This window comes from Columba livia, chromosome 3 (genome assembly GCF_036013475.1).
Source record: "Columba livia isolate bColLiv1 breed racing homer chromosome 3, bColLiv1.pat.W.v2, whole genome shotgun sequence".
NCBI lineage: Eukaryota > Metazoa > Chordata > Aves > Columbiformes > Columbidae > Columba > Columba livia.
In genome coordinates, this window is record NC_088604.1 from 55,890,595 (window position 1) to 56,034,773 (window position 144,179).

The window sequence follows — 144,179 nt, forward strand, 5'->3', positions numbered from 1 at the left end:
TGTGCAGCGGTGGGGTGGAGCAGTCAATGTGCATGCCTTATGTCTGGGTCTCTGTATTACTGCGCATCTGGGCAGGATTAAACAAAGCCAGGGGTGGTAAGTGCCAGTATAACAAATCGTATGAGCCATAAGAGCTCAATTTAAGACCTGTGCATATGTTTTCAATGCTAATTTGAACCAAACCTTTTCAGATTCGTGCTTCAGTGTCCTTTTACAATGTCTAGAAATGATGTAACTTCAATGCCTTTCATCTTTAGGACCATGCCATTATTTGTCCTATCCTGCCCAGGCTCCTAACACAAAATTCTATGGTTAGCATCTCAGACATTTTCTCGTCAGAGCAACCACCCCTGTATAACATTTTGTCAGGCTATTGCTAAAAATTTGCTCTGGTGTGAAGCCAGCCCTAGAAGTTTATGGAAATGGAAGAGCCCAAAGCCATTGACAACCCTTATATGGGCCTTGATATGACCTGAGTATTGCGCTTCTCAAGCCCCCAACAGGCCCCAGGGCTCAGATCCGGCTGGGCATGGTGAGGACTGAGACCAAGTGACAGCAGGACAGAGTGCCTGGAGGCCAAGGTTGCTGCAGACCTGTCTCTTTCTCCTGCTATCTCATGGCATCCAGGTACCCTTTGTGAGCTGACAGTGAGTTGGGCAAATGTCAAACCATGTAAAAATAGGGGTGTTTCAAAACTTGCTGCTCTGGAGCAAAGGGAATGTCAAAATATTGGGGGGTTGTGTACCTGCACTGAATCTGTAGGTTTGATTTAGGACAGGTTGGATAATAATTTACCACTTCTGTGTCCTCCACTTTTTAACAAGATCAGGCTAAGTTCCAAAGGAGACCCTCTGAGTATGATTACAAGCTCAGCTCCATGGTTGCCCCACACAACTTCTGGTGTTACCCGTAGATATGACCAGAGAGAAGCTGAAAGAAGCACCACCAGCTGAGGTAAGTGGGGAAGAGCATGACCATCCCGAGGGACACTAATGGGACAGGTCAGAGATGAAAGGTTTTAGAGTTTCGTTGTTGAGTTTTTCAATGAGAGAAAAAAAAAAAAAGAGCTAAAAAAGGATACTTGTGAGAAAATTCCCCTCTGAAGACAGACATGGTGGAAATATTTTTGAGAACCCAGTCTTCAGATCTGCTTACTACACTTGATTGAGTTGCACTGTACAGCTCAGTTCTCCAAAGTTGTTAAAAGCGTTCCTCCTGAGCAGGGCTGTCCTTCCTCCCATCCATCTGCCATGAAAAACAGGCTTCCCACCATCACATGCAGAACCTTTGAGGCAGAACTGGCTTGAACTATAAAGTTAATAGCATGTCCATAAATAAGTGAATTATACTCAGACATTTTGGTGGATCTCTTAAAATATTTACTTTTTAGGGGCAAGTTGGGTAATGGGTTTTCCTCAAACCTTAAAGTTTTAGTGGGCAACAAAGAATGCAGAGTGGAAGCTGCTTACCAGATGTTCCACAGCCTGGAGAGATAAAAGGAGATTGTTTTTACAAGTATCAATGGTGATATAGTAGCCTGCACTGTGTAAAGTACATATTTTTATTAAGTCATTATACAGTTGAACAAATAATTTTCCATATTTCCCAGTCATAACCTGTCTCATCCACGTTGAATTTTTTGCCAGTTCTAACTGCTTCTTTTTCTCTTTACAATGCTGGCAAACGTGTTAGGATTATTTTTTTTTTAACAAAAACCAAAACACCAAAACCCACCTCCTCAATTTTATTGCTTTAGTCCTTTAAAATTACACGATCTTCTGAAACTCTAGATAAAACTAATAAAGCTAATCTCATTAATAGAGTGCAAAAATATCCTAGCACTCCAAAGTGATTAAGCAGTTTGGGGAAATCGCTTACTGCAGAAGACATGCCCAAAGGCAACAGAGGATTCAGATCTGGACTCCTGTAAATGTACTTGACTTGATTATCAGTGCTGCACTAATTTACTAGGTGTTGTAGATGTTCTCCTTAATTTATAAGAGTCAAACAATCAGAATAAATTGGGTGAAAGTGTTTAAAGCAGCAGAACAGTAAGGTGGGATCTACCATACTTTAAAATAGTCTGTACTATGCTGATGAAGTGAAAACCTTGCAATCTTGTCTCTGCTGTCACCAAAAGCACATGGGAGCTCCCCATTTACTCCCGTCTCAAATAGGAATCCCCAAAAGCTTATTTTCTTTTTGAGGCTGCATATTTAGTTTGGTTGTGTGTGCTTCTCTGTGTGCAGTTAGCCTTTTGCAGAAAAAAAGTGGAGAAAAAGAATAAGAAAAATATCTAGATTTTCTCTCATCGCCTCCCGTGGGCCAATGTTTATTTTATTTATTTTTTTACAATGTATATTATCAGGGTACCTAAACTTCTCTCTGTTCCAATGGGTTCTGTCCTATAGATGCTCTTCGAAGTTGCAGGTGAACACAGAGAGCAGGAGGTTGTGCAATTTTTGCCTTCATCCGGCAGAAGAGGGATGATCAGAGCCTGAGCAAACAGAAAGTGATAAGATATTGTTTTCAAATCATCTTTAACAGTGCACATAAGAAACTTGCTATTATTAAGCAGTGAAGTCAGGTGATACCATAGACAGAGGAACTAGTCTGGCATAACTGACTCCCCTGTGCTTCTGTCTGGAAAATATAGGTTATTTCCAGAACTGAAGCTGAATAGAGCAGTATGATGTGGAAACACTTCTAAAATTTCTTTGCTATTCTGGTTGTGATCAGGAGTGAAAGCACAGGTCCTGAGGTGCTATTAAAAATCCTGAACTTTATGAAGTCCTAGAAAACAGGTGGTAATATCCACTTCCAAAAGATTTCTAATCTCATGCTGTGAATTTCGTAGCTTTGGATAGGCCTAGCTTTGAGAATTAATCAAAACTGAATTGAAATTAGAAGTGTCAAACAGTAGCTTGTTGCCGGTGCCATGAATTCAAGCAATATTATAATATATGTAGCTGGTCCTGGTAGCCTATATGAGATCTAACAGAAATTGCCAAAATGCCTTGCTCCTGAAAAGAGTTATTCTGATTTTAACATTGTGTGGCCACACTGTTTTAGGCAAGAGCATTTGACCCATAGTTTACACTAGTTTACGGCAAAAAATAAGATAAAATAATCCAGCAAAGTGCTAGATTGGACCGTCTTAAGTGCACTATCAAATGTAAACCCCATGCACTTGAAAATTAAATCTCTAGCTCCTGAATTTGAACCTGTGGGATTATACTCTAAAGTTCTGAGTACATTCAATTTGTGAGGTTTAAAGCACTTCTGTGTTTTCTTTCTTTTTTTTTTTTTTTTTATTTTTATTTTTAACCTAAATGGTAAATAAAGCCACGGAAATAAATGGAGTGTTATTCTTGGATTTGGTTCAGTTTCAGATCCAGACCCTGAACACCAGCTGAAATGTACCATGGAACTTAACTGCTGCTTTCTTGAACTGCCTTGGGTTAGGGCATGCTGCAGTTCACATACATCAATGCAGTCACTACTGCTGAACATTATGCTAGAAAAACAAGGGGAGTTTTAAAAATCCAAACCCATCACAGTAACTTGCTACCTGAGTAAATTATATCACAATATATTACTTGAGAATATAATCTATATAATTTTGAGATCCTGCTAAGAATGAATGGCCAAAACATGAGATGAGTGAAGAGATCCTTCTTCCTTTCACCCCACCAGTTAAAGAGTAAGTGGTAATCTAAAGGTTTCAGAAAGAACCAGATGAAAATAAGGAATTGCAGAAGAAAACAAGGAATTGCAGAAGAAAACTGGATTTCTTCCCACGACAACATGAAAAGAGGAGGAGAGATTTCATTCAGAAGAAAAAAACAAACAATGAAAGTTTCTCATTGAAATGTAAATCTACTTGTATTTTCCACAGATGTTTAAATGGGAGCCAAAGACACTTTCACAAGCAGTGCAAGATAAAAATAAAAAGACTGGAGACATCCTAAAATAACACCCAAACTCGTATCAATGTTATATTTCAGTTGGGAAAAAGTCTGAGCAACAAAAGGAATTGTGTTTGCATTTTGAGAGTTCTGTAAATAGCATTAAGAAAAATACACTTGCTTTGAAATTGCATATTAGATGACCCATGGGTGAGACAGTGTGTTGGCATATGATTCACCAGACGTATCATGTTTTAGGTGCTTTTAATTTCCCAGTCTCCAGTTTCCCTGGAGTAAGGTGCCATCAGCTCTGTTTAACATCTCAGTCACTGTGATGTACAGCAATAAGACCCATTGAAGCAATATCTGGTATGTAATGTAAGGTTCTTCATTATTTTTATTGAATATTCATATGAAATAAGCCTTGTAACTCTGTTTCACTTCAGAAACTCCTGTGATGGATGGATCCACTTCTGCACTAGAAAGTGAGTGAAGAAAGTCACAACGTGCAGAACAATTGTCTTTGGTATGTGAGCAATACCCAATACCTTTGAGCTAGCAGTCTGACCTCATTTTGTATGCACTTCTGCCAAAAACATTTAGAGAGATGGTGTTTGGGAATAAGTCTAGCATGAAGCTTCACTGGAGAGATGTCTGGCAGCTCCCGAAATATCACAGGGGATATCAAAACTCCAGCAGCAGGATCCTCCTCCAGAAGTTTAGGATTTAGATAACATTTTCTTAGAATCCTTTGGAGGGATGACTCCATCTCCTGCTCCTGCAGTGGGTACCTCATCGATCTGTGAGGCCTGCAGTTATTGAAACACTGATGTGTTCCATTTCATATTGCTCATTCACTGAACCGACAGTCTTCCCAGAAGTTAAAATACCTAGCATTTTCTATTGCCTAAGTGCCTTGAAAGGCCCAGCCCCAGATGGAAACATGTAGGCATGGTATTTTCTGCATAGGAATTATGTATGAAATTCTGTATGCTGTGAGAAAAACTACCTGCTATATTTAACATAGGTGAAATTTAGGCTTTGCAGAGTTAAGCTATTGTTATGAATGGTGGTTCAGTCTCACAGGGTTATTTGGCTGCTCTGTACAAACAGATGAAGCTGTTGCCCCATAAAGCCAACACCAAGAGGGCAGACAAAACAGCTGTCCGGGTTTCCCAGGGCTGTCTGCTTCTGCGTACCTCAGGTGCTGCCAAAACTGGCCTCCTCTGTTTAAGCACCAAAGGGTATATTCAATTACCGTGTCTCCTGCTAGAGTGAGGTAACCAGACATCCCAGACTCCCTGCTTGGCCAGAAGACCTTCTATTTTTAATAGCCATTAAAAATATATTTATTTTTTGCTGTTCTTGGCTGATCTTCTCCTTTCATGCTGATTAACAATGCTCTGATCTTTTACTGCTGCCTTTTAGTAACATAACAGCCTTCCAAGATGGAAGAAGGCCATGATATTCCTCTAACTAGTGTTTATGTACCCTGTAATAATTTTGCTTCCATGGTTGCTGCTTTTGCTAGTTTCTTCAACAGCCTATTCCATACATTTTATTTTAAATGTAGGGGCACTTCTCTTGATTTTCCACAAGGCGTTTTATTTGTGTTAGTTTAGAATTTTGAGCATTGCTTCATTGTCTGTAATCCTTGCAGAGTGGCTGCGATTTTATGACTTTGCTAATAACTTCTCCTTTTGTTCTAAATGCAATATTCTCTGATACTTATTCTTTTGACTAATTTGAGGTTCTTTTCTGTTAACAAGTGACAGCAAGGCTCAGGGAGTAGGCAATGGGATATGAAAATGTGTGCCACTATCTTGCTACTCCGTGTTTAAACTGAGGATGTTAACAAAATGTTTTTGTACGAGAAGTACTTATTTTTTCTTTTTTTTTTTTTTTTTTTTTTGCATTTGGTTGCTCTAATTTGATCCTCAATGAACTATTTTAATAACTGTTAAGAGTGTGACATTGCTAATGAAATTGAACAGATTACTACTTCATTCTACAATAAAAAGTGTGTGTGGTAATGTTATTAGAGGAAAAATTCTGCATGTGTAATTGATACTTTTCTATTCTGTTTGTTTATAGTGTAACAAAACAATTTACAGCTAAAACAATTGCATGTAGCAAGCAGATTGTTTCAAATGAAATAAAATTTGTTCTTCCAAGTGGCACACTGTGAGACCTATTGAAGATTTAAGTAGCAGGAACATATATATGAATCCCTTTAATGTTCTTCTTTTTTTAATAAAAAACTCTACAGGAATGGAAACTTTTAAAAATGAACTATAATCACAGAAATGCTCCAGCTTTTGCAGGTGGGCAGAGGAAATTCTACTTCACTGTATAAATCACTTAAAAATGTCTTGGCTTGCAAATCTTCAGAACCCTGCTCCATGCAATATCAAAGGATTATGGGTGTTATGGAAAGAGAGCGTGGTTTATTAGTATTAAATAGGAAGACATGGCACAAATGTGAAGAAGACCTTATGGATAAAAGGATTTACAGAGTGGAAGATTTTTAGTCTCCTCTTCATGACTTGATGCCTTCACAAAAGAAAAACAACAACAATAAATATTTCTCTGCCAAAACAGGTTGTTGTCTGTTGCTGCTCTCAGTGTTTTATCTCACAACTTTTTGGTTCAGCTTTGGATCACTGGGTTTCACTCAGGCTGCGACTTGCTGTAGCTGTGTTCATACAAGAGGGAGAGTTATCCTAATACCTCTGTTAATTTACGATGTAATGACAAGGTCACAGTGCTACGGAATATGGAGAATGGGGAGATAAAGGGGCAGAGAGTAGCATTTTATCTCTAGAAAAACACTTTTGAAAAAGATCTTTGCAGTACTTTTGAGCCAACCCAATTGGCAATGACCTCTAGCTACATTTGGAGTCATTTGGTGGTACTTATTTGAAGCTAGCAAGCTACTGCTTCTGAAGGCTTAAGGAAGTTTTATTTCAAGGCCAATGCTGATTCACAATTAAAATGTGAATTCTAAATATAATATGTTTGTTTTATGTTAATAGAGCATTTGCAGGGGCTGCAGCCTTGCTGTGCTAAACATTGCACATACACAAAGCAAGAAAATAGACTAAAGGTCTTACAGATCTAAACAGACTGTGAGGAGCATGAGAAAAGGCAAGTGTCTCTGTTTTACAGAGAGGGAATTGAGGTCGAGATCCTCCAAAATGCTTCCTGCTTTATGCGCCTAAATTTCACTAAAATCAGTGTGAGCCGAACACACAAGTGTCTTGAGCAACTGAGATGCCAGTGATGGGGCTAATCCAAGCCAGCACCACACAGCGCCATGGAGGGGAGCCAGACAGACCAGGGGGGATGCCAGCTAGCTTGGCTTGTGGAGCAGCATCCCTGAGCCCACAGGAATGCCTCTCCACAGACTGATTGGACAAGCACCCTCATGTGTGCTCACATGCTCAGTCAGTACCCTTATCCTGTAGCAGCAAGGTCATTTGCCTACTAACCTACACTGACATCTTTCTAATGACTTATACTTGTGCATTTAGGAAGCCTGGAGCTGGGCCAAGGCCATCTAAACATCAGTCTTCATCTACTGGCACTATCCCATGTCCCTTTCTAAATTTTCAGAAAATACTACATGTGAAGGTTCTTTGTGTAACTGCAGTTGCATAGGAATGAGTTTTATACATGGTGAATAGATGTCACAGGATCAAAATTGTAGACAGTGAAAAGTAAACACAATGTTAAAAATACACTTTAATCACACCAGACAGTTATTTCTAAAAGAACAGGAGGAAAAAAAAAAAAAAAAAAAAAAAAGAATATGTTGCACTGAATATCTTCCTTAAAAACAAATAAAAGGTTTAAAATTATTTCCATTTGCTTGAGCTGCTCTTTTCATATCCTGCTGTCTTCATCTCTCAGCTTCCAAGGGCAGAACGATGTAATTCATAGACTTTTCAATTGAAATTGTACACAGCCAAATGATAGGGCTGCTGCTGCCTTGGAAGTCTGTGGCAAAATTCCCGCTGGCTCCAACAGAAGTAAGCTTGGTCTATCAATGGATAGGGAAAAATACAACATCAACCTGGGTGATCCAGAAAATTGTCTCACATTTGTGGGACCATACCCTGGTTCAGGTCCTGCGGTATGTTACTTGTTCTTGCATAGCTGCATATTTTCTGGTTTCACCTGCCTCTGTTGAGAGTCTGTACTTCTGCTCAACTGATTTTATAGTTAATTTCTGATGTTTAGCCCAAATTTGTCATCCCAGTGTGTTAGGCCGTTCCAGCACGTCCTGTACCTTCTCAAACCAGGACTGTTTCCCTTTAGTGCATTCTATTTAGAGAAAGATCTCTTAAAACATCTGGTTTGAAGGTTTTCTTTGTTTGCATTAAAGATCACACCAATATAACTCATTCTGATCATCTTCCTTCAAATCTTCTGTGATTTACCTACCCATCTATGAATATTCATCACCTTTCTATGTAGAACGGTAGATGTAGGACTGCAGTCTCTAGGGTTGTGGTGCCAGAACCTGGATGGTGCTGAGTGGCTTGGTTTACTCCAGCAAAGCATTCAAGCACTGCTTAAAAACAAAGTGAGTGAGTAATCCCAGAAGCAGAAGACAGTGTCACTCCTTACATGCTTTATTGCTGAATGGAATTCAATGGACTTGTCAGCCTCCAGCTAATAAATGGGAATGATTGCAGAGAAGCTGGCAGTACCAGGGCTGTCAGATGTACAGAGACCAGGGAAACCAGGCCTGTTGAGCAAACCCTTTACAAGGTTGGCAGAAGGAGGACATTTTTTAAAGAGAGAGATGCTTTAGTTAGATGTATGTTCGACATCCACAGCTGGAGCTAATTATTTTGTCTCCTTTTGAATATTACTCAGGTGCCTGGCTGATCAGTGAGACTGCTAGACTATTCATAGTGATCTATGGGCAGTATAGATGGGTTATCACCTCTTCCACCACTTGGAAAAGATATTGGATTGATTACTGCCAGAAGCTGATGCTCTCTAACACAGCGGTTCTCAATCTTTTCCAGACTGCAACCCCAATTACAAAAAGAGGGAATTTCAGGATTCCTTTTCTCTGATCCTAATAAAAGAAGGGTGTTTCTTGCACATGTTCATATATCCCTGAAGACTCATCACATCCAGTAGACTGATTTTACTATTGTTTGCTCATCGAATGGGTTAAACATCTGCAGCACTGCAAACACCATCTCTTTTGCATCCACTTACAGTGGAGTCCTCCATGGTTTTGTAAGCCAATGCTCTATAGAGCTGCCTTGCTGCATGCTTTTGTACCTCCCAGTCTGAACGTGGCCTTTCCAGCTATTTGCTTTCTACTAGGCTATGCTAAATCTTATCTCTGGAATAGACAGATCATCCTTGCTGATCTGGGGGAAGGAGAGAGAGCTGGTTCATATTAAAAAAAATACACAAGACAACAACAACAACAAAACAACAAAAAAACCCCAACAAAACAAAAGAAACAAATAAAAGATTTTGCAATTTTTCTGTGAAGGGGTCATCTGATCATAAAATTAATTTGATTTTCATGAACAGCTAACTGCACAATCAAATTTTACATGATAAGAGATAGTGGCTATGTGGACAGTTATAATTCTTACAAATTATTTGATGTTATTGATCAGTTCAAATGAAAACAATCAAGTCAGTTCTGCCAGCTCCTCCACCCATGTACTTCTGGTGAGCTAGGCAGCAGTGTGCTATTGCAAAGGATTGCACTAAACATTTGCGTAAATTTGTAAATGTAGATGTATTGCAGAGCAATAGATTTTCTCAGTAATATGTGCAAACAGGAAAAATAATACTATATCTGCTAGATGAAAGTTTGCTATAGGCCATCCATATGTTATTTTTTTTCTGTAACTTTTGTTCATTTCATAAGTGCAATAAGCTATTTTGGCCACTTAGGCTGTTTTGGTCGGACACCTTGCCATACCATATAATCTGGTCTGCTGCCTATTCTCACAATTTTGATGTTTGAAGCAATTTTCCTTCAGGAAAAAAGGTCGCTTCTCCCATTTGTGAGCCAGAGACATGGCCTGCAGACATCTGGCAGGCAAAGAGGATTTGGTGCAGCTAGTCCAAAAGGGCAAATTTGGCACAGGAAGGGTCCTACCCTCCCCTGTTCTTCCTCTCGGCCCCTTTTGGCACTGAGAAGTTTAAAGAGTAGCGGTGAGCACCACATAATAGTATACAGAGTTCAGCTTTCATTTGTGCCTCTCAGCAGTAAAGAGTTAAGTGGGGAGAAGTCCTGGGGAGACTTTGTTCTTGCTGACCTCAGCAGCATTGCTGGGGACACGCTTCCTCCTCCTTGCTGGCTCTTGACTCCCATGGAGGAGCTTTGGGTAGACTCTTAGGGGCAGCTTTGCCACATGGGAGCAAAGAGCAAGGCAGCAAGCTAAAATTCTTAAACTTCCCTTTCATGACCTGCCCCTTCCCAAATTTCATTATAACATCAGTAGTACTACATTTGTGATGGCATAACTCAAGGCAGCTCATGCTAGCTGTGAAGTTTTATACAGTTGCCCTAGATGATGTTGAAAAATTCAGATTTTTGTTGTGTACTACCTCACATAAGTGTAGCAGGATAGATGTTGATCTCTTTTATCCAGATACAGACCTAGTGAAGTATTTTTCCAAGCACCTGTTCTTCAAGCAGTAAATAAATCACAAGGGAGTGGAGAATGATATTATTCTCTGACTAAAATCCTAAATGAGTTTTCAATGAGCCATACATTAAATTTACATTTATCTTACTATGCTGACTAGTGCGAGATTTTTCTCTGGTCTACTTAAACGTATCAATGGACCTATAGTTGACAGTAGCAAACCACTGTATCAGATCAAATGAAGGGTAAAAAAGCAGTTTTGCCTGGAAAATTTCACAGTGATTTTCTTTCCCCTCCTCCCTCTAAGTTTTCAAAAGATGCTATGTAATTGACATTTCCCACTGGACAATAAATAACCTGTTCAGCTGAGCTAAGTCTGATGTGAGAGAAAAAAGAGCTGTGAGAAAAGATGCTTCTTGTGTTTATTCTAAAACGATGCTCCAAGGAGTTAAGCAAACTCAGAAACTCAGATCTCGCCAACATCTGGTTTGTATCAGCAGAAACCAAAAGCTTATAGCAGTCTGGCTGGATCATTACACTGTGTCTGCGCGTGTGTGTCTTAACTTCCCCTGACATTACCTGAGAGATCACCAAGCTGGAAGAGGCTTCTGCTTCTTCAAACACATACATGCATTTGTACAAACCAGCTTTAGGTGTATTCTTTATCTGCTCAGCCTCCCCATCCCATTCAGTGCCAGTCACATGAGCAGTGCCATCTCTCATGGTCAGTCAGGTCATCTAATTTAGGTACCTACCTCTTCCACTAAGAATATAGCAGACCTTTGGGAAATACTGAGTGCTTGGCTTCACTCAGCCACCTCGTCTGCATACCTTTCTTCTGAGGGCAGATACTTAATGGGAAAGGGGAGCAGGGGGACACCCCTTTCACATAGCAGTGGTCACAGTGCTTTTGTGGCCAGTGTGATGCCCTGAACACTGGGTCTGCTCAGCTGGACACGGAGAAAATGCCTCTCTTCTTCATCCTGCAGAAGTAATCAAGCTTCCAGGACATACAGTATCCCACATAAGAGCATCTCTTCCTTCTGTTGAAGGTGAACCATATGAAACAGCAGCAAGAGACATGTTGACTTCATCTGATTAGTTAGATATTTGACCGGGAAGAGAGGAAGATGGGAGTTAGGCCCTGGTTTTTGAGATGTTTGTCACTGGACTTATTAAAGAAAATCCAGAACAGACCTGGGAGACAGGACAAAGCCTTTCAGCCTTCTCCCTTCAAGATGAGTGAAGTAACCACTACCTTACAGTCATATTCCTTGTTGCCTTTTATCTGACTGCCTCTGTAGCTCTTTCAGGTCCAGCTGCACTGTGGCTCAGTTTCAAGAGGGAGAACAAGGAATGCTCTTGCCCAGCGTACCCCATGATCTGGTGGATAGAACACTTTTTAGGGAGTGAGAGGGCTTAATACATTTTAGGCTGATAGTCCCTTTGACTTCCTGCTTAAATTCTTTACTATCCAAAAGGCAGGTACCAACACTAATTCTGTCTGTCTTTAATTTTTGTGCTTCTCCTAGAGACTCGTGCAGTGTTCAGGTGCAGTATTTGTGTGCCCCTAGAAGTGATTCTGCCACAGAGATTTGTGTGCCTCTCTCTGCAGAGCATGAGCTTATGGGCATAAAGTGAATAAAGATGGAAATACCCAAGGAACACTTATATAGGGAGAACAAATGAATCTGAGTTAAGTAGTGGAAGGAGGATTGGACTAAGCATTTGTGCAAACCTGCTTATGCCTGCAGGTAAGATTTAAAGAACAGATTGCCACCTTAGTCATCTGCAATATTTCACAGACAGCACTGCTCAGAGTATCATCCTGAAGTGCTCCAGTCCTTGGGAGCAGCTGTCACTGTTTTAGTCCCTTGGGAACATATTCTTGGTTTAAAAAAAGGCAGAACATGCTTTGGAGACCTGTTTCTGCATGCCAGCACCTTCACATGACTACATATGTGTGGTTTCTGATTTCTACCACTTTGGTTACATTTCTTTTTGTTTGAATATTGGCAGGCCTTTTGTTTGCAACTTTCTTGTTTTTCTTTTCTTGGAAATAAAAATTACAAGTGACCTGTGAATCTTATGGGTTCTTATATCAATAAAACATAGCTAAATATGCTCCTAAATATTAGGGTAGGTGATATGTTTCTAAAGTTGCTGACTGTCTAACTAGTCAGCTAAATGAATTCTTAACATACCTTCTAAAGATTTCTAACATCTTCTTAGCGTTTTGGAAATTTATACTACATCATCGCCAGCTAAAATTATCTTCCTGTGTTACAATGTATCTTCCCTCCCCCCCTCCCCACCCCCGGGCCCCCATCTTTGCAGAAATGTTTAGGGAGTAATGACCTGAAGGTGTCCTGGATCAGTTCTAAAAGTACCTGGATAACCTTTACAGCTAATAATATTTCCAAGTTGCTTTTAGTTTCTCTCTCCTTCCAACGTGGAGCATTCCTAAGATGCTGATGCTAATCTGCTGGTAGTTATGCACTTCTATGTCTTTTTATTTTTACTTGATCCCTCCATATCTGTTTCTCCTCCTTGTTGCCAGTTGCATTTATTGTAATTTTTTATCTGCACTTCTGTTCTAATGACAAATACTCCTGCAATGGAATACTGTGCTTTGTATAACAAAGAAAATGTGCTGGGCTAGTTGACTTGTAAACTGTTGCATATTGACTTTTAGTATCAAAAATGTGCAACTTGTAAAAGCAGAAGAAAAGTTTTCAAAGCTTTTGAGAGCTCTTTAGGAAGCCTCAAAGTCAGTGATGTAAAGCAGGAACTGTACATTTCCTATCAGACATTTTTTCCAATTTCCAAAACATATATAATTATGGCCAATCCTGTTTAAATTATACTCTGGAAAAAATTATTTAAATAGCAGAAGATTCCCCTGCATTAGGAAAAGCTAATAGCTGCCTGAGAGAGGAGGTTGTGTCCAGCTGAAGTGGTTGATGTCCAGACTGACACTGCTACAAGGATCAGAAATGTGTTCTGTCCCTGCTAGGTGGCATTTATATAGAGCTGGTCAGGAACAAATTTACTGGGGAAGCTAGAAGGAGAGGGCAGTGGTGGAATAACAGTGGCTAAGCTAAAACAGTGAGGATGCTGAAGGCAGATACCAAACCTCCCTGGCACCTGTGGGAGGTTAGGAAAGGCCCATTTCATACCTGTTTTACTTTAGAAAAATCCATAGAATTGCTTTCTTTCCTATCCTTCAAAATCTTTTTAAGAAAGTTGAATGCAAATCATGCTTTCAAATGTTTCTGATTTTTATTTCTTTGTGAACTGTTTTGCCATTTGTCTACCATTTAGTTCTGAAAGAAGAGGAATTTCTCAACACTTCTCTTCCATAAGTGCAGCATTAAGAGGCTGAAAAGGTCAGGTGGTAGCATTTTCATTAGTAGGCTTAGACCAAATAGGTGATTGGAAATAGTCCTGTTCTGGTTGCGTTTAACCAAAGAAATGTGGAAATTACTACTGCAGCTATTTCAAGACCTACTGGTACACATTCAGTAGAGCATAAGGAATACACTGGTTTCAGAGACAAACCAGCTACCTGAGTATTAACGATAGGTTCCTGTAGGACAGCCATATGTTCAAAGATAAATAGAAACTTCTCTTTCCTTTCTGGCAGGGCCTGGGAGATGAAGTAGGGAAGATCCTGGGAAGGCTCAAAAGACTCCATTTGTCTCTGTGGCTCTTCTTTTCCGAGGTTTATGCAGTGTTTGGAGACGTACAATTTACACACTACACAGGTTGTACCTACTCCAGGTCTGGCCAGTGACAGTCAGAGATTATGATGACTCTGACGACATTTGATGACCATGATGTGTTTGGGTGAAATGACTTTTGGTCTAAATAAATCTCCTCACTGCATACTCCCAGCAGGGTCTTTGGGAGAGCAAGGGAGTGAGGAGATAAGCTGTATTTTGTGGTATAGCCCTGTCCGCTGCATGTGAGATATTTTGGTAGGGTTTTTCCTGAGGAAAAGCAGTGGTATTCTTGCATCCCTGGTGCAAAGAAGCTCAGCAGGATATATTGAGGCGTTGGTGCAGTACCTTTAAGCGCTTGGATAAACCTCATTGATTTTGACTACTTGTGTATTTAGGCAGAGGCTAGATTTTTGTGCTGGATTTGTGCTATAATGAGCACTAAATGACTTGAATTTCTTCCCTTCCTCATTTTTTAAAGCTGTCAATATCTTATTTTTAGAAAGAGCACAAAGGAAGCAATGGTGAGTGGAAAGAGGAAACTGCCCCCAGTGCTAAAACCTTATTCTGAGTTGTGGACATAATGATGAGATGTATTACCTCTCCTAGCTCTGTAGATTAATGATTGATTTACCAGGAAATATGATGTTATTACAAATGTGGGGCCTAATTTGGATTTTGTTGTTTGGGAGTTGCCTGGGTGGGGAAGGAAAGTGGGATCCAGCCATGACTTTTGCTCCTCTTCTCAGCCTTGGGAAGGTACAAGTTCAAATAACATTTGTCTCATTCCATTTGTGCGGTCTGCTTGTCATTGCCGTTTTCTAAAGCAGACCAAATATTGGTAGCACAGGGGAGCCCAGACTGCACACTTACTCTGCCCTGTCAGGCAGTAGCTACATTTTAGAAGGAAACCGCAGTACAAAAGTGGGATCTCAGGTTCCATGCAGTGTATGCAAAGCAGTTTCATTTAAAATGTCAGGTTTACCTTGGCAGAGCCCCTCTTTAGTAAGGATTAAGGCTGCAAAAACCACTGAATCATACTCTGTGTTTCCATCTGTGTGCCAGGTCACAAACATAAATTGTAATGTTGGCCCTCATCCGTCATCACATAGCGCTCTGGCATACTTTTTCATTCCCCGAATATGAGTGGAATGAGAAGGTTACTTGGAAAGTCATCCGTCTGAGAAGCTGTCCTGTTACAATTAGCAGGCAATCTTGAATTTCATCTCTGGAAGATTATGAAGTGAAGAGAGGTGGGAATAGGATGTGCATGGTAGGTTACCAGATCCTTTGGTAAGCCAATCTGACCATGACCCAGAAGGCTGAAGCAAAAAAAGTTGGGGGAACCAGACAATGCTATTTTTTAAACAAAAATGTGTAAAGATGACCTCAAACAGCCAAATTTGGATTTAGAAATGAGTTTAAATTTCAAGCAATTCTAAACTTCAGGGATATTTAGAGGTGGGAGTTTGGTTTGGCTTGCATCTGGTACCAAGGAATCGCTTTTCTTTCTAAAGGCTGCTCAGAGGCCAGAGTGAATGAAAGGCAGTTCTTAGGTGGGAACAGTAGAATAAGGGAAAATATCAGAAAACTGGATGGGAGTTGTAGCTGTAGGTCAATCAAAAGTTAATAATGGTGACCTTGCAAGTTATCTGAAGCTACCTTCTTCCTCTGCATCTCTTCACATCTGTACCACAAGTCAAGGACTGCTGTCCTTATCTGTGCTTCCATCAAAACACCTGCAAGTTGTGACCAATGTGATTTGGACTTACTTTTTAGACACCTGCAACAGCCAACCTAAACCACCCTGGTGCTGTAGTTAGGCAAGAAGGACCTTTTTCATGCCTCTTCTGTTTCTTTCAAATATGTAGAAGACATTATCCTTTCAACAGCTTTCAGACAGACTGTAAAAGAAACTTTCTGCCTCAAACTTTTCTCCTTTTTTTTTTTTTTCCTTTGCTTGGTCAGGAAATGTGTTACCATTTTTTTCACCAGCTGTAGTGTGGGATATTAGATGCTCAGAGAGGAAAAATAAATGCTTAAGGCTTCCTTCCTCCGGCACTTCATTAATGCCAAGAAGGAGGCTGGGTAGTGTTGCCTTAATTAGCAGACTTTTGTTAAAAGAAGTGGTTGAAACTACCTGATTGCAGTTTTACCCACCAAAATAAATTAAAAAATTACATCCTAGAACAGAACATTGCCTCTAGCAAGAGCAATGCTTATAATATATTTGGCTGTATGTGTTGTACTTCACAATTTTATTCCTGACTCCTGCTGAGGACTGACTTAGGCCTTGAAACATGAGGATTGTGTTTTCCTGTGCTAACTAATTTAACTACTTTGCAACTTGGCATCACTGTTTTTTGCCCTCTCTCTCAAACTATGTATTGTGTAGTCTTTTGTTAGATAGGTTTATTAGATACTTTTTGTCAGACTATAAATTAAGATACCTTTTACAGTGTTCGAGATTTTCCATTGCTTTTTCAGTTCTACCTGAACTCCTTTCCTTTTGTGTTTTCTATCAGACTTCGCTCATATGCTGAAAATCACAGTGTTTGTGCACTGACAGCGTAGTGGTCTGTGTAAATGTTTGGATTCATCCTGGATAATACCCACAGAATTTCGCAGCTGTCCAGTGATGTGTAGAAGAGTATGATTTGGCTGCATGAGCAGGAATTTCTTTGCCATTGCCATGGTGGATATTGTCAACACACATACAAAGGCAGGCATTACTTCATGTGTTGAGTGTATATGTCTCTGCAAGGCATTCTGTTCCAGGAGAAAATTTTATCCTGAACCCTGGCAGTGCATGCTTGGGTTGCTTCCTGAAGTATGAAGCTTTCTATTTCTTCTCTGTTTCTATCTTACCATCATTATTGCTGGTTTTGCAATTTATGTAATTTTGGTTTGAGTTCCCGTGAGCTTCCCCAGCGTTGTTCCAGTTTGTTCTGCAAGCACATATTAGGCAGCAAATTACAAAAGAAGTGTTTCTAAATGGGGAGCTTTTTGAACAAAAGAAGAAAACTGTAATTATTCCAATGAGGATTTGAGCAAGCCATCAGAATTAACAGTGCTGCTTCTCCAAATGTGCCACTGTTTTGATTAGCTTATGTGCTTATACAATCCCCGCCGTGGCAGTGACCGTAACTGAATGCCTGTAACCGCAGGCAGAAAGCTATTAGAGCTCATCCACAAAAAAGAAGCTATTTCAGTTTTCTTCTCATCAAAAGCCTACAATACCCAACTGATGCCAGCTAAGTATTTGTTTCTGTGGGACTGTTATCTCTTTCTACTATTCAAAATACTTTTTATTATTTTTTTTTCAGAACAGCTTAAACTTGATCTATTAATAATGTTTGTGTAAAGTGCATTCTTCAACACATTCTTTGGGCAGTGCCAAATAACAGCCTTGAAGCAGAAAAAACAACCCTGGTTTCACTGACCACTTGAGGGAGGTGGTGTGTTGTCTGGAGGGTGGAACTGAAACCAGTGTTGTTATTAGCTTGCAATAGAAATCTCCAAGTTTCAAGTCTTTTGTAGGCAAAAGGGAATACTGGACTTGAGCAGTGACTGCTTTTCCTCATGAAGCCTTTCCCCAGTAAATCTACCACAATTCATTTGTGACTAGCCAGTTTCTGCTTTCTGAAAGGCAGACAGTTTACATAATAAAGAAAACTTAAGTTGGACCAAGTGAATGTCTTCTTTCTCATCAGAAACAAATTAGAAAAAGCAAAATCTAAGGAAGGGGTTTAAAAGCTGACAGAACAAAATGTGAGATTTCAATAGCTGTGCAACATATTTTTCAGAATAAGGATGTTTACTGACTGGTCTGAACTCAAGTGAAATTATGAATGTAAAAGTTATTCATCCTCCTCAATGAATTATGTGCAATACTGGGAGGTTCAACCTTTAATGCCTTCCTCTGTCTTCCCTTCTGTCCCATGAGTCTTTGGCCCAGAGCTTCTGCAGAATGGCCAAGGTAAAGACACCAAAAGTGTGATGTGATGTTTTCCCTTCTGAAGGACTTGGAGGTGAGCCTAGAGTTGGGGAGAAATTAGGAACTGAAACATTTCAGAGCTGTTGCCAGATCCGAGGTTCAGGCCCACCTCCTCAAATGAACATGAAAAGAAAACTACGCAAAATGAGCAGCCCCATGCCCGGCGTGGGGCACTGTGCACAGCAGAGCTGCAGAGGAAGGAGGAACCGCAGAAGCGCCTCTCATCCAGCATGTCGGCACCAACAGCAACTGGCTTCATGTTCTCTGAAGACATTATTGCAAAGTCTAGAGGAACAATCATCCTCATCCTAGGAAACAGAGCTAGAGTGGATTGAGAAGTGGAGACACCAAAACTGATTCAAGCAGAACATCAGGTTTTATTTTCTGAGTAGAACAGAAGCTGCTGCTTGTCTTTTCTCCTGTTTCTAAGTCCTAGCTTAGTGTTTGGCCTTTGCTGAGCAGGATGACATGGTTGATTTATACTCAGCCAGCAGTGCTTTATAACCCTGGGATCCTCTCCCGTTCTTGTCCACCTAAGCAGTTGTTCCCCATCCTGCATCTGAGAAGCTGATTTCTCCTGGCTAAGTGTAGTACTTTGTGTTTTTCCTTGTTGAATACTCTCCTGTTTTTTTCATGTAACTTCAGTTTTAACAATCGTTTCGAGCTCTTTGGCACGACTGAAGCTCCACCCTTCCTATTGTCTGCAAATTTAGTAAGGCCTTTCTGTTTCCCATCACCTAGACTGTTCATGAAAACATGCTCACTGAAGGAGATTTCCCCCAAACCCTGGTTAACAGAGATTCGCTTAAATCTAAACCACATAAGACTGTTCTCCTAACGCTTTATATCTCCCTTCTGTAACTCAGAATATTCTGTATTTTGGAAGCATTTTAGTTAGCTGAACTTTCTGAAACATAAACTCTTCAAGGAACAGAGTACTGCAAAAGTGGGTAAAGACTTTTTAAAATCAGTCCCTCTAACTGTGCATCCTGTTTTCTAATAAGGTGAACTGTCCCTTATAGAACATCAGGCTTCCTACCTAAAATATTCTAGATTTAGGAGTCTGTGTTCAATAGCTTGTGCTCTGTGGAGACCTTATCTCTTTCTATTTATCTGCTACTGTAACTATGGCATTAAATACAGTTTGAACCCCAAACCAAAAAACAACTGTGTGAGTTTGCAGGTTACTGAGAAACTGAAGTTGCCTGGGAAGTAAGGGCTCCGAGTGACAATTTCGATACAAATAATGCTCAGATTCTCTATTAATAAGAACATGTTGACAAAGTGTCAGAAACAATATCCTGTAGCTAAATAGGTTACAGTAGTCTTTTCCTCACCAACACAATAGATTTTATTCTACACACTTACATCCTGTTGACTGCTAATTTTGACAAAGTCTCCGCTGTCCTACATTTAGCTGGCAATATTTTAAGAAACCACAAAACCTCCCATTTATTATTCTCTCACTTTTTTTTTTTCTGCAACCGGTCTACTTGGCTGATATTTTCTTTGATGACAACTCTTCTACCAGGGGCTTGCAGAAACCCTTTCTGCACAGTAACCAAATCAACTATGACTGTTTTTATTTGAGTTCCTAAAATGCACTTCTAAACCAACATAGAAATGCTTGTTATTCCCATATGAAGGAGATAGTAGTAAGTTAGATGACTGACAATGAAAACCAAAACCAAAACCAAAACATTTGAGGAGGTCCATAACAAAAAGAGGAGTTAACATGACTTTTAAAATATGCATAGTATATATTACTTTTTAATCTTGACCAAGACTTACTAAAATATACAGATAAAACACAGTTAAGTGGCTAGTAAATGATAACTGTACATGCAGTACATCCCAGTGCACTGTGTTCTTGGCAGGGTTTGATTCTGATTTGTCTAATACAACCTTTCTTACTTATTGCCTTTCTTCATTGTCATAGTATCTCCTTGTGATTACTACTTTAATTGCTGCTATCAGTAAAGGATTTCTTAGGATTTGGTTTATAAAGATGAAGACCAACAGTCTGAGCTCACTGTCTACTTCAGAAACATCTACCTTTTGGCATTCCTGGTATATCTAGTGCTCAAATAACATACTTTTTAAAGTAAGGAGATGGTTTTAATTTGCTGAAGCCCTTTAGCAGGTATTGATAGGGCTCTGATAGAAATGTTTAGAATCCATTTTTTTAGCTAAACTATCATTTATTACAAGAAAAAAAAAAAAAGACAAAAAAAGACCCAAGAGCAGAAGGCTGCACCCATGGAGGTTGAAGGGTTCAAGTAGTTTACATCTCAATTAAAAGTAAAACAAAACAAAACAACAACAACAACAAAACAAACAAACACACAAGCAAAAACATCTCAGTCAAAGAATTCTGTTGTAAATATGGTTGGGAGTGGCTTTGTGTCTTATTATCCCCTCTTCTGAATAGCTTGCTATTTTATACTTCACTGATGATGCTTTGATGCTTAAAGCAAAAATTATATTCACATCTACTCAAGCTGTCAGAGGGAAAACAGACAGAGCGAAAGACTACTACTGCACACTATCGTATGGCGAGATTTGTTACACCAAATGCAGAAACACAAGCTATTACAATGCACTGCAGTGCACACTCTTTTTCCAGGACAGATTGATGACATTTCCATATATAGTTAGGAATAAGACATTGCTTTTTAAAATAGAATTAGAACTTTCCCTTTTTAGGAGCAAGCACCACTTTGGCAATACAACCAGCCCCAAGTACATTAGTTCGTTTGCTCAAAACATTAACAGGGTACTTTGTTAACAAAATGTCCAGGTCATGGTGAGGTCAAAGCATGAACTGTAAGACTTTTTATAAGCTAAGTGTTTCCAAATAGCACTCCAAGTTGAAAGTGCTGAAATTCAAGCATTTCTCCTGTAAACAGGGTGTTGCTGAGCTGCGTATATGTTGTTTTTTCAATAACTCAGCATAGGGTGATGGGACTGCAATGGCACATGTCTACTGAGCAAAGACAGATGTCACCAGAAACATTGGGATGGTAAGAATGCTTCAAGGAAAAGACAATAAAGCATATTACGTTGCTACTTTCTCTCTGTCTTTCCAGCTTGGCAACTATTTGCCTGTTTTCCAAAATGAAAACTTTGTGCATCAATGTATTATCTCAGTTGCAGACATGAACAGGATAACTGATCTAGTTATCAAAATGATAAATTTCCCCCTTGTATTCATACTTCTGAAGCCAAGTCTAGATTTGCAAATGCCTGTGAACATTCATTCTCAGTGGATGGACTATTGGCAGGTAGGAGCTCACCAGCTGAACTGAAGGTACCAGGTAGCACTGGCTACCCCACCACATCCTTGCAAAGAGTGAGACATGATTTTGGATACTGTTTTAATGTAGACATTATTTTACTTTGCTACTACATTTTAGTGACACATTTTATACTATGGAGAAGGTAGATCATAATTAAAATGTACTTAGTATCTACAGAAGTACAAGATAGTTGTTAAATAATTAAATACACTCCTTACTGCTCATAAGAACATGAATTAAGAGCAACGGTGCAATTATTAATGTGAGATAATTTTGAAAAGATAAGACATGTAAAAGCATCTGAATTTTGAACAGAGAGGAACAGAAATGAACGCAGTTTCCTAAGCTCTGCAAGCCCTGCTACCATGTAATCCACGTGTCTCCAAAATTGTGCATCGATCTGTGCAAGTTTCGGCTACCCCAAAACATTCCAGGTTTTGTTTTGTTGTAAGAAAAGACTCAAAACATGGGGAATGCTTACCCAATGTTTTTATGCACATTTTCTACCACCTTGAAGGAAGCGTGACAACGATAACACTAAAAACCACATAACTGCTGCTTGTATCCACAAATGCAATATTATTAAATAAGTGTGTCTAATTTGCTTTGTATACAGGCTAAAAATAGAAGGAAAACTGTTATAATAAATGTCATGAAGCTGAGCTGCCTGTTTTGCCAGTCAGGCCATCAGTGGTTTCACAGTAGAAATTGCAACAGACTTCAGCATCATGGTCTTACTAGGCAAGATCACAGTTTTGTTGATTGCCCTGGCTTTTGTCATGGAAGCAATGAAGCTGAAGAGAGCATGACTTGACATATAATTTTTGCAAGATAATGTTTTGAAGAATATAATATGAAGTTGCAGTGCTGATGTCGTGAGACGATGTGGAGAATGCAAAATTGCCGGCAGGACCTCTTTGAGCACGACGGGCGGGCAGGCGAGAGTAATGAGTCTAATTCAATATGAATTTAACATCAGTACCCTTCAATGAACTCTTAACAACACTGAATATCAATGTCCCCAGACCACGTTTTTCCAACCCTTATATACTCTATACCGAAAGGCCATGCGGCAAGCACAGGCTACGATTGGTTACACTTGCAGTCACTCTTCCCCCCACCACGATGGTGATTAGCTGCAGGGCACTGTCCACATGCTTTTCATGCGCAGCGATGGCAGTGCCCCTCCTGCAGCCTGGGTCGAGGGCAGACCAGCTTCTGTTTACTTCCGTGCGGTCCTAGTGCACCTCAGTCACCCCAAGCCCTGGCCTGTTCACAGCATACGGCCCAAAAACTCTCCACAAATTCCTCTTTTTATTTTTTCTTCTTTTTTCCTTTTGGACAAGCCAGGCTTGATTAGCTGTGCGTTCTAATTCCTCTTTGACACGTGATAGAAGACAACTTATACATAGCATATCAATTACAACAACAATCAACAGAAACAATGTACTTCGCAATAAACTCTTAATCTACCCCCCTAGGCCAAGCCAATTTGTTAAACTTTCTAAACCAAAAAATCCTACGTCTTTCTTTTTTCTTTTTATAAAAATACAATAAGAGGTGTTCAAAGAATGAATCAGTATGATTTCCTGTGGCTCTGGCCCTATGGGAAGGCGATCATAGCAATTGTCAGGGTTGTCAAACCATGCGCTAATATTTTTCTTCTTAGTATACTTGAGGTATTCCATTGCCATTTAAATATTGCAATGGATTGATTAAACAAATTTCAAGAACTTTGGTTTAATGGTACTCCTACTTAACGTGTAACAAACAATGTGCTGGGTGTTGATAAACTTACTCAGAACGTAGTGGTGTTTAAAGGCCTACTTATATAACTATATTACACATACATGTCACAGCTAAATTAATGCAAAGGTTACACCTCACTCTGTGTCCTCTGAAGGTTCTGTTGCAGGGAGTTGATTCAGTTGAATTTGTTTCAACTCCGGCTTTACTGCTCAGCTTGGAACCTACAATAGACCTTGATCTGTAGAGAGACACATATACCCTCTACCATTAAAAATAACAGGTACTGGTCCCTTCCACATTCCAGTGGTGGGATCACGATATCTCACCATGAATTCCGGTAAAGTGTTCTTCCTTCCTAGTCTGATCTGATAATGATGAATGATCACAGGAGGCTCCTCATGGTCTCCAGTTAAACATAAATAATTCAAGGTAAACAACACCTTTGCTAAACACTGTTGGCAATCTAACTCTTCCTGCTTCTATTTGTTCAAATACCCTTTAATCATTTGATGTGCCCTCTCAATGATTCCTTGGCCCGTTGGGGAATGAGGTATACCTGTAACATGTTTCACTCCCCATTTCATTAGAAAGGTCTAACTTTCTGGCTAACATAGGCAGGGCCATTGTCTGTCTTAATCTTTTCTGGGACACCCATTACAGCAAAGCAAGCTGAGAGATGTTTACATACATGTTGTGCTTTTTCCCCTGGTAAAGCAGTAGCCCATATCATTTTTGAAAAAGTATCAATTGTGACATGCACATATTTAAGTCTTCCGAATTCTGGCACGTGTCACATCCATTTGCCATACTTCTAAGGCTTTTAAACCTCGAGGATTGACACCGATTCCTATACCTAACATCTGGCCTCCACACTGAGGACATGCCTGTACAATACTTCTTGCTTCATTTAAAGTTAAATCAAATTGTCTTTGCAGACCTCTGGCATTTTGATGAAAGCTCTCATGACTTTGTCTCGCTTGTTGGAATTTATCTGTTGGAGGCATGTGCTGTACTGAACTTACTAAACTATCTGCAATTTGATTTCCTTCACCTAGACCAAGATTCCATTGATGACTACGAATGTGAATCACACAGCAGGGTTCTTTTCTTTGATTTAAAATAGCTCTCAACTGTACAAACAATTTTCCTAATCGAGGATTATTCGATTGTCTTAGCAGAGCATTTTCCATTCTGGGTATTACACCTGCTACATACAAAGAATCTGTGACAACATTTAAAGCAGATTTCAGCCAGTTATTTAAGGCCCATATTACTGCCATGAGCTCTAATGTCTGCAATGAATCCTCTTTTGAACCTTCAATTAAATGCTGTTTCCACTGACTATTCTCTTGCCAGACACATGCTGCCTGGTGTCTTCATTTTCCCGCATCTGTATATACTGTAAGTCCTTCAACAGGTTTTGCTTTTACTTTGCTTCTCTCTAACCTCTGATTTGTTCTAAGGAATTGCCATAGCTTCCCTTTTGGTTGTCGTGAATGTACCTTGCCTATAAATCCTAATAATGCATTCTGAATAGGCACCGAATTTCTCAGCCAGCATTCTAAATCGGCTCCATTTATCGGAATACTGACGTCATCTGGTTCTTGACCACTAATTTCTATTATTCAAGATCTTCCTTTTCGAATCAATTCTCCAACTGCTTCTGGTCTTGTTTGAATGCTGAATTTTGGTTGGACACTAAGAAAAAGCCATACTAATAATCGTAAATAATTTTCTGTTTACAATCTGACAGTGGCACAAAAGGAAGAATCTGTAGCAAGATCTATGGGGAATTCCCCATCTTTGTTTTGCCACTGGCAGATGATTGCACATGGATGTTCTAGATTGCTAATAAGAAGGGAAATCAGAAAGTATTCGGCTAGACCAATTTGTCTGTACCTTTTGTATAATATCGGAAAGACATTTGAGGTGCATGGACTCTAAGCTTATTTTCTTAGCTGGATCACCTCTTTTTAGAAGTGAAGTAAGAGGTGCTATATCATTGTTAGTAATGCCTATGCAATTTCTAATCCATTGTATGTCCCCTAACAATTTTTGGACATCATTTAATGTCTGTAAATCAGTATGTAATTCGATTTTTTGTGGACGAATCTGTGCATCACAAATGGACCAACCAAGGGATTTCCAAGGTGCGGACCTTTGAACTTTCTCTGGAGCTATGACCAACCCCTTTTCTTTGAGTTTGATCATAATTTCGACTATGGAACTTTCTGTGAACTCAGCTTGTTGACAGAACAGAATATCATCCATATAACGATAAATAATAGTTTGTTTCCATGATGCACGAATAGGTTGAAGTGCCCATGCAACATACATTTGGCACAGTATAGGAGAATTTTTCATACCTTGCGGTAGCACTACCCACTCATACCTTTTAGCTGGTTCCGCTTTGTTTACAGAAGGCAGTGTAAAAGCAAAACGCTGTGTATCTTGTTCATGTAAAGGAATGGTAAAGAAACAATCCTTTAAATCTACAATTAGAATATGCCAATTTTCTGGTAACATTACAGGTTATGATAATCCAGGCTGTAACGCACCCATGGCTTGCATTTGATCATTTACCTTTCACAAGTCATGTAATAATAGGACAAGGGGCAATAATAATAGGACAAGGGGTAATGGGATCAAGCTGGAACACAAGAGGTTCCACTTAAATTTGAGAAAAAACTTCTTCTCAGTGAGGGTGACAGAGCACTGGAACAGGCTGCCCAGGGAGGTTGTGGAGTCTCCTTCTCTGGAGACATTCAAAACCCGCCTGGACATGTTCCTGTGCGACCTCACCTAGGCGTTCCTGCTCCAGCAGGGGGATTGGACTAGATGATCTTTTGAGGTCCCTTCCAAACCCTAACATACTGTGATACTGTGATAATTGCCACTTTCCACTCTTTTCTGGTATTACAAAAATCGGGGTATTCCATGGACTAGTAGAAGGCTTGATATGGCCTGCAACTAATTCCTCTTGTACTAATTCATGTGCCTTTTACAGTCGCTCTTGCGTTAATGGCCACTGGTCAACCCAGACTGGGCTATCTGTTAACCAGGTTAGTGGAGGGCTGGGTGACTGCTTTCCAGTGACCACTAAGGAAAAGGTGAAGTAGTTAACACGGCACCAAGTTGCCCCAAGACGTCACATCCAATAAGTGCCTCAAGGCTGCTTGGCAATTCCATTACATACACCCTAAGGGCTACACATTGACCTTCAGGGAAACTAATGGAAATGGGATCAACACTTGTATTTGGAGTAGTTTGACCCCCTACTCCAGCTACAGTGGAAGAGATTGATTTTTGAAGTTTCCATTTTCGTGGCTATTTGAATTGACTAATGATGGAGACATCAGCTCCAGTATCAAGCATTGCATTTACATCTACAACAACAGTAGAATCAGATCGAAATAGTTGTACACGTAACATGGGATGCTGAGTCATTGATGAGGTGAAGCAAACTGCAGGACCTGTAGATCCAAATCCTTTATCATGCCTTTCTACTAAGGATGCTGGAGGAACTCCTGGAAGCATTGGTAGGCAGTTTTCCAATGCTACTACCTGAGCTATTTTACTCCCAGAAGGAATAAAAATTGGTGGATGCAGAGTGTAGGCCAGGATTTGAACAGTTCCTGTGAAATCTGCATCAATTATCCCTGGTATTACTATAAGACCCTTGATACTAGCAGAAGAACAGCCAATCAATAGGCCTCCAATGAGACTATCTTGTCGAAATAAAGGTCCTTTAGCATTTGTTGGTATTCTATGAACTGCAGTATTGGTCAATGTTATACCTACTGCTGTCTCCACATCAACTCCGAGGCTTTCTGCGGTGCTTGGCTTGTTGAGGTGAAAGAAACCTGGTTCATGGTTGGTCGCTGATTGTAATACAGGTTCGGAGATGTTCTTTGTGTCCTCGCGCGCACTCCGTTCGCGCTCACTTGACCGTTTCCCGATCTCCGGCAAGTCTTTGTAGCATGATTGTTAGACTGGCATTTGTCACACCAAACTGCTGCAGTACAATTCGTTCGGACGTGTTCTTTACTTCCACAGCGATGACAAGAATTGTATGATGGTTTATATAATTTATTTGTAGATCGCTGAACTGCTGCTACAATTCGCAAGTCAAGTTGTTCAAGCTTGCTGGTAATCTCTTGCAGTAACTGCTCTACTACTTGGGGTAAGCCCAATGATGTAGAAGGAGGCTCACAAGAAACTTCCACAGGTGTTTGTGGAGGCACGTTGTGGGGCGACCCCGGCCCGGCTGACGCAATGGTCTTAGAGGGGGGCATGTCTGGCTTGGGGCAGGGCACAGGTGGGGCTGTAGGTAGAGGGCGGTACTCAGGGCCTCCCGCATCTGGACAGTCCCCTAGTCACATTTCCGGTTTCTTGTCACATTGCCCCAGAGACTCAGGCGGCAAAACTCCCGGTTCTTTGTTTACGGACGGCGAAGTTTCCAACTCCCGCTGCAGATCGGATTGTGAGAGTATTGGCTGAGCCGGGAAGCCCCGGCCACCCCGAACGGCAGGCAGACCCCACAGAGTAGCCCACAGGCCCCTCTTTTCTTTTGGCTGACAAGTTTTATCAGTCCAGGTTTGTTCTGGGACAAGCGCCCTCGAGGCTCTCAGGACAGCGCTTTGTTTGGACTTCATTACTTCTAATGATTCTAACACGTTTTTCCACAATTCTCTCAGAGCTTTAATTTCTTTCTCTTCTTCCCCTCTGATCGTCTTATCCCACATTGTGTCCCACTCCGTTGGGGAAAACGAAAGTGGAGTTTCTCCAGAGTGTCCCCACTTCTGAGCTAAAAAAATCAATGTGACTAGGTTTTCCTGTGACGATTTAATACCTCTCTTAGAGAGTATACTCGTCAACAATGCCGCGGCTGTTTCAATATCCATTATCAGCGCGGTCTTAAAGTAGAAGGCGAGTGGCCAGCTTGTCTGGTGCTTGTCTTTTGATACCGGACAAAGCACACTCTCCTACAACCCGGCTTGGCTCCGTCTTTAGGAATGCTGTTTACCGCAGTAATTGTGCTCTGTAGTTCCTGCTTTGCCAACCATCCTCTGCTACCATTTGTCGTGAGACGATGTGGAGAATGCAAAATCGCCGGCAGGACATCTTTGAGCACGACGGGCGGGCTGGCGAGAGTAATGAGTCTAATTCAATATGAATTTAACATTAGTACCCTTCAATGAACTCTTAACAACACTGAATATCAATGTCCCCAGAGCACATTTTCCCAGCCCTTATATACTCTATACCGAAAGGCCATGTGGCAAGCACAGGCTACGATTGGTTACACTTGCAGTCACTCTTCCCCCCCCCGCCAATGGTGATTAGCTGCAGGGCACTGTCCACATGCTTTTCATGCGCAGCGATGGCAGTGCCCCTCCTGCAGCCTGGGTCGAGGGCAGACCAGCTTCTGTTTACTTCCCTGCGGTTCTTGTGCACCACAGCCACCCCAAGCCCTGGCTTGTTCACAGCATACGGCCCAAAAACTCTCCACATGCTGAGAGTGTTGGGGTTTTTTTTAATTATGTGGTTTTTATTACGTACACTTTATGATACAATCTAAAGTCCTGCAGTTAGTGTTTACTCTGCATTTAGCCCTTTATAAGAATGTAATGTGTTCTAGTGACTCAAAAGCAACAACACCGCAAAAATGAGTTGGAAACAAATATTTTATGTAGCTTGTTTCTGATCTCCTGAATTAAAAGTGATGTTCAGACTAGTATACAGAATAAAAAGTACATTAAATAAAGATAGTGTCAGATATTAATATAAATTTCAATTTATTTCTCATGCAAAAATTTTCACAGTGGTTCAAACAACCAAAAATGAGATCTAGCTTCAATAAAAGTATAATTTCATCCTGCTCCTCATTCTTAAGTACAAAACCATGTCTTTCATCATGGACCTAATGTAATTAAAAGAAAAAAAAAAGACATTTGTGCTTTATTGGCATACTAATTAAAAAAAAATAAGCCCAGACAAAAGGGGGAATCTAAGGAATCACTGAACGAGCCACACACAATGAAAGTGCCATCATGGATGAGAGGCTGTTCATTGGGGTCTCAATTTTCAAATTTCGTCTCTGACTTCTATTACTTCAATACTTTATTTTGAGAAACTGGAAAAGGCAAAAGGGAAGAACTGCATTGAGAACATATACCTAACTATAGCAGGGGTGTAGACCTGCAGCTGTGAACTGGCACAGCTCCTCTCACAAGAGCTTTAGCTTTTGCCGTACATACATATATCAGCACTGATACAGCCAAGTTACCTGTGGATGTGTTAGCTGGATTTGTATGTCATGGTGAACCCATCATGCAAATCCTGAGGAGAACCCCTGGATTGGGAAAAGCTATGGTAGATGGATGCAGGTGTCTCCCCTACCACTTAGCACAGTGTGGGAAGTGCAGGTGATTCTCAATCAGTGGTAATATGGTGAATAAGACGGATAAAATTATATGGATACGACGGACCACTCTTTACACAGTGTGAATGCTTATGTTGTTTTAGGGCCTCACGGATTCATTTCTGCTTGTCCAGTTCTAAGTGAAAAAAGTTGTATTACAGGTAGCAGTGGCCGAATAGCTACTTCACATCATGCCAAATAGACAGAGATTGTATAACCTGTGCTTACAAGTTGTGTCCTGCCAATCTGAATTCAATATTATTGTAAGAATAAGTGAAGAGAAATAATGAAGCAAGATAATCTTAGCAATGACTTCTGATAAAAGATGTGTGAACTGGATACACAATATACTGGAGTAGTCAAGCCAAAATACATTTCTATTGCAATTCAAAGAGTAAGTTAAATCCTGTGTTATAATCAAGAATACATGCCCTCAAATTAATGGATTATAACAAAATTTCCAAGGTACAGTCAGGTCTGAAATAATGAATTATACATTGTTTTGAGTCTTGTTATTGCAGTTGCTTCAAAGCAGCTCAGGAAGAGGCAGCTGGAATCTTTTCTCTCTCACCTATCAGCCACAGAACACACATTTGTCCTGTTTATGTATCTTCACCACATAATTTTCAGAGTAACTTTTGTAGGAAAATACATTTTCACTGGAAATGAGAGACTTGTAAAAACTGTGGCTTTTCCTGAGGACTGATACATTGACTGAGACTAAAAATGGCATCAAATGACTTTAGCAAATGATATTTGATACTCGGCTTCCCAAGAGCTGCAAAGACTTGAGATGGAGAAACCAAAGTGCACAGAACAGGGCAGACTTGCATAAAGTCAGGAACTAAGACCATGACAAGCTGAGGAACAGAAATCCTGCCTTCTTGGATGCTGTGGCCCTTCTTCCACACTCTCAGCAGCTGAGATAAATAAATAAATAAGTAAATAAATAAGTAAATAAATCAAATTATCTCTTCCTTAGTTCTCTAATGGGAGTCATCACCGAACAGACCCAATGCTCTGCAGGCCCATGCTGGCTCTGTGCCAGCATGTGCAAAGGCAGCATATTTTCTCTTCAAAACCTTTTGCTGCAAGGCACAGGTCGTGGCTGTCAGCATCTCTGCCTACGGCATATCAAATACGAGTTTCCAGCGCATAAGGACTTCATTATTCACCACAGGCTTTGGTTTTCCTCTCTCTCCACCCTCGCCCTTCTCAGCGGTAGCAGAGGTTCAGACCAGATCTGTCACTGACAGGATCACCTGGGCCGGAAAAGCGCAGGCAGGATTTCAACACACCCGCTCCCTTGTTCGCCATGCCTGCTCCCCACCGCCGGGACGGGGCTTCACCACCCACCGCAGCGCCGCCGCTCCCTCCTCCAGCTCCACCAAGGTTATGGCCGGAGACGAGGAAACAAAACAAAGATACATCCTCCTCTGACAAAAGGGCCTCTCACAACGAACAGATCCTGTTTCAGAGCAGGTGAGAAAAAATAAGAGGAGCTCGTTTATCAGTCAGCTCAGCCTGGAGAGATGGAGAATGAAAGCAACCTCTGAAACAACCTCGTGAGACAGGAGGTAGAGCTCATGGGAACACTTCTAGCACAGCCTGCACCCTCCTCCTTGCTGTGACATGGCTTGGAGGTGCCCTGGGGCACCCAAAGTCTCTACCTGAAGGTGGCTTTGGCTGTCAGAGGCAGCAAGCAGGGGTGTGATGAGCTCTCGAGAGAAAGGCGCACCTCACCCCACGTTGTCTTGCTGGGCTGTACCTCTGATTTCATGTTGATCTTATGTGCAGAGCTTGGTCTTACAGGTTTCACATGCCTATCCCTGAGAAGCAGACCACCTGTTTCTGCTCTTTTCCCCCATGCCCTGTGTATTTAGGTTTCTGTCAGAAGTGAAGCAAGTCCTTCTGACAGAAATATCCAAGCCAGTCTCCAAGCAGTGGACTGGAAGGCTGCATTCTTCTATCTGCTGGGATTTTCTTTTTCATTCCATGAGCTAACACTGTAAATCCCACAGCAAGGCATGAATAAACAAAAACTAGGAAGGATTAGGACATACTATTTAGCGAATCATGACTAACACAGCCCTGTCTTGCTTCCTCTGAAAGCGTGCCACAGAAGTTCAACAAATATTATTGTGAAATGAACCACAAAGTCTTTACACACTTTAGAAATGGCATCTTCACCCATTTTCCCTGGCAACAACCAAGTGGATTTAGTTTCTAGTTGATGGGAAAATCTCTAAATTTAAAACACTTGATAATTGACACAAGACTGGAGCTTTTCAATTATTTTTCTGCCTCCTACACCCTTCCTGTATGGCACATATAATTTAGTAGAAGATTCCAAAAGTCAGAGGGTTTCAATCAAGATGAAACGTTGCTTGCTTTGCCTTTTGCTAAGAAAACACTCAGGAATGACTCCTTCTGAGAAGTGAAAGATTTAGAAATATTACTGGGACACCTGCCTCTTGTGAGCATAATTGCTGTACATATCAGGTGGAATGAAGCATATATAAGGAAGTGTTTTCTAGTGCACAAGAATAGGGCAAGAAGAAATTCTTCCCTGTTGTAATGTGACCTGTGGTGTCATGAGTGCCTGTGTGCTTATATGTGTATGACATTCTCCTTAGACATAGACATATCTATAGTTTTGAGACGCTGAACACAAATAAGTTTGCTTTAAAAAGTAATTGTCATAGTCACTAACCTTGGGATAGATTAGAAGACCCATTTGTAAAAGAGGTCAGAGAAAATGCTGGAAGGGGAAGACAGGCTGAAATTCTAAAATTGCTCATTACAGTATTTTTTTGTAAATATTTGTTATTGTTATTTGTTTAAAAACAAAGTCCCCTAGACAATACAGATAGATCCTTACCCATCTATAAAAGTGTAAATAAAGACAGAAGGAAAGAAAGAGCAAGTACACCTGGCATCACTACAAATCTAATTCCTTTTAGTAATGTGGGTGCTATAATTCCATTAGCCTGGCAGCTACGGATGCTTTCAAGCTCCATTAAAATGGATCACAGGATATTAACATATTAGAAAATATGTCCATGAGTGTCATGAACTTTCGATACCAGGGAAACAGGCCTAGGAATTTTGGACTTGCCCAGATACTGCAGATGAGTATTTTTCTTTCACACTTGGGATCAATTCCTTTGCGCTAACAAGGATCCACCCACTCCCATTCCTTGTTCTGTGGTTCAGCATCTCCCCCAAAATCCTCATGTGTGGTTTTTTCTGTCTACAAGACCCAGATATTGTAGAAGACAAACCTGAAGGATGGGAAGGGAAATATTAGAACCAAGTGCTAAGAGTGGTGTAGAAAAAGAGTTCTGGTTGAACCACCCATACTCACTGGAGTTTTGACTCTGCTAACTTCAGAACCTTACTTTAGACTTTTATTTCCACCCCATTTGGAGAAAAGTTGTTGTCCTTTCTTTCTGCAAAAGGTATTCAATAACTGTATTCAAGCTCCATTTAACAGAAGCTCTTTTGCTATGTTAAGGAAACTCATGCCCTGTTCACAGTTCTAGAGATCCTGGGGACATTATTTATTCTGATGACTCTGTTTGAAGAACAAACACAAGGAAAGACTGAAACAGATGGTAATTTATTTGTCTCTAAAGTTTGCATGTATGTTCAATGACATTTTTATAAGACTTTAAAGATTCCCCTTTTCCTGACATGAGTAATCCTAAATTGCTCTTTCAAATAAAACCAATCTGCTTGACTCTCAGTGACATTGCAGGGTCAGAAGACAGCTGTCCTTTCATCATAGTTTTGCTGTGCTAAATGAGTTCTTTTTCTGCGTATTTTTTAAGGCTACTATACAGTTGATATTCAAGAGTTAGACCTGCACACAGCACTCAACATGGATTCATAGTGGGTTAATGAATTTTTTGTTTTCCCCTTTATCCCTTGTGCCTGAAACACAGAGCAGACAGAGCTGTCTGCATGCTCACTAATTACTTCGAAGAAATATTTCATATTTGATCTGTGACTTCCATCCAGAAATGCAGTTCTGACTCTTCCTTACTAAATCAAATCTTTCTATGTGGCTACTAATTCTAGATTTTATGATAGTTTCCATATTTTCCCCTATATGGAAGTGAGACATGTTGATCTATAGTTTCCCAAATCTTCCCTGATGGCTTAAAATGGTGTCACATCTGTTGCTTTCTGTTTCTCTAGGAATAAGGCTGATTTTAAGTGACAGATTACACATAACATTTTCACATTGGTATGTATGTTCCTTCAGAAAGCCTGGGTGAACAACCATCTGGTCCTTCTGATTTCCTGCTTCTCATTTTATAAATTTTATTTAAAAATCTCTTCTGCCACTGCAATTTGAAACAGCCCATCAGACGCAGGCCTCCATAAAGAAAGTCTGTGGTGGAAACTTTTCTTACGAAGTAAAGATTCAACTTAGTTTTTCTTTAATTGCCTTATCTTTCTGGAAAGCTTCTTTTACAGCTGAATCTGTTGATGCTACAGACTCTTCCCATGCTTGTTTCTTCTCATGCATTTGAAACCTTACTATTTTTTTTTTTATTTATTTCTGCCTTTATTTCATACAAATTCATGTTCTGAACGCTTCTGTGAAACTGTATAACTTATGTTAAGTATGCAGTGTAACATTGCACTTATGACTAGAATAGCTAAAAAAAGGACACAACTGAAAAAAGAATATGCTAATACTTTCTCTTTAAGCCAGTGGACTAACTCGATAGTCTTTTTTAAAATCAGTGTTAATAAAATGCAAGTTTTATATTCTACTAAGAAACCGCTAAAAATATTGATTCTACACAAACAAAAAATCACAAGATTTGTTGTCTATGAAAACCAAAGGTTTACAGATATAACTATTTCATGCTCCATAGATGAAACTGTTCCTTTCCATATGCACTGCACATTACTTTAGTGTCGCAACTCATAGATGAACTTTCTCGTTTGGCATTAGATCACATATACACTCAGCCACGAAGGCAGAAATCTAGAATATAAATACACAGCTCTGCCCCTTTCCAAGTGCAAATGCTCAAGGCTCTTTCAGCATCCATTGTAGTCAGGTCCAAAAGCAAGTGTTCTAGTTCATGGAGCTCAATTTGTCATGAAATAAAATACCAGAGATTGTCATGGGTGAGTGCTGTTATGGGAAGCTAATCTGACTTGGACAGGAGAGAAACTGAATATTAGCTTTTTGGTGAGAGGGAAGAAAGAAAACATACAGCTTATGTTATTGCACTGTGAGGTCTTCCCCATTAAATCTGCTTCATCACAGATGTACCTCTAGATCAGAAAGAAGAACTGCCAGGAACGCTATTTGGAGGCCACATGCAGGGTCCCAGAAGGAGCTGTATAGTGGAAGCTATACACACACACACACACACACACAGATTTATGAGCCTCCACCTCTGGTTTTATTGATTTAGTAGGTTTAGGTCCACTCTGACAATATTACTGACTAGATTTCACATTTACATCTTGCCTTGTAGCCTATAACCAGGTCTAGACTTACTGACAAAGGAGATTCTAGACAGAAGATTAACTGGTAAACATCGATTTAGATATTAATCACTCATTGTAGAATGGCTCCCAGAGGATTTGGGGATCAATTACAAAAGTAGATAAAAGTACAGATATAGGGCTGCATATTTGCTTCCTCCCTTCCTCAGATCATGAAGCTAAAACCAGATAACCATGCATTATACCTCTCTGTCCTGCTACAACAATGTGGCTCTGCTCACAGCAAGTGTTGGTGTTTCTTAGACACACTCTCTGCTATGTCAGCTGAGGAGATCTGGATTTGGTCCTTTGTAGCTGCACAACTAAATCGCCCACATAATACACACATAGAAGCAAAGCCTGGTTACCTGAGTTTTTCTATTATGCCTTAACTGAAAAATGGCTCCTGGATTTAGTAGGGGCTGATGTGTAATTTGTAACATCTAACTACTCTATCAGTACTATCTACAGCGATCACTATGAAGTGAGCTTTCCTGTGAAATAGGGTTATTAGTTTTTGACATAGAACTGATGCTCTCCTGTTAATAACAAGGTCTGATGTGGGTAGATGCAGGACATGTCAAGTAAAATAAGATGCCTCAGCCATAGTATTTGCATATTTAGTTCCAGTTTTCCAAAAGCAGCAATGATGCTTTCTTTATGGGTGAGATGCCTACGTCTCACCAATACCACTCCCTCTGCCCCCACCATCATTCTCCGTTTCCTTCTCTCCCTCCAAACAGTCATAAATGAATCAATCCTTTCCTGGTTCAACACAAACCTTTTGTCTACCCTGGCCTTTCATATCTCATCTACCTAATTCCCCTCTGAGGGGATTTGATGTTTGAACATGGCTTTCCTTCATGAACATTCCCTAGACAGGAATTAGAATTAAAAAAAAAATCAAGAGTTAGAGTAAAATTTTTCATATTATTTTTTCTCTCTGGAAAAAAAGTAATTCTGCAATGGTCCAGCATTGCTTTTGCTTTCTGAGACTGATCAATTTGTGGGAAAGAAAGAAAGTGTTTTGGGATTTTTGTTGGTAAAAGTTAAGAGTTAGGAAGGAAGTTAAAAACAAACACAAAAGAGGTCATTTAATATTCAAGCAGTGATCTACCATAATCTCCAAACATTTTTAGTAGACTCCCTGATGAAGTTAGTCATAAAAAGAAGTACTAGGTGTTCTTCAAGTTTTAAATTTACCTAAGCTGAACAATGTAACACTGATCTTAACCCTACTTACCAAATGATCCAGGTCTATTTCAAAAGTATTTTCTTTCTAATATTTGTATATATTTCTGGTATTTGTGTTTAGAGATTGTATAAATGATGATTTCAGGTTTTCTTCTGGCTCATTGATAAAAGCTGTTTACATTACAGGGCCACAAACTGATTTCTGTGACCAGGGATGGCTCTTGCTGTTTCACTGTAGCAAATGAAATAAATTTTACTGTCCAAATCTGCATGTTCACAGGAATTCAAACATGGGGAAATGAATTGTTTTACCTATACTGTAATACAGTAATGAAGATGTAAATCCATTTAAAAGTCACTTTTGCATTCAGAATTAATCTAAGAAGAGCAATCTTTTCAAACTTATTGACACAATAATAACAACTTCATGCACTGTAGGAAGAAGAGGCTTAGGGGAAGGCAATCTAATGATAAGTAGCCACACCAAGCTCCTAGAAGTCATGACTGAAACTCAGAAGCCTCATTTCTACATTTATTTTAATGGTAATGAACATGCCTCATTCTTCAAAACAAAGTCACTTGACTGGGGTCTTGGAGAAGAATGAATTAGATTTTAAAAAAACCCCTATGTTAACTTTGTCTTACAAATTTCCAGCAACTATTTAAGGGCAATGTATTCTGTAAAGATGAAATTCAATGTTGTTTATATTGTCAAAGACATAGCAACACATAAATGCTGATAAATTATATAATATTTCCTTTTCTCTTCTGTCATCTTAGGTAGCTATGTAGTCTGCCCCTGTGACACACCAGCTTTTCCTAAGATGTCTCTGGGCCCTCATCTCCCCTGCATTGCTTCCAGTTTTGAAATGTCACTTGAGGGTCTGTTACCCATTGGTTAGTGCATTTAACTTGACCTGTATGTTTTATTTGCTGTAGTGTCTCAAGCAAAATGTTCCATAGTACTAAATCAAATATACCACCACGGGAATTATTTTAACCCTATTACTTTTATCAAATAAAACCCCAGAACCTTATTTTTAAAAGCAGTTTGACATAGGCCCATGCGAAAAGACTATGTAAATAAGAATTCACTGGATGGCACCTTCTTTTAATCCAATCCAGTATTGGTCACATCATTTTGCTTAGGAATGAGAGTAGCTTGCCAGACCTGCAGATGACTTTGTCACCTTGTTTACCCTTTTGAGTAAGCCCATCAGATGGCACTGTTGCACACAGTCTTCTAAGTTCTCTCTCAGCCCATTTGAGCAAATTTTTAGTCCTGTAGGAAAAGAATTTTGTTGAGTCTTTTTTTTTTTTCCCCCCAGATCTGTGCTCTCTATGTGATCCATGAGAAGCAGTCACTGCTTTTTTTTTTTTTTTTACTTTCACTAGATAGAGTCATCTGACCTTGAGAATCAGGCATTTAAACAGCAGTCCTTGAAAGCAGGAAGAAATTCTTGGAGTGGTATGTAGGTGTATTATGAAATCATTTGCATTAAGACAGGACTGGTATGCTGTTGATAACAGTGGCAAAGCTGCAGAGCCATGGTGAGAAGGAAAGTCATTCTCCCTTTCTCCACTTCTTCCTTCCTTGCCCGCTGTGCCAGGGAGTTTCTGCCATAACTTCCCAACTGATCAGCCTGTTCTCTCCAGCTTCTGGGGATGCAACCTCCGTGGGTCAGGGGAGCAGTCAGGGTCATCGTTCTATGCAATATCATGGAATATTAGAAGAAAGAAATGTGGGAGGAAAAAGCAAGGTGAAGCTCAGGAAAAAGCCTGATTTGTTCTACATGGCTTCAGTACTTCTGCCTTAAACCAACTGGTGTCACACATATATTCATGTTGCAGAAGTTCTTTACACTTGCCTTTTTACTCAGAGGCATTAAAAGTTGATTAAAAAGTGCCTTATTTGCTACTGAGGAACTCATGTACTGCAGCAGAAATACCCTTAACAAAACCTAAAACTTCAAACAAACCAGACAAGTGAAGAGCTATATCCTTACCTATGCTGTTCAAGAATTTTATTATGTTAGAAATCTAGTAGAAAGTTAGCAAAGAGTCAGTTTCACCAATGCGGTCCTACTACCTGCTAGCAACATCTGCTGCTTAGGCTAGCTATTCTTGGTTTCTTTGCCTCATGAAAGCAAACAGGCTTGAATTGTAACTGAGATTCCAAATGTCCTACAAATTGAGTTCCTTTCCTAATATAGTATCACATTGTTATGGTTATAATAGAACACTCCCTGTGGCAGATAGTCACCATTTGAAGAAAAAGCCCAATCATGCAAGATCCTAAAATAAAACTGAGGAAATGATGTATGTGTCCATATACGTGTGCACTGGGAGGACATAAATAATCTTTTGCCTGAAAGTTGCATTTGAAAGTATCCATTATTTATTAATCTAATCATAAACTCAGTGATTTACTTCTCTTTCACATTTATTCCCAGGAAAATGCCAATGCTAGTCTGAGAAAGCACAAGAAACAACCCATACAGAAATGATTTATCCAGTCATTGGAGGCTCCAATATTCTTGAAGTGAAGCTCCCAACTAATTTTTATGATGAATGGCAGAAAAATTGAAGTCACAAATACTGGCCCAGACCTTCACTAAGCAGAGTCAGTGTAATTATATGAATATAAACTGGGAAAGAGCTGATTTGCAGAATATATGCTGCACATCCAAAATTGGCTTCATTGAGTGCAATGGGTCAGAGAGTAATATTAGCATGGTTTTAGTTAAAACATAAGTCAGACTGTGCCAGTTCCATTTGCTTTAGCCTGACTTTAGCCACCACCTTCATCCATTTGTTTCAAATGAATCGATTCTGGTTCACACCAGTGTGGCAGGAGGAACAGGTCCCTTGCTGTGGCCAGACACTTCAGCAGCAAACTCAGTGATGGAACACAGAATTATTCTTATGCAAGAAAACATTTATAAACTGTTTGTGACCCATTTGTTTTGTCTGTAGTCTAGAATTTAAATTAATTCCATGCTCCTTTGTGAAACACTCATTGACCAGTAAGAGAAGTTTGAACTTTAAAATAATCCCAAATCTACCCACTTCTGCATGGGAATTGCATTACTTGTAGCTTGAGAAGAATGACTTACTGTAGCTAATTTCTTTTTCTCAACCCCTGAGTTTAACAAAGATCTTTCCATGTTGCCACTTTAACAGGCCAGCACGGATGCTATTTCTTCATCATGCCTTCTTTGAAATAGAACCAGCCTCTGAAAAGTCCCCTTGGAAATGACAATGTTTCCTGCCACATGCTCTGTGGGGAAGAAGGAACACCAGAGTGACTGATGGAAATTTTGTGTCCTAATGGAAAGGTACAGGCTTTCTGTAAAAGACGACAGAGGAAGGTGCTTTCTTTTTGCCTAAATGGTATATATTTTTCTATTTGTGTTTTTCTGTTAGAAAAGGTTGGTTATGGTCTCATGGTAGACCTGGATTCTCCTCTTCCCACCACCCCCCTCCCACCCTTGAATCTCAAGACAGCAAAAGAAGCAAACGACCCACTGCACACGAGTTAATGTTTTAGCAGTCTCACAGATGGGCCCTGCAAGGATGTGAGCTCTGCATGGGACAGGCACAATGCTGTCTTGTAGGGTTCAGCTGAGCACGGGGTATCCTGGCCCCAGTACCAATCGCTTTAAACTGACTGTGACCTGAAGATACGAGATGCTCATTAGAGGCCTTAGTAGCCTAATATCATCAGTAGATTGAACAAAGCTGTTCCAGTCTTTGCCAGCACAAACATTAATAAAAGGGACCATGTCAATAAAAGTTTCCAAGATGAACCCATAGAATAAGGCACTTATAGACTATTATAAACAATTTGCCCCTTGGTGGTTGTCCGTTATCAGGCACAGTCAAAGTCTTGATAAGCCCTGCCTCTTTAGGAATCATTAATTTCCTTGGAAATTTAAACAGCTGTCACTTGTGATATTCTTCAGGTGTACATGTGGGAAAGATTAGCTAGTGTTTATAATCCAATCTGTTCATTAAGCGCCTGCCCATGTGGAACCTCCTTCGCAGGCTGAGAGTTCGGCTTGCAAATCTCCCACAGATAATTGGAGGCAGCCATGAACTATGCGAATGAGCTGTCGACAACAGGGATTGTGAGGCCTTACTAATATCAGCTGGTCTCAGTACAAAGTTTAATGATTTCTCGCAAATGGGATTTTGCCTTTCTGGGCACATGTGCTTATTCCTGATGAACAAGAAGAGCCAGACTGGTGGCTTGCAATTCCTGCTTGGGCTGCTGTCCTTCCAGCTTGCTCTTGCTCTCTGATGTGACATCTTTCTATAATGCAGTGAAATGTCTCATGCTGGAATTAGGGCCATGTGAGGTAACTGTCAGTGCATTGAGGGCACTGATAGGGCTTAATGACCCCAACTGGCCTCAATTGGGACACTCACCCACACTTTCCCTGCCCAGGTGCTCTCTCTGAGGTCAGGAAGAGGCACCTGATTATATCCTGAGCTGTGTTGTATGTGTGCCTGTCTCCGGCCCTGCCTCCCAAATAGACCTTGGAGCTACTCTATAGCTAGCTTGTGTCCTGGATGGGGCCCCCAGTCATATGTTGTAGCTTATCTCCAGCCCAGTTTCCAGCTCCATCTCATTTTGCTCCTGACTGAAGTCCCTGGGTGGACCCTGGCCTTAGTTCATCACTCGTCTCGGGGGCTGTTGATGGTCCCTACTAGAGATCCTGGCCCTACCTGCTGTGCTCAACCCTTGTGGGATGGTGCCTTGTAGGGAGGGCACAGCCTGTGCTGGGATCACCCTTGGCTGCTGTCTTCTCTTCCTGCATGGGGCAATTCTTTTCTTGCTGCTCCCTGACTGCAAGCCTCTCATAGGTACAAGCTCCAGAGCCTTGTTTGTGCTGTTTCATTGGTAGCATAGCTTTTCTGTGTCCCTTGGGTCATGCTCTAGTATTAAAGATGCTTCCGAAACTTGTGGTTTGATGGCCATGGTGGCAGTCAAGGGGGCAGGTGTCATTGGGTAACAGTGTTTTCTAGAACAGTGACATAGATCAAGGAATCAGGGACTTGCACAATCATGTCCTGAAGAGCAAAAGCACTTTTAAACACCTACTTATTTCCACTTTTGATCATTGAGTAATTCCACTCAGACAGCAAGATAAGTCAACATCACAATTGTCGAGGGTTTTGATTGCGGGGTGACAAAACCGTGGCAGATGTATTGTTAAACCCCCTCTTCCTTCCCTTCCCCCTTCAGACCCTCTCTCTCCAACCTTCCCACTAAGGACAGGCGATTGGGAGGGAAAGAAGGACAGAGAGAAGCGAGTTGGAAAAATTAAAAATGTTTTACTAATCTACTAATAAAAATAGAGAAAATAATACAAAATATACAAAACCAATCTTGAAAGTCTCAGCAACTGCAGAGCTGGCACCTGAAATCCTGGATTGGACTCTGCAGCCAACCGGAGCTGGATTCAGTCTCTCACTAGGCCTCAGTTCGCAGGGACAACTAGCAAGGTCCTCTCCTAATGTCGGCCATAAGCAAAAAGGGAAGAGATCCTCGTGATCTCCCACTTTTATATGAAGTATTCACGTGAATGGAATGTTATACTCAGTTGGTCAGTTTCTTGGTCACCTGTTTCTCGTTGCCCCTCTCGCGAGAGGTGCATCCATGCTTATAAATAACTTTGCATTCCATTGCTATGTTTATCAAAACATGTATCTGGCTCTCCAGGAAAATGTGGCTAATATGAAACCTTTAGCTGACAGGCAAATTCACTAAAAGAAAAACTTGTTTTTATCAAAACCAGGACAACAATACTTGTCATTTAGCATGGGCTAAGTGTTTCAGATGGCTCATGGTTTTGCTAAAGAAGTGAGGAGCAGCTGAGAAAGTACAGACTACCTCACTGAAGCTACTGGGAGTGGAAGCTGTTAAATGTCTTGCAGAAGATGCTTACTGTTTAAATAAAAAGTCATTTTCTCAGTTTACTCTTTCAATATTCTGAAAAGGCAATGTTCATTTTTTCATTTCCCAACCCTAAATCTTTCCTGAAGCTCCTAACAGCTTGAATAAAATTCTCTCCATTTTCCTTTTATTTCACAGCTTATCTTTAAACCATTGCCTTTACAATGAAAAAAGACTGTATCTCATTTCAGGGTCCACCCAAGCCTGGTTTAGTAAAACTGCAAGGACTGGGCTTTCAGCCAAGATCTCTCATCTAGGCCAGGGTGGAAGATTTGGGTTTTGAATGAGAATTTTTGAAGGGTTGGGTGGAGGTGCATGTCAATACTTCTAAAAGTCATACTCTGGCTTTGAAGTACCTTTCTGGAGATAAATAGATTCTGCACATACCACACACCAACACTGGAATTTGTGCTACTGCCTGACCTTTTTGACTAAGAAAGAATGATCTTTGATTTTCAGATGGGCTCCATTCTTACAGCAGAAGTTTGCTCTGATCCATCACATAGACAAGTAGAATAAGTCAGTGCAAACTTTGAAGGTGTGCCAAGTATCAGATTGGCTCAGCAATGCTCAGTTTCATTAAACTATTTTATTATTTTCTGTGATGTTAATTTATTGTGGTCAACAGTTTTGCCACTTGACCATGAAACAGTAGACTGTGGGGTATATCTTTCAAGAGCAGCATAGGTTAACTATGTCATTGCACTTACTGATTCATTTCAAACAATGGTTACGTATTTATATTTTAGAGCAAGGACATACATGACCGAATTAAAAATGAGTGAATAAAGCAGGCTGCATATTGGACTTCATTAAGAGAAGCATGGCTAGTTGATCAAGGGGAGTTATAAGTACCCTTTACTTGTTGCTTGGGAGGCCATACCTGGGACACAGAGTCTAGTTTTGGCCCCAGTTCAGGAGGGAAAAACTGGAGCGAGACTAGAGGGGCTACTGAGCTGGTTGGGAGCCCAGAACACATCACCCCTGAGGAGAAACTGAGGGAGCTGGGCTTGTTTCTTCCTGGCAAAGAGAAGCCTAATGGGTGATCTAATAGCAGTAGAAGCAGAATTACAGAGATGACAGAGCCAAACTTTTATCTTTTATGGCAAAGTATATAAGAATGGTCAATAGACACAAAACGTGGCTTGGGATGTGTTGCGGTTTAACCTGGCAAGCAGCTAAACACCACACACAGCCGCTTCCTTGCTCCCCACAGCCTCAGTGGGATGAGGGAGAAAAATCGGAAAAATGGTACATCTCGTGGATTACAATAAAGATAGTTTAATAGGACAGAAAGGGAAAATAATTATGAAAATAATAAAAGAATATATAAAACAAGTGATGTGCAATGCAGTTGCTCACCACCTGTCAGCGGATACTCAGCCAGCTCCCAAGTAGTGGTTTTCCCAGCCAGTTTCTCCCAAAATAACTACTGAGCATGATGTCACATGGTATGGAATATCCCTTCGGCCAGTTTGGGTCAGCTGTCTTGGCTGTGCCCCCTCCCTGCTTCTAGTCCAGCTGACACGGTGTGAGAACCTGAAAAGTCCTCGACTGCTTAGCAACAACTAAAACATCAGTGTGTTATCAACATTATTCTCATACTAAATCCAAAACGCAGCACTGTAACAGCTACTAGGAAGAAAATTAACTCTATTCCAGCCAAAACCAGAACAGGAGAAATAAGGAAAAAAACTTTTTGACTAGGAGGGTAGAGTAGGAGAAGCAGGTAGTGTGTAGTGGGAGCCAAACACTTCTTAGTAGTGCCCACTGAAAGGACAAGAGGCAATGGGTGCCAACTAAGTACACGAAACTCCATTTAAACATAGGAAAAAAACTTTTTTATGGTAAGAATGATCAAACATTGCAACCGATTGCCTAGAGATGCTGTGGAAATATCCTTGGATATTTCAAAATCTGACTAGGGAAGGTCCTGGACAACCTGGTCTAGCTGATCCTTCTCTGAGTAGCAGGGTGGACTAGACGTTTGTGAGAAGTTAATTCCAACCTCATCTATCCTTTGATCCCCAGAAGTTTGTCTGTTGTTGCTAGGTTGGTTGGAATTCGGAACCTTTCTGTTTTTTCCCCAGAGAATATGATAGATACAGTCAGCTTTTGATTATCCAAAAAGTATATTTTTCAGGTTGTGCATTAACTATTAAACTTGTGCAGAGATATCAAACCTAGCTCAGGTGGAGCCAGCTGAAGTCCAGAACAGTCTCTTTATGTGGTGCCATACATCACTAACTTGGGTCAGCACTACCTGAATGACTTTTCTTGAACATACTCTCAAGGTACGATCTTATCATTTATATCAGATGTATCTTGACACTGTCTGGGTAGTCTTAGCTCTGTAATAATATCAAGAAATTAAGATGCACCTTTATTTAAATCTCCCTACTGGTACTGAAACAGTACAAGTTTGGAGTTTGTTTAAAAATCAGATTCTATTGGTGTCATACCTTATTTTTTCTCCCTACATATATGAGATCATGCTCAGATTTTAAGAACAGGATATGAAAGAAGCCACTTTTCATAAGAGGATATAAAATGTAATCTGCTTGTGTCATCATTGTGGAACTCTTACCTCATTATTCTTCCAGGTGTACCAGTACAGTCACAGATGTATGACAAGATGCTTCTGCTGAACTTTCCTGTAGCTTTTTAAACATAAAAGAAACAATCTAAGCATTTTTACCTAGTCTTCAGCATTTTTTTATAGATCATTTCAAATTTAAGGTGCCCAGTTCCCTTTAAAATGTACTACTTTAACATTGCACTATGCATCTGCTTGATTCCTGAAGCTGCAGACTTGGGAAACTGTTCCTGGTGGGAAAACCTCCAGAGCCTGCAGGTATATAGCTATGCTGTTCACATAATACAAAACACAGACCTTTAGCATATACATTGTTTTCAATACATTGATATTTCACTACCTGTTAGAAACTACCTGATTAAGAAACTACTTTGAAATTATTGTGCAGGGTAGCCAGGAATAGTGTGAGGATGGCCATTGCATTTGCACAGTGCAATTGATGCCAAATATGAACACCTAGAAGGCTGAGCCCTACTACTGTTTTTGACTGTGTGTGGGGGGGTGGTCAACTATTCCTCTCCCACTGAAAACCAGCATCTTGCAGAAAAAGTAGCTTATATCAAATTGCCTTAAAAAAACTGTTTTATCCCAAGACTACTCATTCTGCCTTTGACAGAAAGGGTTTTAAAAGAAAGCTTATCTTGAAACTTGTTTACTTTAACAATAGTAAACCATTTATAATAACAAATTGAATGAAAGAAGACCCAACCACTTTTGCTCATACACAGATCTTATCAGTGCATCCTCCCCTAGTCGCGATGTCTCTTAACACTACTCTGCAATTACTGATGTCTTAGCTCCTCTGTATAATAATGATTAGTAAGTGGTTCAACAGGGCACTACACATCGAAGGTTTAATTCTACCCTAACATCATTTCAATGACTCAGCTGCATTACGCTGACAGTTAGATGGTGAAAAATTATTTCAAAGTCTGCACGCAATGGAGAAAAGTAATAGTACATTCACAGCATGCTACATGCCCAGGTTCAGATCTTCATAGACCTGGGGTCTTCTGGAAACTAATCCACCAGCAGAGATGAGGCTCCATGTCCTATCAGCAATGTGGCTTGTTGGAGCAGATGTAGCTTGTTCTGGTCCTTATAACAGGAAGCTCGCGTGGGAGTAAGAGGTTGACCCATCTTGTCCCTTTCTGATAAAAATCATGCCCATGTCTTCTACCTCACCTCCAGAGTCACACTCTTTCAGGTCACATTAATATTTTGCTCTTTTCTGTCTTTTGACAGGGCCTCTAGAGGACAGGCTGCTGCCAGCACTGGCCAGGTTTTGGGAGTAGGTGGCCATGCTGTGCTATGTGCTGACCTCAGCACACTACCTGTGTTGGAAGCAGACTGTAATGGACTGCAGCTGTAGATGGACATCCTTATCTCTGAATCATGGTACAGAATAATTGAGAACATGTCTCACAGCTGAGGCCCTACTGTGAATGTGCAGGCTCTCAGAGAACTTTAAGACCATGAAAAGTCATAATAGAGGTGCCCACTAAATTTTAGATACCTTCAAGATAAGGCACTGCTGGATAATAGCTTTCTTCATAACTTTTCTTGGAACTAAGTTTTGTCTACATTGCATCAATTGCTCTCAATCATTCTCAACAAATTGGAAGCAATTTTTTTTAGTATAACTGAGTTATATTTTGATACATTCAGTTTAAGCACTTTAATTAAGTTTTGGAATTCTGTTTCCAGAACGAAGTTTGAGATTTTGATATATTTTATTTTCAGTTACTCCCTTTCCTTGGCAATCCCTGACTACCATTAGATTAAAGTATTTGTCTTTCTGAATCGTGGCCTAAATGGTTACAGCTGTTGAATCATCCCAGGCTAATCAAGATGAATTACGGTATCTGATATTTGAATAGACTTAGCTCTCTCTTCATGTAGCTTTGTAAATCTCTCTGCCTATGTCTATACAACCTTTGACAAGAACCCGTGCTCACGGCACGTTCCCTGACACAGCTGCCTCCCAGGTGGCTCATGGACAGCTTGTTTGGGCAAACCAGGTGGTGAGATCAAGGCTGTGGGATGCCACCTGTTGGGATGGTCTCTGAGATCACCTGGGGCCAGCCTCACAGACTGGCTGCCGGACCATGGGAATTGTGAAGCTGGTGCCATGGTCAGCCACAGGGTGGTTCTCCAAGCTGTGCTGGGAGCAGTGAGGTTCAGGGCCACCTAAGCATCCAGATTACCTGAAACATCCATATGTAGGAGGCAGGCTCAAGGTTAATCTGTGAAGTCCATACAGCTGGCAATGGTCAAGCCCAGGCATGGCTGCAAACATCACTTGGGCAGAAATCAGCAGTGAGGGTTTGAGCTTAAAAGCTCCTCTCAAGGAAAGAAGGGTAGAAACCCACTTCTGACAGCTCCTTTCCCACAGCTCTCTGGCTCAAGCTCATGCAGTTGTCTCAAAAGGTAGCACTAAGATCAGGCATCCAGGCCCTGGCAAGGAGGTGGAGTGGAAAGAGGTTATACACAGAGCCCTGACAAGCAGTGTAGCCTTGGCCTTGGAGACAGCTGGATATAAGCTGTTGTGCAAGATGGCTCTCCCATTCTGAAAACAGGTTTGCCAGTGTTGGCACTGCACTTGGAAAGTTCAGCATAGCATGTGTATGTTAAGATGTCTTACATCGCACTGTCTTTGAAAGCTCAACTGGGCCTGGCCTAAGACTGTGTGACTTTGTAGGTCACAAATCTGTATAGCACAGACCATACCCAAAGATGAACAAATAACATTAAATAAGCTTTCAATATTTGCACATAACAAGTCATTAATGCTTTCTACGTGTCGCTGGATTCCTCTGAGAGAGATTTGCAATTCTAACACCCTAAAAAAATCCAGAAGTCCAAGTTTTTTCAGAGGGATTGCATAAGTGCTATGTTTTTCTTGCTTACCACATTTAACTATGGTAATGATATGGAAAAACTTCCATTTGAGGTAATGGGTTAAAACATCGGCTATTTGGAGATTGCTGTTTGGAGTCACCTCAATAATCCACCATGCAATTGTTTAATCTATAAGACCTTATCTAAATGTTGAGTTTTGAACTCAGCCGCATTGCTACATTTTCATTTTTGTTTATAGGTTACATTGATATTGCCAGTGATACTCACGCCAAAGAGTGCCTTCTGAAGAAATGAGGTAGACTGGTCTGTTTCTGCACTGCGTAAGTCTCTGCCATTTGCAAGGATAGGTCTTGTCTTTGTTGCACATCAGCAGTGTGCATGGTGCTACAAGTACAACCTCTTCTCCCTTGCACACAGAGACCATTGGCCATGCTAACGAGTACCCCAATCTTCTCTCAGAAGGTGTGAGCCCTGCCTTGTGCAAGATATGGAGAGAGAAACGTGCCAAGAGAATGAGAACTGGGATGGATGATGGGCAGGCTGTCCATAAAGTCTGTACCCCAGCATGGACTGGCCTCAATAGGTGCTTAGATTTTTCAGCTGAAAGAAATGTTGGTAAACACTAACGCAGAGAAAGAATGCAGAATATACTGTATTCAGGGAGAATGTGGAGGTCACATAGGCATGTCGATTAGCGTTGCACAAAGTAGTTCATAAGGTCCCTGACTGGTAGTGAGAGAGGGGTTCTGGCATACATGTACACAAAGTACCTAGTCCTCCAGTTCTTCTGTGTCCTTCAGTCCTTGAGGTTGTGGCTGCATTTCTCCCCTCAGTTTGTTGCTTACACTCTCCTCACTCGAGGACCGACAAAGTCACAAGACCTTATTGTCAGCCTCCTCCCGGCCCTGTCTGTGCTGCCTGTTTGTGGCATCTAAGGAGGGAAACTTGATGGGTTCTGGTGTGTGAAGGATGAGCATGTGTTCCCTTGTTCTGTCCCTTCCTTTTAGAAAGAGCACCACTGAGTGACATCAATTATCTCCTCGGGTGCCTTAAGGTGGATGCCTTGAAGGAGTGGTGATGCTGTTGGCACGCTCTTCTTGGAGCTATTTTGAGTTGCTTCTGCCCTGCACATATGTTTTACTTTTTTCTGCTCTTGACCCTTTGACTCTTGACTCTTCCTCTTTGATGTGTCTGTAATTTTTTGCTGATTTTTTAACGTCATCGTCCTTTCCTCTGGCTGGTTAGCTGGTATTAGGCACAAACTGAAGTCTGTTTGTAAGGGGAAATTCAGCGAGAGCAATGGTCATAAGCAGATGCCTGGGGAAAAACAGGAACAGAGCAAGCAAATGTGAGCATACCCAGAGGACTCCCAGTTTTGTACTATTGCCAGCTGAGAGATTTACTGAATCAGAAGTAGTTTCTATGCATTTAGTAATCTGTAATGTATTTTTCTTCATTAACTGGTCTAGTGTCCCCTCAAACCCCTTTGTGTACAACATCCACTCCTGTCCATATTGCATGAAGAATCATGCTCTCACATTTGTTTGGATAAGAATTTACAGTCTTCACTTGATACCTGTTTTTGCACTGGAGAAAAAAGTGAGCAGCTGATCCTTATTCACCCCCGTGCCCCTTATTATTCTGTAAACTCTTCATATTTTCCTTCAGTGGTGTGTCTTCCAGAATAGACCGCCCTACTCAGTCATTCCCTGTACTTTTAAATGATCTTTAAATGAGCCATCATTTAAAAATGTTTGGGTTATAAGCATTGCTTATAAGCAATTTATTTTTCTCTGGATAATTAATCTTTCATTAATGTAGAGCCACCACTATTAAAAGCCATCTACATATACAGAAAAATATCCATAGCATTATCACTTCAGAGGTAATTGTTTATGAAATCCTTTGAACTGTCTTGTAAACAGAAACTTTTACCCCTATACCACAAAGACATTCCTATTTCTATAAACTTGGAGGCTTCCTGTAATGCAATACAATAATTTCATGGTTTAATAAAGCATTGTCTTCTGTCCGGTTTTCAGTTTAACTGAAGCAACATACTAGAAAAAAAAAGCAAGTCTAAAAACTCTTGGAAGGTACAACCTGAACTACAGCAAGCACAAGCCAAGTGCCTGCAAATGTTTGCTTGTGTTGTGTCTCTTGCAGCAATTGCAATAACCATAAAACATGCATGTGTGCCTTCAGGAAGGCTTGTACTAAAGGCTTCAGAAATGGTGGTTCAAGTGCTGTTGCCCATAAATAACATTACCTCCCATGACTCAGATTTACTGGCCTTGAGCCTTCTGTTCACATTTTTGCTCATTTGTAAATATAAAGCCCACACTGTCAAAGATAATCTACTAGGATGCTTTAAGAGATTTTCTTAACCACAATAGACTAAAGTATCCATTTTGTATTATCAGATTATGTTTTTTTGTAAATGGTGGTGATTGTTTTTATTTTTTTTTTTTTATTAGCACATGAAACTCTATTGCTTTTGTCTCTTTAACTACATGATAGGTAAATCATCTTGCTGATGCCAGCATGCTAAGAACCAGGTATGTGAAAGAGCTTTTGCAAACAATACTTGTTGCCCTTTGGCCATTTAAAAACCAAACCAACCAAACAAAATATCCTCCTATAGCTAAGATGTGATCTGTTTAACTCAACAGAGGGTTTCCAGGACTTGGGTGAATTTTAACCATTCTTTTTGACATGTCAGGCTGTGCAAAGCAATGAAATTCTGATTGCTGTGTGGTGAGATGACTGGATAGTGTTACAGTTCCCTCATTAAGAGGTACTGGAGTTAAACAGGGGGAGTTGAACTTTCCTCTGTATTAAAACAACAAGTGTGGGAGACGAGGAGAGCAAGCTGGAGTAAGGGAGTTCACCTTATAACAACAAAGACTTAACATGCAGTATATCAAGTCTCCTGAACTTTGTCCTGCTTGGTAGTTTATCAGACAACCAAGATGAATAAAATAGCAAAGAATGATTTAAATCTGTCCTGATTTCAATCTTTTGGGCTATTTTTCAGCTTAATTCTTTTTGTGTTCTATTATTTCATTGCTTTGTGTTCCCTCTCATCAAGAGATGTTCACAGTTTACACTAGGGCTCAAAATGCATGCAGATCCAATTAGTGGAATAAAACACAGTGAAAATGGGTGAGATGTAAGGCAGGAGTTTTGCTAACCTAATAACGATTTTTCCATTTTCCAGCATTGTAGCCAATTTACACTAAAAACAAAACACCGCTCAAATACTCTCCATTAATTGTTTTTGTTGATGTTAACAGTACCAAAGCACAGTTAAAAACCATGACAATATATCTGTTGCTTTTTGCAAACAGCAAAAAAAATTCATACCATCAAGATGTGAATAAACTTTATAAAATGAACAGGCATTTGCTATCAAATTTTACAGGAAGTCTGAATGAAAGTTGGAAGAGTGACATTTCAGTTCACAAAATGAACATCAGCATATTATGATTGTGGGGGGGTGGTTTCAGAAAAAGAAGACGACACCATAACAAATCACAAGACCAATGTTCAACCCTGAAGAATTACTTAGAAGTAATCATTCCAAAAATAGTTTACCCTGGGAAAAAACCAAATGATTGAAGTCTTGATGTTGAGGCAAAATCAAGACACTGAGAAACACTTCCGTCAATTACAGCTGAATGAAAGCAAGTCAAGGAAGATGATTATGCAATAAGTGAGCAATGGAACTGGTGAAACTTGGTTTCACAAGTAATCGTGTCCCATATTCTGTCCTACTGTCCTTGGGAACTGCAGCTCCTTCTTGCATTTCCTAGTCTTTCTTTCCCAGGTGCTCATGCTCTATTACAGCCATGCATGCACTGACCGGCTCCTTTATATGCATAGATTGACTAGATGGGTACATCATCTTGGCTGAGCTGTAACAGTTTTTTATTCAGAGACAGCACTTAATTCAAGGTTTTTAAGTATTTTTGCCAGGATAGGAAAGTGCAGAGTGGGATACTGCAGTTTATGCAGAGAAAATGTACACAGCAGTAGAGAAGGGAAAAGTACCTAGTTAAATTGCAGCGAATATGAGCTTCAAACACTGTCAAAGCTTGAACAAGGCACCAGTTTTCACGGTCAGGCTCTATGCCTTGCTGATGGGGCCTACAACAGTTAGCAGCTGCAAGGGTCGTCTTTTGCCATGGGATCTCGAACAACACACAGGGACTTCACATCTTTGTGTCTAAAATGTGCCATGGGGTTAGAAGCCAGTAACAGAGAGCTCATGAGCAGACTAGAGCACAATCTTGATCACATCTTCTCTTACAAGATAATAGAAAAATTTTGCTCAGTGCTTGGACTCACTGTTTCCTAAACAAGTTACTCACTTGTGGGTTAGATAGGCTGATGTCTGGGCCAGTAGCCAGAGTTTAAAGAGGAAGAAAGCAGTCATGCACTTAATTTTTCCTTCCTAAATTATCTGCTTTTTGATTTATCTTGGTAAGTGTTTCATTGTGGCAAATGTATGGCTCTCCAATTACTCAGCCTGGGCATGCAATGCTTCTTAAGAATGTAAATTACTTGGAGCAGGGACCTCATGTTTCTCTGTGGTGCCTAATACAATAGGTCATAAGTCTGGCTTCAACTTCTGGATACTACAGCAGCATAAATATTTAAATAAAATGTTACTCTGTTATCTTGTATATTTGAAGTTTGGCCCACGTATAAATGATCCTCTCAGCAGTCTGCAGAGTCTATACTGAGGAGGCAATTTTATATGCTTCTCCAACAAAACAAGAACGTATTCTCCATTGTCTTGGGTAACATCACCAGAAAAATTCATTGCAGGCACTTCCATATGCATTGTGTGACTGGACTTATCTCTGGTGTAACTAGGAAAAACAGACACAATTTTAGCCTGGATGTTTGACCTAGTAAATACTTATGACCTAACATAAACCCCAATTCAGCAAGGTAGTTAAGCACATACCTAAATACCCACAAGAATAAAGTCAGCCACACTTTTGAGTGTCTTGTTGAATCTGGGCCATACAGAAGCTGATCACATCAAGCAACTACCCACACCAAGTTTCCATAAAAGAAAATTGATTTCCAGAGTGTATTCCCTCAGGCTGTTAACACTGAAGAAGAGTGAGTGATAGAATTTCTGCTGCTGCTTCTTCTTGGACAGATGCTGTGCATGTACTTGCTTTCACTGAAGTATTTTCTCTCTGGTATTAAAAGTGATTTGGGAATTTTGGGAGTTAAACCATACTTTTGGTATGATTTAGCCCCTGAACTTTGAGAAACAGTCAAATGAGAATATCCTATTAAATACATTAAATATTGAAATAGATGAAAATTAGTAACAGGAAAGCCTGTTGGATTTGGTTGAACTTGGTGGCGTGTCTGTTCTTTAAATGGTTTTCTGGTCTGTGGACTAGTCCTGCTTTTTATGTATGGAGCCTACAGCTTCAAGGGTGAGGACACTGCTCTGGAATATAGAGGTCAGTTAGCCAGTGACTGGTCAGTATTTTGATGTGTGCTTTGTTGCACTACATTTGCTTAAGTTATCACTTACAGATGCTTCATGGATGTGATACAGAGGACTCTTCTCTATCTGTGGATCAACAATTTATCATACATTCAGAGATAAGTGGAACTTTGGGCCATAGCCTTTGAAATATTTTTAAGGTGACTAAAGTTCTCTCTTAAAGTACATTGAGTGCTATCTTGGGATTTATACTAGCACTATTGTTCCAGGGCAGGAGCACAGCAAAATCACTGCCTTTACTGAAACAATTATTCACAGTGCATTATAATATAGTCTGGTTGTGTGAAATTGTTAATTAAGAATGCCCTCTGGCTGAATTCTGTGATCAAATGCTATTGCAGTGTATATGATCAGAAGGATCGCCACTTTACTATTACTAGACACAGATACAAAAAATATTTTGACTCTTAGCCACGAAGGAATGAGAATGAATCCTCAGAACATTAAGTCTTCTGGAGATTAGTGCTGAGAGAAAACATCAGGTTTCTAAAATTATACTTTTTCTGACTCAGTTTAGTCTGATCTGCATTAATCCGCCCACCTTTGAAAGTGTCTCCAGTTAAACCTGCTGCTAGATCAGACCATAGAGCAATTCTAAGCTGCCATACAGCAGTACAGACAAACCCATGGTTACCAGGAATGCAACAGCACTATCATTGCTGTTTTATCTCCATTGTGATAGTGTCTATGGATACTATCATTATACTCTGTTTTAGCCAAGTACAGTAACATGGCAGTCCCTTCTCAACAGGGTTTAATCATCTAGTTAAAGCAATGATTTAATCTGTGTGTTGAAAGCAGTGATGATAGTAAAAGAAAAATAGGCTTGCATGGTTTCTTATGATATGCTATTTTTTATATATAACCCAGACATAAGAAGCTAAGAGATATTAATGACTCTTTAGATGGGACGACAGCTTCAGGGCCTTGATAACAAGTGACTTTGTGGATTATGTATAGTTGTAAATGACTGAGAGAGAAGGTGAAATGCTTGGGACATTAAAAATTGCAGGAAACACTCCTTTTCCACAGTTCTTCAGTGGAAGTTCTGTTGCTTGCATCTCCTTGGGTATCTCTAGAGTGGCCCAAGCCATATCTATGCCTTCAAACTCATGTCTGTGAACCAAGTCTCTTTTAAGTTACTCTTTTACCAAAATTTTCAGTATAGCAGTTTTTAATGTAAAACATAGCTGATCTCTTCAGACACCTAGAGGAACCAGAAGTATTTCCCCACTGGCAGACAAAATGGAGCTCATTCCTTACTTCCCTGGTCTTAAATCAAACCTGAAGGGCTTCATTTTGAATCTTCTTATTGACTCTCTGGTGTAGGGAGACTATTCCTCTGAGGAACTTTGTTTCTGTGTTGAGAACCAGTAGCTATCATCGACTTTGAGAAACAGCAGCTTGTAGAACCAGATGACTGTGAGGCTGACCAAGGACTTTGATCTCATCTTGTCAAATAGTGTTCATCTTTCTTATTATGAAACCTGAGCACATCACTTAGTTTCCCATTATACAGTTATGCAATGTTTTCTTAAGACTGTTATTTGAATCTTCCTCCGGGCTATGAATTGAAAGGTAAGGCAAAGGTAAGATTCGTTTCACAATTCCCAATGAACGTGAAGATTTCTGGACATGAAAAGTACTGGCCTCACATTTTTTGGCTGGGGACTCCTTAAACCAGATGGTATAGATTTTGTACCTAAGCTTATTCAGCGTTTACTGCTGGCTGCTATATTAGTCCTGGCAGCTGCTTGGAAACCTCCTATCCCCCTGAAAATTAACACCTGGTTTCAGAAATACTGAAGTATAAGTGATGGAAAAACTATCTAGCTTCCTAAGAAGAAAATTCATGCATTATTGAATGGAAATTTGTTAGCCCAGAAGTATCTCCTCTTCTAGAAGCAAAAGGTATATCTACTGAAAGAGGTAACTTTGTCTCATGGAAAAACAGTCTAAAAAATTAACAAATTCAAGTGTCTGCAAACACATTCAGATAAATAAATATTACTATGCATGGTTTAAGTGTTTGGAAACTAAGCAAGAACTTAAACAATGTTTTCAGACTTGGGCATCTATCTCCACAGACCTTAAGTAGTTCTTTGGTATTTTTGGTTCTGATAATTCTTACATCACCTGTTTGTTATTAAATATGTCTACAGGTATTTGGATTTAGGGTAACAGTTTGGTCCTAATATCTTAGAGTCAGTTAACATGTCTGCAAAGTGAGGACTGAGATTTCTGTATCAACTTTATTGCAGTTTTGTGATGCCTAGATACTTGTTTGTAAGGGTCTGATAAGTGCTACAGCCATCGATGTATGTGTGTGTGGGAAAAAAAGGACTAGATTTTACAAAAGGATTGAAGCACCTTCAATTTTGCTTATTTCAGAAGGAATTAAGAACTATTCTGGCTTCTTATTTATTGTAATTTTTAAATTGGAAACTTAGATCAGAATTAATTCCCCTCCAATTTTAGAAAATAATTAGATTTTACGTATGTGAATGTCTAAGGTGTCTCTTTGAAATCCCATTTCCCTAAAATCTACATATGCTCCCATGCCTGCACAAACAGTGTCTCACACACCTCAAGGCAGCCCTGACAAAAAATCACATGCAGTGAATGCCCAGCCCATAGAGCTCATGCCCCTGAGACCGCACAGACTTACAGACTCCTGCCTGTACGGTGTTGCCCCTGTTATATACTCCAGCATTTTTTTCAGCAGAATCTGCAGTTCAGGGGAATATGAGGTGAGGTAAGCTGTCATTGGTACCTTGAGGGTGGGAGAACTTCTTTTGTCCTCCTCCTTTCTTCTTTTCCCACCTGCCCATGATCAACTCTATACAACTCAGACTGTCTCTAGACAGAAATTTTGATAGTACAATATGCACTCCTGACACCTTTTTAGGCAGGTAATAGAGGATTGTTAAGTTGTTTGGCTCTCCACATCACTTTTTCTGAGTGTGGGGGTACCCAAGTGTGAGGCAGTGACTTAAATTTCCAGACCTTTACACAACTTGATTTTGAACTAATCACCTATTTTTGACTGTATGTCATTCAGTTAAGACCTCAGAGACTGAACATCACCATTAAATTGACATTGTCTTCAGTTTGCAAAATTTAATGTGGTCAAAATAATGTTTTAAACACACTTTCACACTACAAATCAAGCTTTTAGATAACCCGGTAGGAAAAACACATGCTTTTTCTTAATAGCTGCAATTGCTCCTCCAGCTGTGCAGTATGTCCACGCACTGATACAGGGGTTCGTGTTTGGCTCTGAGTCGGTTCACAGGAGAAGACATCCACATTCCTGAGTTGCACTGGAGTACACTGTTTTACCAAAATGTAGTTGAGCTGCACATATGAAAGCAGCAGAGAAGGCGGAGAGTGGTACAGTTTTGTAGCACGTATTTGCAAGAATGCCTTTCTAGCACTCTTGTCCTTGCACTCCTCTATGAACTATGCTTTCTGTTTTGGCTTTGACGTGTGAATGAGTGCTAGTACTCAGTCCATGTTTTCCTTGCCAAACATTTTACTGATCTCTGGAGTAAGTGGACAACTATTCATGTAGCTATTTAGGATTCTTTTTTTAACATTTGGCAGTCAATGGGAGAAGACATCTTGTAAAAGACAAGCTGTATTTATTTAACATATTACACAGTGAAGACAGTGGTTTACAAAGATAATAGATGCTAAGGTTGCAACTAATCCTACAGAATTCAGAAAATATTCTGATTCATTTGCAGACTGAAGCCTTTATTCAAATAACAAGAAAGATTTTTTGTATTTCAAATATCAACTTTATTGACAGGAAATGCAAGACATAAATGTTTATTAAACTTATATCTCACTAACTTCTGAGCACGTTGCTTTATAGAACTGTATCAACTGAAAAGGTCCAAGTCTCTGAGACACCAAATTAGATGTCATGGGCATTTTATGTCTGAAGTTGTATTTGTAGCTTTCATTGCTTGCATCAAAGAGGAAAATTCAAGCATATGAAAAGACTACTGGAAGTGATTAAAAACTACCCAATAAAATCTATTAATTTTTTCCCTTATGGAAGAGTTAAAAAGGGAGTAGAAAAGTTAGCCCTCCACAAAGTATCCCTATGCATAGGCATAGGGTGAGAACTTCACTAATAATTTTCAAATGCTTATTAAACTTTAAAGATTGGAGGAATATTTGGGATCACACGTTGCTCTTCATGTATTGAAAAACATAATAAAGTATTAAAATATCATTTAGATTTGGAAAAGGATCTATATGTTCTATCTGTGTGGAGCAATGGCTTTCAGGAAGCGTGCTAAGGAGAGGGTTTTCTGTTCATATGCGTGTAGATTTGTTGACCTGAACAGATAATAGACAAAACAGGGCTGACACTGGAAAAATTACATTTGTGATATTAATGCATGTATTTGGCTCCTCTTATTTATTATATGCCAGAATACAGATAATTCTGTATAAAACTGCATTTATCATTTAGTTATGCACATAGTAATTCATATTCCTGATAGGTTCAGTCAGAACTGTGTATAATACAGCACACTCATATATTGCAGACTTCAGGCTATCAGAGAAATGCTATAACTGGAAATCTGGAATAGAATCTTCCCAAAGACAAAACTCCCAACCCAATCTTGTGCAAAAGTTCCCATTTCATTGCTAAATTCAGTCTTATATATGTATGGAACAGCATCCCCAGGGGAACACAATCTAAATTAAAACTCTGGATCCAGACACTGATGCTAGGAGAATTCAGATCTCTCATATGTAAAGCTATACATAGAAAATATTTTCCCATTAATTTATGCTCAGACTTGTAGCCATCTACTTGGATGTTTAATTGTGTTGCTGTGCGATTGCACTATTGTTTCCTATTGGAATAAGGTAAAGTCAAATTTTGAAATGAAACTATTTCATGGAAGATTGAATAAATTTCTTACCTTTTGCTTGCCCCCTGACATCAAGCAACTCTTTGAGTGTCATGCAGCACAATTCTGAGCTCTGCTTAAAACCTGACAACAGATTACACAGTGGATACTGTCAAACAAAAAACATGGCAAAACAACAAACAAGCAAAAATAATTGTTTACAATTGCTGAAGTGCAGGACAGTGCCTGTGGATCAGACCCTGCATCCCTGATTGCCAACCAGTCTACTGGTTGTGCCAGTTGTGACAACCAGTCTACTTTGTGGTGAGTATATTTTTCTTGGGAGAATGATCCTCAGTAAATTTTGGGGCTGAAGACTTCATTCCCCACCTCCCAGAAGCATGACCCAGCCACCAGGCTGTGGACATGCAGAGACATCTATTATACTTCCCATTCTGCCTGTTGAAATACTGTCGCCACAGCAAACGCAGCATAATTCAGGAATAGAAAGAAAAAGCACAAGCAGCTGATGTTGTAGGTCAGTGGTAAGGACAGTCTCCAAGCACGGAGGAGATCCATAGCATGAGACTTGCAGGCACAGCTCTGGCCTGAGCCAACAAGCCAACTTTTGGATACGGCCCAGAGGATTATGCATGGTAGAGTTTGTCACCAACAGTAGGGATTGACTAGATCACCCTATATTTAGGGAGAAGAGAATTTAGCCATAGCTACTTGAGGTGTAGCATGCCTCTTGCTCTCAGACCCAAGACTAGGCCTTGCGTTATACTCACAGGTACAGATCTAGCCTACAAGATCGAAAAGGAGAGTCTTATTTTGAATGAACAACCAGATTCTGCTGTTTGGGTCTACTAAATGCAACTCATTCACAAATAACAGATTAAAAAAAAAAAAAATGATAACTATTTCAAATTGTCCTACATGCTGGCAATCACAAGGAAAAGCAGTATGGCTATGAGCTGTACATCAAGATACTGATACCTGTGGCTTCTTTATACAGTCATACATATTTTGGAACTGTATTTCAGGACCCTTGTAGCTAAGGGCAAATGAAGATTTGTTATTCACACATAGAATCCATGAGTGTAAGAATGGTGGCAGAAGGCAATTGGCAAATTTATTTTGCAAATATGAATCAATTTACTCCTTTGTAAAAAAAAAAAAAAAAAAAAAAGTAATAGACAAAACTAATTAAAATGCAATCCGGGTAATTATCAAAATCAGTGAGAGTTCTGAGTTCACAAGGCACCCAAATTGGATTAATCTGCTCAAAATATAATATTACAAAGAAACATTTAAAGTCTATGCATTTATGAACATGTGTTCTACGGTATAATTTTGTTTAATCTTCAGAGGCCTCTCAGAGGCCTCTAAATTTAATCTTAGACAAACTGGCAAACTTTTGCCTGACTAAGGAATGCCAAATAAAGCCTAAAAAGGGATTGTTAGGATCAGAACTACTCGTTGTTTCCAGCTGCTTTGTTCTGCACTGGTATTGTAAATATGTCATAAATTCAGCTTAATTGGAGAGTTAAGCTAGGTTTACAGCTGTTTTGCTTACTTGTAGCACTGCAAAACAGCTGAGCATGCCAATGAGTATGGGCTTTCAACCAAATGACATTTACACTAGAACCGCTCTCGAAAGAACTGTGTCTAGGTGCAGCTTTCCATATTCTTGCACGTTTTTTTTTCTCTTTCTCCCAATGGCTCTTTTCCAGGACACTTCGCACATATGAGTAGACCTAGTGATGTCACTACATCGTCAGATAAAAGTGAGAAGAATGCTAGAGAGATGCAAACACATCTTTCAAAACAGTAAATACCTTCAGACCAGTTTGAAAAACATGCTGGAAAAAAATATCCTGTTGTCAAGCGTAAGCATATTTTTATTTACTCTACAAGGCAGGGTAGTATTCAATAGGAATGTATTACTATTTAAAAATATCTGACAAAGCGCATACCTGCCAGGTTTTTAGACAAAGAGCTGCCTCTGAACAGCAATTTTATGTTTCCTTCTGTATTGTTCAATAGCAGCACTGAGTAGTTGGTTTGTATACGGGCAAAGTGCCATCAGTCAGGATGGTAACTAGAAGCAGTCTGAGGCTCCAAGGGAACTGTTTCACAGCACATCTGGAAGCTGGTGCATCACTGGTGCTGTTAAAGAGGCACAGCCCCTACCCAGGTAAAGGTACTTAAAAGCCCCCACAGAAACCTTATTTACCATTAAGAACATCACTGTAGACTGAAAAACCAAGCTTCATCTTTGCTAATATTCAGGCTAGGTAGTCTAAATACAAAATGCCTATCTGCAGTTCATGGGACAAAGGTGAGAGACCTTAGAGTTGGCTTCTGTTTTCCAGGTGTTCCAGCTAACATTACAATATGCTCTTTCAAAAAAATACTGCATTTGTGTTATGATTCACTCTGTGTTTTTCTGGGTTTACTTTTTTAACAACTGTATTTGTGCTGATGCAAGAAGTGAGACTTTCAGCTTAAAACAGACTTTTTTCTTAGCTTTGTGGTAGTTAAGTTACACTACGTAAGCTCAGGTAGGTAGCTCCAATGTGTCTAGAAAAATAGTATGGTACCTCCATTTATTAAACCAGTTCTACTAGCTACTGTGCTTCCACGAACATTTCCTGTTTTAACAACAGGCTTACACAGCAGTTTGGGGTAGACGAAGAAAAATCGATATGGCTTCTCTTGTCCACAGACAATACGATTATTCTTATGCTAAGGCTCCAATGCAGTTTTTCACAGCAGAGATCAGCATCTTGCCTCTGTGCAAGGCTGCAGCTACAGCTACTATCTTTTAGTTTTATTAACCTGAAGCATTATGCCCTCACTATTTTTCTTGGTGTCAAGCATTGTTTGAAGAAAGTGTGTTTGTTCTGTAGGAAAAGAAAAAGATTGTATCAGCAGTTGTTTATTTACAAAATTGTGGTCAAAGTTGCATTTATTTAAGCAATAGTTACTGGTGTCGGTTTACATTAGAAGAAGCATATACAGTATCTTTCACTTTGTAAACTACCACTTCCATTTAATAACATATGAAACTGCAAATGTTATCGTCCCCAGAACGCAAAATGAATCTAAGCTAATAAAAGAATTTTTAGCTTGATGGATAATTTATGTTTGAAGCCTCTTTTCATGCACTATATAGCAGGATATTTTAAAAAGCCTCAAACCTACATTCCTAAGAATAAAATTTGCAGTTAACTAGCCGAAAGGAAAAGGATTTAGTTATTCATACACTTCACCATATTCTCCGAAGAAGTATTTTTCCCTTGTCTACACTACAGCAGCAGAAATTTTTTAAAATTTATCTTTTTCATTTAGGTACATTCAGAAAGCTACTGATTCTCAATACAATCTGGAATAATTTCAGAAGTTTTTATATTTTGCTTATTATTCTTCTTTAAAAAAAAAGGTGTTTGCAAATTTTAAAAAAAGCATGACATAGAACCACATTCAGGAAGATTTCTGTGCATTCAAAAGGAATGTAAGCATTTCCGTAATGACAGAAAGAGTAATTTTGTCATTCTCCGGAATGTTTATTCTTTACCAATATAGAACTGCAATTAAAATTTTCAATCACTTTTTTTCTCCTTTTTCTCTTTTTGAAGACAAATGATTTTATGTCTGCTCGCTAAAGAAGGCTGAGCACTAAGGAAACATTTGTGGTAAACTGTTTGGCATAAACTACATTGCTTCATTCTCAGGTGACTGCATGTTCCTTTTGGCACTTAACCTCTTCACTTCTGAATATCTGTATGGAAAATATATTCTGATTACAGCCTATTCTGAATTACTCATATTTTATCTGAAATGTTCTTTTTCAAGTCCCTTATTGGCTATGATGGTAAAAGAAATACATAAAAAATACTTAATTTTTCCCTCTCACCTCTTCATGACTGCAGAATACGTGCCAACTTTGTGCACTAAGGACCACTCCTATTGTGTTAGAGGTGTATTCCATGCAGCTGAAAGCCAATATTTAAATTATTGCTCCACTATAGCTGCTATCCTTCTATCATGTTCACATATAACAGTAATATTATGGCTTGACTACCGTCACATGAAGTGAAATTTAAGCAGTCAGCAATCAGTTCCCCTCATCTGAAACCTAACCTGTCTGCCACTTTATTGGTTCTCTCTGAATTCAGTTGGCTTTAATCCATCATCAGGGCCACTGGGGCAAATTCCACAGTCAATGGGGAAAGTCAATGGGGAAAAAACCTGGTCCTTGTGGAAGGTGAAAGCTAACGTCTCTTCTAGTGAGACTAAAATGAGTTGCTGCCCTTCATGTGAAAAACAAAGTGAAGAAAAGGAATCAGGGTCAGGCCTTCTTGTGGTCAACACCTCTGAACTACCCTCCCTGATAATTTAAAAGTTGGCAGTTGAGTAATACGTATCCATCTATTAATCTCTCTTTGAGTTCTCTATTGGTGGCCACTAGTATTAAACAAGTTACTAGACCAGTTTTCAGTAAAGATCGCAGGGAATGTCATTGAGTGTTGCCCTTTCCTTTCTCCTCTGTTTGTAAGACACTTGCATAAAACATATTTTTGGAAGGTAGACAACAGGTTCTTTTCAGAATATCATTTAAGTTTGGGAAAGCTTCTCAGAGACAGTGGTCTTTTTGGCAGGTCTGGGTTAGCTGATTAGGGTAGAGGTACTGGAAGATCCTTCTGGCTTGGATGTGCTTGTGGAAAGCATGACATCTGCAAAGGATAACATTGTTCCTTCTGGAGTTTGGAGGAGGAAATATGACTGGCATTAAATGGGTGTAGTAGACTCAGGAGCAAAATGCAAAAAATGTAAAAATCTAAAAAAGTAATGAGAAAAGTTACACAAGCACAGGCAAAGTCTCTATCTGAAGTAATTATTTCTGGTGTTATTTATTCATCTTTATGGATTTCATTGGAAACACCTAAAATAAATAATTTTCTTTTACAGAATTAAATAAAGTATTGGACATATACATCAATGCCATCCTGCATTAAATTACTGAAAAAAAGAAAAACTGATACACCTTTAGTTGATGGCATGTCAAGTGCATGAGGAATATCTCTGAAGGTAAGAGCGATGGCTAAGCTGTGATTTATATGCCTTTACTTTTTTAATGAATGCAATCCCAACAGTTACGAGAGGGAGACAGTGTGTGGCCTGTGGAAGTCAACTGACTTTAGGCAGGCTCTTCACAGCTTGGTATACAGAGAGCTGATATATAGAATGTCCTGAAAAACGAAACTGAAGCATAAAATCAGCAGTCTGATTTTCAAACTTAATTTACGGCGTTTTGCATTTCCCGTTTTCACTATTCAACACCTGGCCTGAAAACAGATAGAAATAGTGCTAAATTAAAGAAAAAAAAATAAATTAAAAAGTAATTGATCATAGAGGCATCTTTCTTCTCCTCATGAAAATAAAAGGTGAATGCCAAACACACCTTTGAGGTTCCAGTATTTACTACTGCAACTAACTTATTGCCATTATACTAATAGTGACAGCCACAAGAGAAAAGTTTCTTGTTAAAATTGCCATTTTCACCTTCTGTTTCAAGCAAGAGATTTACTTAAGTTTCACAGAGGAGAGGAAGACATATAATTTGCTCCTTTGTAGTCTTTTTTTTCCTGTTTCTCTACAAAAGTATTCAACCACACCTGAATTATCATATATACAATAGAAGGAATATACAGATGTAACAGGAGAGTCAGTCTGTGTACTCCAACCACTATGATCAAACCTATCAACTACATTATAGAAGAGTTTACTTTTGCTGAATTGTTATGTTCTGGTTTAGAGATATCTTTTCATCACTGAAGACAACATCAAAAGATTTTAGGCTTTGACATTCACATCCCGGATAAGTTTCAAAGTCTTTCATCAACCCCTGAAACTGGATTAGCACCAAAAAGTATTTAACAGTCTCTATCTGACTAGAGAAGAAAACGAGCGACCTTTGGCTTAGCAAGAATCTATGAAACGTAATTATTAATTTCAAGACATCACACATTTAAAATGGAACTCTCCAGCATTCTTTGGGAAGGCTGACTCTAAAATTATTAACTGATGAAGAGTCTGACTGAAGACAATGTCAAAATCCAGAAACAAAATAATTAAACTAATAGTTACAAAGGACAGGCTGGGTGAGACAATTTAACAAGTTAAGACTGCTTTTCAATTAAGTTCCAAAAATTACCCTTGTTTCAACTTACAGTGTATTAGCGGAGTGGATAAAATTAGTCTTTAAATTAATCTCTTTCCTTGCAGAAATGGAGAACAAAATGTTTACTGGTTTGCAGTTCAGCAGTGATGGCCCCAAGACTGGCCTCTTTTTAGTCACTGAAGTGTATGGAATTGTTTTCAAGAAACCCATATAGTCTGTAAGCAAAACTGACAAAATAATGTAAATGAAATTGCCTTTACTCAAAAACATCACAAAGGTTGTTTATTTTCTTGAAGAAGACAGACCTGGATGGTGGCATTTTAGTTGCTGAATTTTTCTAGCTCTTATCGTCGGTATCAGATGATGTATTTAGTTCTGAAACACAGTTCGGTATTGCTGGAAAACTGGGAAGATTCTGTGTGGCAGATGAAGCCATGAAACACATGCAGTTCACAAAATGAACGAATGTATGCTTAAAAACTGCAATAGTTATAAAGCGAAAAACACGAAATTCTTGAAATACTATCTGTAAAGACAGTAACTGCTTGTAGAAAATGGATGCAAAACTCCTACAGCTCTTGAACAGGCAAAACATGAAAATGTGCTTATAAGGCACAGAATTGCCTTTTTTTATAAAGCTGCATGAGCATGACAAAATTAACAATTCCAGCTTTTCCAGAATTCATTTAAAATACATTTTGCATTATTCTTTTAGCTGTTTAAAATTTATTTCATAGTAGCATTATACCAGAACATTACAGATTCTAACAGGAGGACAGAAAAATATCATGTTCAAAATCAGAAACATAATGTGAGTTTGCAGGTTTCTATGATGTTCTAATGTAATCATTAATCCATGTGTTAATACAAATAAAATCATTTAAACAGTAGGGATTTTTAGGAAATTTAGTCATTTAGTTAACTTATAAAATCAGTTTTTCCATAGTAATGCATAATGTACAGCAATATATTTTTTTCTTGTCCTACAATATTCCTGTGTTAAAATTAAACTATTCAAAAATCATATATACAGAAATATTTACTGATAGAAATTAAAATATATATTAAAGGAGAAATTTTAGCTATTGAAATCAAGTTTGTTCAGTAAATCAGAAAATTTAACATTTTTACATTGAATCTCTTATCGATTACTTGCAGTAACTAATGTCATAATTTTCAAAACATAAGAAAAAAAGAAATCTGACAAATGACTAGATTTGAGATGGCACTTTAAATTATTATTTTCTGTGGCTAAAATCAAATACTAGCCTAGTAGGAATATAAAACTAACAGAACGGACAAAAGTTTACAAGTATCAGACTTAATAGTAGATTTTAGTATTCAGTCATTGTCTATATAGCAAGTACATGACTAAAGATATAGTTAGTCGCAACATCTGTCATTTTATGCAGATCACTGCACAGTTTCAAATTTGTAGATGCGTTTTAATAGTTTTAGACCTACAGCAGAGGTACTTTTGTAACTGATAGTTTGTAAAAAGCTTGCCCACACCAGTTCCCCATAGACAGTGTGGGACTCCAAGGCCCAATTCTCAGCTGCAGTAAGGTCCAATGGAGCTACTGATTTACCCCAGCTTGGAATCTGTTGTCATGCTGGATTATTGTTCCCAATGCAAGTTTCTATGTGCATATTATGGGCATTACAGTATATGACTCCATGTACCTCCTGAGTCACAGCCATTTAGTTAACTGAAAAAACAAATGTTTACTTCTAGCGGTGTTGCTGAGCTATTAACTATGATTACTATTAAACTGCAGAAAAAAATCCCTATGTTTGAGTGTGCTCATTCATTCACAGAGAAAAGTTAAGACCCTGATTTTAAGATCTGCATCGCTGTTGACAGTTAATGGCAAGTGACAGTCAAAGCTGAAAGAATAAAGCATGATTTTCAAATATCTGACAGAGTACGAAGAATTGGAGATCTTAAATTCTCTCCTGCTGTCAGACATCATACTGCTATTTGGACTATGTTTTTGTGCATACAGCAAAATAAACTAAAATACCAAAGCATACACATTTAAGAGCATACTTCAATAAAACCGATTCATATCTGAGTGCTGATAATTTTGAATATATTAAGCCAAAATATTTATCTTATTGATTTAACATTTAAATTTGCAAACATCTCATAGGCCAAAGAAAACAAAAAACTTAATAAATATGCTGAAAAACTCCATACCTCAGTATGAAATCCTGACCCCTTCTCCAACTAAGTACACACAGTCCAAATACACTGAGAATGCCAAGCTACAGGGGCCCCTCTGTGGGGAAACCTGTATTTCAGTCAGCAGCATCCGTCAGCTGAAACAGAAGTGTAGGGACAGATGCTAGAGAAAGGATGACACTTTAAAGTGGTGGCTGATTTCAGAATGAGCGTGTGTTTCTGTGTACAATTAAGTCAATGCCACATTTGTACTAATGCTGTATTTTATCCAGATTTATGTGCAGAACAGAACTATCACTCTAGGCTCATTTTAGTGTAGGTTTGTGGTGCTAATTAGGTTCCTAGTCCTGCAGTCCACCCAGACTAGGCCATTTGGTGTCACATCTCTCCGCAGGGTCACACAAGGCAATGAAGGAGAGAAGCAGCGTGTTGTACCACTCTCTCAGCTTCTGCAGCAAATAAATCCTATCACACCTGGGAGAGGATTGCCAACTTAAAATCCACAACTGTTGGCCTGAAGCTTGTTTAGTCAGGACCGTGCCAGTGCTGGTGCCTGTGACTGGTGCCATGTTCCCTCCATTCTGGGAAACCTCTGCCTGTGGCAGTGGCCAGATGTGAAGTCTAAGTAAAGACAGTCAGGAAACCGCCACGTCCATTTTCTTTCTTGTGGATTAAAAAAAGCCCGGGTGGAGGTTTGGGTAACTTGTTAAAGCCCGAGCTAAACCTGCATTTCAGTCAGCTTACAAGGGAAGCAGTTTGACACATCGTTGCTTGCGAGGGGAGCGACTGTCAACGTGTCCACCTGGGGCCCGTTTACAAATTCAGCATCAGCTCGGGCAGCTCCTCTCACCCCACGTCCGCAACCCCGGCAGTGGGACTGTGACTTTTAAGCCGGCAACCCCTGTCGTTGCGACGTGACAGCTTCCCCCTGAAGGCAGCGGCTGGGGACGGGGGCCGGGCCCAGCGCGCCCGCGGGGCTCGGGAGAGCGGCGGGGCTGGGACCGCTGCTGGCGGTGCGCGGGGAGGTGGGACGGTGCCTCTTGCCCTCTCAGCTTTCCCCGCAGCGGCCCGGCCGCTCGGGGCCAGAGGCGCCGGACGCCTCTCCCGTAACGCCTGCGATTTCTTGCGGTTTCCAGGGAAACGCCTCCGCGCCGCTGCCGGGGCCGGTGGGGCGGGGAGGGGCGGGGCCGGGGGACGGGGCGGGGCGCGGAGCGCTGGTGGCCCCTGCGCGCTCCTCGGGGGCGGTGCCGCCCGCGGCCGTTGGGAAGTGCGTCACGGCGGGCGCGCGGCTGCGCTAGGGCGGCGGATTCGAACGGCGGAGGGCGGTCGGGAGCCATTGAGGCCCGTTCGCGGCGGCCTCAGCGGGAGAAAGAGGAAGAGGAGGATGAAGCGCACGGCGCCTCGCAGCACGTTGCGGAAAATAATCAAGAAGCACAAGCCTCACTTACGCCTGGCGGCGAACGCCGACCTGCTGGTGAGGAAGGAGAGGGGCGGGCGCCGAGTGTGCGGCCTGGAGGTGGGTGCGGGCCGCTCCGCCCCTCAGCGCTGGCCCCGAAGTCTCCCGCCTGCCCCAAGCCGTCGGCTGCGGTCCCCGGCAGCTCGGGGAGCGCGGTGAGCTCGAGGGCTGCATCCTCCATCACCACGGTGCTCCCCTGGGGAGCCTGGGCTCATAGCGCAGGGAGGGAGCAGTTGTGCTGTTGGCGACGGCAGGTGGCTGTAGCAGTCCCGATTCCCTGAGGGCAGGTGTCCCTAAATTGGGACATTTAGTCGCGGAATGTTTTATTGCTTAAAATACATGAACGAGTGGATTGTGCGCATTGGGGCACTTTGGAGTTTCTGAGTGTAATGGGATGGATGTCAGGTTATTTGTAATGTTTCTGCATGCAGAAAGGAGGCAAAGTTTGTGGGGAGAGCAACAATTGATTTGACCAATAAAATACTAGTAAGTAGTGAATGCAGGTTTCTGCTTTGCTGATGGCTACTGTTCTGTGAGTTTCTGGTGGTGAGTTTGGGGATTTAGGGACAGGCTGATGCATAAATATTGTGTTGCTATATGTACACACTGCTGTTCAAATAATTTGATGTAGATGGACTGAGAAACAGTAATTTGGATGATGTGGCTGATGTTGTTTATGTGGAGCAATTTGAGTGGACCGATATAAATAACTGAATTGTGATGAAGAAGTTGCTAAGATGTTAAGGCATCTTGAATGATTATACTTTTGTAGAAGGCCATCTAAGTAATTTCTCACCATAACTAAGGAATGACAAGTCTTGTTAGTAATCTAATGAGAATAAGGCGTTGGGATCCTGTTCATGGTTTAAAAACACCTTCAATAAAGGCGTAGGGATAACAGATCCATTAAACAAGTTGCAAAAGCTGAGGCCAACAAGGCCAGATTCCTTCTGATCTGCAATAAGGGATTTGTAGCACAGGAGGAGTTTGTCTCACCAAGACATCACTTGACTATAACAAGGAAACCTGACCTTGAGATAACTTGTGGTAGCTGCCATGTTGAAAAAAAGTTGTGTGTATATATATATATATATATATATATATATTTGTATGTGTGTGTGTGTGTGCATTAAAAAAAATACTATTTGAAGTGAATGAACAGGCTTAACTTGCTTGACTGTCATGCCCTCTTATTTTAATATGCATGTGATTCTCAAAGCCTTAATTCATACTGTGTATTAGTATGGTCCCTGACCTGAATTATATGTTTCCATGTTTCATATGCATATAAAAGTTCTGTCTTTAAGTGTCTTGAAGGTTGGTATCTGGATATATGAAGTTAAATGTAAATATACAAAACTTAAAAACATATAGTGAGATAAATGTGAATGAATATGGTAATTACGTGAGAAGATTTAGATTTGAATATAAACAGTACATATTTTTTTGATCGGTCTAATTAAAAACGTGATATCTTCCTACTGCTTTTGCTGTCTTTTGAGTATTTTATGGACTGAGGACCTGGCCTCTTGCTGTTCATGCTCTCGCCAAATCAGAGCTTACTCAGCAGAATGCGGTAGTCAACTAATCAAATTCACACAATCACTAATAAATATTTTTATAATTGTTAGCAACAGTTGGTCTGTGTTTCTATGGTCATGTTCATTTAGCTTTGAGGTAGTGTAGCTGTTCAAAAAGGAGTAAGTGGGACAGCCCTCCAAATCTTGGCTGTTGGTTCCCATCTCTTCCTCACCCTGGCACTAGTGTTCAGACAATCAATGAATTGAATTGACTGAAACTAGTGAGGAACAGCATTCTGGACTAGCTTAAAATGTGGCTATGCAAATACTCATTACAACACAAAGGATGAGATGAGAATGAGTTTTAATAATGTGGAAGTTTAGATTATCTCTTCTGGTGATGCCAAATTCAATGGCCTTCAATGTTAGAAGGCTTTGCTTTTTTACTTTACCCTTTAACGGGATAGTGATTGTCGATTATATTCTTCAAGTAGGTATGTGGCTAACAGCTCTTTTTATTTCAATGAGTATATAATCAACACAGCTGGAGTTTTTCTTTAATAAAAAGGGGGGGGAGTTTAATCCTGTAGTTAGACAAGTAACAAGTTTTGAGAGTATTGTTTTTAGTGTATTTTATTCCCTATGAACCTTTTAAGATTTATTAGATTGCATACTTTAGAAATTCATATAGTAGCTATCTTAACAAGATGAAACCGTGTACATTTTAAGTACAGTGCTTGTGTCTTCTGCAGGCAAATATGAGAATTGGCTAGTTCCTTTTCTGGCCTGTCTTCCTAGATGATCCATGCTTTATGTTTCATTTTGCCAGTCCAGTGAGGAGGCCTGCCTGCCTGGCTTATGATCAGATTGTTTTCATTTTCCTGACCTTCAGTGGTTATTTTTCCTTGATAAACCAATGTCTTCTCATGGGATTGTTTGTACGATTTTGAAAAACATAAGAATTCAGAAACTTTTGTTAAATACCCGAATAGGGTTTCTTCACTTTGCAGATTCTTTTGATCATGTCTCTTTTTGAAATCTTTTTGACATTGGCAGAACCTGTTTCATAAGATCTTTCTCTGTGCACAGTCTAGTGAATTTCATCAAAGTTTCTCAAGAAGCTGTTTTTTTTGAAGGAGCGTGATAATACCTTTCAGTGAAGAGATAGGAATAGTGTTTAATGTTTTTCCAATGCTCTTAAAATTCAGTTATGTCCCGTTTTGAAAATAAGGAAAGACTATAGTACTGAAGTTCAGGTATTAACCTCCTAATGGTCTGAGAACAAAAAGCAGCAAACTTTGTTCTAGCTTGAAAATACAGAAGAAAAGCAGGAATCCAGTTTTATGCTAGAAGTTCTGGTTTGTATTTACATTGCAGAAAAAGCTTAAAGTATTGCATTGAATGACCCCTTTTTTCTTTGTTATTGGCATAGAATGGTAAGTATACACGGAAGGCAAAATATCAGTCTAAGGAATTGTTCTGAAGTTAAGGCAGCAAAACAAAATTACAGAGCTTGTCTCTACTGTTCATTAGTCCTGTTGAACAGGTGTGTGGAAGTTGCTCTGCAAGCAATGTCATGGGTTTTTATATACATCTTTTAAACTTTACAACCTTTCTTTGATAGGAAATAATCATCCTGATTTGTAAGATGGTTTTCACTAGTAGTTCAAGACTTTTATATAGAGGGACAATAATCTAATACATACTAAAAGAAAGTCTTTAAACAAATGTGATATCACTTGGGTACTTGTCAGTCACTGTCACCTTCATGGTATTCAGTCATTCTGCCTATTATTAGCCTTTCTCAATTGCCTTGAATAATCTGGATTATTTATTAACCTGTGCTCTATTGTGCAGTGTTCTGATTTTCAGTTATATGACACTGTTTAATTCTATATGAGATTAGAAGAAGCTTCTCAATATGTAGCAATTCACTTTGAAAACAGGGAAATAAAGGTACAGTGATTCTGAGAGAAGATGCAGTTTTTAAAGGCAGTTTTAAAATTAATGCTTTTAGGTATCTCAGTAGGAGGACTTCCAAGTATGGAGGATTTTGTTCCGCCTCCTGCTTCTCCCCAGGTTTTCAGAAATCTAACCTCCATGTTAAGTCTGATAATGAGAGTTCTAATGTTTAACACTATTTGAGTGCTACTGCTTGATTCTGTTGGAGATTATTTCTGTGTATCTAAAGACTAATTTAAAAATGGCTTTGATGTTTTGATAAATAAATCTGTGAGAACATCTGTTTTTTTAATGTAGTAGATACTTCCAAACAATGCCAAGTATTTTATAAATTTATCTGTTGCATGCTAACTTCATTTAGTTCAGGAGATTTAAAAAAACCCCTAAATTTCTTGTCATGTGCACATTGAAATGCCTGTCCTTTTAACAGATACTTTGTGCTGCAAACTCACTGCCAAAGGATTTCCTATAAACTCTAACTTGTAACTTTCCTTGTTATATCTTTATAGGCTTTGCAGATTAGGTATGGCAGAGTAAGTGTATCACCTAATTCTTATAAGTAAAATTTTCATATATTTCAGTAATATTTTTCTGAGCTCTTGATTGAAAAAAGTATATTTTTTACAACAAAGTTAATATTCTTTGAAAGCTGAATTTACAGAAGGTGCAGTTACCGATTTTCAGACTGGACTACTAAAATAGTTCACATAGTGTCTATATAGTGCAAGATGTTTGTATTATGGGTCCCTTATTAGACAAGGGTGCTTTAGTTGGCAGTTTTTAGTACAAATTGGAGCAATTCCTTGCCTGCTGAAATTTTTGCTACTTCTGTACTAGCAGAGCAGCATTCTGTATTTAGCAGAATACTGCCCTAACAGTTCTTTTTGCGTAAAAAGGTTAAGTGAATGATGTGCTAGGAAAAAAATGGATGTAACCTCCTGACAGTGGAGAATTTCTTGTTCTGGAGAAATTAATGTCAATGCTTCTTTGCACTGGAAAGGGGCAGAAGTCCTTGAACTTGTCTGTGGTCCATTTGGTGATAAGGCAGAGCTGAATTTGCTGTTCATTAAAAGTCTATTGTAGTCACTGCAAGCTAGCTACATTTACTAATAAGCAAAAAGGCTCCTTAATCTCTGATTTTTATATTTAGATTTTATTATTAAAAAAACTAAGAAAAATCAGATTTGATTTCTCTTAGATCTCTTGTGTGAGCATTTCTAGAGCACTTTTATGATTTAATTATGCTAAATTGAAACTATGTTTACAGGAGTCTTGCAGTAAGGAATGTCTTTGGAATTTATTAAGACTTGAACAAGAGGTGCTTTGTTTTCCTGAGAACACCTTTCAGGAATTTGGAAGCAGTCTAATACGTGAATCCGCTGTCTCAGACAATGAACCTCTAAAAAAACAAACTGTGCATAACAGTTTGAATCCTTCTTGATTTTTTTTTTTTTTCCCTTCCCTCTCTTAAAGGTGCATTTGAGTTTCTTACTGTTTCTCCATCGGCTAGCAGAAGAAGCCAGGACAAATGCTTTCGAGAACAAAAGTAGAATAATTAAACCAGAGCACATTATAGCTGCAGCAAAGGTAATAAAGCATTTTTAGTGTTTTTTGTTTAAGGTAAAATGTATTATGATAGCATATACAAAATTTTTCTGTGTTAGCATTGATATTTTTTTTTATTTATAATCCAAAACCTGCAGAAACGTATTGTTCTTTAGTCCATTGTAGGCTTCATTCAATTTTAGCAAGACATCAAATTAACTCTTCTTGGCCTATTAAATTTAGCCTTATTTTTCTTGGCTATTCAGTATTTAAATTCATAGTTTCAATATGTAGGTAAATCTACACAATAGTCTACCAGCAAGCATCATTGGGCTGAAAGCCCAGGGAACAGGAACAAATTCCGAAGCTGAAGGATCTTTATTTCAGATGGTACTATAGCAAGGAAGCATGGTCTCTTAACTTCAGTAATCTAAATGAAGCTTATGGAACAGGTGAGAAATAGTTCAGAGAGGTTTAAATATCTTACACCTTCTGTTCTTACCTGCTTAGCCTGAAAGATGTCTGAAGTGGATTCTTGCAGGATTGTGTGGATACTACTTGAACAAACAGATACTTTGTGGGATGTTGTGTTCCCCAAGGAAAGAACTAAGGGAGAATTAAACTGTGGATTGCTGTGTGGGTAGTTCAGCGTAACAAAAATTGCTGTATGAATGTCTGTGAAGGAGGAATCCTCTACATTACAGAGAATGATGAGCTTTGTGTACATGCAAAAGAAGGGAAGGAGGAAGGTATTATTCAGCTTTCTCTCTCTGGAAAGAGAGTAGTGTCAAAATATGAGTGAAATCCTTTTGTGTTCCGTAGCTCACTTCACTCACTACGATATGTCTGCTTTACCTACGTTTCATGAAGGATCTCAGTCTCTTTAATCTGTTATCTGTTCAACCACCCGCTGTTGCTGGGCAAATTGGAAGAACAAAACTCAGTGTTATCTGATATTTGGGTCCTGTGGCTTCTGTTTATCTTCAGTATTTTTTTTCCTATGGTGAAATGTTTAGTTTTATACTTTCTATTACTATAGTAACAGAAACACATACAGGATGTGTAGGGTAGCCAAGTGAATGTTACAGTTGGAATCTTATGCATTTGTAATTTCTTTTTAACTGCAATCTTAACATTATTTGAACATTTTTGTGCTCCATTTATTTTTTTTTAAGATGAGAAGAAAGGAAAATCTGCCTGTATGTTAATAATGTTAACACTTAAATGGTCCCGTTTGGGCTTTGAAGTTCATTTTTCAACTTAAACTCCAAACCAAAAAATGTCCTTCCAAGGGTCTGGGCACTCTTGATATAGAAAGAAATAAGGTATTGCAAACAAAAATAGAGCATAGTAGCTGTATAACTGCAAATATATTTTTTTTTTTTCTTCTTTTTGTCTAGGCCTAATGGGGTATGAGCGTCAAGAAATCTGCTGAGGGCTTGAGAGTGCTGTTGCTATTTCTTAGCATTTATTTTTAAAATAAGCCCTTTATTTTATAGACTTATTGTTTTTGAAGGTTCTTGTTTAGAAACAATACTTTCTAGTATGGCATTTATGCTTTTGCTTTATTTCTAACCTTTTCCCTAGACTTTTACCCTTGGCGACTCTACTCTAGGAAACCAATTGTTTGGCTAGTTGAACCTTTGGTCTGAGTAGCCTAGTGTTTTGGATCTCTAACTGCTGCCTGGATTGTAGTGACAAAAGCAGTGATAAATATACTTTTTTCTTTTTTTTGCAGGTTATTTTAAAGAAAAGCAGAGGCTAAAAAACAGACCACTGGAAATTCAAAACATTTTTCTGCATTTTCTTACTAACATGAGATCCTGTGAGCCAACTTTTGCACTTCTGGAAGTATTTAGTTTCACTGTCTGTCTCCTGACTCTGAGTATCTTGCTGTTTATGGGGGAAAAAAAAAAAAAAATCTTAAAATGTATTTTTTCATCCACTTCATGTGTAATTTTAATCTGTCTCACTTGTAATTTAAGTCTTTTGATGTACCTTATTTCTTCTGTAATAAAGGAGGAATGCCTATACCATAGTCAGTCTTCAGGTATGACATGTAATTTCATATTAGAAGTGTCAAACTTTTAAAGGAGGGCGGTAATAAAAATGCAGGTTTCACTGAATTCGTTATAGGTTATGCAGTTCAAAGCAGATTTACTAGCTAAACAAAATCTTGGCTTTTAAATCAATTGCTGTAGAAACTACTGTATTAAAGATCTTGGCTTCAATTTATTTATAAATGTCTTAATATTTCTAAAAGACTTTGAAAAGTAGGCTAAAACTTCTGCATTCTGGGGAAAGAATGCATATTTTTAAGTCATGCTTTGAACTGTTAAGCTGGCCTGTTGTTTGATGTGGTACATGAGACAAGTTGGTGGTCTCTAATTCAGTTGGTGTGGACAGATGCACATTATGGAAAAGAAGAGATCTGGCACAGTGGATGTTTTTGAAGTTAGGTCCCTTACAAATAGTGAAGATAAGCTGGCATGAGTGCCAAGCTACTTTCTCTTTGCTTGTGAGTGTCATTCTAATGTGTCAGAAGTCTGGAAGAGTACATTATATTAAAATATCTCTTTAAATTAAAATCGTATTCTGTTCTTAATCTGACATTTTTAAACAACTGCTGAACACTTTGCTTAATAAATCTTTAAATCAAGATATAGTTAAACCTCAAAGTTTGAGCTAATAATAAAGTTTTGTGGAACATGTGGTTGCTGATCCTTCATATGCCTAGTGAGCTGTCCTTAAAATAAAGAATGTTTAAAAGCATTGTGTATTGAGTAGTTGAATTTTGTTTGACATGTTACTGAGGATATTCTAGAAACTTGGCAAAAATAATTGCATTTTATAAATATTTTTGTAGTCTAAGGAAACTGAAGCAATGCCAGAACTTCAAATTTCATACCGTGTCCATGTACTTTTTAAAATCCTGTACAACCTGTGAAAAGTCATCCTTTTACAGTATGCAGAAAGGATGTATCTTCTGCTTCACTTAACTCATAGCTCTTCAGTCTGTTTCTTGTAAGGTTGACTAGATTCCTTATTCTGCATGTTCTTCTCTTACTCCTTTGGAATCCACAAAGAAAGCTGAGAACATACGTGTGTAGAGGATATTTGGACTTACTGATCTGAAGTACGTTCTCAGGAATAAAGGAGATCTGACTAGATATTTATATTTTTCTTTGTAATTACTGTCTGCAACACTAGATTTTCCTTTGCTGGAAATGTTTTATCTTGATTTTTCCCTGAAATATTTTCTTACAGTCTTGTATAACCACATTACTTTCCTCATTATACAGCCGTTTGAGTGCTGTAGCTTTTGGAACTTGCTTTGATGTCCATTTTAACTTTCTTTTTTTGACTTACCTGGGAGAAAGATCCACTCTGAACTTAGTGGAGTGTTTGCATGTAGTAGATGGATGATCATTGGGGTAGGGAGGCAAGAAAGGGTTCAAGTCGGCCACCAGTGTACTTTTTGAGATATTTTATACAATGTTACTGGCCTGTATTCATGGTTAAGAACGTGCCTTTTTTTAATATGGTAGGAAAGGGATTTTTCTATAAACCCTGAGAAGTTTGAGTCAGGATGTGTCCTGTCACTGGATTGCTGGTACTTTGTGAGCGTTTCATGATAGCAGAAGCAGGCAGGTATTCAGAAGACCTGAATAGCATGGTAAGTATTCAGGTTTCCCTCTTAAAATTTAAATGCTTACTGAAAATTAAGGTAGTTGATATAGTGTGGTTAAGCATTCAGAAATAACCAATGCTATTATATTTCTCTAGTGTCGTCTTCTTGAGTGTTCACCATAAGGTTAATTATATTCATATTTGGCAGCTCCTCTGTACTCCATGTATATAGGTAAGGTCTCTTCTTCCAATTAATATAACCTTGGTGGATATACTAATAATCTATTTTGTTGTTGAATCTCTATTTAATGACAAACATCAAAACATGTTGTTCTAGAATATTTCTTTTTAAAATAAATCTGTGGTAGAAGGCCTAATGAAGTAGGGCCCTCATTTGAATTCCTGTGTTGATTCTCTGCCATTAGGAGGAAAAAGACAAGGATTATTGAGGGAAGAGTCGTGCTGATGCACTAATAAGGTGTCTCTTCTACTCAACTGTTTTCATGAAACCTTGAGAAATTTACCGTTCAGAAATAATTGAGACTATTGTCTCACCATTGAATTTTCTCTGGTTTTAAAGGTAAGATTCAAGAGATCTTGGGAAGGAGAGGTGTTCAGACAATGCCATTATGATTCTTCATTTCCACAGGAAAACAGGTTAGAAGTTCTTAAAAAATAAAAGCACACTGCAACATTGTCCAGTTTTTGCATTTTCTTTCTTCTCTTTGCAGCTTTTTCAGTATTTTGTTTCATGTCCTACCTTGTCCTTTCACTGTGACCATTAGTGAAAGGGAAAAGCCAAAATTAAGAAATAGAAGAATTCAGCAAAAGTACTTCTGATGACCCTTGTTTTGGTTTTCAACTTTTCATGTAACTAATGTTAGTTCCTGGGCTAGTGGGTGGTACCACAAGTGATTAAGGCACAAAAGAAGGAAAATGTTTATTGTTAAGCAGGTGGCTATGAGAGAAGACAGTGTTTTCCCTTGTGGGGTGGTGCTACTGCTGGTTTTGTTTCACCTCATGTATGGAGTGACTGATCAAAGAGGATCTGCTGTTTACCAACTTGAGTAAGTCTCATGAGGAGTATGCACTGTTCTGGCTCTCATGGTTACACCATTTTGCTTGCAAGATAAGCAAGGAGAAAAGATAATTTTGAAAGCTTTAAAACTTAGATTCATGCATACTTTTGTTTTAATTTCTAGAACATGTAAGTTTAATGTTTCCTGTGCAGTATAAATCACCTGATTATTAGGTTTAAAACGAAAATGTTGATATTAAGAATGGTTTATCAATGATCTATGGAGACATCTAGCTGTTTAACTCCTAGTGGAGTCAACAGGAATTTATGGACTTGCATACATTTGTGAGTCAGGGCCCAAATAATCAACATTCTATTTGAATCAAAAGTGATATTGGATCATTAAGTCTGCTCTTTTGATTCAGAAAATCAATACAGATGCTAGAGAGGGTGTGCCTTGGTGTTTCATTGTGATTGTATGTGGAGGAATGTGTGATCACTAGAAAAGACTCTTAAGTTCCATAATAGAAATAGTAGATATTACCTGGCTGTAGTGATACAGTAAAGAAAAAAAATCAGAAATATGTATGCTGTAATAGGAAAATTCTTTTGCTAGCCATAAGGTGGGGATAGAGCAAAAACTGTCTTTTCCTTCCTTGCAGTAACTTCCCGTTAGAGAAAATATTCTGTTTATTCCTACTAAAAAGTATACTATATGTTGTGATGCTTCCAGATATTTTTTGAAGACTACCAAGGCTATACTGCTGACATATGTAGGGCAATTAATGTTAAAAAAAATCCCATTCACATGAAAAAAGGGTGTTCTGCTGATCTGTGCTGAGAGGGTAAAAGATATGTGAAGCTTTGATGGATCTTGAAGAAATTTATTTATTTGAAGTTCATAGTTTCAGCATCAGATAGTTTTCATAGTTATAGGTCTATAGTTATGTGTACAGCATAGAATGTACCAGTTTCTAAAAATGAGGCTATTGGCAGTTTTGTGCAGCAGGATTTTGTGCAGGACATTGCTCATTTAGCAACCTTAACTATAAAACGTATAGCTTGTATTGGTTAAATTGCTGACTCGGCATTCCATTAGTCTTTTATCAGCTTAGAACAACTAATGACAGGGCATCGAAACCTTAAATACATAGGGTTTTGAGGTGACTTATGATTATGAGTATATATTTGGAAGGTGTGACTTATATTTAAAATAAAAGTGCTGATTACAGTAAAACAAAATTCCTTTTTCCGGAGCTGTAAACTATATGTCAAGTTTACGTTCCTCAGGCTGTTTTGAAGCACTGCGTGTAATTGTTTTTCAGTTCAATATACTATGTATATGTACTGGAATGTAGATTCCATGATATATTTAAATGGTACTGTACTTGTAGCTGCTGTGTTAGCTTACTTAGATAGCCATATGAGGAGCGGCTGAAGTCACTTGGTTTGTTCAGCCTGGAGGAGACTCAGAGGAGACCTCATCATGGTCTAGAGCTTCCTCACAAGAGGAGGAGGAGGGGCAGGCATTGAACTCTTCTCTTTAGTGACCAATGACAGAACCCAAGGGAATGGCAGGAAGATGTGCCAGGGGAGGTTTAGGTTGGACATTAGAAAAGGTTCTTCACCCAGAGGGCGGTGGAGCACTGGAACGGGCTCCCCAGGGAGCTGTCCCGGCCCCAAGCCTGACAGTGTTCAAGAAGAGACTGGACAACACCCTCAGACACATGGTGTGAACTGTGGGGTTGTCCTGTGCTGGGACAGGAGCTGGACTTGATGATTCTTGTGGATCCCTTCCAACTCAACATTCTATGACTATATGATTCTATGATAAAAGAGCATAATATAACTAATTTCTTATGTGCTTGAGTAGTTTCAGTTCTAGGGTGAGAAGATGCTGACAGCATTTTCGCTGTGCAAAATACAGAACTGCAACTTTTTGAGGAAGCTGGTGAAGAGTCTTCCTACCTGACAGCTCATGGTTCTGCAGACATAGTCAGTTGGAATTAATTCCTTTACTGTTTGGTCAACAGTGTTGGGGGTATGTCGGTTTCTTTGCGGTCCACATTCATCAAATTCACTTGGGCTTTGGTACATAATATCCCCTTTGTGGGCTGAGTTGTTAATGTTATCCTGACCAAACAGCTGAAAGATCTTTTGAGGTCGTCTGGTACCTGCAAGATAAGTTTCTTGCTGAGAAGGTCACTTTCCTGGGGGAATGATTTCAGTGTATGGGGAGCTTGGTAGAATGTAGAAAAATGCCTAAACAGCCCTAAAATCACTCCTGGTTTACAAAATACATGTAGACACAGCCTTACTAGTGGGTAATAATTTGATTAGAGCAGTTAAATAAATCCAAGAGCACTTCCTGTAGGAAGAACTTGCTTTTAACCTGCTAGCAGTAGGTCAGGCTCTATAGAAACAGACACTCCTATTTTGTTTCCTGAGGGCAATTGAATGGTTTCTGAATAAAAAATTATACAGGGCAGGTAGTTTCAAATGAATATAATTCAGAAAATGGTTGGATTAGTATTTGTGCCAACCTCTATAACTGACAGCCTAATGTGAATTTTTTGTTTAACTTCAGCAGGCAAGTACACACAGAGATTAGATTATACAACTGAAATCAGTTTTAGTGAGATTTGTGCAAGTTTTATAAATAAACTAGATAAAGGAAAATGTAACATGTAAGCCAGTTTTTAAAATTCTGTTTGTAGATGAAATTTTCTTACTGCAAGCAAGCATCCTCCAGCTGTTGGAGGGTACTCACAGGGTAAAAGCTGAAGTTAACCTACTGATGGTGGGTTACATTGAAACGTTTCACTTCTTAATTCTTTAGTTTGTTTTCACTCTTCAGAGAAAAATTATGTGTATGAAATGCTTTTTCCAAAATTGGTCAGCTGTTTATTACTGATTTCTGAAGGCTGGTTAGCAATTAAAACTGAGTTGAAGACAGACCCTGATTAAAAAAAAAAAAGATGGGGGGGGGGAGCAGTAAGGAAAAGGTAAGTACACAATACAGTAAATGATTGCCTGACCAACCTGAACTGTTTCTGTATTTTTACAAATTGTTTTTCAAGTTGAAGTTTAATTGTTGGTTCCCACACTCTCCAAATGTAAATTGTTATGCTTTGGGGGTGGAGGGCAGTAGTTTTCGTATAATCTAAGTAACAATGCTCTCCTGAAACTTTTTCTAATAAAGTTAATGCTGTGTCTGTTCAACCTTAACTTCAGCTTAACTAAGGTTTGCTGGGATATGGGATATCTTCCTAGATTATCATCAGAGTTCCACATGATAATTAATTTTGATGGTACTTTTGCTGTTGCCTATTCTGGAAGTTTTTTTCCATAAATTTGTACGAATAAATCTTGAAAATTCAGATCAGAAGTGGACAAAATAAGTTAATTTTGCTTGGTCTAAGAGCTTTACAGGGAACTTTTCCATAGCCACTAAAATTTTGCAAAATACCTAACAGTATATGTAAATTAACTTACCAGCTTTTCAGTAATTTATCATGATTATTTTTCCCTTTTTGTTTCCCTTTCCTATTCCAGGTAAGACTGGAGATCATAGTGAAATTTTAAGGCAGCAACAAGATTTTAAAATCCACGACTGCCAAAACAATAGATTAACTATCTATCTTCTTTGAAGTAACATTAGTATTCTTTATGTGAATTTGGACAATAATATGTTTTTCATTTAAACGTTTAAATGGCCAACAGGCTGTTCACCTATAGATGTTGGTGGTAGATGAGTAAGTGCATGTGTGTGTGTGTATATATATATATATATGAGTGTCTGCAAAATTAAGAATGAGAATCCCTCTTCATCACTACTCATGGGGTTTTTTTAGTTGGTTTGTGAATTTTTTGGTGGGGTGGAGTTTGGTTTTTAGTGGAAATAAGGGAAAGTTACCAAAGATGGTTAACTTGATGAATAGGCACTGTAGGTAGTACAAGAATACTTCAACAGTCTGTTTGCTTTGAAATGTATACTGAGTTCAAGAGAATTTAAGGAAAAAGCTTCAAAGGAGCCATCAACAGCCAGGTGAAGCTTTCTTTTCCTCTCTTTGACTGAAGTGTATTAAATGGGAAGGAGAGAAGGAGCAGTTGGCTAAGAATGGTTCCAAATAGGAAAAAACCATAATTGAGCCCTATCACTGGTATTATTTCAGATTTATGCAATGTCTTGCAGACGAATTATCTGAAATGAGTTTGAACCCACTGTCCCAGAAGACACCTGTGCAGGAGAAAGCTTCAATCTCACAGTCAAGGCAGAGTATGGAACTTCCCCTCATCTTGTTTGTTGTGGCTCTGTGGTGTGTGCTCTGCTGCTGGCCATGGGTGTGTGAAGTAAGGATCTGCGCTGGGCAAATACCCAGGTCTTGGGATATTTGCTTGCTTTTCTCTGTTCACTTTCATAGCATAAACACAAGTATTACGAGATTGAGAAAGTAGAACCTAAGGTTTAATGATACTTTTTGCTGACCGCAATTTTTTAAGTTGTCTCAACAAGGTATGGAATAACTTACTGGTTTGAGGTGGTGTTAATTGTACTACAATTTTGTACCTACAAACAGAAAGAAATGTTATTGTTAATGTTATTGTTCATACTACCATGCCTTATGTGGAACTTTTCTTATTTGCTAAACAGCTAGCTGGCAGCGCAGCTATAGCCAAGAGCTGGAAGAATAGGCAATATTAAAACCAGAGGATGAGTGCAAGCACAGCAGTTTTACTTTGGCATATTATTTTCATGAACCTAACATCTTTTGCAAGGTTTTCCTGGAAATAAAAAGAAAACACCTTTCCAAATCATCTTTACTTGGGTAGAATGGATGCTTAATTATGCTGGACTTCTCCAAAACAAACGTTCAAATATTGACCTGAATTGTACCTTGGATATTTCTGCTAAGATGTTGTTTTCCTGCTTCTTGCTTGCCCAATTTCACTCGCAAGGAAAGAGGATGGGATAAGTTGGATATTCTTTTCTTCTAAGGAAAACTCTCCTAATGGCTCTTTTTTTTTGTCAAGTTCCTGGTGAAGCAGCAAGCCATATATTAATATCTCTAAAATGGTGTCTTAGAAATTTGGTGATTTACCACAAAGGTATTATTTTACCTCTACTAACTGTAGTTTAAAATGTTTGTTCTGATGTGTAAAACCTTCTCTGCATGTAATGGATTTTATATATGCAACTTTTAAGAAATATAGATTTACAGGGGTTTTTTAAATTTTTTTTTACAGGTCAGAAAGTCCAGGTATTTTCTAGCGTACAAGACTCCAGATGGAACTTAGACGACCTGGGCCTACATTTTATTCTCTGAGGGACTCATTGATTTAAAATATGACTGCTTTCCAGTTGAGAATGGAAAGGATTTTTGTTAGATTATTTTACATTTTTTTTCATTTTTTTCCTTGTCTTTGTTTGGTGACTACAGGGGCTAGTAGATATTTTAAAGGGTTTTGGGTTTTTTTTTGCTAAATATTTGATATCATAGTACTTTATTCAAGCATGAAAATCCAATTATGACTCATCTCCCAGAGAAATCTTCCAGTTTCCATAACATTCCTAATATTTTTAATTTTGAAGACTAAGCAGAGTTTCTTCCCAGTATTTTCTGTTCCTCTTTTTCCAACCCCTAACTTCAGTGCTAAAGGGGAGAGAGGAGAGAATGGTTCTGGTGTTGCAGAACATTTACACTGGAACCTAAAAATACCAACACGTACCAGGCTTTAAACAGTGAAAACAGTAGGTGAAGCGAATGCTGCGTGTTTCCTTATCAAACCTAGATGATCCTTTGGGGTGACAATTCATGAGATGAACCTTTGTTAGCAACGCTCTTGCTTTTGCTTAGAAATTATGGAAATGCTTCCCCCCAGGCCTCAAAAAGAAAAAAAAGCTTCATTTTTTTTCTTTCCTCTTTATTAGCAAAACCCAAGAAAGCCTCAGATCCAATGTAAACGTGAACCAAGACAAGTTAATTTCTTATTTAGTGTGTCAATTATTACTTAAAAAAAATTTGTTTCATTATATTTCTATTTTTTCTGGGAGGAATACATATTCTTTTGTGAAAACTTCTAAAAATTAGAAGCTGAATGTTTAAAGCTCTACCAAAACTGGGACATTATAAATTGTACTAATATTGGTTTGTCAAACTGTCATGATGTTATTGCACAAACAAGCAACATTCTCCTAATAATAAAGAAACACTTTTGAAATACTAACTTTTTTTCAAGCTTTCTCTTGCAAATTTCCTGTAAAATGATAATGTTTGTTAAAAGCTTGTGCATAATATTTTTAGAACTTAGTGAGTTTAACTAATGTCTGCATTCCTCTTGAAAAGAAATGTGGACCATGTTTGAGACATAATTTGTGTAACAAAATATCTTTATTTCTGAGTTAATTTAATTTTTACATGCCTCTGTGACAGAGGAAGTATACTTTTAATAAAAGTCATGTGTTTAGGGCAGTAATTTTTGCATTCAACATAAATAATTTTGTTGTTTCTGTTTGATGTGAAGTCTACATTTTCTGTGAGTAAACTTCTAAGAAGTTACAGTATGAATCTCATCTTACTGTATCAGTACCCTTGTGCTACCAATCACTATACTGGAAATAAGTCTTTGGAGGTTAATATCAAATTTTGAGCAAAACGATGACTATACTTTGAATACAAGACACACTTACAGCCCTTTTTTTTAACCTGTGTTTCTTGCAGTATCCTTGGAAACCCAGGGAAAAATAAATTTTAGTCTGTTCATGTAATTTCCCATTTAAAGAGGGTCTAGCACCACATGAAACTTTCCTGACCTTTAGCAATGTCAGAACATGAAGCAGAGGAGGAGGATGTCCTATGGTGTAGAGTACATTAAGGGGATTACCTCATCAGCATGAAAGGCCCATAACTAATGTACACCAGAGACATGTGAGCTGTTGGAGGAGGACATTCCTGAGGATATAAAGAAATACATTAAAATGTTTTCTCTGAGAGTTGTTCAGCACGTAAGTGGAGCAGCCAACATGGGAATGTTTCTGAATTGCAATGTCAAATTTGTTCTCTGTCGCCAGTGTTGTTTATTCGTATACATACCCATGCCCCAAATTTCAAGGCTAAGATGGGGTTGATAAAAGATGCAATCGGATTCTGCTTCTTATGAAAAAATAAACTGCAGGGGGAGGTTCTTCCTGGTATTGTCCTTACAGTAAGAAGCAAAGTTCTCCCTACGCTGGTAACTGTAGATGTCTAATAACAAAAAACATTGCAGGAGGTAACTGATTGAAAAGGAAGCAATTTTTTTTTTTTCAAACTTCCTAAACTGGTTTGAAACTGTACCTTTAGTTTAATGTATTCTTTCTCCAGTCTTGCTTCAGCTTGTATGAAGCCAGTAGAGAAATAATTATAAAGATTCAAGCTCTAGCCCTAGTCAAATGAGATGCAGTTCTACCCATCCATCAGGCACAACTCCATAACTACTGCTATGATAGGCTTGCTGTAACTTAAGCTTAGTATCATCTTAATACATATTTTTCTATATATAATCTTTTTTTTTTTTTTCCTAGAGCAATGTTTCATGATAGATTTGAAAAAAAAAAAATATGGCCAAAAGCTGTAAATACAATTTTCCAGAAATAAAGAGCTCATGGAAATGAGTCAAACCCAAATTTAATTAGCCATGCTTAGAAGTTGCAAATAGCATGGCTTTAAAATGTTTGGGTCTGAAAACCTGCTGCAATTTTGTGTGTGAATCCTTGTTTGAAAGTATTCTTTTTTATTAAGAGAAAACTATAATCCGATACTGAATCTGTGGAGACTTGCCAAAAATAGTTTTAATTGTCATTATTAGGTCACAGTAGTATTCTTATCATTAACCATTCATTTAAATTATATGTCTTTTAAACAGGCAGTGTCTTATTTAAATGTTTTCTTGCAGCTTACAATACTCTAAAACATTTTTGAGCAGAAAATTAATAAAATCTCCCTTCTTTACTGTGACTTGTTGATGAGTAATTCAGTTTCTTCAAGCGTATTCAGCATTTGGAATTGTTTGTTGAATATTCTTAGTGAATCTTGGGGTTTAGCTCACTTGTTAGCCGTCTGTTTTCACTGATTGCCGTTTGAAAGGCTACAGTCTGCAATCAGCCAGTTAGTTTGCATGTTATTTTTCTTTGTCGTGATTGAACACATGTAATAATTCTTAGCTGGAAGCTTGCAGAAGACACGTGTAAACATGCCTTTCAGTAAACACTTTCTGAAATGTGCTTAAATTGCTTAAATCCATACTCCTGATGACAAACTTTATTTCAGTATTTGGGAAAGGCTAAACTGAAATATATATATATATATATATATACGTATATTTAAATCTGAATTTGTGGAAAATATTTCACAGTAGTTGATCAGTTCTAGCTGCAGAACTATGTAAGTGTAATAAATAATACAGCCTTACTGAAGTTCAATTTTTTTTTTTCTTGGAGTGAAATAACATATTTGTACAGAACATAAGTAGTAGATGAAAGATTTGACAAAGTGCATTGGGAAAAAACCCATCCCCTTAGGAAAAGTCCAGGAAGAACAGATGTAATCTCCAATATAAGTGGTTCTAAGAACTGTAGCCTTTTGATCTGAAAGGAAGCCAATTACTAAAAATTTGCAGACAATTACTTCTTTACGTTACTGTGCCTTCAGTTAAGATTTAGACAGGCAAGCTACTTTCTCTGTTTATCTGTTTTCTGTTCTGCAGTAGGATCCAAATCTTAGTTCAACTGAGGTAAATAACAGAAGTTATTAATACTGAAGAGATCAGTATTAAAATATGTAGGATTCTATATCTCATCTCCAGTAATAAGAGCCATTCTCATCACTGCCTTTCAGCATTAGATTTTGTCAGGGGCTCAGCCATCTGGGCATCGCAGTTGCTGAAGAGAAATTATCAGTTGGCTGAGATAAAGACCTTTTTAGATGAACTTTTTGTAATGCCCATAATTTTTACTTTTTAGGATTCAAAAAAAAAAATCTGTAGTTACATTCTGTGCCAAATTTTCCCCATTTAGACTGATATAAATCCAAAATCATACAAAGTGATCCCTACTGCTGAAAATAAGAGCAAGATTTTGCCCCCCCTTTGGTTTGACTACTGCATCTTGTTCTGCAGCACAGACTCCAGACTACACTTGATTTTACGTGATACTTGATGTTAACTAAGGAACAGCATCTGCACTGCTGCTAAATTGAGGGTTTTGAATACTAGGCTTCCACACTAGCAGATATTTTTTGGCAAGTACGTACCTTTACCACAAAGTTGTTGCTATTATGGGATTGTTTTAGTCATATGCTGAAACTCATTTTCTTAAATGCACTTTTAATTCTTTCTTTGTTTTGTTTTTATTGTTTGTATAAGAACACCACATGCTAATTCACCACATGATGTGTATGCACGGTCCAAATATCACAAAGTCAGTTCCAAAGTCCAGACATTTACCAGTCTCCCTCTCATAAAGCATATAATGGCAAAATCCTTATTCCAAATTCAAGTCAACCAGAACTTTGGAGTACCTTCAGAGTAAAATACTTTTCAGAACAGCTACAGGAATCTTGATATATAACCCACAGTGGGGTGGACATAACCCTCTAATACTGAAAGTATACTACATAATTTACACATGATGACAAGATAAACGTTTTTATAAGAATTTCTTCAAAAGAAGAAGGAGTAAGAAAACAACTGAAAATAAATAGAAACACTTTCCTGTTCTTCTAAACCCACGCTTGGTACAGCCGTGCTGGCAGCCAACACCTTTTTGGCACAGAGCCCTGCCAGTTGCTTCATCCCAAATTCAGAGAGTCACAAAACTCAACTCCTCTTCTGGAATTTTTCCAACCATTTTGGGAGTTTGCCTTCCTGAAAGAGACTGGGGAAAGGAGAACATATAATCCTTTTTCTCTTGCTTCCTGCTTGTTAATAAATTGAAAATGACATAGTCTACAAACACACACTTGGGTCCCCTTCTTATTTTGCAGGATTCCTCAGAAAGTATAAATCATCAGAGACTTAAGTGTTATTAAATATTTTTATACCAATTATTTTGTCCAAGATCACACGGTTCTCTTATGTAAAGCAAAATTAGTGCATTTTAAATGTGTTCATTTCATTTTATGAGAGCGTACCATAAGCCATATAAAATAAGCTACTTAAGTTAATGTCAAGGGGAAAAAACTTTTTTGGAATTTCCTAGGATTTTATGTAGCCAATTTTGCAGCAGTGACATCCCTGATTGGATAAGGGTTTCGTGCATAACCTTTTCAACCAATTTGGTCTCAGTTTGTGTTAGAATTACAATCCTTAACTCAATAATTAATTCTCAAGAGCAAAATATTTAGAGAACTATTTCTACCAAGAAACAGTGATGAAGAGTTTTTCCAGACCATGAATTTTAAGTCCGTAAATGTTGCAAAGGAGAAGTGTAAAGAAAGTGAAGTTTTCACACCCACAGACACATATATGCTAACATATATATGATTGAGATCCACATGTATGCACGAATAGGTGTATCTAGCCAGCCAATTGAATGCCCATTCTGGCAAGATATAGCCTCAGATCCCAGTCCTGTATTTTTCATTATCATGTCTGAGAACTATAAATATCTTCTGAACTGAAAGAAGAGCAAGACCGGAGTTCAAATGCAAATTCTTGAGTCCCAGGGGCTCTCTGCTATACACAGCAAAGTGAAAGATATTTGTTCTGCTTCTGTAGTTCACTCAGGTCCACTGTATGTCACTCCACCAACAAAAAGAGTTTAATTCTGCTCATGGGGAACAACCAGAACTGTGCAATCTCATCTGACTTTCCCACATCAAAGATCCTAGCAAAGGGTGAGGTATGAGCTGCTTTTGCTGTAGTTACTCTCATTTGTTGAATGGTGTTTTGAATTCAGTTGACATCCTGAATACAGTAGAACAGGTTCAAAACTTCCCTAACCTACCCTAGAAACATTACGTTGGACAGTCCTCATAGTTCTGCTTTCCTTCCTCACCTCTTCAGGTGAAGCAGCAGAGATTATGTCTGATCCTTCTCCAAAAAGTCTTGACCAGGTCTGTTTGGTTTTTCTAAATTTTGAACTGTGATGACTGGCAATTTATGAGGGCAAGACTGCTATTCCGTGTTATTATTTGATATTATTAAGGAAACCTGGAATGTGTTCAAGTCAGAATCATTGCAAAGTCAGTGGAAAGGATGACTGACTTTACACCAACTTGTGCTCTGCCAACCTTCCGTCTCCTGATACGAGTGAATTTTTTGAGTGCCAAGAGGTTTTACGGTCCTTTGTAGTGAGTGAAACATTACTTGGATGTGCTTTTGAATTGAACCCTAATTAAAGCAAGATACAATCTAGAAGAGAAGTGAGTCCCACAGGAATCTGTTTCTCATCCCTCCTCCGAGCAACATGACTTCATAGTGCTAGCCACAGGGAAGCACCGTTGCTCTTCTGAAGCCAAGAAAGAAAAAACTAATCTGGTTTCACTAAGAGGTGCTGCAAGCTGTCTTGTGTTCAGTTACATACGGGTGAAGAGTAAGTCCGCTCCATTAAATATAACTCCATGTTGTCCTGGTTCTGTTTCATTATATATCCAGAATATCTGGAGGACTCTTATGATTCTGTAAGGATGAACTGACTAAAGCATCACTTCTTAATTTGCTATCAGACCCGTTTTTACCAGACTGTTATACTGATCACTCTAGGTATCAATCATATGTTACATTTTTGGTTGGTTAGATTATCCTGCATTGTGTTTTCCGTTTCATTTGGAGGATCTTGCTGTTAAATAGTTTATATTAACACCTGGTTATCTAAATGTTTATGTTAAAAATAATTTAGTCATATGTTTTTCACTTTCTGGATATTATGAGTGCTAAGAACATGGTCTGTTGTGAGAAGAAATATGAGGAGCTTGTCCTACTTGTATTGAGAGACTGTGTTTGCTTATCCTGAGTTTTTCAAATTTTAACTAGGAGTCCATTTGCAGTCGGCTAAATGTTGTTGTTTTTAAATTAAATGCTACAGATCAATGAGATAATTAGATTTTCTTGTTGTATTCTTTTCATTTTATGTTTTTTTTTTTCTCTATAAAGATGGAGGCAGAAGATCATTGCAATCCAAAATGTTTTGCAAAAGTTCTTTGATGAAATTTAACTTAAAAAGCACACATTTTTAGTGAATCTTGGTGCATGAAGGTTCTTTCCCTTACTCTCTCTTCCCCTTAAGCTATGCAAAGGATTGGTAGATGGATGTTGTTAGTGCTGGGGCTGAGGTCTGGATCTTGCTTTACTAAAAAATTTCTATTTTAGGTCTCTGCTAGAATTCCCAAAAGCTTTTGATCAGAGTTCGATATTGAGATGGATATCAAATCAGAAGAGATTAGTTTATCTGATAACACCCTGTAAAAAGTTTTCGTTTTGTGCTTTACTTAAGCTTATATGTCTCTCTTGACTTCTATGGGGTGCTGGAAAGTACAAGAAAGAAATAAATACTAATGCTGAATTTGATCTGACTTAGGCAAAAGCCCCATTAGGAAACATAGTTTTTAATCACCGATATTTAAGCAAAGCAAAATATTCCATCATCTACCATTATTAAAGCCATGCCAAAATTGTGATATGCTATTCAATTTCTTTGGATTTAGAAATATTAATAAAAATAGTAATGTTTGACCTTAAAAAATAATTTTCTGATGTTAGACTCTGGCACTTTGTGTACTATCATAGATTAAGTAGATGGCTCATCATTCCCAGGGACTGCCAAACTTGTAATGTGCTGAAGCTGCAAAACCTTATACCCATTTTGAGGTTTTCATGGCTACTGTAACTGAACATAATAGATATAGCAAGAGCAGCTGCATTAAAAGCATCACTGGAAGTAAGTAGAAAATGCTGTAGTGTCCTTTTCTAAAGAAGTTACACCGGCATCCCTTTTCAGTGGACATACAGAAGCAATGGCTTATGAAGTATTGGGAAATAACTATCACTACAGATTTTTTATTCTGTTAATTATTTATGTCCTTTTAGAGTTATTTAAACACATGAAGTAGGAATTCTGGTCATATAAATGCGGACTAAAAGAAATCTTTTAACCTTCCCACCTCTGAAAATCTTTAATAATTGAATCAAATACACTTTTCCTGAAGGAAAGTCAAGCTTGTTTTTGTTTGTTTGTTTGTTTGTTTGTTTTCAGACATGGGAAGCTTTGGGTTGTGCTATAGTCATTACCTTCAAACACAATACAAACTCTTTCAAACAGGTGTAAGAAAATAGTTGGGCCACTTGCATTTTTTATGATATAAAAATCTACTATTTGCAGAACTATTTAGTTATTTTGTAGCGGGAGAATGGTCAAGGAAACAGTAAAAGTTTGAAAATGTATTTCAGGAATTGATGGTATGGGAATCAGTAAAGAAGGATGAGAATTATTGTTTGGTTCCAGAGGCAATACTGTCAATATAAGGGAAAGAAACATACAGTAGAAGAAACTAGCACAGTCCTGAGTCATTTCTAAGGGAGTTTAGGAGCAGGAAAGCACAAAAGAGAAAGCTGGTGTGAGCTGATGTCACAGATTCTGTACAAGATCAGGAGAAAGAGGAAGGAGTGTGCAAAAGGGAATAGGTGCTGAAGAGAAACTCTGCTTCAATTTTTGTACATTTTTAAAGATTACTATTCATAGTAAGAATAATAAGTTGGATAAGAGGGTTATTTTCCTCTTGAACGTTATTTTTCATTTGACTGACATTATCAGTTCTGCTTCATTACAAAAGCAGGCACATCATAATACCGTTATGATGGGATTGCCTTGTTTGCTGCTTTTGAACAGAAATTTTATAAGGAGATTCTTTCTCTTGATATTTTCAGTTTTATATTCCCGACCCTGGTGGGTCTGACAGATAGGGTATGAGTCAATACCAAAATCTGTAGGGACCTGATTGGGTGAGGGATCTCTAAACATTTCAGTTCTAATTTTCAGTCTACCTTTCTGGTGGTTGTGGGTGCATTTCACAAATACATATTTTTCAGCTAAATGTAACTCTTTCAATCAGACTGTGTAGACTGCAGGATTAGGCCCTGGTTTAAAAAGGGTATCTTATCTCATGTTATACTTAGCTGAAAGTAAATCAGAAAAAAATTCAACTTTAAGCATTTTAAACGAGATGATCCTTTTCATCTGGAGTAAGTTTATCCTTAGGGGGACAACACAGTACAGCCCTTAGAGAAATACCTCGTTAAAAACCATGTATTGAATAACCACATTTTCAAAAGAAGCATTTCAACTGATTGCCGAAATACAGCTGTCCTTGCAAAGTCAGCATGCAAGGGAGGATCATGCAGATTAGCACAGACATAACAATGTGAGCCTTTTGGGTCAATCTGAGGAAATGGCAAGAGTCGCAGCGGCTGGGTGCGCACCTATTCAAGGAGACCACATAATTATTTCATCCTGATGATATCATTTCATCAGCATGCTAGTATTTAAGCTGCTTTTTCCTCCACACATTTTACTCATCTAGTCATAGCTTTCTTTAGACAAGTAAAATGATAGCCTTTTCCTTCTACAACAGAAAACAGACTGGTCCAAATAGCATTCAATTTTCTGTGCTGCAGAGACTAGCTGATTAATTATTTTTCAGCTGAAGAATAAAAGGTTGGAAATTCTATAGGAGGAATTTTATAGAAGTCCAGGGAAAGGAATAAAACAAAATTTTAAAACCCTGAAACACATCGTACGCTTGTTTTTAAAAAGGAGCATTGCGCATCATTTTAAATAGTCAAGATTTCTCTGGTGCTCCATGAAAAACTGCAAAGACCATATTCACTTCAGTTGAATTACTAATCTTCAGGGTGTAGGCATGGCAAAAAGAAAAAAAAAAAGTCATTATGATTTCTTGTGGCTACATCTACTACTTTGATTATATCAGAGGCCAAAACACCCACTGACACCCCACAAATGAGACAGCCTGGTAGTATATCCTGGCAGGATAATGCAATGCCATGGAGAACTGCACTTGCACAGTGTGTTATCTCTGCTAAACCATAGGTTTCATGCCTATTTGGGAAGTTCCCTCTTTTAAATTTATTTAGAATCTGACCAGATATCTGATCTCCTGTAGTCTATGCAGTGCAAGGATCAGACGGACTTGGAGGATTAGGAAAGAAACTGGAGAAGAGCTACTAGAACTAGCACTGCTGCTGAAACTCATGAATCTACAGTGGCAAAAGCACAGTAAATTATTCATAGTGAAGTCCTGTACTAATTTTATATTGTTTGTGTTGGTGCATGAGTTATCTTTATAACAGTTTGAACATTGCACTGTGCATTCCTGTGTAGTAGCTGAAAAGTTTCTAGCCTTTGTAGTGATATACTGCTCACCATGCACATCCATGCATATGGACAGATAAAGAAATTCCTGTCTTGGAATTGTCTGGTTTGGGAAGTGCTAAGAGTTGCCAGCTTTTTGTGAGAGGCGGAGTCCTTTTTAGTATTGAGGTTTATGACTTTCCATCCTATTCAGTCCTCTACCTATGGAGAGGCACAGGGTGAATATATGTACTTTCAGCAAATGAGCTAAACCCATGTCACAGCATTATAACTCACGATAAAAAAGTGTCTTGCAATGATAAGCCTTTAAACATTTTGTATGAAAAATAGTGAATGTAAATAGTTACAGAACTAATTTTTGTGGTGACACAAAAGATGATGATCAGGTCACACAAAATCTCATAAGGTTCTCTGTACATATAACCACACGTATTATAATGATGCAATTGATTTTGCTACCACCAAGTTCTGAGTAACACTTGGAAGGCAAACAGTCTCACAGTTACCATGATTTATGGGAATCCAGTAAGTCTGGGAATCAAGTCCCTGAATGATTTTAGTTGATTTTGCGATATGTTTATAAAGGTTGTAGTCATGGTGAGACTAAGGAAAGAATTACAGATTGCTTAGAAAAAAAACTAGTAGGAAGTTCTGTTTATTTGCAGTCTCTGAAAGAAAGGCTCCACTCTTCTGCTTTGGTTTAACGGTAGTATAGGAGCAGGACTGAAACTGAGGTGTCTCTCCCATAGAAAGATATCACCTTGTAAAGAAGTAAAAAAAGAAAGACAGAGGAGTTTATTTGTTCATCTAACAAGTTGATATGCCATATCAAATATTCATTTATACTTCTAAATTATCTTTGTGACAGTCTATATTTTCCTTTCTAAGAGTTCGACTCCTCAAATGATTCAGGTTTTGTCTTCTAACTCACAATATGTTTTTGTCTGCTAACTTCCACTGTTTAAAAATAGGGCATACTCTGCTGAATGTCAAACTTATGTGCTATTACTGTACGTGAACCTTTTGACCTGTCAGAATTATCTGCAAGTGTTTAGAACCTACTTCTAGAAGAATAAATAGGGTTGAGTAATACCCACAGATAAATATAACTGTTTTGTAACAGTCTTTCTTTTGCTAGTACTAAAGAAGTAACTGAACATTAGTGAGTTACAAATTCTGAAGGATTAAACAGAGAAAACTTAGATGAGATGGCAATAACAAAGGGATGAAAAGTATATAGTGAACTTTTGTTTAGTAGCATTACTGTAATCTCTTTAGATGGCCAGATTAGTATTCACAGTACAATGCCATAAGTACCCATTTATGAATACAGCAAACTCTCTGTTTTGGAGAGTGAGTAACTATTTTGCTTGAGAATTCTGGCTAATCATTCACTTAAATGCTTACACGCTATAGACTTCAAGAAAACAGTAGGTCCCAACTGCCTCTCACAGAAATGAGGTGGATATTGCATGACAACAGATGACTCCAGCACAAACCTGAAATTTGATTCTTTTTTTATTTAAATTGCATGCATAAACCAAGCTAAATTGTATGAAAATGTGTCCAAACACAAAATCTGGCCTATTTTCTCCATAAAAGATGAGGGAGCAAACATAGCAAGTGATGTGCCTGTCGCCCTCATTTCTCGACCTGTGCAGGCGCTTGCTCAAATACCACCAGAAACATCTCTTTGGGATGTCGGAATATTCTACCTTTTAGTCTCAAAGAAGCAATGGTGCCTTGTTTGTGTTTCCGGCCAGCTTAGGAACTCTGCAAATTGCTTATGGCTGTAAGAAACAAACTAACACACCTGTTTAAAACCTATGGCTATTGCTTTTATGGCCTGGATTTAGAGGGAGAGGAAAACATGACGTTGTCTGTGGCAGTGTGCTTGCTTACATGGTACCCTGAGCCAGCGAAGTTCTTGTCCACTGCTCTGGGGCTGTAGGAGTTTGGCCAATAAATTCAAAAGGATCACAATTTGCCCATGATAATAAGGGGTTTGACAAAAGGACTCCGACAAAAGCAGAAAATAGTGAAAGGTGCAGTCACTACCACTCTTTTTACCAAAGGAATTTGTGGATGTGTGTTTGATGGTAAATGTCAGGCAATGTTGAGATCTTCACAGTGAGCTGTGACAGGTCTCTCCACTAATCTTCCTTGAATGTATTTTCAGAGACTGCTTTTAAAACTAAATATTTAACTGCCACGCTGCTCATCTCTCTTTCCCAGGTACTGGAGCTTTCAAAGATATTGAAAGGGTTTTGCCTTTGAATTTAATGAGTTTAGGAGGTTATGACAAGTCTTTAAAACACCTAGGTGACATGGCGCTTAGTGAAGCACCACCTACCTCTTAAATGCATTGCATGTTGTGGAAGTTTCAGTCCCAGGTTAGGTGTCCAGGCTTTTAAATCATCGTTGTGGTACAATTAGGGAACCGAGGAAGTGATCTTGGGAAAAAAGCAGGGAGTTGCCAGGAGAAGGATGGAGAGGCCAGAGGTGGGAATCTTCCTCTAGGTAATTTTTATCCTCTCTTGCAGCTGGATATGCAGGAAGGTAATTTTTCTGTCTGTGAAAAATGAGGAAAACTGTCTTTGTATTAATATATTAGCAGTGTGGAACCAGAATTCAATCCCTCTCCCCAGGGCAAGTGTTTCTACAAATGGAACAAATTTGTCAGGAGAGACTGAGAAAGATCTGCTCCTCAGTGGCCACCACCCAAATAGTTAGGGCTCTCAGCTGGACCAGGCAGCCTGGGATCAAGTTCCTGTTCCACTTGGGACACGGCAGGGGCTTCAAGCAGCTCACTTGCTGTGGCTCATCTTTATATATACAGACCAGCAGAAATTTAGATCCTCCCTGGATTAAGTAACAGTTAAGTAGCTGAAGAACATCAAGGACACCAAAACGTATGTTAAATGTGTAAGTAAGAGTGTGGACACCTAAACACTTAAACTTCTTGCGTATTTAATCTCCTCAGCAGAAATGAGTTGCAAACTCTGCAGATAACCTTGGATAAATTAATAAACTACGAATGTTTGCTATCCTAGAAAAAAAAAAAAAGAAAAAAATGCACGTAGCCAAGTAATTGATTAATGAAATTTTCTGTCCATCTTCTAGTTTGTACTATTTTATAATCCCAGAGAACCACTTGTTTTAAAACTATACAGTAAACCAAACGCTTAATAGAATCACAATCTGCAATCTTTGCCACAGTGCACCATATTCAAGTAGTGTTACTGGAAGGAACAGCACATTGAGGAATTCTTTCCACATTATTATAGTACTTTCTTGATCAGATTTTCCATACAAATGCTGTATGTATACAGTCATCGTCCTCACTTGAGGATTTTGAGATTTATAGGAAAAACATGATAAGTGTTGGGTAAAGTCCCACTTGTACGAATACGCAATAATGTTCTATGGAGTCTTAACACAATACTTTGCCCACAATTGTGCTTATAGTTGGCATATTTATCACATTTGCTCAAATAACATTTGCCAGACAAAAAAAAAGCTGGTATCATCCTTTGTCTTGGAGTTTTTTTCAAGCTTGGGAAGACAGAAAATAGTAATCCTGACCTGAGGAAAAGCTGAACAAAATGTAATGCTTTCTCAGAGAACATGGCTAACTCTTTTAAGATTTGTGGAATAGGAAGTCCATATAGAAAGTTGATTCTTTTAGACATTATTCATACCACGTAAACTTGTGATTTTGTCTTTTTTCACCTCCCTATTAAAATCTTATTTGTCAGTTCAATTAGAAATCTTTTCAAATGTATTTGTTCTCATTAGCTAGTGAGTGTATTTGATCATTGTGCTCCTGCTGAAGACCATGCTTCCTACACCTCTTTCTCAGATCTACATACAGTGAGGGTAATTAAGTTTTAGAAGATGGATGACTTTTTCAGTAACATACTGACCTTGTTTGTGATGCTAGTCCCTAAGTTGTTTACCAACTGTAATTTCACAAACAACAGTCAATTAAACTTTAGAATTTCAAAAGTTTCCTATTCCTTACCGCCTGATACTGTCCCTGTGCCTGTCAGAGGCTTTTAAGTCCTATGTCACAAAACAACGATGTTATAATGTTCCTCTGACATTTGGCACAACTGGCAGAGAGAGTGGATGCAAAAGAGGAGGTTCTTGAAGGGGACCTGCTACCAGCAGAGCTGCTTCCAGTTCCTCCAGAAACTGATCCATTGCAGGAGTTTTCAGCTGCTTGCTCTGACCTGTCTTTCAGGAGGTATCTGGCAACTTTGTTATTTAGTCTTTCAAGCTGATTAATTTCACACAATAGTCCTTCATTTTTACTGAATTACATTTCCTACTGAAACTAGACAAAGGTAAGATGTCAGGAGTTGGATACTGCTGGCCTTGGGAGGTACACAAAAGAGTAGAGGCACCATATGAGTTGGTTTTGTCTGATCTTACAAATACCTTGCAATGTCCATTTCTAGGGGTGAGAGAGTAGTTTAATCTACCTTTCTGTTCATGTGCTAGCTATGCTGAGAAGAAGAAAAACAGTGTCTCCATGGTCTTGTCTGATGTTCCATAACCACCTCTCTGGTTGCTCAGTGGCAGCCCTACGAATGGTTTTGGACAGCAGCTATTCAAACATTGCTAACATACATCACAAACAGAAACAAAGTTGTGCTTAGCTGTCCTAAAGATCCTGAGAGGAAGAGTAGGGAAAAGTAGCACCCCTCAGCTTTTTTAATCAGAGTTTTTACAGTGTGGTTGCACAAACATGGACATCTTAGCAGAAGCAAACACAGATAAAGCACGTTTTGCGAGGGAAGCATTCCTCAAACTTGAATTTTTGGGTCTGTCTATACCCAGTTGCCACAGAGTACTATCAGATGATGTCACCCAGATTTAAAAAAAATTAGCTCCTGTTAAAAGTTGTCAAGTGTCTGTAAACAGGATGTACCCAGCATTACCTGGATGTCTCTTGCCAAGAAATGGATTTGTTCCCAAGTAACAGGTAATAACAGTTATTAGGGTAAGAAACTAAGCCAAGAATTTTGAAACATGTTAAAAAGAAAGGAAGGATGTGGGACTGAGCAGAGTGGTCCAGGACGCTGTAAATGAGAAGAATAACAAAATTAAATGTAGCATGGGAAAATTAGGCTGATTTACAGGATTTTTTTTGCTAATTATGAAGTCTATTAAGCTGAGAAAAGTTTTCCAAGAAAAGTGGTAGAATACCCATCCTTGGGGATATTTAAAACAGCCTGAACAAAGCTCTCTAAACCATAAAATAAGGAAGAATCTGGCACAGACCTGAAAGATGGAAAAAGTGAAGAAATAGCTTTTTTCAATAACTAATTTCCACAAGCCTATGAGAACATAAAACTAAACAGTTACAAATAAATGAGGCAGAAATATTGCTGTAAACACAACAGGCTTATCTGGAAGCAGTAATTGATTGTCGATAAATCAGTTCCCTGGTGAGAAAACTTTAAAAAGTGTTTCTACAGCATGAAATTGTCCTCAACTGAAAACAAACAGAAAACATATTTTTAGCAGAGTACTCATCAACTGTTACTTGAATGCGTGTTTTTCTCCTTTGCCCAGTAAAATGATGCTTTTTGTTTCCTAATGTTAACCAAAAGAAAAGGTGATCTCTGAAAAATTGATGTTATTTTATGAGTAGAAAAAAGGATTTTTGGAAAACAGATACAAAGGCCTTTGTCTCTCTTCATAACAGAAGTGGACAGCCCTCATGAATTTTAGCAGTATTTGGACTGTTTAACAGTCTAAACATCACTTAACAGTCTAGACATCGTACAGGACAGCCACTGTGTAAAAAAATGAGATCAGAGCAGGTCTTAAACTTACTGAAAGCTGCCTCTAGTGATATGATCTCATTTATTTTTTCCCCACAAGAAAGGCTAGATGAAGGAAAAGTTGGCCTTAGAAAATATAGTAAAAAAAAATTACATTGTTAACTTTGTTAGTGTGTGAAGAACTGGTAATGAGGGTGAGATATGAATGTTAGGAAAACAATGGTTACTGCAAGTGCTTTGGGAATCCAAAGTCCCTTTAATTATTTTTTTGACAATGAGGTTAAAGATAAAGTAGCATTTTATTGATTTGACATGGAAGGCCTGCAGACACTTGAATTTTACGCTGCTGCCACAGTTAGGTGGTACTGACTTTTGTTCCTTTGCTGGGCTTTGTGCTAAATGGAGTGCCGCTTTTCCACAGATTTGGTCCCAAATCTCCTCTGCCAAAGTGAGAAGACCACCAAGATTTTCCTCAAAGCCCTGTGAGGTAGTGGTCCCAGCATGCCATTATTAATGAAATATTTTCAATTTTTGTGGTATGTATTGAGACCATTTTGGCCACAGTTAATGTATTTCAGTCAAACAAGAAAGCACTCCTGCTGAAGTGAGTGAGTAAATTCTCCCCAAGGCTACATGCATCTCATTACCGGTGATTTCCGTTAAAGAAAAGACAACTAAAAACATAACTCAAGAATTTTAAAAAGAACGTCACATTCTTTGTCACATCAGCCAGCCTGCTATTAAAAGAGGCTACTCTGTGAATTTTCACATCTCCAGCCCAGTGGGAATAGAATTTTAAAGCATTTGAAACTGTTAGTTTAATAATATTTAAAGGTTTTAAAACCACTTTTATTATGAGGTAAAGGATATTGACTTTTCTCATGATTTCCCAGTTCCAGCAACCTATTATTAATTAAAACATTGTGTGCCACTGGCTTTTCTTTCCTTTTCCACTTCCCTCTGCTCTTTATTTTTCAGTTGGCCATGGGTTTTATATATTTCAGTGTTGGAAAAAAATAATTTATTCTTATTCTTGCCATAACAAGCAACCATCTATATCCTAAAGGAAAATATGGCTGTTTAAAAATAATTAGAATGGGATGAAATGGGATGAAATGGGATGGAATAGGATGGGATGGGATGGGATGGGATGGGATGGGATGGGATGGGATGGAATGGAATGGAATAGAATAGAATAGAATAGAATAGAATAGAATAGAATAGAATAGAATAGAATAGTTCCAGTTGGAAGGAATCTAAAACAATCATCTAGTCCAATTACTAGCTGCCTAATAGATTAGGGCTGTCTCTATGGTGGGACATTGATCTGAGCTGGCCATATTGCAAAACAGGTCTCTCTACACTCTGTATTCTTAGCCTCTTGTTCTGAATCAATCTCTGAAAGAGTCTTTCACATATGTCTACTGTGGCTAGGACCAAAATGATGGTTAAAAAAAAGACTTGGATTGGAGCGATGACAATGCAGGTAAGGATTAGGAAAACCTTTTAACTTGAAGAACTATGAACTGTTAAGTTGCCTTGGGAGGTTTACAAGGACAGGTTAGACCATCTATCAGGAAGGCACAACTGATAGCTGATCTTGTCTTAGGCCAAGGAACAGGCCAGATGACCTCTTAAGGCCCTGTCCTTTTTTTGAATCAACCTCTGGGCCCAACTCCCTTCATTGACTAGAGAGCAACTGGGCTGACTGGGCTGGCTGCCCAAGTCTGGGTGATGGGACAGCTCTCCAGGCAGGTCTAGCTCTTAGTAAATTCTGTTACTGCACTGTGTCATTAAATGTCAAGGATATTTGCTGGATGCAAAGTGTACCTCTCATTTATGTCTAGAGGCTGACTCACACAGAATGTAGCAGCCTTCTGTTTCTCCCAGTTACTTAATTCACTTCCAGTTACTTCAGATAGCAGAGGCTTTTACCAAGCAACCAAAGATGCCAGCTCTGCTGTAAAGCCTATATGGACTTTTACGAGTAGATTTAATTAGTTGGCTTTTTTTCCAGATTTCCCAAGCTTTAAGAGAAATAAATGAAAAAAAAAAAACAAAAAAAACAAACAAAAAAACCCCAACAACCCACAAACAACAAAACAACAAAAAAACACCCCCAAAACCACAACAAAAATCCCCACAACAAACCCCACCCAAACCGCAAAACAACAACAAGACAAAAAGCAAACAACCAAAGAACCCAATCAACAACAAAATCAACAAAACCCCCCAGTGTACTGTAAAGGCAAGCTATTATAAAAAAAGGCATACCAGTATATTCTCATGGAACTCTAATCCGTTATTCTTTTGTAGGGCTTATGATAACCTTAATTTACCTCAATCTGTAATCCTTGTTCCAGAAGATCACTGTCAGTTCAGTACATTGAGTGGAACTGCTCTGGAAATACATCAGGCGTTACAGAAGTTGGAAAGGGCTGTCAAAATCAAGAGACATTTGCGTTATTAAGGTGCTTGCCTGCTTCAATGAACAACTGGATTCTATTTTTTTGTCTGCTACAAAGAGAGAAGGTGGTGGAAATTTTATTTATCCCAGTCCTTTGCATGTAGTTACTGTGTGAGCATGGCTCATTTTCTCCATGTCTGACTGAAGACCATAAGCTCTGATCTGTAGAAAACTTGAGTCCTCCTATGTGTCATTGGAATCTCTGATCCCTGTGCCTTCAACGTATGAAGAGTTATGCTATGCTTAATATTTTAAAAAATTTAACCACGGCTGTCTTAATTTTGACACCAAAAACTGATGGCTTCTTTTACATCTGTGTCTCTGACTCAGTTGCATCAAAGTTTCCTAGTTATTTAGGGAGCAGATACCACAGTAATAAGAACCACAAGCAAGTTAATGACAAAGAATGGTAACCTTTAAAGTCAACATCTAACATTCAGTTGCCTGTTGCAGACAGAGAAGGATAATACTAGCTTGTTTTGCTGTCAAAACCACTATCTCCTAGAGGGGACTTTACACAGAAATTCATCCATCTTTCTGTGAAAGAGCTTGTATTTCTCCTCTAACTTGCTGGAGAACTTTTACCAATGAGCAGGTGTTTTTGAGAAGTGCAGTGAGAAAGAAAGAGGTATAAGTACAGCAGAAGCTAAGGTTACTGCCATTTCCAAATACCACCCCTTTTGTGCTCCACCCACAAGATGGGTAAACTGGTTTGGATGTTTGTTGTGTTTACCGTGAAATGTTTATGCTTATGGAAATTAAGCAGGTGTTGAGTTTCTGGTCACGTGAAAATTATCCTTAACGGACATATGCCTAGGATTTCCTTATTCTTACCCACCTAGAAATTGTTGTCAGCTATTCCTTTGAGCTAAATGTACAGAGAGCACAAGTATCATTTTGACTACTTCAATGAGATTCAATGTAATATTTTAAAAGTCCTGTGACAGGTGAGTGCTTTGGTGCTGCTGATCATCCAGAATTACAACGTGAAATGAAGTTTTTGGTCTAGGAAATCTAAAAAGTGGTCACCAGCAGTACGCTGAAGCGCATGGGTGGTAAGCAGTTTGCCTGAGGAAGGACGTGCCAGTGAGGAAAGCAGAGCCACAAGGCTTCTGATGAGCAGTTCCCTGTTACATCTCCTGGACAAGGTGGTTTTCATGCTCATATACTGAGAGCATAGAGGATAAGCTCAGTGATCAAAATCAAAGGTATTTTTCCTCCCAAGGACAAGATTTTTGGCAACTGTGTGCTAATTTTAGTTAGTTTACAGTCCTACTGCCTTCTTTCCTGAACTGCCCTTTTATATTGACTAGAAATAGAAGTGGTCTTGTTGTGGTTATTTGTGGTTATTTTTTCTTTTTTTTTTTTTTTTTGGATAGTTAGTATTTTAACAAGGCTTGGGGGGCGGTATTATTTTTACTGTGTCATTTTATAAACAGACACAAGCATGCACACATATTTACAAAAGCTTGATTTGAGTCCCTGTTTTCTTCTGCTATGTTCTCTCTGAACAGGACTTTCTGTAACCATGGCAGCAATCGTGTAAGAGATGGTGGTTATCACCAGCAGCATTGCTATCTTTTAGTCTTCAGAAACAGCCTTTTTTGTGAATCTTGGCTCCATTAGCGCCTAGAAAGCTGTATCTTGTCAGATTTCTTGGCTAATCCTCTTCTTGATGTGACCTCTCACTTTGAGATGTGCCAGTGACATTGAGTTCTCGTGCAAAGCGTACTATAAAGTTGTGGGATCACCACAACATGACACCATAGCAGGGCTCTTTTAAGCTGGGAAAATTTTCTTAGGAGTTAACAAGAGTAAATAACTATGATATATACTGAGAAGAGAGATTGTTAATCTAATTTTTTCCTTTCTTTCACTAATTCTCTCTATTCAGGGCAACCCAGCTCCTTGCTGGAAGAGCCAGCCTTCCCTGCCACTTTCCAGTGTATTGGTGGAGATGCTTGGGCTCAGTTTGTTTCTGCTTCAGGCATCATGGTGTCTTTTGGTCCCTGGTTCTGCGCAACAAGAACTTCCACTGTATAGTGCAGTACTTTTTAATCTGCTTTAAAATCTCATGGGTTTTATTTCTATGTATAACACACTTTTTATATCATACACAAGCCTTAGAAATGGAGGAAAAAAACATTTTGTACCCCAGACTCTACACAGTCTCCCAGCATAGTAAGCATGGCAACTTACTTCACAGGGTCGGTAAGTCAACCAGTGAGTGAAGTGAGCTGGAGAATTTCGGTGTCCATCAGTAAAGCAACCAGGCACGTCCTGAAGAAGAGCTGTGATAAGAAGAGACCAACTTTTCTCTGCCGTAGTTCTCCAAAAGAAGGTGTTAGGCATTATTCTCTTCCCCATAGTAGGTATGAGGAATCCTTTTGTGGTTCAATCCAAGACTGGAAAATTAATATGACATATTCATGCATCAGCTACTTTTGTTTTATAATATATTCACCACCTAGCCTAAGACTCTGTACTTCTGAATCCTCAGTGAGTGTTGAAAAAGCAGATTCGCATGTCCATCAGAAATCTAGAAAAATTTATGGGGAGTCCTTTTTAGCAGAACATAATTCAGGCTCAAGTTTAATGCAAGTTTTCTTTTTCAGACATGTAAAGGCTGAATAAATAGTGAAAGGAATAGTGCAAAGTGTTATAGATTATAATATCACAAACCAGCTATTATATATATATTTATATATAATTTTTATATGTGTAATTTTTATAGATGTATATATAATAGAAATGGGAAATAGATACTTTAAACTAGAATTTTGTCCTAAATCGAGCTGTGTAGAAAAATCTATACAGAGTGAAAAACCAGAACAAATTCTGGTTTCCTGCAGAAATTTTATATTGTGTTTCATGCAACTGAGAAGCAGCTGTATGGTTGGTGGCTTCAGGAGAGGGAAATTGTGCTGTATATGAAGAAAAGTGAGCCTAGAAGCTTTCATTTGGTCATTCTGAAAACACTTGCTACTTCAGAACTACAGAGTCATACCAAGACATTTTAGCAGCATATATTTAGGTGAAAGTCTTAGGTGAAGTCTGGATGTCAAAATCCAAATTTCTTTCTTGCAAACGGAACATTTAATTGAATTTAATTGTCTACATTTCCAGAACTAACCCAGTTGTGACAGTCTGCTTAACTGCTAATTTACATCTGTGTCTGTTTGGGGAAGAGTTAAAATAGCAGCATCTATATTAGTAAATTAGGCTGTGCTGGGAATGTTCCTGAACATGAAAACTCAGTCATCTAACTGTTAAATTGTTAGAAGGTTCCTAGTATGGTTTTGACCTGGACCAGCTAGCACTATCCCAAACAATTGCTGAGTACAGTAAGGATTTCCAGAGGCCAAGGGTCATTCAAAGATCACAGGCAATTTGGCTGCCGCCAGCATGTTTTGGAAGATGAAAATTTAGGAGTATGGATGTAGGCTGCTCCATGCCAGTTGGACTCAGTGACAGAAAACAGTCCCACATTCGTATGATTTAGTAGTACAGATGTAGCCAATGTGTTTTCTATCTGTCTCCCAGAGAGGCTTAGTTTACTAGGTGTTGTTGAGAAAGCTAAACACTTCCCAAAGTCAGGATCTTCAGAAAATGATATTATTGTTGACACTTTATGTCCACAATGTTCCACTTTCCCCTCTCCCACAAAAGTAGCTCCCACTAGGTTATCTTGGTGTAAAATACTAACTCAGTTGCCTCCTGACTATACTCCTGAGGGAATACCAGTCTACATTCTCATAATGTTAATACACAGCACAACCCTCAAACCAGCCTTTAGGGGAAGAATTTCTTCTTTTGAGTAGCATCCTATTGCAGTGAATTTATTCCATCTAAGAGACAACATAAAGGCACATAGGGAGAAGTCTGACACATAGGTGAGCAAAGAAGAACATCAGTTTGTGGTGAGGAGACTAGAGTTCCAGGCCTTGCTTCCAACACCATTCCTCTGTTTTTACAGTCACTGGGATGTAAGGCAGACACTCAGATCTCCCTTCCCCTGATACAAACCTTGAACATGTTGGAGTTTCTCTTACCTTCAGTACCCTTGTAACTCTGGGTGTTTGATGTGCAGCTGAAGAAAAGGCTCTTTCACAAAAATGGGTATTAAGAAGAGAGTGATATGACATCAGATGTCCAAAAACTCCCACCTGGTACTACAGCTGTTTCAGTGTAGAGCTGTTCTACATTGCTTTAAAGGCAATGAGGACTCTGTCTTTTGTAGCTCTGATGTCACATCTATATAGTTTAAGTCATCATAAACGTGGCTTGGAGTTCAACACTTGACCCTTGCTTTTAAGACTATAGTTAAGTACTACTGCTTAACAAAGAAAGGATAAATGTCACAGACATTTTTAAATTAAAAAAAAAAAAAACCACAAGATTTTTCATATTTTTAAAAGAAGATTTTAAGATTTTTCATCTTTCAAATTTTAAAATCCAAAATAGGAATTCAAATGACTTAAATTCGACCATGTTTTCACATGCAATCAAGAACTCACTTTTTGCATGTGCCTTTATTAAATAAATTTGTCCTGAGACTGCACATCTGCAGATCCTTCTTTTCCTTTTTTTTTTTTTTTTGAGTGATCCAAAGCACCTGGTATATTGAAAGTTCCAACTAGAGATGCTCACAGCAGTTCAAATGTATGGGTTAACGTGCCTAAACCATTCACCTTGGAATACTTTATGTATAATTTGAAACTGTGTTTCTTTAAATAAAATTTTCCATGCCAGCTGTACATCATGTCATACTCTTCACAACACGATAGACTTATGTGTGCTATCTAGATTAGGCTGGTTGCTTAGCTGCAGCTGCAGGACCCCAGGGATGGCCCCAGGGATGGGCCAAAACAGACAATAAACATGCATCTCCATGTCCTTGGTCACTTGAATGACTTTGTAGCATTGGATCTTGGGTTTGAGAAGGAAAACAAATTCTGAAATAGTGTTTCCTGGATTTTTTCACCCAGCTCTGACAGCAAATAGTAATAAATTTGTGTATTTGCTGTATCACTGAGGCCCACTTTAATAAGTATTTACTCTGCTTCCAAGAAAAAAAGTTGCACAAGTGGTTACTATGACAACCACTGTCTCTGAAAAAGCACTTAGCTTTATAACCTTTTGATTCTAATTTTAAATTATCCTCTCAAATTTTGTTCTAAACTTAATTTAACTTTGTGTGTCACAGTCGTAGGCTGGGAGAGGATTTCTCTACTGAGAGAAATGCTTCAATTTAAAATGTGGTACTTTGTATATCTATGGTTGCAGTTGTATTGCAGGTGGTGGCAGGTGTGTTAAAATCCCTGGGTACACAATTTGTACCTTCCTCCAGTCAGATGGGATGTAGAGGATGGGATAGTTATTGGGATTAAAAGTAAAAGAAATGCAATATCTCTAGCAGACATCTATTATTTTTTCTTCTGATGGTAGACTGTAGAGCATTTAAAATCCTCCCTTCAGTCAATTGAATTTCTTTAGATTTCATTTCTGTGCTAACTTACAGTGTTTCACAGATGTGACCTCACAAGCAGTAGACCCCCATGCCTGGAGCAACTCAAGATCAGGAAACCTGGTGGTGGGCAACTATATTGCTCTTTTTAAGGGCATATATATATGGATTCCTTATTTAGTTCTTAAGCCAGAACCCATGTTTAAGGCTAAGTGGCTTTATCCTTGCTGATGACCAGTAGCTCTGGTCATGGTTGTGTCCTTACTATGGGTAACAGTTCAAGTTCTGGTTAGTGATGCAGGCTCCTCTGTTGTCTATTCTCTTTCTGGAGGTGTTTTGGGACTACATCCTCTCATCAGTGGATGATGTGAACCTTTCTTACTGCTTTATGGACCTATTATACTACTGACTAAATTCAAGTCATGGTTGAGATACTTTTGACTGAGAGGCCAATTATTCCTCTGAAGAGGTGCACTTCCCTTGCTGCACCCATTTGTCCATGCTTCCTTGCATGTCTTTACTATCCTGTCCTGTCTGTTTTCATCCTACAGCTAAAGTCTTAGCAATCAGGCAACAAGAAGGCAGCGTAAGAGTTTTTTTCCTCTTTCTTGTTATTTGTGCACTGGGTAACTATAGGAAACAAAACCGCTGCCTCTCCAAAGTAGTTTCTCTCAGTGATACAGCCTGAATGAAGATCTGTAGGATATGCACCAAGTGTACTTAAAATGTTAGATAATTTCCTCTCCAATACATCCTTTAAATGATTTCATCAAAAGATTTTCCCAGCAGATTCCCTCTGCAGTGAGGGAGCTTTATTTAATACCTCTTGGTGAGCTTTCAAGAGCCAGCTCCCTTAGCTTATGAAAAACTCCTCTGAAGTAATTGCCAAATAAAAATCTGCAGTCGGACCTTTATCAAGAGTCTCTCACTGGTGCCTCCTTCTTCAGTCCAGCAGACATGGATCCAAACCCTTCCATAACCAAGGGTTTCTCCAAAGGAAGTCCAGGGTGGTAGCAATAAGAAAAGAAGGTGAGATTCAGGCAGTCATGTACAACCTAAGTAGGTGAGGGCTCTTCTCATTGTTCTAGAAGAACACATCCACATAAAGTTTTATGTACATATTTACTCAAATAATAACAACAGCCTCTGCTGAGCTTTGTTTACCACACTAGGAACATATCAACATCACAGTTACTAAAACTAAAATGCTTAGGTAAAAAACAAATGTGATTCTTATTAACTAACAGTATTTTTGTAATCAAACATAATAAACTTACTGTCAGCACCATACCTTTGGTAGCAAAATAAATCAGATGTATCTTTGCAAGTCAGAGAAATATACGGGTCACTGTTTCAAAAAAATTACTTATTAAAGGTCAGTCTAGTGCAGGTTGATTATTTTCGGGTTTTATGACTACTATGACCCCCCACACATAAAAAAGAAAAAGTATAAGAGACAGAAGGTATTGGGGAAAAAATTGTCATTGCTTTCACAACTACTTTGTCCAAAAACGTGACCAAAATTACAACATACTTGGGCCAAGATTTAGCTTGTATACATATGTGTGTATATGTATATTTAAAATATAATGCTAGTTATATAACATAATTTTAAGTCATTAATTAAATTCCTGGAGAACAGCACCCTCACCCACACCTGCCTCATGTTTCACCACGAAGCTGCTGTCTTGGCATCCCTCACCACCTCCGCCTGGTGCCACAGCCCTCTGTGCCAGAGGAGCGGGACCCTCTGTGCCAGAGGAGCGGGACCCTCTGCCAGGCTGTGTGGGCAGTTTGGGACCTGGCCACACTTGCCCACCACAGCCATGACAGGTCTCCCAGCCGCTATGTCTTGGAGACTTTCTTGTTGAAGCTGCCTGGGCAGTAACAGCTTGATTTAAAATACATGGATAATGGAATTACTACTACTGTACAAGAAAGTATAATAGCTGGCTGGTTTCACATTTCACAATCTAAGTCAGTTGCATTCTCAGTTTACAGGAAAAAAAAAATAAAAGAAAGCAAGAAGGCATAGCTTCCCACCTTTGGAAACTATTTGGTCTGCATCTGACTCTGCTGAGACCATTTAGGCTCCAACCATGTCTGGAGATATCCACTCAACCCAACGCAGATTTCAATCACCTCCCTTTTCTTAAAAAAACAGTCCTCTGCACACATATCTACATAATACTGCATAGACTCACTGTTCTCTCTGGGAAGTGAACTTCTGGTGTAAAGACCAACATCAACTTGCTTGCACAGTGTCTTGTGGCTTTTGGTGCCTCATTTAACTTGCGGTTGTTTGTTTGTTTGTGTGTTTTGTTTTGTTTGTGTTTGTTTTTTTAAATTGTGCAAACCAGTTTTCATTTGCTAGGAAAAAAACTTATTATGGTCAGATGTTCACAATTCTACCTTCGCAACCTAATTAAAATCCTTAATTATATATAAATACTTGGGCTCAGTGCCCTGAGCTTTCCTTTTTTCTCTCTCTGCACAGCAACTTGGCAACATGCAGACTGTGACTTTTAAACACAGGAATGGTGTCTGGTCAGTCCCTTGGGGATGACATTTCTCACAGAATATATGACAGTGTGGGCAGTGGCGAACGTGGCTGTGGTGGGTGGCACAGTGCTTTCTGAGTAGAACTGTTTAGACCTGAGTTGTTCTAAAGTAAAACAAATCCATGTACAATGGTTATTCCTACAAATACATTTGTCAGGACTTCCTGCATGGGTAAATACTCAGGATGAGTTGGTTAAAGAATTTTCTTGGAAACAGAATATCAGTATAAAGTAAAAGTAATTGTCAATGTTTCTTCTTTTTTCCAACAAAATTAATGTGAGGAACTTAATTGTGATTGCAATTCCTCAACTTTTCTGTTTTGTAATTGGATTCACTGGTGTAGGCTGGGGGAATAAGAGGTAGTGGGATTCATCTCAAAGGATACACTGGCCATTTGTAAGGATATTAAGTGATTCTAGCTTTTGGGAAAGATTCTAATAATTGAAAGAAAGCCAGTCTGAGACAGAGAAAAAAAAAATGTATGTCTCCTTGTAGCATCAGCTCAGCCCATTCCTACACAAAGCTGGAGGTGTCACCAGTACCTTAATGGTGAGTTGGTTCAGTTTGTCTCCTTGAAAAGGTTGTCAAAATGACCTACAAGAGCAGACATGATTGTCTTTTGTACTGAGGCACTTACACAAGTTGCTATAAAGCTATTTAATGTTAATGCATTTGCCACTATTTATTTAGAATGAGTATGCTCTTTTATTTACATACGTATATGTATACATACAACAAACAATAAACAATTAATACCATATACCTAGTCCATAAAATTGCCTATTGGGGGAACGCTGTTTATTCTGTGAATAGTGGACAGCATTATCAGCATTTATTGCATTTTTTTTAGATAAAAATATTACATTTTAAACATTAATACATTCAGTTTGGAAGCAAAGAAAAATTGGTATTAAAATACCCTTTTAAAATTATGTTTCCCAAAGGAAAATGAATTAAGGATCCTGGAAAATGTTTCAGTCTCTTTCTTCTACCATAATCTAATCCTGAAGGACACTCTTTGATTCCCTTCTATAATACTTTGTTTCTTTCCCTCTTGTTATTTTATTTTACTTATTCCCACAGTCAGCTTCAAGTGACCTCAAGAACACAGGGCAGCTAAAAGATTGCTTAAACTTCTTAATACTTTTAATCCTTACTTGTTATAATTTGATTACAGAGACAGATTTTCTCCCTGGGCCTCATATTAAATCACTTTCAAGTTGAAACAAACCAGAAATCCTTTCAACTTAACAGAGCTTGTATTCAATATGAGCTGGTCAGATGTAGCACAGAGACTGTAGGATGTTGCATCACATGCTTCCTGGATTTTAAGTACAAGGAAAGCAAACTTCAATCAATGTTACATAAGAATTTACCTTCATAGAATATCTGTTTTACAAGAGCAAAAATGAGTAAGTATAGTTTTTGAAGTGCATGTATATGCGTGTGTGAAAATGAGTGTCTGTAAGCAGGCAGATACAGATTTCTATGCAATATATATAGCTTTGCTGATAATATAATCTTTGGAATTGAAAGACCTTCTTTATTCTTATGAGTCCTTAATAAGCTTTTGTTTCACAAAATACATTCCTTACCTCATCAAGTATAACACAAAAATAACATTTTGTTCCAGGACAGCTGTTTAGTTAAGTTCATAATATCATTTAAAAGTGATAAATTTCTAATTTTCTCAGGAAAAATGCAGTAAAGCAAGAAGGCTTGGGATGCAGCAGTAAATAGGAAATTGTATACTGGAACTGTGGTACTTCACAATGGAAAGTTGGTGGCTTTGCCATCAAGTTTCATTCTGAAGCTTTTATATGACAACATTTCTGAGAATGTGGGTTTTGCCTAATCAGTCTCCCTGGTTGACCAGGACAACTTGCAAGCACGCTTGACCTGGCTTTGTGATATTCAGAGGCAGCAGGTTTGCGAGGTTCAGGCCATATGCTGATCTTAATCAAGGTTGTGAAGAAAGCTACAAAGGAAAGAAATAGCCAGGAAGGGGAAAAGTCAATGAAAAATTAAGGGGGCTCATTTGGTGGAGAAATCCCTGGGGAAGAGGAATGTCAGGAGTTGAAACTTCCAGCAATAGCCTGTAGGTAAGTTAGTTTTAAGGAGATTAATAAAGTACTTTAGTAAGCTAAAGTACTTTAATAAACTTCAACTGAATGCCCCTGTCCCTTGACACAGCATGTCTTGTCCCCTTCTGACCTCCTCCACCAACCCCCTGCTTCAGCACAGGCTCTGGGTGCCAGGGAGGACCAGCAGTCTCATGGTGCTGATGACCAGAGAGGCTCAGGTGATTTTCACACCTATTAAAAATCTAGTTTTTAAAAACCATAAAGCTGTAGCAAGAACCTTAAATTTCTAATAAACTGCCTGGAGGCCAAAGATCTCCTCCTGAAGCTGAGGGCACTAACACCGAAGGTTTGTGCTCCAGTGATATTCAGAAGGACAATGTAGAAGCATTACTGCAGTGTACATTCCTGGTCATCTCTGACCTCATGCTGCAGCTGGCGTGGCTCACTCTGCCTCTGAAGACAGACTATAACGGAGCACATTGTCATGGTGGAGATCTAGTCGAGCTTAACCACTTCCAGAATTGAGGCTCTATTTGTTAGTGATGTCTACAGCTGCAAGAGAAATGCAAATCCCTGCAGCCTTATACTCACATCTTGGCAGAAGAAAAGCCCTTTCACCTTTAAAATCCATTACAAGAAATGGGGTCAGATTAATTCCCTCGATCCAAAATCACTGAAGTCTCAGAATGATCGGATCCAGACTCAGTCTTTGCCAGTTGGGCCCCTCGCTGATATCTGTACATCACTTATAAACACACACAGGTGCTCTGTGAAAAATGAGGGAATCTTAACTATGTTAACAAATACGCTGATACACCTTTTAAAGGATTTCCATCCACACACAACTTGCATCAAGGCAACAATAAGAAGAAAAGTCCCTTCTTAAATGCTAGCTAAGTGTTTCTTATGTTTCTGTAACTTGAAATAGGCCAAAGAGCTCCCTTTGAAAATCTGCAAGGATAAAAATTATTTCCAGGCTGGAAAATTTTATGCCAAGTTCCTTCTACAGTCTGAAAGTCAGAAAAAAAAGGAATTTTAATGAAAGCAATTACCAACTATTAAGTTTAAGAGTACTGGTAGGCGTTGCTGTCATTTACCTATTGGACTTGAACTATGAAAACATAAAGGAATTATTGGCTGCAAACTCTAGGTAATAGAGTCAGTAATTTAATGTATTTTTATGGATCTGGTCCTGCAATTCCTTCATAGGCAAAGCTACTGTGAAAGTCAGTGGATTTTTTCCTGGATTGAGGGCAGGTAAGTGTCCTTAGTATCACTTGCTAAGCTAAAAATTCCAACTTTCTGAATATTTAATAAATACCGAATTTCTTGTTTTTTCAAACCAAGCTAGCTAATTGTTTTACTCTGATATATGAAGGTACTTCCCCTGGTTTTGTGAAGCCAGGGTACTTTCACTCAGGATGCTAAAATTAAATTAGAGGCTGTCTTCTGCACATGCCAAAGAGCATGGCAAGCATTTCCACACAGGAAGCTTCTTAGTCCCATCACCCACGAGTTGCAGACCCACAGCAAGAGTACTGCTGTGCTGTCCGGAAGTACCTGAGTCTGACCAGGAGTACTAGGAGCTGTAACCAGCAGCAGGATGGCCGTGTTTGTGCCACTGGTATGGCTCATAGGGCATGCCAAGTGGGAGCACTGGTTACCCTCTTTGGCTCAGGGCCATGCCAAACCATGGATGGGCTGCTGGCACTTAGCTCGTGGCTCACCAGTGCCTTGCACCCAGCTGGGAACAAGTCTCTTTGCTCAGAAGTAGCTGATTTCACCATTGCATAGAGCTGAAATGTGTTGTACACATATGCCCATAGGCGCCTATGGCCCAACTAATTCCCACTTTTGACCTTTAAATTCAACATGCCCCCTATGGTGCCCTTTAATTCTAGCAGTCATAAGAGCCGTCACTGCCTTTGTTATTGTCAATCAAGTTTCTTTACCACCTGAGGGATCTGAGTCAGGGTCTGCTCAGATAGGGGCCACTCAGACTTCAGCAGTGATTGCACAGTCGCTGGAGGAAAAGCTGGGTCTTTTGGTGGTGCAGTCTTCCCTCTGTACTGGTCTTGCAACTGTATTGAGTACCTAAAGATCGCTGGGGTGAAACCAGGCTGAGGAATGTCCATCCTGGTTGGCACACTTACCATGGTGCTTATATTCTAACCATGACTCCTGGATCAGGCTTTGCACAATGTATGCTCTGTATCTGGTGCTATCATTTTTTCCACTACGGCGGCTCAGGATTAGTTCTTACCACACTGAAACCATATGTTGCACACACTGGAGCATGTTCTAGGACTTGGATATGGGAAGTCTTCCTCTTACGGTTTTGTATGGAACAGGCAACCACTTACATTTGCACTTTCTGGCAGCCAGGTAATATGAGCACAACTATCCAGGTCATTGGAATCAGTTTTTCGTTTGAGGGAAAAGTCCGGTCTCCTTCCAATTAATACCTAATTTTGTAGATGTTGAACACTGATTTTCTTATAGCTCCAAATCTGTGTCTTTTGTCTCCCAAATGTATATCTTAACTAAGCTATAGAGCTGGCTTCACTTCTTACTCTCTCACCAACTGTATACGAAAACATTTTCTTCAATCTTGAATTAGGTTTGTTGTTCTTTCCTCTAACCTCCTAATTGTTTAGACATATTTTCTGAAGTGTGCACCAGAGCATTGTGCATTACTCTTAATGCATAGGGCCTGTGCTGTATGAGGTAAAAATTCATTTCCATAATCCCATAGTATTCCCCCATAGGGGGACTGGTTCCCTCTTTATGCATACAAGGATTGTATTAGCCCTTTTTATTGTAGGGCATGTACAAAGTTCCGGCTCAGCTCTCCACCTGCTGATTCCTCAGTTCTTTTCAGGCATTTGTTTCTGGGATACTGTCTTTGCTATTTGTGGGTCTGACCTAAGGCTGTTGTTTTTAGAAGCTTTTCAGTTATCATCAAAATGTACAGTTATTTTTATTTATCTCTTATGAATTTGTTGACTACCACTTGAAATAATATCCATTTCCCAGAACCTTACTAGGAATAAATTGATGTAATTCTGATACTACATTTTGAAATCTCTCATCTCTCTCATTCTTTATGCTATCGTATTGATTTTGAGATTTTCTTTTCTACAGAAGGTGAGGAGTAAGTATTTTATTATGTCACTATTGAGAAAATTAGTGAATCCTTTAGGTCAGCATGATAAATTGATTGGTGGACACAGATTTCTGTTTTTGTTAAATCATTATTTATCAGTTCTTTGACAGTTTCCTGATAATTAAAAATGAAAAAATCTGGTTCGTGTGTTCGATTTTGTCCACCTGCTCTTAAGTGCATGTATTAATCTATCCCACAGACTAATGCCTATAAATAATTTATCTCAATAATAAATAATTGCTCTGAAAACAAATCCATATGGTATAAAGAGTAGGATACTACTGCTAACCTTTGCCCTTTTACATGCTTTGTGATAAGATTATGAGCTTTTTAAGATAGACCAGTGATTCAGATATAACCTTTGCTTTTACTGACTTCTACTAACAATTTGTCTTCTAAGTAGACAAACAGAGAGTTTATGGGCTAGATAAACTGGCAGTTTTATTTCAAGCATGTATTTTTATTAGACAGGACTAATAAAATCTTCAATGGATTTTGTGTATATTTGTAGAAATCTGTAATGCCACCCAAAATTATGAATCAGAGGTGATTAGAGTTAATAGGCTACTCCAAAGGAAACTTGAAACTGGAAGGTCTTTTTACATGTGATTTAAATTATTTTGAAACATTAGTTTGAGAGGGAGAGAGCATGCATGTAAAGGAGAGAGGAAGGAAGGGGTTTCCGGATGTTCTGTTGGAAGGGGATACAGGAGGGTGTCTGAAGCCAGCAACCTTATAGGAGTTCCTGGTATCACCTGTATTAAATCAGGAAAGGTCAGGGAATTATAAAATAACTCCTCTTCTTTCTTATTTGTTTGCGAATTATTTTTCTTTACTCATATTATTATTTCTTCTTTTTCACATTTTCAAAACCAGCATAGGTCCCGATCCTAGCACTGCACGCTATGCCAGAATCACTTTCCAGTTTTTTAAAATTGTTCTGTGGAGACTGAGCAAATCTTTGATCAGGAAATCATTATGTGACTCACTGGTCTTACAGTTCTGGTGAAAATGAAAAAATGTGGAAATCAAAATTTTACTGAGGGGGAAGAAACATGTTTTCTGAGCAGCTACACTCAAAAAGCAAAATACCAGGGAGCTGATAAAGATGAAAATATTGCATTGATTGAAACTAAAACAAGTATTTACATGAATAAATGTAAACTGAATATTGCAGATTATTGCGGCTCTAAGTTATCCTAGAATTTCAGTATTATCTTCTCTAAGCAGAGAAATAAAGTGCAGTTATAAAATCAACAGAACAAGTTTTTAAAAACCTGGCATGAAAATCTATCTAGATATAGTGTGGCTGACAGAAAACATGCTGAGTTGGAGTTTGCTTTCAACATTTGTGTGGCTGCCAAAGTACTATATTCAGAGATATTTAGGCCAGAAGGGACATTAGATCATCTAGCCTGACCTTCTGTGTATCACAGGCTGTTGCACGTTACCTAACTGCTTCTGTATTGAGTCCATCTAATCTGGCTTCAGCTGCCATCACTGGTTCTTGTTAAACCTTTTTTTACTAGCTTACAAAGAAAGTCTTTGAATGATAATATTTTTCTTAATTTCTTAGTTCTGATTTTAGTGCTATAGAACTTTTATCATCCATTTTTTCTTGTAAAAGTTTATTTCCTTATAACTGTCACAGAGTGAATTTATACTGGCATCAAAACATCAGTACAAACATACGTCATAGTGAAAAATAACATTTTAAAAGCCATATTTTGTTATAGCAAGGGCTGATCTAGCCCATGGTCTTGCTTCCAGCTGTGACTGTAAGCAAATGCCACCAAAAAGAGCAAGGACGGGACAGAGCATATTTGATATTTTTCCTGAGTATGGGCCGGGATTCCTGCTGGTTTCAGGTTGGGAGTTTTCCCCAAGTCTGTTGTGGTTTCTCTGTTCCCAGCAGATCCCTCTTCTAAGTCCTACCCCAAGTCACCTCTGAACAGTGGGCTCCATAGATCTGCATCCTTCCCCATCAAGAGCCACCTTCTTTTGCTGATTTTGAAACTGACTCCTGTTAGCTTCACTGGATGATCCTCAATAGAAGAAATGGTGAACTGCAGATCTTGCTCCACTCGTGGTTCTGGTGAACCATGGTCATGACACCCCTCTAGTCACCTCTTCTCGTGGCTGCAGAGTCGATTCTGCTCAGCCATTCCCCTCATGGGAGCCATACTGTACCTTTGGCCACCTCTATCGCCCTCCGCTGCACCTTTGCCACTTCTACTATACGCTTTTTGAAATGGCAGCTGCAAACTCTATATGAGACACGGGCATACAGTGAGTTTATACAGCTGCATAGCTATGTTTGCTGTCCACTCCCTTCCTAGTAATTCTGAACTTTCAATTTGCTTTTTTGATTGTTAGGAAGGAGCTGTTTTCATGGAACATAATCCCAGGGTCTTTCTCCTGAGTGGTAACAGCTCAAACCCCACTATTTTATATATGAGGTTAAGATTTTCCCCATATCACTTTACATGTATATCCATGAATTTATTCTACTATTTTATTGCTTGTTCAGTCTTACAAGATCGTTCTGCATTGTCTCAGCCTGACTATACAAAGTGTTTCCATACATGTTTTACTTCCCACACAGTGTGGAGTCACATTGACATGCAGGGAGCAACCCTCATATGCAAAGGTAAGCACTTTCAGAGCTGTACACACATGGCCAGCTTGAAATGTGGCTAGGAAAGCCATCATGGTTTGAAGAAGCTGCCAGCTCAAGATGCAGCCCCCAAAAGTAATTTAACCAAACCTGCTGGTGACAACGTAAGCACAGGTAAATTTATTGTTCCTGGAGGTCTACAGTGCACAGCGTGTTTGTGCTTTATGAAGACAGAGCCAGGCTGCTCACAGTGCTACATGATAGAAGGACAATAGACTAGGCGTGTAAATGAAAATGAGAGAGGTGCAGACTGGATATAAGGAGAACCTTTCTCCCCATGGGTCAGCAGGGCAGAGGCACAAGCTGCCCAGGGAGGCTGTGCTGGCTCTGTCCTTAGGTTTTCACCCCTGAGGGGACACAGCCCTGAGCAGCCCAGTCTGAGCCAGTGCTGAGCCAGCTGCTGCAGCAACAGGGAGCTCCTGGGCTCCTATCCAGCCTGTGCTGTGCTGCAACTCTGGAATATCAAATGTACACTAGTAAGTGTTACTGGTCAACTTAAAAAGTTCTTCCAGAGGTAAAGCTAAACACAGGGGTGTGTTTTCCTTTTTTTTTTTTTTTAAATAGACAAATATGTAAAGAGATGACTATCAGCCACCTCCCAAATAGTCTGGACTCAAGGGATCACTGGTTTAGACTCGACTTAGAGTGGTGAACTATCTAGTCACTGAAGCAGAGGGCATGGCTTGAGAGTAGCACTGGGAAATGGAAGTAAATCACTTCTGTTTTGAATTTGATCCACATCTGGCCCACTTGGATCCCGGTTGGGCAGAGAAGCTTTTTTCTGTTGATACCTGTCTGTATAGAAATATCCTGCATTTAGCTTCACATTTGAAAAAAGATAATTTCAAATTAGCCCTTGGGATCTTATGGGAGTTCTTTAATTTTCCCTTCTCAGAAGTGGTCAAACTGGATAAAAATAATTACTGGACTTCAAACAGATATGTGTTTGCTGAAAGGAAAGGCAGATATTTTTCTTCCGAGACTAAAAGCATATTTTTTCTGTTCCTTGTGAGACATGATTGTGACCAGAGACGGGTGTACATGTACATAGAATGCATGACAAAATTTCCTTTTCACCCCAAATAGCTTTGAAAATAGTATCAGATGAAAAATGTAGAGACAGAAAGGCAATTTGTCTGTACAGTGTCTCATTTAGCTGCTCTCTCAGGCTAGTTGGGACAGTCCTAACCTACTTTACGTTGATTAGAAAAGTCTGAATAATTACCTGCGCTACATACCGCTTTTCTCAATGTGGACTTTTGTATCTTTCAGACATTCGTTGCTTGCCTTTAATTGTTTGTGATCCTAGACTCCTCATGCAGGCACCCCTGGATTTGAGGAAAGGGGAGAAGGAGGCAATGAGTGTCTTCCATAACCAAATGGAAGTGTTTGAATACAAATACCTGGTTTAAGGTTGAGAAAAAATAAAACAAGTCATCAGAAAATTCATTTCCCAGAATGTATATCCCAAGCAATGTGTTATATTTGTCCATTTAGTCCATCACAAGCTCTGCCTCTAAGACACATAATCCTCAACATGTTACATGAGAACACTATAATTTGAAGGGCATTGTCCAGACTCCGCTGCTTTCTTCCCACCCACTGTCTCCCTTTTAGTAATAGATTCCTGGGAAAATGTCTGATGAAAATAATGAAGTCTTCTCTGAATTACATAGCTGTTTTAATACCTACTCTGAGATGTCTTTGACTGTCAGTCAGTTTCCTTACGCCAACTGCTTGCCTCAAAGGAGCACAGTTGCTGTAGGGTGAAAACTATGCCCCTGGATGGCAAAAGACTCAGACATGGTTTTGGGTCTTCTCTGATGTGAGTGCCATATTTATTAAAGCCAGTAGTTTTTAAATTTTGGGACAGATGTAGAACTCTTTTCCCTTTTCAGGACTTGTTTTAGCTAAAAGATGTCCAAATCTCTGCCACAGACTTGGAAAAGCTGTAACTTGCCCAGAAGTACTCATTAATTTTTGACAAATTCACTTTTGCTGATCAGCTTGAGAAATGTCAGATCCCCTCAGGAACTGATAGAACGGCAGCTCGTGTTCTTTTCAGCTGAGCTGGTAGGTAACTCAGCTTTTCTGAAAATGAAGTCTGGAGTGCTTCTCTTTGGGCACCACATTTTTTAAATATGGCTTTATATATTTTGGAGTCAGTTTCCCCACTGGGAAAGCAGGTATGGCCTAACACATGTTGTTTGAAGTGTTTTAGAGATATATCTAGTTGTGGCTGTAGAGTGCTTCACGGTCTTCAAAATGAAAGTACTACTGAGATAAAAGTTCTGCTGCATAAAGCTCTATGGGCAAAAGCTGTCAGGGAGCAGGTTCCCAGCTTTCAGGTGGCTAGCCAACACAACAGTTCAGGTATGTTCATGGGAAAGGAGTCATGATCATGAACACTTTGGTCTTGCTTGATTAGGCAGTGAATAATGGTCATAAACAGAAAGAGAAAATCAGGCTTGTATGGAGCCAGGACCGTGTTTTAGTGCCTTGGCACTCCGTAGTCTCATGGGAAAGGTACAGTAAAGGTTTTTTCTCTGAGTCTGCAGAAGGCACTGAGGCAGGAGAAGCTCCCTGTACCCAGCACTGGTGTGTCACCAGGAAAGCCACCAAAAGAAGATGGACTGAGCAGCATCTCCCATCACGCTGAATGTGGATCTCCAGTCAATGGACATGAATCTGAGCTCCCTCCTCACCAATGCTGCATCACGGGCTATGAGGGAAAGAGACAGGGACATGGAGAGGGGCAGCAGCCACACCTGGACTGAGCCCTGCACTCAGCCCAGACACTTGCGTAGCAAATTCAAGTACTACAATGAAGGTGGTGGTTGGATGGGTCTTTTATTTACTAGCTGTGTAAATCCTTGCTGTGCTTTTCCAGAACGATGCCATGTCCATTTCCCCCTCCAGTTTTATATACTGATTCAAAGCTTGTAAATGCAGAAGCATTTACTTGGAAATGTGGATGCACAGGCAGGTGTCTAATTTTATCCATGTTCCTCTGGGAAGTATACTGATCTCAGGATGTTTATTATTTTTAAGTAATATTTGCAAATTTGAACCTGACATTTCTTTGCTGACAGGAGGAGTAGAGCTGTAGGAGTAATATTAAATCTATCCATGTCTTAAATCCTAAAAATATTTCTTGTGGTAAGTACAACTAAAGTATTCTGATGAGATTTTAATTCAGACCCCAGTCTAGGAGGCAGCCTGACCCCATTTCTAGTTGTTTCTTATGTACAAACCTAAATAGTCTGGTTTGTCGTGTATCCCAAAAGGTAGTGGTTCCTTTTCAATCTGGCTATATCCTCACATCTATAAAATTATTACATCTTAAGTTGCAGAAAGCAACAATATACAAGTCTTTTGGTTCACAAAACAAACCTTAGGAAATATTATTGCATATTCTGATTGAAAAACTTAATTATTATGTGTTTGAATTTTAAAAAAAAGTTACCAAGGCAATGATTAGTTTTGGGTGGTGACTGAATTCTTAAAGAAATTTGCTTTTGAAGTTTATTGTTGAGAAAATTGTCAGGAAAGCAGATCTTACGCTGGAGCAACAATAAAAATAAGTAAAGCAGATTTTGAATTTGCTTTCTGGGAACTTTACACCAGAAAAGTAATTACATGTGAGCACTCGGAGTAAGAAAGCATATCATGTAGTAATCATAACTTTCAACCTCAATTAAGGTAAAACACGATGACAAAATCATGCTTTGGAATTATTAATATGTTCTGTAAAATAAGAATCTCTTCAAAACCACCTGATTATGAATAGAAAAAAAACCCAGGGCTGTCAGATGAGATGTCCAAAGAAATCTAAGCTGCTTGGAAATTAACTTTGTGTGAAGAAGAAAGAGTTTGGACATCTCTCTGGAATGGCCATACATGCAGTAGCCTATGTGCCCACTGATGTGCATGTGAACTAGTCTAACCATTCTGGAATACATTTAATTGGATGAGCCTGTGCATCTCCACAGTGAGCACACAACAAATTCAGTGCATCCTGTATCACCTGTAATGTGCGACTTTGCACAGGGTGCATGCCGCATATGGTTATATTTCCACCTGAGATTCTCATGTCTGGAAGCCTCAAGAACAGAAAGGAGGAAACTTTTTACACCAGTGTTTTTCTGTTGGGAGAACATAAAAACAAGATATTATTTCTTGTTTTAGGGTCTGCATTGTATAGTTAACACTTCAGGGGAACTTGCTATCAAACCTGTTGATGCTCACCAACCCACTTTTTTTTTCAGGTGGACTCACATCAGCCTTTTAGAATTCGCTTCTGTGTAGCTGAACTAAGCAAGACTCTTATATTAAACTGCTGAGTTACAGAAATCTGCATACCTGTCATCAGTTAATTTTTTCATCATTTATTCTCTTAATGAGCATGAGACATGCTGAAGCTGCATTTCAGTTTTTGTTTAGTTTAGCTTGTGCTTTACACAACTGGGAGCACTGTAGCTACTTTTTCTAGTTAAATGTTGATACTGAACAATCAAACGTACTTTGCAGTAGAGAAACAAATGATTTCCATATGCACACAAAATCCCTAAACAAATCCATCAAATATGTTGTCTCAACTATTTTCCTTCCAGCACTGAGAGAATACTGGCACACAGTGAGTATACAGCATCTGGTTAGCTGAAAATACATCAATATCTCTGAAGTTTTAAAACTTTTTATTTGAAAAGTAAATCTTTCCCACAAAGTATGAAACCATCCATCTACAGCGTTTGACTGGGATACTGATTCCCCAGACTTTTAGTATACTTGACAGGCAGCTTAGGGAGGTTTAGATGTAGAAGGCAGCAAACACATACTTTTGGTGATGGCAAAAATTGATATTTTTGTACTTTTTTCTTTGGAAATTATAGTTGCCATATTAAATATTTGTATTTCATGTTATGTATGCATTGTTTATGATCACAGGGCTAGAGAAAATGGCATATCATTTGCCAAGTAGACTATTCTTTATAAGTGTTCCCATTCTAGTTCCAGAAAGGAACTCTTGGCGTTTCTGAAGCTAACAGTGAAATTCCCATAGACTTCAACAGCAATTGGCCTTTATTTCACCCTAGGAATTTAAGACTGGATTCCAAAATGGATATAATTCTAGGTTCAAAATTTAAATCCTTAAAATCTCTGCTCATATGCTGTCTAAACTCTCTAGGCACCTACATTTCTGTTGTTAAAATTCTCCATCTGATTGTAAAATTCTCCAGCTGGCTATTACCTTTGCCGTGTCAACACTAAACCATTTCATGTCTACTTTAGACCTACTCCTCAAAGAATCAAACATAAGTATTCTCCAAACTGTCCTACCGACAGTGCTCAGTCTAGTAGCAACATCGGGGCAAAGCTGAAATTTGATAGACTGGGTTGTATACTTGAGGGTAAAGGTCTTTTCCTCATCAGCAGCTCCACTTCTCTTGGTTGCTATTTCTCACACTTTCTAGACATGTTGTAGCTGTAACTTAGTAGTTATCCGAGCAACACTTTGCAGGACTGACCGAAGAGAAACAAATCAAGGAAGAACATGTGTAAGTGTGGTGCTGGAAGGACACCCAGCTTCTGGTTACCCCCTTTGCTCTGCTGCATGTGTTTTATTCAGGGAGGTTTAATCTAAGACTAAAGCATACTGTTCTTGGAGCGGAGACAGAAAGCTTGGTCTGATCCTCTCTGATGAGTGCTTACTAGGCTTCAGAATTAAACTAACACTAGCTCCATCTCTCTTGCCAAATTTATATTTAATTGTTCCCTGTGAAGTGAAACAGCTTCCTGTCTCTGAGTACCCAGAAGCTTGGCTGTTGATAGTTCAGGCATTTTTTTCAGATATAGCGTGGGTTCAGAGTGCCTAAGGGATGGGAGAGGAATGAAGTTTTGGCTCCCAGTCTAACTGTACCTGCAGTGCTACTGGGGGAAAGCAGCTTTGGTGATGCTTGTAGGTGCCTGGAGGAGCCCCTTGGAGACAGAAGTGCAGGGGTCAGAAAACTTCTTCCCATCTCCCTGCCACCTGGTGTCAAGCTGCCAAAGCACAAGAAGCGGGCACCACCTGAAGAATGGCAGCCACATAGTGAAAATCCTGGAGAATCATGGAGGGAACGTGTTTGTGGAGAAACAGGACCGTGTTCTGGGAGGTGTGGGGGAAAATCCTGCTGGAAGCGATGGCTGAGATGCTAGCTAATGCTTACCAGACTTTTAATTCTTTTTATTTCCAATGTTGTCAAGATCCCAAGGCACCCAAAAGAAAGTTTGGAAACTATCCTGTAAGCTGGTACCTTTAAAGAGCAAGCAAAAAATGAACCCGTGGTCTAATTACACCAGGAATTTTCCAGACTTTTCAGCTGTTATGTAAAACATTTTGCCTCCCTAATAGTAATTATAAACTTCTTAACTAGACTGATTCACTCAGGAACAATAAAGTTTAGTTTAAATTTATATGTTATTCAAAGGAAAGCAGCTCAGGAACTTGCTGTTCAAAGGGAAATTTGTAGTGCTGTTTAATACTGGACTAAAATTAAAAAGAAAGAAAAGAAGTCTGTGTTTTACATTAAGCCAAACCTTTTTGATAAGAATGCTGGCCTGGAGCAATTTAAGCCACGAAAAATGAACTCCCTGAGCACTCCTGTCAGAGTCCAGTGATGGAAGGATCCCTGTAAATTCTTAATCTGCCTTTCTTCATGGCAGGACAATATAGTTCCATAGAAAAGAAGGTCAAGGAACTGAACCCCCACAGTAGGTATCCAAAAAAGCAATCAAGCTAAACTAGCAGGGAGTGGATTCCAGCTGAACTTTGTAGTGAGGAGCTTTTCTCTTCCACCACAGGTACCTTATAGAAGGGAAGATTCCTGGGACTAGTGGTTTAATTTCTCTGGCTACCATGCTAATCACATACGTCCCATAATTACTGTCTTTCTTTCTTTTCCCCAGACTGTCATTCTTCTGTCTCTTAGCTCTGTCCAACAGGCAGACAATGTGGACACAAAGGCTGTGCAAGCTGGTGAGGCACCTGATGGAACTCTGAAGCTCCATGACACACTACCCTGTGCCCTGCTCTCTCTTTCAAATATTTAATTTGCATTCTTTCCCAGCAATAGCCAAATGCTCAGGGACTGCTTTTCATTTGCACCTCATTAGATTATATGTCTGAACATAAAAATGACTGAGAGCTGTGAACCAAATCAAGCTCCAGCAATGTGTGCTGCAAACATGCCAATCACAGTGATGACACAAGATGGGGATTTGGCAAAAGTAATGCATGGCATTAATGTTAACTGTGTATTTGCAGGTTAGACCAGTGTCAGCTTTACAGCAAACTCATTATCTTATTTACGGAACAATGATGGATTTCTCAGAAGGCAGATTAAATAATCCTATGGCAGATTTTGAAGAGAAGGGGTCTCTGACCAGAGGAAACAACGCAGCCCAGGTCAGAGGAAATGGCCAAGGGACAATGTCTTCTTTCCATCCCAGTCAAATGCATGGGTCGTGCGACTTCTCTGACTATGTAAAATAGGAGTCTTTCAGGTAGGTTCAGAGAACCACTGCCTCATGGAGGGGCTTTGCTTACAGGGTAGGTGTATGGGAGCTGTTTGTTATGGCCACAAGTGGAAATGATGTTCTTGCTCCATGTGCTTCCCCTTGGCTGGACCTCCAGCACAGAGGACACCCTGCAGACCCCAGCTGCCCACCTTCCCGGGCAGTTCACTCTGCAGAGGCAGCAAAGGGGCCAAGGGCCCATGACCACTTCCAAGCAAACCGTAGCTTGCAAATAAAGGCAACAGGGAGGGTTCTGCATCTGGGAAGAGCTATTCCTTTAAGTCTGCAGGGACTGCTTCTAAATTCAAAGAAATACAGTTTGGAGATGGTTTTACATAGTGTGGTGTCCTACATAGGGTCCCCATGGCAAGCACTCCTATATCTTGAGTTTTAAACTGAAGGAGGAAATTGAGAGGCTTTTTAATAAGCTGAAGTTTAGGATACCGACACAGTAATTCCTTTTGTGGTCTATTATCTTAATAAGAAGGTAAACCAATGAGACAATGTGCACAATGATTTAATCAGGTTAAAAAATGTGGCAGAGGGGTGTTTTTCTCCTTATTCTTTCCGCTTTTCAGTTGGATAGTTGGTGTAAACAACAAATCAGCTCTGGTGTGACATAGTATTTGGAGAAGTGCATTTGATTTCACAAAAGAAAAAATGAGAAAAGGAAAAAAAGACTGTGGTAATAAGATAAACATTGCAATTAGAATTTCTTGGGAGTAAGGGGGCAGCCTGAAATGTAAGAGAAGGAACACACTGGGGAGAAACCATCCTCTGTCTCAATACCCCTGTGCTCTGGGCTTTCATAACGACTGTGGTTAAAGTGGCAGGAAAGCCTTTCTCTTCATCTTTGAAAAATGTGCCTGCAGCTTTCCTGGGAACCCTGATTAGGCAGCTGATTTGAAACTAATCTGCTGTGTGCATTAACTGTGAAAATATACCTTCAAGCGTTCAGCAGTTTTCTGCCTGGCTTGTGAGAGATGTGGCCCTGAATTTGCACAATTTGGATTGCAATTTTCCTGTAGCTCTAGGATATGTATATTTAAGGGTTTGATAAGAAGCAGTTTTTATACACTGGGGCACAGAGTCTGTTGCTAGAGAAGGTGTGAAAAGATGGGCAGAAGGTGTGTGTGGGGGGGTGTCTGAGAGAAGGCAGCCCTCACTAGTTCTTTGCAGGTTAATGCAAAGCTTTTGATCCAGAGTAATATTCACTAGAGCATTTCTATTTAGGAGCAGGGTTTTAAGACGCTTGATTATTTGCAACTGCGATCATGGGGAGTTTTGTATGCCCCACATTTCTGAATGTGAGGCTACCTCAGGCACTTACACACAGAGAGTTCGCTGGAGCTTCCTAACTGTGGCTGAACTGTGGTGTCTGTGTGTGGGCTCTGAGCCTGACACACATGCAAGCTAACTCCTTCTTTGTGGGTGAGCTCAGCTCAAGGTTGTGATCCACAAACCTTCCCACTAGCGAACAGGCACAGGTCCTCTTTGTTACATGATTTATGACAGCTCTGTGTAGGTACACTTGCCCCTTGGCTTATTCAAGTGAGACTTTGGACAATACTGAAGTGGGCATAAGCAAAGAGCATGCATAAAAAGAGTGTTGACAGCATGGCTTATAATTAGACTTTTAAATTTTTGCTGCTTTCCTGCTTTCATATCAGAATTTTTCATGGATATTAGTAAAACTCTCCAAAGCTTGCAAGCTTAAAGAGCTCTCTTTAAGGAAAAGAGCCTGCTTGCCTGATGAGATTTCTCCAAGCTAAGCTGTACCAGCACTACTATAAATCTAAATTCTTGCATTTTCTTTTACATTCTTTGGCAAGGACTCACTCATATTCCTTGATTCTTAAAGCCAGCTTGATGGAAAGAGACGAATATGTAAATGGCTACTTTGACCGAAAATCTAGGCCAGAAATTTCAAAGAAACCATCATAAAAATCCCTTAAATTACAAAATCATAACTCAGCTACTTACATATAACAAAACTATCTTCCAGTATTTTACTTTATCACTGAGCACTATCATCTTTAAAGTGACTACTGAGACTGACCAGCTTTATTAATGACCTCATAGCTGATAAACTTTGCAGCTAAGTGTCTTACTGCCTGTGAGGTAACACTGGAGAAACAGATAAGTGGGTCTGACTGGCTGTAAGAATTGCACTTTTGTGAGCTTTTCTACTTTCCTTCAAAGAACAGTATAAACAGTATAGCTTTTATTTTTTTCTTTTTTTTTTTTTTTTAATCTGCACTGTTAAATACAGTTCTCCAGGGCATGTAATAAACAGAACGTTTAATATATTTAGTGATCTAGTTGAACTGTAGATGGGCTCCCTCATAAATGTAAGAAGGCACTCAGCAAGTTTTAAACAAGAGGAGGAAATGCTGCTGAAAGGAATGAGCAGACTTGCAAGCCATGACATAAAAGTCATCTGAATAAGTAAACACAGTAAAAAAAGTGCAAAGAAATGGCTAGACCTATGTTAGCAGAGGAAACCGGGGACCTCTGGAAGTGGTTTAGTGAAAACCCTCTCCAAAAGAGTCTTTCCAAGCAGTGTGATTGCGAATGAATGTGTTCTTGGATTGTGAGCCAAATTTTGAATGACCCTTAAACAGCAGATGCAAAAGTTTGAGGACAGACAGCACAGGGGAAATGGGTCTTCTAGCAATGAAACCTGCAAAACATCTCACCTACTTCTTTCAGGATGCACAGTAACAGAGATGGGGCCAAACATCAGCAAGGCAGCTGTCTGTCTGTTCATATACTACCTATTTCTGAGGGGCACCAGAAACTTCACAGGACAAGTGCATAAAATACCATAGCAGGCAGTCAGCAATAGCTTGTTTGTAGAGAAAGTTTCTCCCTAATCAGTTAGCGTTTGACTTATGCACTAGGTGGTATCTTTCTTTTTGTAAATGTTTTCTGCTGCAAATCTGCCTATGTTTGTTACCCCACTTAAGTGTCTCATCTGGTTTTGATTCCTATGAAGACTCTGCATTCAGCTGTATCTTACGGCTGTACTAGCCTTTATAGGTGTTAAATATTTTGCCTGATAATTTTGTTGAGTATCCTTAATTCTTTTATTATTTTTTTTTCAAATGAATCAGTAGTAGGAATATAGTTGGCCACAGCTCTATTAATAAAACCAATTTTAAGTAGAGAATGTATTTTTGCTGGAATGAAAATTGCTTTATAAAACTGTCAGATTCACTATAATTTTGTTACAAAAGAAAACTGGAAAAAATGTTCCAGAAACACAAAAAATCCCATCTTGCATTTCATTTTGAAATCTTGTTTCATTTCAACTTTATTGGATTTTGTATTATTACGTTTTTAGAGACTCAGATGAAATATTCTGATGCGCCTGGATCAAATTTTATTTTCAGAATGCTCATTTATAAATAAGGTGGAAAGTTTCAGTTCTTGTTGTGATTCAGAACAGCAGTTTTGCAATATTAGACAGGGCATCCTGAAATGGAGATCTTATCCTAAGCTACAGCTTTACTTGGATGTAAACAAAACCCACTAATATGCACCATTCATTGTTTCCTCTTTGTCCTTGCTTTCAGTCTTATTTTTTTCACTGTGTCATTGAGTGGGAATTATCCTGTGTGTTCAATAACAATTAACACCCATCTCTGGATTTCTGTTTTCACTCTATTATTCTGGTATAAAGTGACCAGAACCAAAAAGTTATTCCAGATATTAATGACATGTAAGGTTATTCACATCTTCATGACTTTCTGTCACGTTGTTTTATTGATTTGATTGTATAATTTGTACTTATAAACCTTCATTAAATGAGCCGTACAGCATGCACACTCCTACGCACAGATTTACTCTGTTGTTTTACTTTTCCAAAGAGAGACTAAGATAATTTCCCTCAGACACTTATTCATGGAGACCTTACTTTGATCTTCTTTGGATGCTACTTGACATTTATCACCTCTGACTTTTATGTACCTTTTGTTGCCAAGGTTCTGGCTACGTACTGGCTTTCTGCTTAAGAGAATGGAATGAATGAGTGTCTACACTTATGCTGGAGTTCCCACTTAGCTATCGTCCATGCTCACAGTAGTATAGCATGGTTTGCATTTAGTATTTCTAGCTTATTTTTTGAGGTTTACAGCAATGCTCCTTGTTTTTCAGTGTGTTATCTCTCTGGGGGAACCGAGGATGCTGCCTCCAAACTCCTCCCAGCTCTGGAAACGAATACTCATTGCAGTTTATCTAACCTAGATCTAGACAGCAGAAAAATGAATTACATAGTGTAACTATGTGCAGTTAAGCATCTAGAGCAAGTTGACAAAATACAGGCGTTGGTTGTGAAATGCCTCCTTAAAAAGAAGCAAAAATATGAAAGTTAAGAAATTATATTTAATGTCCAGCTGAGTGCCTATCATCTCCATGGTCACCTGTCTCATGTTGACACTACATCCCTTCCAACAGAAAATCTGGCTTTTATCCAGCATTGCTTCCAGTATGTGTCTTGGGCACAACCACCTCTTACTAGCTGCACTTCCCAGATGGACACAATGACAACTGTCTGCTGAAATTGGTGTCTGAGTTCTGGGGTGGGGTAGAAGACACTTCTTCATCTCCCTTAGCTTTAAAATGTTAGGACTTACTTTTTCCTGTTCCATATTGATATGTCATCAACATAAGTCGGAATTTTGGAGGGGATTGAGTCGTCTCAACATTCCTCTCACAAGAACCAGATGGATGGAGCACGCATATGCTACGGAAAACTCCGTCTGAAGTTAGTTCCTGGCCCATCCAGAGCAGTAATTTGAATTACTGCTGGGTGACTGTCCCAATAACAAGGTTTTACTTGGTATAGAATAGTAATGAATGTTTGTCTTGTTCTTCAGTTTCATGCACCTGGGAAACGCCCCTAACTCCGCACTCTTTAAACCTAGCACATTCCTACAGGAGGTTTCAAGTAGGGTGAATCAAGATTAAAAAAATCTCTGACAGTGTTACAGAAATATCTCAGACTTCCGTTAATACTTGCTTACTCATTACTTACTTACTTACTTATCCCCACTACTCACACATGCTACTTCCCTCACCTGTGCACCAGACATTTTGTAGCTACAGCTTCTTGTTTGTCTCCTTTGCTGGGCTCAGCAATGAAATTTAATACATAAAGTGAAACATTCACTTTTACAGCACTTGGGAGTTAAATATCATGTTATAAACAAGTCCTGAGACTCAAAACCCTCAAACCTGAGCTCATTCTGTTTCCTTAATATATAGATGTGACAGGGCTACTGATGTGCTCAGGCCACTGCCTATGCCGCTGATCAGAAAACGTCTTTTGCCTCCTGGCACTCCCCTGTCTGCTTTAATTAGTTCATAACCTCATTGGAAGGATGTAGCACAGAACTGTGTGCAGTGGGATTCCTAGTCTGTGACTGAGGCTCAGTGAAACACTAAGGTAACGAGCAGTAATTTTCAGATATGAATGTGAGCAGCCTCCTGATCTCTTCTTATTTCAAACCTCCGAAGCCAGTGGTCACACTGTGCTGTGAATGACCAGAATTCTGTTTTTCCATGGACTTTCCCCCTGTGCAGTGTCTACACTCTTATTCCCTGGAAGTAGAGCAGCGACAGGGAGCTGCTGGTGGGCATTTCTTGGGCATAACCGGATAGATGCAGAAATCTGCATTCTTCTCACAGTCTTTTTACACTAGGCTAGTTTTATTTTGGAAGCTGCAAAGTGGCTTTATTTAGGTAGTTTTAAGAGTGCTGGTGTACTAATGTATGAGCATGTCTTTTGCAGGCAGCGTTTGTTGCACATATGGTCTGGAGATTGCAAAGCTGCAGTTAGGAAAGCACTGAGCTTGAACTAATAAGCCCTGTCTGGCAATACAATGCAAATTGTATAGATAAAGAGAGGCCCAAAACCAGAGCTTTATGAGGAAGGCAGGACCAGGACCTAAACTGCTGTTGTTTTTTTGTTTTCTGTTTCTGTCAAAAATGACTCTGTGCCACAGTAAACACGGCTACAACTCTGCCCGCTAGTTCCGAGTGCTGGCAAAGGGAGCTCACATCTGCTGGCAAACCCTTGTGTGGACACATCCTGCGTGGCTTTTGTACTGGAGCTGGCTCCTCTCTGGCTAGCTCCAGATACAGGCACAGTTTACCTGTGTCCTGTTGCACCCACTCATGTAGGCAACCCCAAATCGAGGCGATGTAGGCTTTATGGGCATTAGCCTTTTACTGAGGTGTGAAAAGCCATTTTAGGTCCGGCAGCCGTATGAATTCAGTGTAATAAGTTGTAATTGGGCATGTCCTGGCTTGTTTGCACTCTTAATACAACACAGGGTTCATAATTTGACACAGATATATCCCATTTTGTCACCATGGTAGTTTGCCAAGATTTATTCTTTTAACAAGGAACAGAGATTCTTTTAATGTCTAAAAGCTAATGAGGAAGGCTTTTCCAAGGCAATATGGTTACACAGAAACACCAATTTGTTCCTTTCCTTTCCTTTCCTTTCCTTTCCTTTCCTTTCCTTTCCTTTCCTTTCCTTTCCTTTCCTTTCCTTTCCTTTCCTTTCCTTTCCTTTCCTTTCCTTTCCTTTCCTTTCCTTTCCTTTCCTTTCCTTTCCTTTCCTTTCCTTTCCTTTCCTTTCCTTTCCTTTCCTTTCCTTCCCTTTCCTTCCCTTTCCTTCCCTTTCCTTCCCTTTCCTTCCCTTTCCTTCCCTTTCCTTCCCTTTCCTTCCCTTTCCTTCCCTTTCCTTCCCTTTCCTTTCCTTTCCTTTCCTTTCCTTCCCTTTCCTTTCCTTCCCTTTCCTTCCCTTTCCTTCCCTTTCCTTCCCTTTCCTTCCCTTTCGCTTCCTTCCCTTTTCCCCTTTCCCCTTTCCCCTTTCCCCTTTCCCCTTTCCCCTTTCCCCTTTCCTTTCCCTTTCCCTTTCCCATCTTTTCTTCTCTCCTCCCCACCTCAACTTTCTCTTTTCAGACAAAACAGCTATTGCAGTTTGATGTGGGGACAGATTTGCTTGCAGCCCCCACTCTTGATGTAAGCAATAAAGTAACTCACTTCCTGTACTTTCTGTGAACTTTCTAACAAATAAATGAAGCCATATTTGATAGGAACTCATAAACGCTTCTTACATTGCTCTTTGGAAAGGCTGGTAAATCAGCATACAAAAGAGACCTCAATCATTTCCCAGTTTATGTTTCCAAAAATAATATTTCATCCAATATTGCTGAAATTGGACTTTATAGTGTGGAATAGGGCCCATTATTGGAAACAATGAGTCTGTGACCTCTGTTACTGCAAGTCTGCTATCGTCAGAGAGACATCCAGATTGTGGATCTATTTTTTTCTTTTAAACTCTTTCGTACGTTTACAAAGTTATTATAGGTTTCTGTATTATTTTGAAAGTCCTCCCTGAATTTCTATCATTCTTTCTCAGAAAGTCCGTCCTGCCGTTATCTCCCTACCATCGCTCTTTTAGGCTGGCTATGTCTTGACTTCTTGTTCTTTTTCCAAACACCACTGGTTTGAGAATCACCTTCTCTTAAGCTCCTGCCATCCAAAACAACCTTCTTATATCTCTGCTTCACTGCCTCACCACTTATTCCAAACCTCAACTGAAAGAGGAGATTCTTTTTTTGGCTATATTAATATCAACTCCCTCAGACATTGACCTGTAATTCAGTGCTTTAATATCTTCACCACACAGCCCTACTTATTGTAAACTACCATCTTGTAACCTAAATGAACAAAACTGTTTTGTATAACTGAAATGCCATTTGAACATGTGATATTTGGTTTAATTTTTTTTTTTCTGTGTGATTTTTTAAAACAGATACGATATGTACATGTGCTAGAGATGTTGTGCTAAGAGGGGAAAAAAATTGGTAAACTCCAGAATGTTAGGTATGCTCGCCAACCTCTTTTTTTTGGGCAAAAGGGGTTATCTGGCTCCTTGCTTTTTGCTCTGTCAGCAAGTCTGAAGATTTCAGAAAGAGCTGTGGCTTATAATGTGGAGGGTAAAAGGCAACAGTATTTCTGACTTTATGAGTGTGACAGAAGATTTGGTTTTGATTAATGAAAAACATGGCCTCCTGGTTCCACAGCAAAATTAACCAGCTATAGTATATGGATGGTCATGGGACAAGGAATAATATGATGCTTAGCATGTGTCTGGCTTGTTCCCTTAATGTGTTAATACTACATGGTATTGTACAAAAACTCCTTGCTTAGGAATTGTGCATGTATTTTATTTAAATGTGGGTAGGAGGTTTATAGAATAAGTGAAGAAACAGACAATATTGCACAAAACAATGGAAACTCATTCAGAGTATGAATTTCTGGAGGTTGTGTACAACAATTATGATGATAATCTACTTATATAAAGAACATCAGATATGTCACTTCACACACTGCCATTAGGAAAACATACTTTTGTAATTAGAAATAGACTTTAATTCTATAAAGTCTGGTTTCAAAAAATTATTGGGGCACCTGGGAGCCCAAATTTGGCTGGGAATTGATAGGGCCTGTGTTTCTTGGAAATGTATGTACCTTCCAAGTTTCTGTCCCATCATTATTGGAATGAATCTGAATTACAACAGAAAATAAGTCAGGGTGGTCTAACTAAAAATGGCAGATAACTAGGCAAAGACCAAATGAACTTGTTACAAATACTGGAAATTTCACAGCTCTGTATTCATCACTTCTCAACAAAACCAAAACTGTTTGCCAGAACTCTGCAGCAGCCTCTTAGGGCTGAAATGTTGCCTTTGAAAGTGAGGAGTGTGTGTGACAGGATGAGAGACAAAAGCTGCTGTGCAAGGAATATCACTATGATGAACCCAAGGTGATGAATAAGTTTTGGAGGGGAGTTTAGAGGAAACTAAGACATCTGATCTGTATCTGTCTCTCTTGGAACATCTTTTCTACTGACTTTAACAGCAGGGTCCTTTGCTAAGTTGATGATATTTATCCTTATTGCACTGCCCTTTGCTCATGTGGTTTGGAGCAGATACAGGTGACACCATGATGTAACTGTCTCAGACTGATTCCATACCTGATGTCTCAGCATAAGAACATGAACATGTCTATAGTCATTTGTGCTGAGGTAGTGTGGGTTATTAATAGTGTAATGGGTTATTAATAGTGTAAACCAGAAAAAGAAGGAAAGAAGGAAACAGAGAGAGAAAGAGAGAAAGAGAGAAAGAGAGAAAGAGAGAAAGAGAGAAAGAGAGAAAGAGAGAAAGAGAGAAAGAGAGAGAGGAAGTGAGGAAGAGAGGGAGGGAGGAAGAGAGGAGGAGAGAGAGGGAGGGAGGGAGGGAGGAGGAGAGAGAGGGAGGGAGGGAGGAAGGAAGGAAGGAAGGAAGGAAGGAAGGAAGGAAGGAAGGAAGGAAGGAAGGAAGGAAGGAAGGAAGGAAGGAAGGAAGGAAGGAAGGAAAGGAATACTTTTGTAAAAAAGTATTGCAATTTTTCTTGGGAAGAATTCAGATATTGGCATTTTTAGTCCATTAATGCACTTTCATGGTTGTTTCCACACACTGTTGATATGTTTATTCAAAGATTTATTTGGAGTGAGATTCAAACACAAATTGGTGGTTCTTGTCAAACACCACTGGAGATGCTGAAGCCTGTCAGCTGTGCAGATCTGGCTTTGGGCACTATCATGTTTTGAGAACTCATATCCTGCTGCCAAGGGTCTCAAAGTGGTACATGGAATGGGGTTCCAGACTGGGAGAGCCATGAAACCCTTCAGAGAAGTGGGCTGGAGGGTGTTCCAGCTCAGTCCCCTCCTCACACAGTGCTCACAAGCCTGGCTGAGCTGGGCAGGGCAGGCATCTTCAGGCTGCTCATGCGCTTCTTCGGCTAAAAGAATGTAGTTTCTGGGACCTCTCCTCAGCGTGTCTTTCAGTGCAGGTTACAATGCAGGGTTTTGAAGGGTTGCAGTATGGGTCTGTGCGTTAGGTTTCAAAGGTGATCTTGGGAGCACTGTGTCCATCAGACCAGCACTGGATGCCTGTTCCGTGGGGCCCCCAATCTGCCAGTAACATCCCAGCCTGCTGAGAAAACACACCATGGCATGGCCAAGGCCTTTGATCTCCTGAAGAGAGAGCAAACATCCCACCCATCCCAAATTCGTACCTGAGCTAACTGGGAGATAAAAATCCTATTGTTCCAAGGCAAAGTGGGAGCCCCTTTCCTTCCCCTGCAGTGCAGATGATAACTTGGCAATAACTCCACAATCTGGAGCGAGATTCAGAAGGAGGGTATTTCTGTGTTCAGTGTTGCATGTGCACGGTGAGGTCTGTCCCAGTCTTAGCAAGTATGCTTTCTGTCTTAAGAGAACCCAAACAAAACCTCATATTCTTTCATACATTTTTTTTCCAAAGTAAATTATCTGCAGGCATTTACCCAGAATATCATTAGCAGAGAAAGGGAAGCTGAGTTTATTGTACCCAAATGTTACACTGGTGTTTATAGGAATTCTGATCTTTAAATTTCTTGCTAAACATAATCTATTTTGTGTATGTTATAGTAACCCTGTCTGGGATTTTAAATAATAACAGAAGACTAAAATACTAAAATTTATTTTTTCAACTCGTTAGAGTAATTTATAGATTTAGAATATTCTGTATACTCCATTTTCTACTTCAATATACAAAAATTAAAAGCCTTAAAAAATAACTAGAGACACAGAGCTAAACCATGTTTTGTTTACAGCCTGTGTTATATTAACATTGTTGCTTTTCATTATAGAGTGAGACTGGAGAAATGATGGATTTTGTTGATAATGTTATCAATTATATACTTTCCAAATAAAGCTTAACATTTTATGATTAATGGGGCCAAATTTGACTCATGTAGCTTGACTGAATCACCAGCATCATCAGATTTACATCAAGGTTGGGCTGGGTTAGTCTCCCCTGGCTGAGGAGAAAGCTCAAAACTTTTGGCATTTTATTAGGAGAAACACACAAATATTTTAATGCTCCTCTTAAACAGGATTAGGCACGAGTGCAGAGTTCAGTGCGTGTACTGGGCAGAAATGGACTTGGGGAGGCTCCTCCTGCAGGGTTTATAAGCTGATCAGACCCTGGACATGTGCATGGTGGGAGACTGGGACCTGGGCAGCTGCAGGCAGGGCAGCCTGAAGCTGTCTCTGTCCCAGGAGGCCAAGGTAAAGCAGAGTGTGGGGCATATTTACCTCGCCTGGACAGCATGGGAGAAGCACAGATTTCCCTGTTGTTGTAAGACTTTTACCTCAGATTAGTTGTTTTGCAGGACCGAAAGAGATTTGCAAGATCTCTCAGCTCCCCACCACCCCTAACCCCTCTTGTCCAGGGGCACCACCGAAGTACAGACAGCCTATGAAGTATTTCCATTCTGGTGCCTCTCATGCCCTGGTTTCCAAAGGAAGAAAATGAAGAAACATGGCCTGGCAATATGCTCCATAGTGGTTCACAACCCTGGCTGTCGGGGACAAGGTAGAAAGAGCTGAGGAGGGCACTGACACACAGCATGTGCTTGGCCAGTCGTGCTCTATCATGTAAAATCTTCAATAATCCATTGCAAACTAGTGGCAAATTCTGACCCCACCACTACAAAAAGCTGGTAGGTCTGTAAATTCACCTTTCTGAGAGCTGGAAACCTATACCTAATTTCCAGCCTGAATTTCCTAATGGCTGGCTTATATCTCTCTGTTCTTACGCCAACTCATTGTCTTTAAGCTTAAAAACGTCTTTCCCTTTTCTGGTGTTTATACTCCAGCTGTATTTACAAAAAGTGACTGCATCCCCTCTCAGGCTTGGATCTGCTTGGCTAAATAAGCCCATGTCTTTTAATTTCCTCTTGTAAAATAAACTCTCTGTTGCTTGAATCATCCCAGAAGCCATTTCTGCACCTGTTCTGGTACAAGTTCACTTTCCATCAACGTGGGTGACCCTTATCACCAACAATGCTTCAGGTTTCACAAGGGCCTTGTATTGGTGATTTTCATGCTCCTAGAAACACCCTCCTGGATTAATTCTCAGGTCACATTGCTTTTCTCATAATTGCATCCTATGGTCCGTAGGCATCCTGTGACCGGTTGGTACATGGAGGTTTTTCATTGAGGAAGAAACAGGCAAAGAGTTCGAGTCTAGAAGCTCACAGTAGCCCTCAAGATTTTAAACTCCAGTTACGTGATCCTGAAACAAAGGGCAGGTGTCTTGCCTATGATATCAAAATCTTTTCCACAGTATCATGTTAGATCTGGCAGCATTTGCATGTGCAGACATGTAATTTTTTTTCTCTAACCTTGGTGTTAGATAAAAACTGAGAAGATGATATTAATTAAGCAATAAAGCAATGCCAAATCCATGTGGGATGTAGGTAGTTTTAAAAGGATTAAGCACTTTATAAATAAAGTACATCTGGAAAGCAAAGCTTCTGGTAGCCGGGTGAACTCCCTCTCACCCACTGAATTCCTTCTCAGCTGTGCTCGCCTGCCTCAACCAACACGGACCAGCGGCAGACTCACCTCCCATTGCTTTGCGTTTTCTCATCACTGTAATCCAAATTTCAGGGATACCCGTCTCATGCAGTTTCTCAGGATATTTGATATTGTTTAGGATTTGTTTTGCTGAAGGTTTCTCTGTGTGTGTGTTTGTATGTGTGTGTGTTTAAATAGAGGATATTTCAGGTCAGCCAGTGGATTCCTTAACTACTTCAATCTGTGTCTCAGTGGTAATATTGCTAGTATAAAATTGTTTGTTATTGTTCAAAATTTCAATATCTTTCATGTGATGATGGATTTAAAAGCAAAATATTTTTATTCAGTAAAACAGAACATGACCAATATTTTCTCAAGGTGTTACATCTATTATAGAGCTGACTCACAACCATCCACAATATAAACAAAACTGTTGTTTCTTTTTTTTTTTTTTTTAATTAATTTGCAGCTCCTTCTGGACTTATACCTTCTTTATGATCTGCTAGGAATCCAAATACATGCTTAGTACCATAGGTACCATAGAAGAACCTTTGTTGGAATTTACTTCCCATCCAGTATCACAACATGTATGTTACACAATACAGAAAAAATGCATAACATTTCACTTTCCCTTCACTGTGGCCCCATGCGTTCTTTGCTTTTTTTACCCCTTCTAGAATGTAACTCAATATACCAAGTATTGGAAAAGTAGTTGCCACTTGATAAAGAAAGGCAGCATAAATGAAATCTCTGATATTCAGTCAATTATAGACTTGCTAAAATGTTTGTATTTAGAAAGGACTCTTAATATCTGCCATTATGGTGATGACCTAGATGGGAGGAAAGAGTGTGAGTATATGTGATTTTGTGTGTGTATGTGTATTTGCCTTTGTACAAGTACATATACATATGTTGTTGGAATGGAAGACCCTGCCATTTCCCTTCTGGCTTCTTATTTAACCATGGTTGTCACAGAGAGGCTGAAGTTTCTGCTGCAAAAATAATAATTCAGGTCTTATTACCAACAGTAATAATACTTGCTGGTATTAAAAACTAAAATGTGGTCTGGAAAGAGTAAAAATAAATACAGATCATATAATAGGCGTTCTAGCTGCCCATGCCAGGAGGAAATTGCTTGGCGAAGAAAATATCTGAAAACCTTTAAAAGCTGTTATATGTACCAGTTTCAGAGTGATGCTGTCCTGACTTCCAGCTGACTAATGGCAGCTCCATGGAAAGTAACATCAGTGCCCATTCTTTAGTTATTACCAATAATATATCACTCAGAAAATAAACAGAAAGATAAATGACAGGACAGACGTCTAATGAGGCAGAGGTTAAGGAGTGTTAAACTGTGCTGGACACCATCCGACATGCCGGTGTTAAATTATGCTGAATGCCCTGAGCTCCTTCCTCATAAAAGGTCAATGCTCTGGGTATGTTCCTGGATGATTTATGAAATCAAAGAATGGCCCACATGCCTATCTCTCTGGGAGGTGAGCAGCTTGCAACACTGTCAACCACAGTCCCATAATAAACCAAATTTAAACATCACTCAAATCAATCCATCTTTGTCACTTGCTCTATTACAAGTCCTCCTCTGTCTTGTTCTCACCAGCCAGCCATGACATGGCTTAATGTTCTTCATATATGTCCATGTAGCTATTTTAAAATCCTGTGGTGTTCTCCACTAAAGGTAGAAACCCCCTGAAAGTGGTTTTCTTTTTGGACCAGGTCAGACTTGCTCAGTGTCTCTGTTTCCATGTTGCAGGTGGCTGAGTAGATGGCACTTGCCATTCCTCAGAATAATTTGTCCTGTATTCATACGTTAGGTGTTAATACGGTATTTATAAAGAAAATATTTTAATTTTGCATTCAGTATTTAATTACAGCAGAATAAGCCAGCTTCATCCTTCATGCCTGAAGAGTTAGATTCCCTATACCTAAAATCTTTCTGAAATGAGCCTCACACTGTCCAACACAAGAATCCTTTTGTATTGCCTGCAGTACCATCTCTGTCGATGGGCAATGAGATATTTACTAGTTGTAGCTGACATGAGTAGTATTGGTTTCTGTACTTCTCTCAGCTGGTGCCCACTCTGTCAGCTGCTCTTTTGTTTTGTTTTGGTTTGGTTTTTTTTGCACTTTGATATCTACTTTCTGCTTGACGGAAAAGTGGTGGATAACTAGAGTGTATCTTTGGTACTTTTGAGGTTGCACAGCTTTGTACTTTTTCTGCATTCCTCTCTCTTAAAATACACTACAGGACTCACCAACATGTCTGAGTTACTAAAGGAGGCTTGTGAAGGAAGAGAAGCAGATCCTTGTAAGATCGTTTTGGCCACAGTTCTCCATCTGCAGAGCAGGCATGAAGGGGTCAGCACTTCTATGTTCTGTCTGTGTCCTGGCACCATCAAGGTGAAAGGAAAGACCCTGGTGAAGGAGTGGTGTAGCAGGAGCCAGTTTTCACTACCTTTTAAAGCAACCAATTTGAGAAGCTAGAGTTTTCATCTGATGTAATCATTTGAAAGCCATATTAGCTTGAGCTGTTTCATAAATATTGAATATAAATATGGTGGCTGAGGGTGAGGGACTTTCCTCGTCAAAGAAATCCTGGAAACTGCCTGATAGCAGATGCTGTAGTTACCTCAGTCGTTGTTTAACAGAAGGGCAGCAAAAATGTATATTTGCCGCCTCTTACCTGGGTTTTACTCTAGGCTTTTAGTACAGTTTGTGGCTGAAACCCGTGTGAATTTTGTACAGAAAAAGTCACAATGGTGGCTCAATGCTGTGTGTGTGTTTTCTGCTGTCCAGCGGGACTATCTCATAAACAGGGTGCGGGCTCTTGACAGCCGCTGGAAGTGCTTCCCAGAAGGGAGTGGGGACTTTCCAGATGGACAAAGTGATTTATTACCAGAATAACTCAGAGGGGTGTTACTTAACAACTGTTATAATTGAAAAATGGGACCAAAGGCAGAGAACTTGTTAGAACTGCTTGGACTGAAGTTCTGATAACACAATGTTGCCAATAATACTGTGTTTTTCCTGGCTTTCTGCTTTATTGGTCACAGGATCACAGGACATTCCTCCCTGGAAAGGTAGAGAGGTCTGAGGGGTGTCTTAGATGTGACCAGATCTAAGAAATCAAAAGTGTTAGAGAACTAGAGGTGTAGTGGAGAAGACACATGAAGGACTCAGAAAAATATCAGAAGGCAATTTTCTGCTAAGTCAGTATCTATAGGAATTTCTCTTGAAAAATGTGCAGAATTGGTACAAATACCTTCTTAATCTGATCAGCTGCTCAATTTAATTAAAAGTCCTTAGCAGCTATTATGAGTTGAACAGAGTCACCAAGTTTAGAAAAAAAATATTTAGGAAGGAATGAATTCAATAAAGTCTTCCTCTAGGATAAGAAAGAGCCTAACTTTTTTGTTATCAGTCAACTGAAGTTTAATGTGACTACTGAAATCCTCAGAGGGCATCCGCACTACACATGAAAGCAAGTTGACCCTTCCTTTGAAATGGACCACTAGTCATACTTAGTTCTAAGCAGATAGGTAGACTTGGGCTGATGAAGCAAAGGTAATCACCTAAGCCCAAGCACATTGTTCTCTTAGTTGCCTGACTATAGCTACAGACATTGCTCAGCCTTGCTAACTGAAAACCTCCAAGCTCTAAGCAGTCAACAACCCCTCGCTTTGCTTTTCCCACCTTCCCCCTTTTGCTTGATTTTCTTTGCTTGCTTGTGAAGCAGGTTGCTTGGCTCAGCATGCTTTCAAGCTTTTCAAGGCTAAGTTAAGTGAAATCACCTCAGTTCACTTTGGCACATCTCCAGGCAATAAGACACTTTTCTTACTCTTGTTTCTCTGACTTTATCCCCACTAAAAAACCCTGCAGACGGTGCATCATTTAAAGTCAGAAGACATGAAGGAGGATTTATATTGTAATGACCACCAAGAGGGAATCTTGCTGGTGTCAGAGGTCAAATACTTATGTCAAGAACACTTTATTCAGTAGCAATAAAAAATTCAGCCATGCACCAATAAAAAAGCCCTCTGGGCCTTCATACAGCTGCAGGTATTTTATGTGTTCCTCTATATGAGAACAATAAGTATTTTCCTGTGTTTTGTTCCACATGGGCTTTACAATTCTGTAACCTTTTTGTATTTTCAATGAAAAAAAGATTAGATGGGGCCAGTTGAGCAATAGCAATTCTAGTTGCAATCTCAGTAGTTCAAGTCTTTTCCAAAAAAGTGATTTAGAGGCAGTCAAAAGATTTGAATGTTGTCCAGTTTTGGGATACAGGTCATAAACATTGACACATCATAATAGTATGGTGAACTATTATAATGGCGCCCGGTAGCATGGCTGTAGCTAAAGAGCTGTCAGCAATTTAGAGCTGTGTGAAGAAATTTTGAACATGAAGTACAATGGGTGAATTTTGGCTTTATGCCTGTGTCATCAAACAGAAAAAAAGCACTTTTAAAGAGTTCATTTTCTCTGCATGTATTTTTTTCTCTTGTTTGTTGCCAAAAGGGGAGCTATTATTTTAGTGAATAATAATTTCCCCTCTCTCTCTCTCTTTCTTTCTTTTGAGAAGGGGAGCCAGTGTCATGCCATAGCACTGGAGCTGAGAACAGGAGGGTAGAAAAGGGTCAAGTAGCGAAGAGTGTTGTCTATTTGGAAAGGCAAAACTTTAGCAATGTGACCAGTAGCACTTTGAGCACTTGTACATAAGAAAAAATGATGCCAGGCATCAAGAAGATCAGAAAGAAAACCTGCTAGTATAAGTTGCCATACAAAAATCCAGTTGTCTGGTGTCTCACATGAAATACATTTTAATTGCTTAGAGACAATAATGGAGATTGCAAGATTTGATTTTGATTTGGGAAATCCTCATTTAGGAATAATTTCCTGGAGATATTCAGGTGTGCACTCCAGTGACTGTCCTAGATTGAGGAACAATTAATTTAATTCAACAATATTCAAATGTTTCTGTAGAGAAGTTGATGCCAAGACTACACAGATACTTTTTTTTTTTTTTTCTTTTTTGGTCCAAATTCACCAGAGGAACAGTGGGTGTTTACCTGTGGTGGTCTTTCTGTTTAAGAAGGACAAATTATGTACTGCAGTCACCACTAATAAAACCCTCAGCAGCCCTTCCAGTTGTTACTGCATGAAGAGGTTATTTGGATAAAGACTGCAACTGATGTAGGTGTGTTGATGCCTGATGAGGGGTACTGCACCTTCCTTATTAAAAGCATTAAGTTAGTCAGATCACTGAGTTTTTCCCCCTTTCCATTTGCATCTTGAAATCTGATCATCTTCTTCTCATAGAAGTAGATGGAAAAAATCCTACTGACTGTAACACTAGAGTTTTTTTCCTGGGGAGAAAGACTGCCTTCTTGCTTAATTCTCAACTAGTTTTTGTACCCAAAACTGTAAATCTTTCAGTCCCAGTTTCCTGACACACTCAAGTGGAAACTGAAAAAATATCCTTATTTTAACTTTTATTACATATCAAATTTTGCAAAGGTTTCTCTGCCAACACAAATGACTACAGGTTGGGAAGCAAGACTGTGAAATGGCTGAAAGCTGTTGATATTCACTTAATGAGCAGTACAGTCTTGCTCTGAAATGCATTTCTAGTGGCAGAACTAAATCACATACTTGTAAGGCAGTTCAAGAAAGAAAGAAAGAAGGAAAGAAAGAAAGAAAGAAAGAAGGAAAGAGATTCCAAGTGATAATTTTCACAGCTTCAATTAGAATTTTCAGGGAAGATCTTCATTTTTTGTGATCATTTCAGATTGTTTGGGTTACAAGCTGAATTGCAGGCTGTTTATTTAGATTTAGGGAGGGATTTTGTCTATTTTTTGTTTATTTCCAGATACTTTAAAGAATTTGTTTGATTTTCTGTGGACCACAACAATCACTTTATAGTATCAGGAGGCAGGAATTATGAGGAAGGGCACAATAACAGTCTTTCGGGTATCTTCTGTGCTCAACAACAGTCCATTTCTCACTCTCATTTTGTGATGAGATCAACTTCAAGATGATCCAGCTATAAATGATTACATGGTCATGCAGGCGGGAGAGTCAAAGGTGCTTTGTCCATACTGTTAAACAAATAAATCACTCAGATTGTTGAAATAAGCCTGAAGATATTTTATACAAAGTGGAATAATCACCAAAGAAGCAGGATTAAAACTTCCCACCTGACAGGACTCTACAGGCAGCTGCTCAGTCCAGTCAGTGGGGTGATGGGTGGTTATAGTTCATATGCCTGCAGGGATTTGTCCTGATTTTTTTTTTTTTTTTTTTTTTTTTTTTTTTTTTTTTTAGTTGCCTTGAGGAAAAAAGGAAAACAACCCAGCAAAATTAAATTTAAGCACAGTTGGAGTGAATTTGTGGGTCTATCATGTACTTAAAATGAAACAACTGGCTTGTTGCATTACTGAATTGAGGCTGTAGCCACTGAGAGAGGGATGTCTTTGTATCTATAAAATAAAAATAGTGCTTATTGGTTGTATTTTATAGGTGCATGGCAGATTAAACTCAGAACCTAAGGAGGCTTGAGATCTGAGAGAGGGACTGCAGATAGGACAGAATACTATTAAATACATCTCTTTGTGATGACTTTTGGCAGTGGCTTCACTACGTGTTTCTACAATGTATTGATTTTATTTGTCCATGTCCCATAATAAGGAATAAGATGCTCACACCATTAAATCTGACAGCTCTTTAAATAATTTGGCGAAGATTTGGAATGACCATGTGAATCAA

General features: G+C 39.1%; 1 protein-coding gene and 1 long non-coding RNA gene across 4 annotated transcripts; one reads left to right on the forward strand and one right to left on the reverse strand.

The window, feature by feature from the left end:
* Positions 1-1,824: 1,824 nt before the first annotated feature.
* Positions 1,825-67,772, reverse strand: LOC110362599 (uncharacterized). 2 transcript variants are annotated; one of them, XR_010471354.1, is made up of 4 exons: positions 66,675-67,772; positions 58,357-58,428; positions 44,998-45,070; positions 1,825-2,497 (listed from the first exon to the last, which is right to left on the reverse strand). It is a non-coding gene; the product is annotated as an uncharacterized LOC110362599 (long non-coding RNA). The 2 variants fall into 2 exon arrangements; XR_010471355.1 differs by lacking the exon at positions 1,825-2,497 and adding an exon at positions 20,404-28,457.
* Positions 67,773-67,891: 119 nt separating this feature from the next.
* On the forward strand, positions 67,892-75,914 carry CENPW (centromere protein W). 2 transcript variants are annotated; one of them, XM_065056863.1, is made up of 3 exons: positions 67,892-68,175; positions 73,071-73,184; positions 74,881-75,914. In XM_065056863.1, exons 1-3 carry the CDS (start codon positions 68,044-68,046, stop codon positions 74,905-74,907), a joined length of 273 nt encoding a protein of 90 aa, XP_064912935.1. In that variant the 5' UTR covers positions 67,892-68,043; the 3' UTR covers positions 74,908-75,914. The 2 variants fall into 2 exon arrangements, with proteins under 2 accessions (XP_064912935.1, XP_021150127.2); XM_021294452.2 differs by having other exon boundaries at positions 67,894-68,133.
* Positions 75,915-144,179: the final 68,265 nt, after the last annotated feature.

Coding starts and splice junctions, on each gene's coding strand:
- CENPW (XM_065056863.1), top strand. CDS start 68,044: ATGAAGCGCACGGCGCCTCGCAGCACGTTGCGGAAAATAATCAAGAAG. Junction 68,176..73,070: donor GCCGAGTGTGCGGCCTGGAG/GTGGGTGCGGGC, acceptor CCTCTCTTAAAG/GTGCATTTGAGTTTCTTACT. Junction 73,185..74,880: donor ACATTATAGCTGCAGCAAAG/GTAATAAAGCAT, acceptor TTTTTTTTGCAG/GTTATTTTAAAGAAAAGCAG.